The sequence below is a fragment of the Triticum aestivum genome, chromosome 3B (assembly GCF_018294505.1).
Source record: "Triticum aestivum cultivar Chinese Spring chromosome 3B, IWGSC CS RefSeq v2.1, whole genome shotgun sequence".
Lineage (NCBI taxonomy): Eukaryota > Viridiplantae > Streptophyta > Magnoliopsida > Poales > Poaceae > Triticum > Triticum aestivum.
The window spans coordinates 846,767,361-846,892,360 of NC_057801.1; the positions used below are offsets into that span (position 1 = coordinate 846,767,361).

General features: G+C 46.4%; 1 protein-coding gene across 1 annotated transcript; it reads left to right on the forward strand.

The window, feature by feature from the left end:
- The first annotated feature begins 23,457 nt into the window (after positions 1–23,457).
- LOC123072890 (uncharacterized) lies at positions 23,458–87,126 on the forward strand. The gene is made up of 19 exons (XM_044496560.1): positions 23,458–23,580; positions 24,155–24,242; positions 24,359–24,515; positions 50,355–50,616; positions 50,807–51,026; positions 51,112–51,235; positions 51,946–52,185; positions 52,661–53,149; positions 54,190–54,564; positions 78,715–79,104; positions 79,414–79,824; positions 80,056–80,439; positions 80,887–81,255; positions 81,987–82,364; positions 84,483–84,863; positions 84,963–85,355; positions 85,654–86,037; positions 86,250–86,321; positions 86,782–87,126. The coding sequence occupies exons 3-18, from the start codon at positions 24,360–24,362 to the stop codon at positions 86,271–86,273; spliced, it is 4,980 nt and encodes a 1,659-aa protein (XP_044352495.1). The 5' UTR covers positions 23,458–23,580; positions 24,155–24,242; position 24,359; the 3' UTR covers positions 86,274–86,321; positions 86,782–87,126.
- The last annotated feature ends 37,874 nt before the right edge of the window (positions 87,127–125,000 follow it).

Consider the following 125,000-nt stretch of genomic DNA (forward strand, 5'->3'; position numbering starts at 1 on the left):
CTTGTAGGGCATCAAGCTGGAGCTCCTCAAATCCTTCTGTTATTTCGTCCACCATCACAACAACAAGGCTTTGTGGAATCGAACTTCAGTGAAAAGTTGCTCCGGGTGAAGGAGGGAACACAGAGCCGACAGTCGCCTTGACTTGGAGCTGAAGCCATTGCGTCATAAGGTGGCACTGGTGTGAATCCGTGATAAAATCCACAGGATAGCTAGGACCCGTCAAGTCAGGCTGCTGAACGAGCTCGGTGGAAACCACGCTGCTTCTCTGCTGAGATGGCGGGGTAGCTTCTGGGGTAGCATCTTGGGCAGGATCTCACAGCTGCTGGTTCTCAACATGTCGTTCCTCTAGCTTTCTTACCCTTGTCTTAAGCTCCTGCAGTTCGCTCAGCTCCACTTTCCTCCTCCTCTCTTGGGTTTTGTAACCGTCTGCGTCGGAAACCCAACCTTCCACGCAACAGAGCCTGGTATGCCTCGTGTTCGTCCAGGGTGCTCAGGATTCCCGAGGGCCCTTGTGAGCTCGTCGTTCTCTCTGTCGGGAACAAACTTCCCTTCCCGCACTTTGTTGATTGCTTTCCGAAGCCTCGTGATGGGTGTTGCATGCTGCTCATCCGTCTAGCAGCACTTCCCTGTTTCACGGTCCAATGTTCCACCAGCCCCGAAGAACCAAGTCCTACAACGGTCTAGCCAGTGCAATGTCTCTGGTTCGACCCCTTTAGCAATCAGGTCCTGCTCAGCCTTGTTCCACAACGGTCGGGCTTTGAGGTAGCCACCTGACCCCATGCGATGGTAATGCTCCTTCTTTGTAGCATTTATCGTGTTAGTCACTGACATCTTCTTATTCTTCTCCGATGTCTTGTTGGCCACAAATGCGGGCCAGTGATCTCTTATCTTCTCAAATCGACCGGTTAATTCTGGAGTCTTGTCTTGGTCGACATACGTTGTTTTCAACTCATTCTTCCACCTCCTGAATAGATCTACCATCTTCTTGAGAGCATGGGACTTGATCAATGGCTCTATAACTGGATTCTCCGAATACTCCTGTTCCGGTAGGGTGAAATTAACCTTCAACACTTTCCAAAGATCTTCTTTCTATCTATCTTCGACAAAAGAAACTTGAAGAAGCTCTTCCTTCTTAGGCTCATTCCATAGCTCAATACTGATCGGGATCATGTCCCTAACAAGAACCCCGCACTGAGCAGCAAATGCTTCCTTGTTCTGGAGTGATTAATCGGTTGGCCATCGCGCGCGATTTTTGTGATCGTGAACCTTTCATCCGAGCGCAACTTTTTCTTCGAGCCTCATTTCTTTACTGAAGTATTGCTTGAGCCGGAAGGCTATATAAATAAGAAAGAAGAGTTAATATATGTACATACCAAAACAATTAATGCATCAATTATATAGTCAGCACAGGCTTAATTATATATATATATAGTATATAGGGTGGGTCTATTATGATAACACCCTTAAGACCTTATTCTGCACACCGGAAACCTTATTCTGCTAACACTTAAGCACTGTCCCGCAGACCCGAAGCGAACCGCATCAGAAAAATCTCTACACCCACCTTATCCCCACTTTCTTCTGCGGGTCATGCCCACCACCCATGCGCAGCCTGCCCACTCCCTCTCCTTCCCATCTTCTTCTTCCCCGTTGGGCCGCCGCGGCCATCCCCGCCTTCCACCACTCTGACTGCGCGCCGCCCAGTAACTCCCCGGCCTCCCATCGCCCTGGCCGCCCCACCTCCCACCGCTCTCACCTTCCATCGCCAGCGCCGTCCCATGACTCCCCGAAATCACACCCCATGGTGTCAGATCTGAGCGGCAGGGGCCTGATGGTGGCGCCATCTTTCTCCTGCGTGAGCTCCCCCCGTCAATGGCCCTGCTCCCGCCCATGGCGAACCAATACCCCAAGCTTCCTCTCCCCCACCTTTTCTAACTTCTCCATGGATGGCCACCACCCCTGCTCCGTTGACCAGAACAATCCCTCCTCCTCCCCATCCATGGTGGTCGCCCCATCACCGCGGCCTCTCCCGGTGCCGGATCCGGTGGGATCCGCCTCAAGCGTCGTCGTCCCCGTGGGATCCGGTGGGGTCCGCCTCCAGCGTCGTCGTCATCGTGGGATCCGGTGGGATCTGCCTCCCGCCCCCTCCCCATTGGCTACCTCCCTGCCGTGCCGAGAAACACCGCCGTGCTGCCAGGCCCCGCCCCCATCACACCAACGAGCATAGCAGCCTCAACCTCCGACGATGGATCCAGGCAACCCCGGTCAGATCGCGCCACAAGTACCCGCGCAGGCGCCGCCAAGTTCGTGGTGCCGCCCCTCTGTCCCCCTCTTCCACCTCCCATCCTCCGTCGCTGGAGCAGCACGGCCCGTGGGCGTGCACTGCACTATGACTCCTCGTGCAGTGCAGATCGGGCTGCGGTGGCTCATGCAGTGCAGATCGGGCTGTGATCGGGCTTGGGGTGCAGCTCGTGGGCGCGTCGTGTGCAGCTCGCTGGATCGATCTGGAGGTTCCCATGGGCCTCCTCTCCCAACTGCATCGCCCTTCCCCCGCGGCCTACTTCAAGCATGGCGAGTGGAGCATCAGGAGGCGCATAGTGCTCTTCTGCACTTCATTGATTTTTGTGCTTTTCTGAACAGAAAAAAGTGAAAATGAAGTCCGCTGTGGTTTGCTATTGAGGTTCGGTTTACTTATTTTTGCAGGAAACGTGAAGTGATGCAGTTCGGCTGGATGGCCCGTTCCTCAATTTTGTTGTTGTTGAAAATTGCACTTCATTAGTTCACTGTAAAAATTGCACTTCATTACCACGATGGTTAGTTTTGTCTTAGTGAAAGTGTGCCCTGTAGAATTTTGTGCCGTTTGGCCGGTGGACAGTGCGGATATTGTACGGGTGTGTGGCTGTGTAAAACTATCAGTAGTTGTTTATGCTTTGTAGCTCACTTTGTTCTCTTGTGTTGTTCGCTATATAAATTTTCCCTGGTCCATTTGGCAAACACAAACAAGAACATCTCAAAAGCAGCTCACTTCTTATTAGATGTAGTTCACTCGCTCTGTTCCTTCGGTCCACTTCCAGGCCCAATGCTCGGCGTGAAGTGCACTCCACCTTGTTTCGGAAAATTTGGAAGTCTTGAGGTTCAATTTTCGTAGTATTGCGGTTCACCAACGGCCGACGTGAAGTGCACTCCACCTCGTTTCGGAAAATTTGGAAGCCTCGAGGTTCACTTTTCGTAGTATTGCGGTTTACCGACGCTCGGCGTGAGCACTCTACCTCGTTTGAGAAAATTTACGTGCCACAAAAAAAAATCATGCAGTGCACTTATCCGTCTGATGAAGTGCAGGTTTTGGTCTAAAGAAGTGTGGTTTGGGAAAATTTACGTCCCACAAAAAAGAAAATCATGCAGTGCACTTGTCGATCTGATGAAGTGCGGTCTTTTGGTCTGAAAGCAGTGCGGTTTTCTGTCTGATGCAGTACACCCGACGATTTTGGGTCGCGAAAAAACAAAGTGTCCGCATTTCGGTAATTCAAAATTCCTCTTAAAACCGTAAAGAATTAGAGAGAGTGTTCTACATGAAAAACTTGCGCCTTGTCAATATCTTTCCAACGGCATATCATTTGAATCATTTCGACAACCGGTTTGTAAAAATTTCAAAAAAAACGGCCGCTGCCACTCATCCTCCGCCGCACGATTTTCAAAATTAACTTAAAACCGTAAGCAATCTCAAAACCATTCCTACATATGAAAGTTGTGCCTCGTTCGTAGCTTTCCAACGGCGTATCACACGCCTCGTTTTGACAAACAGTTCAAAAACTAGAGCGAAAACAGTACCAAAAATTTGAAAAAATTTGAAAAACAGAATTCCGCGATTTAGTAAATTTGAAACTTCTCTTAAACCGTAATGAGTTAGAGAAAGATTTATATATGAAAAAGATGCGCCTCGACGATATCTATCCAACGGCGTATCATTTGCTTCATTCTGACAAGCGGTTTAGAAAAAAACGTGAAAAAACGCTCGCTACCACTCATCATCCGCCGCACTATTTTCAAAACTGCTCTTAAACCTTGTGGAATCTCGAAAAGTGTTCAACATGTCGAAGTTGCGCCTAATCCATAGCTTTTTAATGGTATATTACACGCCTCATTCCGATAAACGGTTAAAAAATTAGAGTGAAAACAGTACCGAAAAAACACCGCGTGCAGTTTTTTTCGACACGAAGTTCACTAGTCTCTATTGCAGTGCTCATCGTCAAAATGATGCAGTGCACTTTTGTTGAGCGTGCAGTGCCGAAGTGGTGTGCAGAATAGTTATTCTGCTAATATTAGCAGAATAGACCGTCTGTATATATATATATATATATGTATATATATATATATATATATATATATATATATATATATATAGAGAGAGAGAGAGAGAGAGAGTAGCACTATTCTAATCCCAGGATCTTATATCTTATATCTTATATCTTATATTTACTAATTGGAAGCACCATACGAGCCTCCACGTTAATCCTTAACAACGGCATACAATTAACCATTAGATCTTAAATTTACGTCCAGGATTAAACGAGATGTGATTCTCATGTTTAGCAGTACGTATGTTTAAAGAAGATCCCATCCCAAGAGTCCATACGGGGACATATAGGTGGGAAGCAATCCAAAGAAAAAAAAATCGGAAGGTAGCGTGCAAACAGAAACCATCTTTTTTTTTTGCGGATGGACAAATAAAAACAATCTAACAAACTAACAATCTATTTTCCCGGAAACAAATACCAATGAAGTTACCCATACTGGCTTCACAAAAAAACAAGCACAGATCAACATTGGTCACCCCTTTTGCGAATAAAAAATCACAGGTCAGTTTTAGTGCCCAAGCTACCTGAAAATCAGCGTTTAATGCTTTAGTGTGGTGCGTACATCTAGGCGTAGGTACGTGGACTAAAAACTTTCATCCAGAAATCACCACACACACAATCAGAACGCATGTATTCATCTACTATATCAATTCCGTCTACAGTGTGGTGTGTACATCTAGGCGTACGTACATGGACTAAAAAATTTAATCCAGAAATCACCACACACACAATCACAACGCATTTATTCATCTACTATATCAATCCCGTCTATAAATCACACTTAATTAAATATATACTCTCTAATTTGCGTGTGACAGTGCATACATTTTTATGAAAATATAAAGAAATAAATGTTGAAGAAGATTAAAAATGTATATCAAAAATATAATTAATGAATAATTCCTAGAATACAATTATTATTTTTTGCTAAACTGTGCAAGTGCATCGGAGCGCACGCCGATTTAACAGTAAGGGAATGAAGTGCATTTATTTTTGAGAAAAAACATAAATTTCATATGTAAGATATTGAAGGAATAAGCGCACAATGCACCGACCCTTAATTTTATAAATTAATAGTAGCCAAAATGGGAGATGGCAGTCCATATAATTGTAATGTAATGGCAAAGTTGTCGGCCGATTAACGCTATATATCATGGGCTAAGATACGAGCTAGCATTCACCACTCAAGGAAACACAATGCCATTGCTTTTCTCGATGGCTCGGTTTGGATGTGAGAAGGATCAATTTTCAAAAGTGTACAAACTAACTTTAAAATTCTTACAGGTAGGGATGCATTACTGTAGGGCAGTTTTCAGACATTAGAAGGGTGAGCTTCTAGCAAATTGCAGGCCAACATAAAAATATTCAAGAAAAATTCTAAATGTTAATGTTATATATTTTCAAATATGATGGCTTCTAGAACAATAAAGTCCAAGTAAAATGATGATTCACTGAGAATTCCAGAAATAGAGAGAATTGTTGAAACGACAAAGAAAGCTTCCACAAGTTTAAAAACAAAGTTTAAAATGTTTAGCAGTCTTCAAAACATTTAAAAGTACAAGAATAAGTTTAAACTGAACATCCCGCAAAAAAAACTTAACTGAGTTGCATCTTAAAGCGAGGTAAGTGGCTCACAGGCATGTGGAACTTCTCGGAGATTCATTATTGGTCACACATGCTTTCGATTTAGAATATTAATTAAGCATATGGTTGCATGAGGAAGCCTGGAATAACCCTGGAAATAGTATATATGATAATCTTAAAAGACAAAACAAATCTTCATATGTATTTACTCATTGCTAAAGTAGGGAATATAATAGGCTATGAAAATAGTCAATAAAATATATTGATAACTATTTTGCACATCTATTTTCTACAAGATTTAAAGAAAACAATAGTTATGTATACTTTTTATGTACAATATTAAAAACATCCAATAATTTCTAGACCGTGCAGGAGCACGGGTTGACGACTACTTATTGTGTGCACCTGCTTGCTGACCTTCTCGCAAAGTCCACCTCAACCTTCCTGGGATCTGGCTCGCAGGGTGAACGCAATCTTGTCCTAGCCAGCTGCTGCTGGGTGAACCTCCACCAGCCTGAAGATGCAAGAGGTAGCCTTTCTTGCTAATGCTACTGCTACACTTTCTGCCAATGCTAGTTTTGTTTTTCTCCTAATGAAGTCAGACGCCTTGATTTTGATGGATAAGCAAGAACAGAGGGAGATACAGAGCATGTGTAGTATATGGACTGCTCGCACGCGCTGCCACGGACTGCTCCGCCCAGCTCCCCCACACCCCGCGTGTCGCCTGCGTGCCACACCGTAGCCACCTCTCCTACACGTTCATGAAGAGGTAAGCTGTCGTCTGTACTCCAGCTTCATAGTGACACACAAGGAGCAGCAGCTACTGCTAGCGAGTCCCGCTTCCTTCTCTCTATATCTTGTGCCAAACCAAAAGGTGCACAAGACATGTTTGATGAAATGGCTAGCTGAAGATAGAACTGTTGTGTAATCGTGTTTCCCTTTGGTTTAATTTTTCTTTGTTCATGTTCTATTATTTGCCCAATTATTTACTGCGCAAAGTACCTCCATCCCAAGCACTTTTATCGCGGAGTGGGGAAAAGTTATAATTTTGCTATCAGCACTTTATAATTGGCTAGAAAATAGGAAAAGAAAAATAGAAAAAAAAACAAGATGTAGCAGTGCATTGAAACACAAGATCTACTAGTGCTTCTCTTTTGATTGAGATATTCCCAGCATTTCTTTGCCCAGGATGTGTTTGCGTTCATATATGTAAGGAAACTGTTGTAGCTGAGTGTTCATTTTGATTTTCCTTTGCATCACGCTGTGACGTACATAGTCTGATGTGCTTATATATTTTTCCTGAACTTATAAGTAGACGGTCCGTTGTATTCATCGTCTTATAGTGCTTGTTGCCAGGTCTGTCTCTCTTTCCTCCCCTGCTCACCGTCCTATGCGGCAGTGGACGCGACTACTTGAGGGAAAGAAGCCCGTCCTCCCAGCACTGGCAGTCTCCCTGCACCCTGCAAATAATTAAATAAATCGCAAGTTCAGAATCAAGAAACCATGAAGTTCAAAGACAACAAAGGTACTGCCCGATGTTGTTCGCCAACGATCTTTAGTTTCTTTAGCAGCTCGTAAGCATTTTGCCAAAGCTAGTATGTTCGGAACCGTAAGTTGATAGCTGACCGGCAGGGACAACAATGTTGATGGCGATTGAAGAAGGATCCCGGAAATATTATTATTGGGACCGTAGAGCAAGTTTTATGCAGGGTGTGATTGGATTCCAGGAATTGTTCTGAAGCGGTCGATGGCTTTTGAGAGATGCGATCATATATCACAAGTTTCCAGGGGGTTCGAGTGCCTCGTGAATCGATCATATTTTTTCGCTTGATTTGTAGCCAAATTATTTATTAATATTGTGATTCGAGTGCCTCGTGCATGGATGTCATTTGTAGAAGACAAAGGTGCTTGTGTTAATATGTAAGAGAGGGAATATTCTGCTAGTGATGAAACAAAGGATCGAATGCTAAAATAATTTGTTTTCCGTGTTTCTAAAAAATTCAAGAAGTTTAAATTAAAATAACAGGGTTGTTCAACGTTCTTAAATAATCTGATTATTCCAGTTTCTAAGAAAACTGGAAGTTCAAATAAAAACAACGGACAAAAGAAAATAATTTTTTTGTTATAACAACGAATGAATCCAAGAAGATCAAATTAAAATAACTAACTAGCTCCAAAAATGAGTTTTTCCTGTTTTTATAAAAAAACTAGAAGTTCAAATTTCCAAAACGGAACGGTTCGATGTTTATTACAAAACTCGGATTCATTCAGTTACTAAAAAATAAACCAAGAAATTCAAATTAGAATAACAGAGTAGTGAGATGTTTATATACCACGAAGAAAACAAAGCTTCACCTAGAAAATACAAACTCTAGAAGTTAAAATTTAATAAATTGGAGAGTTTAAAGAAAACCCAAATTCTTTCTGTATGTAGGAAAAATAAAAGTATGAAGTTCAATTTTAAAAAAAGATGTTTGATTCTTACTTAAAATTTATATATTTTCTAAGAATAAAACCAAGAAGTCCAATTTAAAAAATAGAGAAGTTCGCTATTTATAAAAAAACTCACGTTTTCTTGGTACTAAAATAAATAAAATCAAGAACTTCAATTTTCATAATTCTAAAAAACACACACAAAGAAGTTCAAATAAAAAAGTTAGAGTGGTTCGGTGTCTATAAAAAACTCAGATTTTTTCATTACTAAAGTGAAACTGGGAGAAGTTTAAAGTGATGATAGCCAGAAGCTCACGTACTGCACAGTGTGCATTTCGTATTAAAAAATAAGAAAAAAGCAAAATGCAAAAAAGTTCTTGCTAGAAGTTCAAGTGCTCGGCCCGAGAAAGTTTGAAAATTCTTGTGAGAGAGGTTGAACAAAAATACGTGACAGAAGTTCAAGGTGAAAACAACGGGAAGTTTAACTACTACACAGAATGTGTTTCAGGTAAGAATATAAGAATAGAAAACTAAAATCTTAAAAGGTTTGTTGCAAGAAGTTCACGTGCTCCACCCTACATGGTTCAAAAATTATATTTACGAGATGTCCGTCGTTCATTTACATATTGTTTTAAAAACTGCTCCAAAACGTCAACGAATTTTTAATACATGTCTACATGAAAAACTTGCCGCGATTCATAAGCTTTCCACCTGGTATATTATGTGCCACATTTCGATGAACGGTTTAAAATTTTCATGTATACCATTTAAAACCTGTTTTGATGTATTGAAAGAATTCTTACCTGTGGGAAGAAGTTCATAGTGAAAACAACGAGAAGTTCAAGTACTGCAAGGAATGCATTTCAGGTGAGAATAAAAGTATAGAAAAATAAAAGTTTAAAAGATTTGTTGAAAGAAGTTCAAGTGCTCTTTCCGAGGAAGTTCAAATTTTTTTTGCGAGAGAGGTTCACCTTGTATTTCCATGTTCGATTCTTTCCGTATAAAAATTGAATACAATTCTTTATCAAAATATAAAAAAGGTGAAGTTCAAATTTAAATAACAGAGAAATTTGGAGTTTATTAAAACATAGGATTTACCTGTTCAAAAAATAAAAAACACAACACCATTTTTTGCTCTTTTAAAAACAATTCGTACCCGAAAAAAATGGTTCCTAGAAGTTCAAGTGCTCGGCGAGGAAAAGTTGAAAAATTCTTCTGAGAGAGGTTCATCGTGTATTTAGATGTCCAAAATACATAAAAACTATGCTATTTTTTGTATTTTAAAATAGTTCTCTAAAACCAGAGAGAAGTTCAAAGTGATAACAACCGGAAGTTCACGTACTACATGGTGTGTATTTCATATCAGAAAAAATACAAAAAAGTGAAACAAGGTGAAGTTCAAACAGAGATGCCCCAGAAGTTCAACCACTTCACATAGTGCAAAAAACACCATGTAAAAAATCAGCATGTAAAAAACAGAGTGAAGTTCGAACAAACATGTCCTAAAAGTTCATCTACTTCACGCGGTGCAAAAAACAACACGTTAAAAACAGTGTGAAGTTCGAACAGACATGCATGAGAAGTTCAACTACTTCACGCAGTGTATTTCCATTCGCTATGAAGGCAGAAATAATGATTTCGTCATTTTTTAATTTACTTCAAAATAGTAGGAAATCATTTGTGTAAGTTCAAGTCCTTGGTCGAAGAAAGTAAAAAAAATATTGTGAGAGAGGTTTGTACAAAAGAAATATCATTTGTGTGACATTGACGAATGTATGAGAAAATTACAAATGAAAATACGGCACGGAAGTTCAACGTGAAAACAGCTGGAAGTTCAACTACTACACTGAATGAATTTCAGATGAAAAACTTTTAAAACCGTTGCGAGTATGAAAAAATGATCAACACGGGAAAGTTGCGGGTTTACAAAAGCTTTCCATCGGTATATCACTTGCTCAATTCCGGTGAGTGTTCTGGTGCGTGGATGGAGAGGTACCGGCAAAAAAAGCACGTGAAAAACAGAGTGAAGTTCAAGGATTCATACCGAGAATTTCAGGTACTTCACGCGATGCATTTCTGACGAATCTGTTTCGCGATATAGGCAGAACGAATGATCTCGCTGTTTTTGAAATTATTTGAAAACGGTTGCGAATCAGAGAAAATTGTCAATATGAAAAAGTTTCACATTTTCTGTTGCTTTTCAATGGTATATTATTTGCGTCATTCCGATAAAGTTTGTACAAAATATGGCGAAAATACGTTTTTCACCATTTTCTAAACTGACTTAAAACCGTAAAGAGTTGGGTGAAACAATACATACCAAAAAGTTTCGCATTTGTTTAAGCTTTCCAACACCGTATCATTTGCTGCATTCGAAACTCACGGTTAAAAAATTAGCTCGAAAATACGAACTCCGTAGGAATTGTACCGTTTTCTAAATTACTCTTAAACCGTTCAAAATTAGGAAAAACTTTCAACATACAAAATTTGTGCATTTTCATAAGCTTTCAAATGCCTTACCATATGCCTCAATTGGATTAGCCGTTTAAAAATGACGTCAAAAATACGAACTTGGCTGTTCGGTTTGCGAAATTTTACGTTTTTTCAAATTACTCTTTAACCATTGAGAATTAGAGAAAATTTTCAAAATGTGGGTAGCGGTTTTGCAGCAGCTTTCCAACGCCATATTATATGCCTCATTCCAATAAACGGTTTGAAATGCGATCGAAAATATGATTCACGTTTTTTGTGTGAAGAAAAAACGGTTTTCAAAACTACTCTTAAACTGCTTACATTTTGCCAAAAATTGAAGTTGGATCATGATACTGGTGTCCATAGCTTTCCAACGGTATATCGAAAGTCCCATTTGGGCAATGTTGGTGGAAGTTCAACCTAGTTCACAGGGAAGTTCAACGTAGTACTGGTGGGGCAGGTCAGGTTGTGATCCGGTTAGAAATCCAGGGGTTAATTTATAAAACAGAATCATTTTCCCCTAATACAACTTAAAGAAGGATTGCAGGTTTAATTATAAAAAACAGATGGACGTTTTAGTAAAATGTGCGGCGATGGACGACCACAAGCAGTAGCCGCTTCATTATTAGGGAAAGATACATACTTGTAGGTTCCCCGGCTAGGTACACAGGAAGTAGAAGCCTTATTAAAAATATAATTAGCTAACACATGCGCAGCTTGATTAGCCGAAGTGCAAAAAACGAGGAGTTGAGGAGCTAGCAATTTGCATCTCTCAGTTCCTGAAGAAGCATACCACTTCGTTTGCTTTTATCAAATATTACAAATATGTGCCATCGTCAAGCTAGTTTCCTCTCCGAGTAGCTCAAAACTCATACACGGAATTACATGAAATAAAAGAAAGTTTTCTCTGTTGTATATCCCTCATGATCCCTTCAAATGATCCGCCATCACGCTCTCGGGCACCTTTGATCACTTCTTGGCAATTTGAAGCTATATGAAGATGATGTAAGCATAGATCCTCTGACAATGAAATTGCTTCTCGACGGGCCAATGCTTCAAATGCCGCTGGTTCTAGCAATCCATGAATCACCAAAACCGAAGATCCCAGGTATATACCGTCCCTATCCCTGCAAATAGCTGCTGCAGTTCCTCTATTGTGATCAACACTAACACCTGCATCGACATTGATCTTCACAAACCCCGGGGGGTTGCGGCATCCAGCTATTTCTCCTCTGAACTCTAGATGTTGCGGACTGCTTGCTGTTACTCCCTCCGTCCCATAATATAAGACGTTTTTTGACACTAGAAACGTCTTACATTATGAGACGGAGGGAGTATCATTTAGTTGGTCCATTTCAGCGATAAACCGGGTCACAAAGAGATGATTAGACAACGGTGTTTGGTGGATCCCCTCGTGAAAGAGTTTTCTTCTTACTGCCCATATTGCCCACATCGTAATTGTGAGTTGTGTGAGCTCTTCATAAGATAGGACTTCCTCGTCGAGAACAACCAGTTCCTCGCCAAGGGCTCAGTAGTGGCGATCAAGTGTTCCATCAATAGGGGGGTCGACTAGTACCCACATGCAACGTCCTATCGTGCACTCGATCAAGCTATGCATCCATGAGTCTTGCAGACCGCAAAGACTACAAGAATCCGCAGTTGTCATGTTTCTTTTTTTCCGCACATCCTCTGGGAGAGAATGGCGAGCTAGTATCCATAAAAACATTTTCATTAGCTGGGACCATGACATTCCAAGTGGTGTCCCACCACTTTTTATCTGTCGTTGAATAGGACGAACCAGGACGTTCCTCCAGCCAATTTTCTACCCTTCGCTTTATGTCGATGACCATTCTATTTGCCGACCGGACAGAGAATCACCCCAATTTTTAGAAGTTCCAAGACCTAGAGTCTTCTATGTTGCGAATACAAATTGTGATTGTCATCATTGCCGCTGCATCATGGGAAAGAAGGTTCTACTAACGAGACAATCGGGCGCATATTTTCCGGATTTCTACTAACGAGACAATCGGGCGCATATTTTCCAGCCTTGGAAACCAGTTCATGTTCCATATTTCAGTAGTAGATCCATTCCCTATCCTTTTGATGAGGCGTTGCTTCATAATGTCCCGCCCATCCAACAAAGATCTGTAGATTTGAGAAGGGCGTGTACCAATCTCAGCATCCAAAAACTCCAAGTTAGAGAAATATATGGCCTTCAAAATCCTGGCACTTAAAGATTATGGGCTATCAAGTATACACCAAGCTTGCTTAGCTAAGAGGGCCAAGTTGAAAATTGAAACCCAAACCTCCATGATACCCAATACGGCTTCCGATGTCCACTTTTACTTCCCCACCTGAATGCTTTGATCATGGATGTCAAATTCTCACACAAACCCCTTTACAATTTGAAACAAGGCATAGAGAATATTGGCACTGCTTACACTATAGACTTAACCAATACCTCTTTGCCTGCAAAAAATAATACCTTTGCCATCCATCCTTGTATTTTATTGCAGAGCCTCTCACATCATATGGCATTCTAAAGATACCTCTCATTCAACTGTTCATTTGACACCCCCAAAATATTCTTGATTTCTCCCCTTACCACCACAGGGCACCCCTTGCTGAAAAATATAGATGATTTATCTTTATTATACTTTGACCTGAAGCCCTTGCATAGATTTCCAACAAATTAGTAACTTCTTCCACACCCTCTCTATTTGCTTGAAAAAATAGCAGGTTGTCATCCACAAAAAACAAATGGTTCACTGGTGGGCCGATGCAGTCACCTAAATGCCACCCAGGGACGACTGAACTCTAGATTTTAAAAGGATCACCCTGTCGGATACCTTGTGATGGTTTGAATTCCTCAAGCCTCTGACAATTAAACAGAACCGAGAAGGACACAGATTTGACAATGCCCATAATAATTCTGACCCAACTCTCCTGGAAACACAGTTTGAGCATGATAGCCTCCAGATAATTTCACTCCAGCTGGTCATAAGCTTTCATCATATCAAGCTTAAGTGCCCCATACCTGTGTTTCTGTGCTTTATTCCTTTTCATAAAATTTAAAGTGTTATAAGATATTCCTCCCAGTCACAAAGGCAGACGACTCCTCAGATATAGTCTCTGGTAATACAAATCTTTAGGAGGTTACCTATCACTTCTGAGGCTATCTTGTATAGAACATTCAATAGACTGATAGGCCTAAAATTGGAAGCAAAGGATTTTTTTACCTTGGGAATGAGAACCAGGACCGTATTGTTGTATTAAAATTTAATTTGTGTATACACAATGCGAGTTTCCTCTTAACAGGTAAGATTCAACCTAATTTCATGACTAATTGTTTCACCAAAAAATGTACAATGCTGACTTGATGATTTGGTCCACGTGAACAATATGCATTCAAAACAAAAGGATACGTTGAGAAGCTATGTCGATCATAGCTTATATAGTTTCCATCATGGAGACGCATAACATGAACAACTTTAAAAGTTAAATATTATTCCCTCTCAAAACAGACTGAGTGATACGAGGTGTGGAGAAAACCCTCTTACAAAGCATATCAAAGAAAGCTAGGCTGAACAAACGGAGCAACACGGGCAATGCACAAGAAAAAGAATTTCAGAGCGCCGCAATCTTGACCCCAAGCACAGATACACAAGTCAAATAGGAGGGACTGTGGTATCCCCATCACACCAGGGTTCAAGTGCTGGTGCTTGCATTTATTTCTGGATTTATTTCAGGATTTTCGGCGATGCGCGTTCAGTGTGAGGAGACGTTCCCGTCGACGAAGAGGTGTCTACAATGACTTCGCAAATTTCAGTATGATATGCCGGCTCAGTTTTTCGGAGGTGCTCATAGGGGTAGGGTGTGCGTTTATGTATTCATAAAGATGAGTGTATGCGCGTGTATATGAGCGCTTGCGTCTGTACTGGGTTAAAAAAAGCCAAATAAAAATCTCCAAGATGATAAACAACACAAAACAACGATCGAACCAGGGCAACTCACTGGGTCGGCCCAGGTCGGGCGACACGTGCGCGCCCACAGCACCGGTTTGGCGCCGAATCCGTTTCTTATCTACCACGCTGGCAATGAAACTGCAACAGAATCCAATATATCGTGTTGCCAATGTTCTGGCAGGGAATCAAATTTCTCAGCTTTCCCTCAGCAATTATCTCTCTCACTTTTTCATGTATAGTGTCAGCAGTTCAAATTGGTCATCAACTAATCGGTTTGGTTTAGCTATATAATATATTTTATGATTATAAACATCACTGTTAAAAAAAAACACTCTTCTTCATGAGTTAAAGAAAGCAATAGATCAATGTTTGAGCTGCGGGTGTATCCTTCCCATCCAAGCACCAAGGGACAAAGTACGCATCGAATACATTCAGATAAGGACATATGATTTTTTGCGAAAAGGCCCCTAGATCTAATAACAAGATCAACAGCAGTACATATCATCCCGAAGAAACCAGAAATTACAAACGGGTCCAGAGGGCACCCAACGACCTCATCTATCAGTGCTAGACGCAGGCGCGCCGTTGCCACTGCCGCCGATTCCATGAAGACGGCCTGGCCTTGAATAAAATGACGCATCATGCGAACGGGAAGTCTACAATCTTCAGTCCAGTTGGACCAGCACACTGGAAGAGACGTCGCCACCACCGTTGAGGAGAAGAACCTGCAAATATCTAGAGACCACAAACATGCGCCGGCCAATCCAGCACTTTGCTCGGAGCACCAAAGCTCGCTTGATCAAAGGATCCGAGAGTACCTATAGTTGGCAGTTCGCAGGCTTGGCCAAAGGCCTCGCTGGGATGAGGGAGAAACACCAACACCGTTACCCCCACCATGACGGCAACTTCAGGAACCACAACCCTACTATCTACACACCGGAAGCACATGACCGGTGTGCCCCCCCCCCCCCCCCCCCCCCGGGTGGCCAAAGCGGTGGGCGAAGAGGGGCGGAACCACCGGCCTGGGAGGCGGCAGATCGAGGGAACAAAGTCGCATTTCTAGGCGAAAGAAAAGGAAACCACTAGGTTGCATCGCTCACATATGATTTATCATCATTTTTCTCAGAGTATTTATTTAGAGACATTATAACTAAGCACTCTAGGAGCTCTCTCAGGCCATTAGCATTTCAGCCGTCGGATCTCATGTTGGGGGCGTTTCTTGGCCGTTGGATCTCCCCTCATTCTCGCCTGGGTTGCTTATGGTCTCCACCAATAGTTTTATGTACATGGACGATGCTCCGGTAACAAAATCGGACAACTTCTGTGTAACTGGGCTTGATGGAATTTATTTCATTCTCTCAAGAAAGTTTACACGGGACAAAGAAACTACCGTCAGGTCCTAGCCCCGTGCCTCCTAGCTATCGTCTGCACTCTTCTCAAAAAAAACTATTGTCCGTGCTGCCGCACAGAAGCAGACATCTGGCGACGCCGGACGCGAGGCGTTCGCCTTGCCGGGAGGCCTACAGTGCGTTCAAGTCGACGGAACGTCGAGGGTGGTGGCGATGGCGATCCTAGACCGGGTAGGACCGACATGACTGACCGGATATCCTCGCCAGACGACGGCACGACACGTTGGCATAGACATTGAATCGTCCGGTGTGGATTCAAGTCCGTTCGCCATTGATTCGGGAAGTAAATCGCTGTCCATACATGCTATTAAAAATGGTATCAATACAAGCCACTTGCCATCCTCCCATAATTACAGGTCAGTTTCAATTTCGATTCATGCTTGACCCTTGTAGTACGGCCTCGATATAATGCGCCCTGCTACTCCTTCCCATTCCTCTCCTTACTCCCCCAAAATCTCCTCTGACAGCCATGATTGATGCTTCGAGCCCTAAACCAGCTCGATCCATCAGAGCTTGCTTACGCTGGATATAGTTGTTCGATTCTGTCGGATTGCAAGAAGAAGCACTGTGTAAAACCTTGATGATCTGTGGGCTGAGTTATATTATGTTTCAGGTACCACCTCGTCTGTTCGATGCATCTCTAATCTCCTATTGAAGTTTTCTGGTAACTTTCTACGTCAGTGTTAAGTGCTTGCGTTGATCCCCCAACTGAACGAGGAGGACCAAACATGTGTATGAGGGGGAGTATATATTTTTATCATCTCCAAACAAGTTGTTACTTTATACTGTATATTTGATGGATTATTCGTACGTGAAGGTCCAGTAACAATTTTTTTTGTGAGAGCTCTTAGTTTATAGATGATCTAAACTATTTGACTGAATTCTTTTTCTGGGTGAATGTTGTCCACAAAATTGCATCTCTTCTACATTATGTAAACTCACCGTCATCTATTTCTGGAACATTCCCAAAATATGCATCTGTTTTCAGAAAGATAACTTATGAATATGGCTCGTCTTCATCTTGGCTGAGTTTTAATTTGGAAGCACCAAATGTTTCTCTACAACGGATGTATGACAACAGTGGCTGGCTTACAACTTAGTGTGTAGTTCTCCTTGATTACTTGCTGACTTGTCCATACAAATTCACCGTTCATGGTTTTTCTTAAGAATGTTATATTTGTGTCGAATATTATGTACGCAAGGGGTTACGTGGACTTGGAGTTGTAATTGGTGTGGTTAGGTACGAGTTGTGTAGGAGTCGGACACTTGTATCCTAGGCCTCTTATATACGGAGGGGCACCACACGTTGTAACCCATGACGACTTGATAGCAACAGGTACGCAGGGGAGCCGGCGGCTTGTGCCGGCGCCCGGGCGGCCGGTGTTGCGGTATCTTGGGGAGGAGCGCCCGTAGTCATGCCCCGGGGATGTAGCCATATCGGTGAACCTCGTTAACAAATATCGTGCCTCGGTGTGTCGTCTATGATCTTGCATTAGCGTTTTATTCTAACAAGTGGTATCATGAGCAAGGTTGCGAGAAGGCTATGCGGAAGATCATCCAGAGGTACGAGGATCATGCTCGACGGGTGCCAGGGAACGTCCGATTGGTGCAAGGTTGAGCATGGCGGCGATCGCGGATGCGGTCGGTGGTGCCGGACACTTCGGGCAGGAGGCCTGGACCGTTCGATGGGCTGTGGTCGGTAAGGATCGGCTAGACGTGGCGATCGGACCGGCGTAGTGGCTGTTGAAGACGTTGCGGAGGCGACGGATTCGGCTCGCGATCAGACCGGCGACCAGACGTGGGGGACGACCGGATAGATCGGAGTGCGACAGCATCGAGACGATGCGCTCGGTGTTGTACAAGGGCGACGGCGCGGCACTGCGGACGGATTGTGTCGCCGACGCGGGTGGCCAAGGTACGACACGGCTCGTGCACGGATGATGCGCGAGGTGGCGTCTGTTTTAGCAGGGTTGGCGTACGGTGTGCGCGCGACAGGGCAAGTTACATATTGCTGGCGAAGAACCAAGATGAGAGACGGGAGCTGTCGTCGGATACGGCGGCAATCTTTTCAGAGGCAAACGGAATCGAGAAGGTCAAGCTTTTTGGTTGCGGCGATGCGTACGCGAGACGGTGCACGGAGCCACGAACGCATGTGGTAGTCGGTCTCGGAAATAGCAGACGTACAGGCAAAGGGCAAAGGATCAGCAGGTCTACTCGGATAAGGTGCAGCACAAGGAACGAAATCATACTGGCGCAGGAGTCCAGGGGATTAACGAGCACGCGGCCAGCCGATACAAGGTGTACGTGCGTGTGGATGTTTGGTCCAGGGGACAAGCCTACCGCTGGTTATATTGGAATAATATAAAAAAAGGAAGGTGACGTGTGCATGCAAACTGGGTCCGTGTGAGAGTTGTTTGACGAGGTCCTACCAAAATTGTGACAGGCCTGGACTTGGGTTTCCGTGTACGAGAAGAAAAGATAGCGCCCAGGTGATCAGCGGTAATAAAAGGCTGGCGACTCGAGGCAGCGAACTCACAGAAAATTTGTCTGCAGGTTCAGGAAAAAGTGGAGCGGTCGAGTTTGGCAGAGAGCAAGTTGATCTGCGTTACGGCGACAGGTTTCAAGGTGATTTTCTGAAGGGCGGACAAGAAGGCTGTGCAAGTCAGATTTCTTGGTAGATCGCATACTGCGGCGTGGCTTCAGACGAGGAATACGGGATCAGTGATCTTTTTCGCGAGGAAGTCGCAGAGGAAAACAAGGGTGGTCAGACCGGCGGCAACAGGTCGGTTAGATCGCGGCTCGGCATGGCGCCGGGATTCACCAAGTTTGATGTGCAGAAATTCGATGGCACGGGTAACTTCGGTCTATGGCAGACAAGAGTCAAGGATATTCTGGCGCAGCAGGGAATCTTGAAGGGTTTGCAGGAGACGAAGCCGGCCAAGGTTGACAACGATGCGTGGGAGGATATGCAAGTCCAGGCGGCCGCTACCATACGGCTTTGTCTTGCGGATCAGGTCATGTATCATGTCATGGACGAAGATACTCCTAAGGGAATTTGAGACAAGTTGGCAAATCGTTATATGTCCAAGTCGGCGACCAATAAGCTGTATTTGAAGCAAAACTTCTATGGGCTGAAGATGCAGGAGGGGTCGGATCTTGTGGAGCATGTGAATGCCTTTAATCAATTGGCCACGGATCTAGCGCGTCTGGATGTGAAGATTGATGATGAGGATAAGGCACTACTTCTTCTTGTTTCATTGCCACCGTCCTATGAGCATTTGGTCATTACATTGACACATGGAAAGACAACCATCAATAATGAGGAAGTTACTGCAGCGTTACTCGGACATGAGTTGATGAAGCAGAAGAATGCTGCAGAAAGGGAAAGTACTCAAGGTTTGGGGTTGGCAGTTAAAGGTTATCAGCTCAGGAAGGGACAAGAGGCGGAGAAGAAAAAGAAGAAAAAGGTGCAGTGCTACAGGTGCAAGGATTGGGGACATATAAAGAGGGAATGCCCAGAACTGAAGGGTGGGGCAAGTGCTAATGCGGCTACTCATGGTGATGACTCAGACAACAGTAGTGATGTTCTCGTAGTATCAAACAGGCGGTCAACAAAAGCTGAAGCGTGGATGTTGGATTCAGCTTGCTCTTTTCATGCGATGCCCAACAGGGAGTGGTTCTCTTCGTACAAGTCTGGTGAGTTTGGTTTAGCCTATGTGGGCGATGACACAGGTTATCGTGTTGCTGGAGTAGGTGACATCAAAATCAATATGGTTGACGGAGTTGAGCGGATGCTTCGGGGAGTCAGGCATGTGCCAGGGCTAAGGAGGAATCTAATTTCGCTTGGTGTTCTTCATGATGGTGGTATGGAATTCCGTTGTGATCGGGATACGAAGACCATGGAAATCATGGAAGATGGGGTGACTGTGATGATAGGAGAGAGGACGGCTTCGCATCTTTACAAGTTGCAAGGGAGCACTATTGCAGGTGGAGCCATGGGTCACGGTGGCGGCGGGTCTGGCCCGTCGGGTAGCTCTCAGTAAGCTACAAAGAAGACAACCCAAGTCCGGAGTACATGGAGGTTCGAGCATGGACAACTTCTAGGTGGTGGAGAATATTCGCCAAGGTGGAGTTTGTTATATTTGTGTCGAATATTATGTACGCAAGGGGTTACGTGGACTTGGAGTTGTAATTGGTGTGGTTAGGTACGAGTTGTGTAGGAGTCGGACACTTGTATCCTAGGCCTCTTATATACGGAGGGGCACCACACGTTATAACCCATGACGACTTGATAGCAACAGGTACGCGGGGGAGCCGGCGGCTTGTGCCGGCGCCCGGGCGGCCGGTGTTGCGGTATCTTGGGGAGGAGCGCCCGTAGTCATGCCCCGGGATGTAGCCATATCGGTGAACCTCGTTAACAAATATCGTGCCTCGGTGTGTCGTCTATGATCTTGCATTAGCGTTTTATTCTAACAAAGAATATTTTTTCAGGCTGCTAAGTTCCCTTTGAATAAACTGGACACACACCATCATGGGCTATCCAGAATTCCAGATCCAAACACGTACATCTTCAAAAGCACTTGGAAAGCTCATGCTATGCCAAAATTTCAAAAAGTTCTGTTCTTTGTCCAAAAATTGTTGAGCATTTGAACAAGATGGGTCTGTTAAAGGTAATTGGTTGTTGGATTGTCAGTGCATGTTATTTCAACCCATACTTTACTTGACCCTGTCTATGGACCTTATATAACTTAATTAGCGCACAGTGTACCAGTAATTTGACATTTGTACCAGCTACACAGCTCATAGGAAATGGCGTGCACCACTAGAACATTGGTCCTTCTATATAACTGAGGTGTGTCAACTGATATTGTGCGCATATGGACAGGTTTCTGTTACATATTTTACCATTACATGCTCTAATAGTTAATTTTATTTTCGCATGTAGACTTGAAAGCAGCTTACCGATTTCGACTAAAAGAATTTTGGGCCTCAGAAACCAATTTGTTTGTTGTCAAAATCTGCATATGGGTCTCACTTCATTGCAGTTTCGTTTGGATAAATCTTGAAAGATTATATTTTGTTGAAGTCATTGTCTCGATGACGAGTTTGTAATTTATATTGTACTTGTGAATTTTTTCAGTGTCACTAGCCCTGATCACATATGCTTCTGTAACAAAGACTGTGCTCATATTCCTTACAAGTTGTGAGCAGTCGTATATGCGTGTAAAATCATATCACATCATTCACGTGGAAAGTAGCTGAACAAAATTGTTAGCAATTCTGAAGTCAGTCATATGTGTCAGGTTGTGTTCATATCTATTCCCACACACGAGTTCTTATGTTGCATGTTGATCCGGAACAAGAAGCTCAAGTAAATTATTGCTTACATATTTACAATATATGACTTTCATGATTTATGCCTAGCAAACGATAAGATTCTATAAGTCATGCCATATGGTTCTTCATCGTATCAATAGTTACTTGTTTGACATCGGTTTTGTATTCTGATAAGGATATATATTTTTAGATTGAGTATCGCAGCAGATGGGTAATGTTTTTTCATCTTAAGCATGCTTTATTTTGTGGGAGAGTCTACTTTAACCTTGTCTTGCCATGGTGGTCGTGTTGAACATCAATCTCCTAATCTTGAAAATATGAACCCCAGCTAGAGTGTCAGTTAGAGTACGACTCTCCTTGTATTGCAGGCTGATTATAATTCACTATTATTTGATGACAATTATCATCCTTTGATTCAGACTGATTAAGATTTGCAACTTTGATTACTCAAAACATGCGAGTCAGTATATGCACTTGCAGCAATACCTATCATTTAATTATAAAAATCGACGGGCGCGGCACCGCGCCATCATGGGTTAGTTTTAACAACAGGTAGGCAGGCCCGAATAATTCAACCAACTTTAGGAGTTTAACAAGACTTGGGGAGTCTTGCATCAAAGAAAAAAAACTTGAATTAAGTATGCACCGACAGTGTCACATGCGCGTGCACAATACTTATCGGTAGGTAGTGTGGTAGTTTAACATAGCGTAGCCAACACGCTTGGTTAAGCTGTCATCAGATTCAGATATATATAATTAATCAGCAACTAGCGCCATAAAACGACAACTTCATGACAGCTATATTGAAATGGTTCGGTTTACAAGTTGGTCTTAGCATTTTATTTTATATAAGACAAAAAAGCCGAGGCGTTTAAAAAAACCGATAGCTTGGATTGGCTTGATTAGAGGCGTTCAAAGGCCGGTAGTTAGCAAGGCACATTCACATAAGGCTATTTTGGAGGCATTTCGGATGGAAACGCGCGCCTGAAAAGGTCAGTTACGTTTTTCTTAATCAGGAGGAGGATGGAATTGATATGGAGCAGGCAAGTTGGAATCATTTAGGAAGCTTTCCAAGGCATTTTTTAATGCCTATTGATGTCTAGGATGTACTCCATCCGTTCGGAATTATATGTCTCAGAAATGGATGTATATAAAACTAAAATACGTTTAAATACATCCATTTCTGCGACAAGTAATTCCGAACGGATGGAGTAGTAGTGACTATTATCGGCAGTGGCGGATCCAAGACCCAGGCCGGGGGAGCCTGGGCCTGGGGCGTGAAGAATAATCACAGGCTTGACTATAGCATCTCATGTACTGTAGCGACACTGTTGCGCACTGTAGCAGGCCTGGGGCCCGGGCCTTGGCCCAATTCTAGCTCCGCCCCTGATTATCGGCGCCATTGATAATGGCGCCCAAGTTGTGCAGGTCGTCGTTGCCATTGGCCCCAAACCCTGGAGCAATCCCGACACAAAATTTCCGGCCGGCGGCGGCGAGTCTACCTCCTTGTGTACGTGCGGTAGAAGCCAGCATGGCCATGGAGCACAAACCAAGACCGTCAGCTTCGCTTCGTCGTCTTCGTCCTCGGTCGTCGCATCGCATGTGGCTGAAAAGAACTCACGCCATGGACTACAAAGGACTAGGCAAACAGATTATGGGAGGAAAGGGAATCTTTTTATTTTTTGAGCAAATGGTGGGAAAGGAATCTGCCTACGTGATTGATAAACACTGAAGTACCCAATATGCCCCTAATTAGTGCCAAAAACCTGAGGTAGTACAGAAATGAACAGCCCAAATTGCACTGTAAAAGGTCTCAAAAATTAGTTTCACCAGACTGTTAGGTCTTCCAAAGGTCATAATAATAAAGAAACAAGGGAAACTCAGAGGGCAGGTATACAGTCCATATCTTCCTAGCAGCCCTGGCCCTGACCCTGGTGTATATACAACAGGACACCTTCTCATTTCAGAATACAGACGACATCTTCTTCAGCCTGCAGCCCGGTCCACCTCCCGATCGACTACCAGGTATGTGCAACTCGATGATCCCGACTCGTTTTGGCTTTTGTTTTCCTAGCTCCTGACCTGTTGTACTACTCCAAGATCCACTTGTCTGCATGCAAAACTTTGTTGGTTTTAATTTGCCCAACTAAGTTGAGATCTAAACTGCAAGCGGCGAATTTAGCCTGTAGAAATAAGTAGCAACAACACCACCCAAGTCAACCTGTAGGCCATGTTCGGTTAATCCCCTTGCCACAGGGATTGAAGGGGATTGGGAAGGTTTGAGAAGGATTTTGACTTGCAAGGGATTTAATCCCCTCCAATCCCTTTCAAACCTCTTCAAACCCTTCCAAACCAAACAAGGCCGTATGGATTTCGGGAGTTGTTGTGAGAGAGAGAGAGAGACCATGGGGAAGAGATGGATTTATCATCAGTGAGAGTACAACAAACAGGTCAATGGTTTTTTTTTTCTTTGGGAGAAATTCCAGGGGTTTGATTTCGCTAGCCACTATGAGTTCAAGGTTCAGAGTGGACTAATTTGCTCATCATTTTTTCCCCACATCTCAGCATCCTTCATTAATATTAATATTAATATATGCAGGGTTGTTTGATGATCAAGTCATTGGACATCTCCATAAACACAGTTCCAGTTTGTGCTCCGTTGACCTCCTACAGGGCTCATCCCATAGGTACGCAACTCCTTGTTTGGATCCATATGCTTAGTCTCTCATGGTTCATGATCAACTGCATTACATTTACTACGTAAGTACTATGTCGAATTAAGCACACTCTGTACTCTACTTAGGATGGACGAGGCAATCATGGAACGCGACGTATTGGAGCGTATATTTGCCGGAAGCATCAAACCAACAGATCTGAAGTTATCAGCTCTACAGAGCATAACCGGAAATTTCTCAGAAAAGCAAATAGTTGGTACGGGCGGATTTGGAATAGTTTACAAGGTAAACTTCACTTTTTAGGGATTTATTTTGTGTAAACAACCCAAATATCTCGCGTGCTTGATCGAACTTTTTATTTATTTCGATATAAGCACAAAATAAAACTACTTTTTTTGGAAATGGAGGTGTGCCCCAGGCCTCTGCATCATGACGATACATGCAGCCATCTTATTAAAAAGTCCCGAAGTATCACAGAAACAAATAAGTATTGCTCGAATTTTTGTCTATTTGGGCGTTGCCCAATAGCAGTTTCAGAAATTCCTAATAAATCATAGAGGCCCACACAGCCCATTCGTGTAGGCCAAGAGGTGGAACTAAAGTTTAGTCCCACCTTGCTAGTTTAGAGGGAGTTGGACCTCTTTATAAGGGAGGCTCCTTCCCCACTTGTATGAGCATGAGAACAAGAGGGACATCCACGCGCGCTCCTCCTCCGCCGCCCGCCGCGCCGCGGGAATGTGCCGAGCAGATGTAAATTTTTGCCACGCACTACGGATATACGAAAGGGCACGCGAAAGCTGAAACGTTTTGCTGTAGTGGAGATTGAATGCCTGATTGTTTCGTCTCCCTCGTTCTCTTCAGCTCCTGCGCAGCCTCTTTCCCTTCTTCTCTTGCGCCTATAAAAGGGAGGTCGCTCCTCTCAGAGAGACGCACCAGAATCTCTTCCTCCTCTCGCCACCGGTTCCAATCTCTGCACTGCTTCTGTCTTCCTCATCCCGGCTTGCGGCGTGCACCGCGAGTCGGGATAGTAGGCCTCCGAAACCGCACCTCTTTGAGTCCTGTACGGGAGAAGGGTGATAAGGTTTTTGGGGAGCGCTCTGCGCGACTACTGACTTCTTCATCACGGACGCCCGGACTCCGACAACTACTTCCCCGACGACGACTTCTTCCCCGACGTCCACGACCTCCTTGACGACATGGCTGGCGAGGACACCGACCCCAAGTCCAGTGCTTCTGCTGCTGCTGCCCCGTACGTGTTCGTCCCCTTTCTATTAGAGGTGCTACAGTTCCTTGTTCTAGTATTTGCCCTGGATATGTTAGACTCTATTTCATATATGCAACTTGTTGGGTTTCGTAGTAATTTCAAAAAATTTCCTACGCACACGCAAGATCATGTGATGCATAGCAACGAGGGGAGAGTGTTGTCTACGTACCCAACGCAGACCGACTGCGGAAGCGATGACACGACGTAGAGGAAGTAGTCGTACGTCTTCACGATCCAACCGATCAAGCACCGAAACTACGGCACCTCCGAGTTCGAGCACACGTTCAGCTCGATGACGATCCCCAGACTCCGATCCAGCAAAGTGTCGGGGAAGAGTTCCGTCAGCACGACGGCGTGGTGACGATCTTGATGAACTACGGCAGCAGGGCTTCGCCTAAACTCCGCTATAGTATTATCGAGGTATATGGTGGCAGGGGGCACCGCACACGGCTAAGGAATAGATCACGTGGATCAACTTGTGTCTTTTTGGGGTGCCTCTACCTTAGTATATAAAGGAGCCAAGGGGGGAGGAGGCGCCCGCCAGGGAGAGAGGTGCAGGAGGAGTCCTACTCCTACCGGGAGTAGGACTCCCCTCCAATCCTATTCCAACTAGGATTCCCCAAAGGGGGGGAAAGAGGAGGAGGGGGCCGGCCACCTCTCCTAGTCCTAATAGGACTAGGGGAAGGGGGAGGCGCGCAGCCCATCTAGGGCAGCCCCTTCTCTTTTCCACTAAGGCCCACTATGGCCCATATAGCTCCTGGGGGGGGTCCGGTAACCCTCCCGGTAACCCGGTAAAATCCCGATTTCACCCGGAACACTTCCGATATCCAAATATAGGCTTCCAATATATCAATCGTTATGTCTCGACCATTTCGAGACTCCTCGTCATGTCCGTGATCACATCCGGGACTCCGAACAACCTTCGGTACATCAAAATGCATAAACTCATAATGTAACTGTCATCGTAACCTTAAGCGTGCGGACCCTACGGGTTCGAGAACAATGTAGACATGACCGAGACACGTCTCCGGTCAATAACCAATAGCGGGACCTGGATGCCCATATTGGCTCCTACATATTCTACGAAGATCTTTATCGGTCAGACCGCATAACGATATACGTTGTTCCCTTTGTCATCGGTATGTTACTTGCCCGAGATTCGATCGTCGGTATCCAATACCTAGTTCAATCTCGTTACTGGCAAGTCTCTTTACTCGTTCCGTAATACATCATCTCACAACTAACATATTAGTTGCAGTGCTTGCAAGGCTTATGTGATGTGCATTACCGAGAGGGCCCAGAGATACCTCTGCGACAATCGGAGTGACAAATCCTAATCTCGAAATACGCCAACCCAACATCTACCTTTGGAGACACCTGTAATGCTCCTTTATAATCACCCAGTTACGTTGTGACATTTGGTAGCACCCAAAGTGTTCCTCCGGCAAACGGGAGTTGCATAATCTCATAGTCATAGGAACATGTATAAGTCATGAAGAAAGCAATAGCAACATACTAAACGATCAGGTGCTAAGCTAATGAAATGGGTTATGTCAATCAGATCATTCAACTAATGATGTGACCTCGTTACTCAAATAACAACTCATTGTTCATGGTCAGGAAACATAACCATCTTTGATTAACGAGCTAGTCAAGTAGAGGCATACTAGTGACACTTTATTTGTCTATGTATTCACACATGTATTATGTTTCCAGTTAATACAATTCTAGCATGAATAATAAACATTTATCATGATTATAAGGAAATAAATAATAACTTTATTATTGCCTATAGGGCATATTTCCTTCAGTCTCCCACTTGCACTAGAGTCAATAATCTAGATTACACTGTAATGATTCTAACACCCATGGAGCTTTGGTGCTGATCATGTTTTGCTCGTGGAAGAGGCTTAGTCAACGGGTCTGCAACATTCAGATTCGTATGTATCTTGCAAATCTCTATGTCTCCCACCTGGACCAGATCCCGGATGGAGTTGAAGCGTCTCTTGATGTGTTTGGTCCTTTTGTGAAATCTGGATTCCTTTGCCAAGGCAATTGCACCAGTATTGTCACAAAAGATTTTCATTGGACCCGATGCATTAGGTATGACACCTAGATCGGATATGAACTCCTTCATCCAGAATCCTTCGTTTGCTACTTCCGAAGCAGCTATGTACTCCGCTTCACATGTAGATCCCGCTACGACGCTTTGTTTAGAACTGCACCAACTGACAGCTCCACTGTTTAATGTAAACACGTATCCGGTTTGCGATTTAGAATCGTCCGGATCAGTGTCAAAGCTTGCATCAACGTAACCTTTTACGGTGAGCTCTTTGTCACCTCCATATACGAGAAACATATCCTTAGTCCTTTTCAGGTATTTCAGGATGTTCTTGACCGCTGTCCAGTGATCCACTCCTGGATTACTTTGGTACCTCCCTGCTAAACTTATAGCAAGGCACACATCAGGTCTGGTACACAGCATTGCATACATGATAGAACCTATGGCTGATGCATAGGGAACATCTTTCATATTCTCTCTATATTCTGCAGTGGTCGGGCATTGAGTCTTACTCAACTTCACACCTTGTAATACAGGCAAGAATCCTTTCTTTGCTTGATCCATTTTGAATTTCTTCAAAATCTTGTCAAGGTATGTGCTTTGTGAAAGTCCAATTAAGCGTCTTGATCTATCTCTATAGATCTTAATGCCTAATATGTAAGCAGCTTCACCGAGGTCTTTCATTCAAAAACTTTTATTCAAGTATCCCTTTATGCTATCCAGAAATTCTATATCATTTCCAATCAGCAATATGTCATCCACATATAATATTAGAAATGCTACAGAGCTCCCACTCACTTTCTTGTAAATACAGGCTTCTCCGAAAGTCTGTATAAAACCAAATGCTTTGATCACACTATCAAAACGTTTATTCCAACTCCGAGAGGCTTGCACCAGTCCATAAATGGATCGCTGGAGCTTGCACACTTTGTTAGCTCCCTTTGGATCGACAAAACCTTCCGGTTGCATCATATACAACTCTTCTTCCAGAAATCCATTCAGGAATGCAGTTTTGACATCCATCTGCCAAATTTCATAATCATAAAATGCGGCAATTGCTAACATGATTCGGACGGACTTAAGCATCGCTACGGGTGAGAAGGTCTCATCGTAGTCAATCCCTTGAACTTGCCGAAAACCTTTTGCGACAAGTCGAGCTTTGTAGACAGTAACATTACCATCAGCGTCAGTCTTCTTCTTAAAGATCCATTTATTCTCAATTGCTTGCCGATCATCGGGCAAGTCAACCAAAGTCCATACTTTGTTCTCATACATGGATCCCATCTCAGATTTCATGGCTTCAAGCCACTTTGCGGAATCTGGGCTCACCATCGCTTCTTCATAGTTCATAGGTTCATCATGATCTAGTATCATGACTTCCAGAATAGGATTACCGTACCACTCTGGTGCGGATCTTACTCTGGTTGATCTACGAGGTTCAGCAGTATCTTGATCTGAAGTTTCATGATCATTATCATTGGCTTCCTCACTAACTGGTGTAGGTGTCACTGAAACAGTTTTCTGTGATGAACTACTTTCCAGTAAGGGAGCAGGTACAGTTACCTCGTCAAGTTCTACTTTCCTCCCACTCACTTCTTTCGAGAGAAACTCCTTCTCTAGAAAGGATCCATTCTTAGCAACGAATGTCTTGCCTTCGGATCTGTGATAGAAGGTGTACCCAATAGTCTCCTTTGGGTATCCTATGAAGACACATTTCTCCGATTTGGGTTCGAGCTTATCAGGTTGAAGCTTTTTCACATAAGCATCGCAGCCCCAAACTTTAAGAAACGGCAACTTTGGTTTCTTGCCAAACCACAGTTCATAAGGCGTCGTTTCAACGGATTTTGATGGTGCCCTATTTAATGTGAATGCGGCCGTCTCTAAGGCATATCCCCAAAATGATAGCGGTAGATCAGTAAGAGACATCATAGATCGCACCATATCTAGTAAAGTACGATTACGATGTTCGGACACACCATTACGCTGTGGTGTTCCGGGTGGCGTGAGTTGCGAAACTATTCCACTGTTTTTCAAATGTACACCAAACTCGTAACTCAAATATTCTCCTCCACGATCAGATCGTAGAAACTTTATTTTCTTGTTACGATGATTTTCAACTTCACTCTGAAATTCTTTGAACTTTTCAAATGTTTCAGACTTATGTTTCATTAAGTAGATATACCCATATCTGCTTAAATCATCTGTGAAGGTGAGAAAATAACGATATCCGCCACGAGCCTCAATATTCATCGGGCCACATACATCGGTATGTATGATTTCCAACAAATCTGTTGCTCTCTCCATAGTACCGGAGAACGGTGTTTTAGTCATCTTGCCCATGAGGCACGGTTCGCAAGTACCAAGTGATTCATAATCGAGTGGTTCCAAAAGTCCATCAGTATGGAGTTTCTTCATGCGCTTTATACCGATATGACCTAAACGACAGTGCCACAAATAAGTTGCACTTTCATTATCAACTCTGCATCTTTTGGCTTCAACATTATGAATATGTGTATTACTACTATCGAGATTCAGTAAGAATAGACCACTCTTCAAGGGTGCATGACCATAAAAGATATTACTCATATAAATAGAACAACCATTATTCTCTGATTTAAATGAATAACCGTCTCGCATTAAACAAGATCCAGATATAATGTTCATGCTCAACGCTGGCACCAAATAACAATTATTTAGGTCTAATATTAATCCCGAAGGTAGATGTAGAGGTAGCGTGCCGACCGCGATCACATCAACTTTGGAACCATTTCCCACGCGCATCGTCACCTCGTCCTTTGCCAGTGCCCGCTTATTCTGTAGTCCCTGTTTCGAGTTGCAAATATTAGCAACAGAACCAGTATCAAATACCCAGGTGCTACTACGAGCTCTAGTAAGGTACACATCAATAACATGTATATCACATATACCTTTGTTCACCTTGCCATCCTTCTTATCCGCCAAATACTTGGGGCAGTTCCGCTTCCAGTGACCAGTCTGCTTGCAGTAGAAGCACTCAGTTTCAGGCTTAGGTCCAGACTTGGGTTTCTTCTCTTGAGCAGCAACTTGCTTGCCGTTCTTCTTGAAGTTCCCTTTCTTCTTTCCTTTGCCCTTTTTCTTGAAACTAGTGGTCTTGTTAACCATCAACACTTGATGCTCCTTCTTGATTTCTACCTCCGCAGCTTTCAGCATTGCGAAGAGCTCGGGAATAGTCTTGTTCATCCCTTGCATATTATAGTTCATCACGAAGCTCTTGTAGCTTGGTGGCAGTGATTGGAGAATTCTGTCAATGACGCAATCATCTGGAAGATTAACTCCCAATTGAATCAAGTGATTATTATACCCAGACATTTTGAGTATATGCTCACTGACAGAACTGTTCTCCTCCATCTTGCAGCTATAGAACTTATTGGAGACTTCATATCTCTCAATTCGGGCATTTGCTTGAAATATTAACTTCAACTCCTGGAACATCTCATATGCTCCATGACGTTCAAAATGTCGTTGAAGTCCCGATTCTAAGCCGTAAAGCATGGCACACTGAACTATCGAGTAGTCATCAGCTTTGCTTTGCCAGACGTTCATAACATCTGGTGTTGCTCCAGCAGCAGGCCTGGCACCCAGCGGTGCTTCCAGGACGTAATTCTTCTGTGCAGCAATGAGGATAATCCTCAAGTTACGGACCCAGTCCGTGTAATTGCTACCATCATCTTTCAACTTTGATTTCTCAAGGAACGCATTAAAATTCAACGGAACAACAGCACGAGCCATCTATCTACAATCAACATAAACAAGCAAGATACTATCAGGTACTAAGTTCATGATAAATTTAAGTTCAGTTAATCATACTACTTAAGAACTCCCACTTAGATAGACATCCCTCTAATCCTCTAAGTGATTACGTGATCCAAATCAACTAAACCATGACCGATCATCACGTGAGATGGAGTAGTTTTCAATGGTGAACATCGTTATGTTGATCATATCTACTATATGATTCACGCTCGACCTTTCGGTCTCCGTGTTCCGAGGCCATATCTGTATATGCTAGGCTCGTCAAGTTTAACCTGAGTATTCTGCGTGTGCAAAACTGGCTTGCACCCGTTGTAGATGGACGTAGAGCTTATCACACCCGATCATCACGTGGTGTCTGGGCACGACGAACTTTGGCAACGGTGCATACTCAGGGAGAACACTTCTTGATAATTTAGTGAGAGATCATCTTATAATGCTACCGTCAATCAAAGCAAGATAAGATGCATAAAAGGATAAACATCACATGCAATCAATATAAGTGATATGATATGGCCATCATCATCTTGTGCTTGTGATCTCCATCTCCGAAGCACCGTCATGATCACCATCGTCACCGGTGCGACACCTTGATCTCCATCGTAGCATCGTTGTCGTCTCGCCAATCTTATGCTTCCACGACTATCACTACCGTTTAGTAATAAAGTAAAGCATTACATCGCGATTGCATTGCATACAATAAAGCGACAACCATATGGCTCCTGCCAGTTGCCGATAACTCGGTTACAAAACATGATCATCTCATACAATAAAATTCAGCATCATGCCTTGACCATATCACATCACAACATGCCCTGCAAAAACAAGTTAGACGTCCTCTACTTTGTTGTTGCATGTTTTACGTGGCTGCTACGGGCTTAAGTAAGAACCAATCTCACCTACGCATCAAAACCACAACGATAGTTTGTCAAATAGACTCCGTTTTAACCTTCTCAAGGACCGGGCGTAGCCATACTCGGTTCAACTAAAGTTGGAGAGACAGTCGCCCGCAAGCCATCTATGTGCAAAGCACGTCGAGGGAACCGGTCTCGCGTAAGCGTACGCGTAAGGTTGGTCCGGGTCGTCTCGTCCAACAATACCGCCGAACCAAAGTATGACATGCTGGTAGGCAGTATGACTTGTATCGTCCACAACTCACTTGTGTTCTACTCGTGCATATAACATCAACATAAATAACCTAGGCTCTGATGCCACTGTTGGGTTTCGTAGTAATTTCAAAAAAATTCCTATGCACACGCAAGATCATGTGATGCATAGCAACGAGGGGAGAGTGTTGTCTACGTACCCAACGCAGAGCGACTGCGGAAGCGGTGACACGACGTAGAGGAAGTAGTCGTACGTCTTCACGATCCAACCGATCAAGCACCAAAACTACGGCACCTCCGAGTTCGAGCACACGTTCAGCTCGATGACGATCCCCGGACTCCGATCCAACAAAGTGTCGGGGAAGAGTTCCGTCAGCACGACGGCGTGGTGACGATCTTGATGAACTACAGCAGCAGGGCTTCGCCTAAACTCCGCTACAGTATTATCGAGGTATATGGTGGCAGGGGGCACCGCACACGGCTAAGGAATAGATCACGTGGATCAACTTGTGTCTTTTTGGGGTGCCTCTACCTTAGTATATAAAGGAGCCAAGGGGGGGAGGAGGCGCCGGCCAGGGAGAGAGGTGCAGGAGGAGTCCTACTCCTACCGGGAGTAGGACTCCCCTCCAATCCTATTCCAACTAGGATTCCCCAAAGGGGGGAAAAGAGGAGGAGGGGGCCGGCCACCTCTCCTAGTCCTAATAGGACTAGGGGAAGGGGGAGGCGCGCAGCCCATCTAGGGCTGCCCCTTCTCTTTTCCACTAAGGCCCACTATGGCCCATATAGCTCCCGGGGGGTTCCGGTAACCCTCCCGGTAACCCGGTAAAATCCCGATTTCACCCGGAAAATCCAAATATAGGCTTCCAATATATCAATCTTTATGTCTCGACCATTTCGAGACTCCTCGTCATGTCCGTGATCACATCCAGGACTCCGAACAACCTTCGGTACATCAAAATGCATAAACTCATAATGTAACTGTCATCGTAACCTTAAGCGTGCGGACCCTACGGGTTCGAGAACAATGTAGACATGACCGAGACACGTCTCCGGTCAATAACCAATAGCGGGACCTGGATGCCCATATTGGCTCCTACATATTCTACGAAGATCTTTATCGGTCAGACCGCATAACGATATACGTTGTTCCCTTTGTCATCGGTATGTTACTTGCCCGAGATTCGATCGTCGGTATCCAATACCTAGTTCAATCTCGTTACTGGCAAGTCTCTTTACTCGTTCCGTAATACATCATCTCACAACTAACATATTAGTTGCAGTGCTTGCAAGGCTTATGTGATGTGCATTACCGAGAGGGCCCAGAGATACCTCTCCGACAATCGGAGTGACAAATCCTAATCTCGAAATACGCCAACCCAACATCTACCTTTGGAGACACCTGTAATGCTCCTTTATAATCACCCAGTTACGTTGTGACGTTTGGTAGCACCCAAAGTGTTCCTCCGGCAAACGGGAGTTGCATAATCTCAAAGTCATAGGAACATGTATAAGTCATGAAGAAAGCAATAGCAACATACTAAACGATCAGCTGCTAAGCTAATGGAATGGGTCATGTCAATCAGATCATTCAACTAATGATGTGACCTTGTTACTCAAATAACAACTCATTGTTCATGGTCAGGAAACATAACCATCTTTGATTAACGAGCTAGTCAAGTAGAGGCATACTAGTGACACTTTGTTTGTCTATGTATTCACACATGTATTATGTTTCCGGTTAATACAATTCTAGCATGAATAATAAACATTTATCATGATTATAAGGAAATAAATAATAACTTTATTATTGCCTCTAGGGCATATTTCCTTCACTATATAGTCTGCTCAAGATATGTTTAGTTACGGTTCATATTTGAAGATGTTGTTTACCTTCTCTTTGTCAAATCGCATGGCTTGTTTTATCACGGGTACACTAGTCATGCTTTATCTACTATTTCTGTTAATAAAATCACTCGGTAAATTGCTCATATTTACAACAATCCAAAAACCTTATTATAGGCTTCCATGAGACCTCCTATGTTTGAGGTTATCCACTATAAGAGGTGGCGCGTGAGAGCAGTCTTATGGTTTCAAACCATGAGCTGCTATGACGCCACTCTTGGCAAACCTGAAGGAGAGCAAGATGCCCAACAGGCACAAGCTTTTCAGAAAATGAATACCTTGTTTAAGGCTGCTCTCTTGAGTGTTCTTGGTGAGAACATTGTTGATGCTTATGTGTCAATTGATAATAGAAAAGATATGTGGGACGCACTCGAGGCCAAGTTTGGGGTCTTGGATGCCGGCACTGAGCTGTACATCATGGAGCAATTCTGTGATTACAGGATGACTGAAGAGCGCTCCGTGGTTGAGCAGGCTCATGAGATACAGTCATTTGCTAGAGAACTTGAGCACTTCAATTGCATGCTACCGGACAAGTTTGTTGCCGGGGGTATCATCACTAAGCTTCATCCTTCATGGAGGAACTTTGCTACCTTACTGAAGCATAAGAGACAGGAGTTTTTCGTTCCGGATCTCATTGGTACTCTTGATGTGGAAGAAAAGGCGAGAGCAAAGGACACACATGCTCGAGGTATTGAGGGAGGATCTAGTGCCAATCTGGTACAGAAGAAAAGCTTCCAGTCCCACAAGTTCAAGAACAAGGGCAAGCTTGATGGTAAAGCAAAGTTTGATGGGAAGAACAAGGTTGTACAACACACGAACTTCAAAAAGAAGAGTGACAAGAAGAAAGGTGCTTGTCATGTGTGTGGAGATCCTGATCATTGGGCTCCTAGTATATTTCCAATGAATTTGCTGCTTTTTGTGCGGAACATGGTATAATCCATGAGAGGACGCCTCCCTACTCACCTCAGTCAAATGGGGTGGCCGAAAGGAAGAACCGTACTCTAACTGATTTGGTTAACGCCATGTTAGACACATCGGGCCTCTCCAAGGCATGGTGGGGGGAGGCGATATTGACTGCATGTCATGTCCTAAACCGAGTTCCCACAAAGAACAAGGAGATAACTCCATTCGAGGAATGGGAGAAGAAAAGGTTAATGCTCTCTTATCTACGAACCTAGGGTTGTTTGGCAAAAGTCAATGTGCCAATTCCAAAGAAGCGTAAGCTGGGACCAAAAACTGTGGATTGTGTTTTAGTGGGATATGCTTTTCATAGCATTGGCTATATATTTTTGGTTGTAAAATCTGAGGTACCTGACATGCATGTCGGTACGATCATGGAGTCGAATGATGCGACTTTCTTTGAAGATATCTTTCACATGAAGGATATGGCTACCTCATCTAATCAGGAGATGCCCAGTTCATCGAATCAGGAACCAGTTACAATTACCGAACCTGCCATTTCGATGGAACACGTTGAATATCCTATGGAGGAAAACAATGAAGTTCCTACTAGGAGCAAGAGACAGAGGACTGCAAAGTCCTTTGTTGGTGATTTTCTTGTGTATCTCATAGATGACACTTCCAGTTCTATTTCGGAGGCCTATGCATCGGAAGATGATGACTACTAGAAGGAAGCGGTTCGTAGCGAGATGGATTCCATCTTGGCGAATGAAACTTGGGAGATAACTGATCGTCCTTATGGGTGCAAACCTATAGGATGCAAATGGGTATTCAAGAAGAAGCTTAGGCATGATGGTACTATTGAAAAGTACAAGGCTCGGCTCATGGCAAAGGGTTATACCCAAAAGGAAGGTGAAGACTTCTTTGATACTTACTCACCTGTGGCTCGACTGACAACTATTCGAGTTCTACTTTCACTAGCTGCCTCACATAATCTTCTCGTTCATCAAATGGATGTTAAGACTACTTTCCTAAATGGAGAGTTGGATGAGGAAATTTATATGGAACAACCAGATGGGTTTGTAATAGATGGTCAGGAAGGGAAAGTGTGCAAGTTGCTGAAGTCTTTGTATGGACTCAAGCAAGCACCCAAACAGTGTCATGAGAAGTTCGAAAGAACTCTAACAGCTGCAGGCTTTGTTGTGAACGAAGTTGACAAATGTGTGTACTATCGCCATGGTGGGGGCGAGGGAGTTATGCTTTGCTTGTATGTTGATGACATACTGATTTTCGTAAAAATCTGAATGTTATTAACGAGGTCAAGGATTTCCTATCTTGCTCTTTTGAGATGAAGGATTTAGGAGTGGCTGATGTCACTCTGAACATCAAGTTGTTGAGAGATGATGATGGTGGGATTACATTGCTTCAATCTCACTATGTGGAAAAGATCTTGAGTCGCTTTGGCTATAGTGACTGCAAGCCCTCTCCAACACCATATGATGCTAGCGTGCTGCTTCGAAAGAATCGAAGAATTGCTAGAGATCAATTGAAGTATTCTCAGATTATTGGCTCGCTTACGTACTTGGCCAGTGCTACAAGACCTGACATCTCTTTTGCTGTTAGCGAACCGAGTCGGTTTGTTTCAAAACCAGGAGATGTGCATTGGAAAGCTCTAGAAAGAGTTTTGCGTTATTTGAAAGGCACTGCAAATTATGGAATTCACTAAACTGGGCATCCAAAGGTGCTTGAAGGGTATAGTGACTCAAACTGGATCTCAGATGCTGATGAGATAAAGGCCACGAGCTGTTATGTATTCCCTCATGGAGGTGGCGCTGTTTCTTGGAAGTCTTGCAAGCAGACCATCTTAACGAGGTCAACAATGGAAGAAGAACTCACAGTACACGCAGCCCATTCGTGCAAGGCAAGAGGTGGAACTAAAGTTTAGTCCCACCTTGCTAGTTTAGAGGGAGTTGGACCTCTTTATAAGGGAGGCACCTTCCCCACTTATATGAGCATGAGAACAAGAGGGGCATCCACGCGCGCTCCTCCTCCGCCGCCTGCCTCGCTACACCATGCCTCGTCACGACGCGCCGCGGGTTGAGGGTTGCGGGAATGAGCCGAGCCGATGTAAATTTTTGCCACGCACTACAGGTATATGAAAGGGCACGCGAAAGCTGAAACATTTTGCTGTAGTGGAGATTGAATGCATGTTCGTTTCATCTCCCTCGTTCTCTTCAGCTCCCTGCGCAGCCTCGCCTTCTTCTCTTGCGCCTATAAAAGGGTGGTCGCTCCTCTCAGAGAGACGCACCAGAATCTCTTCCTCCTCTCGCCACCGGTTCCAATCTCTGCGCTGCTGCTGTCTTCCTCATCCTGGCTTGTGGCGTGCACCGCGAGTCGGGACAGTAGGCCTCCGAAACCGCACCTCTTTGAGTCCTGTACGGGAGAAGGGTGATAAGGTTTTTGGGGAGCGCTCTGCGCGACTACTGACATCTTCATCACGGACGCCCCGGACTCCGACAACTACTTCCCTGACGACGACTTCTTCCACGACGTCCATGACCTCCTCGATGACATGGCTGGCGAGGACACCGACCCCAAGTCCAGCGCTTCTGCTGCTGCTGCCCCGTACGTGTTCGTCCCCTTTCTATTAGAGGTTCTGCTACAGTTCCTTGTTCTAGTATTTGCCCTGGATATGTTAGACTCTATTTCATATATGCAACTTGCTATACTGTCTGCTCAAGATATGTTTAGTTACGGTTCATATATGAAGATGTTGTTTACCTTCTCTTTGTCAAATCGCATGGCTTGTTTTATCACTGCTACACTAGTCATGCTTTATCTACTATTTCTGTTAATAAAATCACTCGGTAAATTGCTCATATTTACAACAAGTATTACAGCTCGCAAGCGTAGCAAAAAAAGGAAGATTACATGCTCAAACTCCCAATCGGAATGACAATGCCAAGGGCAACCTCCCTAGACTCCGATCCTGTTATTCAACCGTCATCCGAACTGGTTGAATATAGCCCGCGCTGCCATCTCCGACTAGTTGCACCCAGTAACCAAAGGCTGCCTGGAGTCCGTAGGAGTGAGTAAGGACCACATACGGATCCATGCAGACGCTCTGAAGATGACCTGCAAGAAAGTTAAAGTATGTTGTCTATTAAGAATCATATCATTCCTGCAATTCCATATAGCCCACATGAGCGCACATATTCCAATCCGAATACGAGCCGCAGTAATCTGATCAACCCTCGCTAACCACGTTCCATACAACGATTCAATGTGAACTAGAGGAGTAATGTTAAAGGCTATATGGATCGTTCTCCAAAGCAGCTTGGCGAGTTGGCACTCTATGAATAAGTGTTGTATTGTTTCACCATGATCACAAAAACAACAACGCGAACTACCTACCGCCTCTTAAGCAAGTTATCTTTGGTGAGGATCACTTGCTTGTGGACGAACGAAATAAAGATCTTAATATGCAAGGGAACCTTAACCTTCCAAATATGTAACGATCTCGAGATTGGGCCAGAATTAATCAAATCCATATAGAAAGATTTCACCGCAAACACCCCATTTCTAGCTAACTTCTAGTGTGTCGAATCAGGTTGGTCGGATAATTGAACATCTATCAATCTTCGGACCAAATGCATCCAGGCAGTCCATCGCTCACCAACTAACGCACGTCTAAACTGAATGTTCAAGGGAGTCGCTTGAAATATTGTGCCTAGGTAATCCTCCTTACGTTGCATGATGTATAAAGGGTGGGGTATTGTATGGCTAGGGGAGTCTCTCCTAACCATGTATTGTCCCAAAATGTTGTTGACATCCCATTGCTAATCAAGAATTTGACCCTACGAAAGAACAAGTCTTCACACGAGTCCCTTCCAGGATGGTGAGTCTGTTGGTCTCACAGTGACCTGGGTTGGGCAAGCGTTTTCGACTGTCAATACTTATTACGTAAAATCTATGCTTGGGTCGGCAAAGAATATCCCATAAAGCCTCCGGTTCTGTCCCTAACCTTTAGAGCCATTTACTCATAAGACATTTATTCTTAATTTTCAAGTTCTCTATTCCAAGACCCCCCTGGTCCTTGGGTCGTGTCGTGGGGAACGAGCACCTATGGGGCAGGGAGCCCCTTTTTGGTCCGGCAGGGAGCGGAGGGCGCACGAAGAGCAGATCGAGGCGAAAGCACGCGGGGGATTTTACCCAGCTTCGGAGCTCTCCGGAGAGATAAAACTCCTACTGCTGCTTTGTGTTTCTATTCTGTTCTTGCTTGAAAGCGTGGTGTGTTGTAGTTTCGAATGAGTCGAACCCCTTCTATGTGCGCATGGGCCTCCTTTTTATAGTCAAAAGGGGTCACCGACAGGTGGCAGCGTAGAGAGAGGGGTAAAAAAGTAAAAACGGGGGTTGGTACAACCGCTATCAACAGTGCCCCCTACCTAACTCTGACGGCAGGGGACAAGGGCATTTAATGCCCGTCCGGTCGCCCAAACAATGCAAGGAAGCGACCGTTAGGAGCGCCACCGCCTGCCACGATGGCCTTCTCGTCATCTCCTCTTGCCACCTCGCACCGCTTGGCTGCACAGCGCCTTGCCACATGCTCCTGGGATGGTCCTGGGGCGACACGTCGTCGGATGCGCTGGAGCTCGGGTGCAGAGTGGCAGCCTTGCCGCGGCAAGCGCCTTGCTGCGGCCGTTGTCTTGTCGCACCCGCAAGCTTGCCGCTCGTCGGGTCTTGCCGGGACGCGCGGAGCGTCGTGGCAAGTTTTCTGAAGTGCCTTGGTTGGCCTTCCCGGCAAGCTCCTCTTGCCGGGGTCTTGTCTTTCCCGGCAAGCTCCTCTTGCCGGGGCCTTGTCTTCTCGGTTAACACTTTGTTCTTGAATGACAGTAATATGAATAGCGAAGGGTCTTGGCGGACGCCTGGCAAGCCTTGCCGCGGGACGCTGCGACTGCCCGCGCACAAGTTCGGGGTACTAAGGTACCCCTACTTTAGTACACCGACAGGAGCCCCCGGGCCTGGGTCATACACGGTGCCGAGCGCTGTTGGGCCAGGCCCAAAACGGGGCACGGGCATGCGCGGCCTGGGTCCAAACCAAATCCACTCCGTATCCACCGCGTCCTCCCGTAACGGCACACGTCAATCGTAGCGTCGTGGGAGAGATCGTGGGCAATACTTAAATCCAGGAAATGTGTAACATTCGCCCGTATCCACAGCCTGATGGAGGGGTTTACCCTCCATTTTAAGTTAATGGAGGGCGATCTCCTCTCCGTCAAAGTCTTCGGGTGCTTCGGCACTCGGGCGAAGTGCTGCGTGGACAGCTCCTAAGATAGCGAAGGCTCCCCCTCGAGCGAGAGTGACGAGGAGGAGAGCGACAGCGATGATGAGGGTAGCGGGCGGCGGGATGGCGGGCCCAACTAGGTGTCGGGCGCCGCTTCGTGCGTCACTGGTGACCCCATCATCCGTGTCGCCGGCTCCTTGAACTCCCCGGGGTCGTCTCCTTGGGTGGCTGGCGTAGGGAGGCTGCGGAAGGGGAAGAGGGCTGGCGACAAGGCTGTCAAATCGGAGTACGTGGGCGTAGTGCCCTCGACAGCGTGCTGACGTCCTACCGCCCCGTCTTCGAGCCCCGCTTCCAGCGCCGCCATCACCATCCAGCATTCGGACGGCCCCCGGGATGTTCTCTTGGTGTCTTCTGGCACCTGTAGCTCGCCTAGGCGCCCCTTTTGCCCTTTTCGCCTCCTTGACCTACCTCCTGAAGAGAGGGACAGGAAAGGGATTACGGGCATCTTATCTTTTTAATTTGTAAGCCTCCGGGCCTTAGCCGCATCTAAAACTTGTAATCCTCTCTTTCATGTTTTTCATCCTCTATGGACTGTACCTGAGTGGGATGTTTTTTAATGAAAAGGGGATGCTTGTTATGTTATATCCTTTACTCAATTCCATCCCTTGTATGTTTTTACCCTACGCTTTCAGGGAACTTGCCGGTGGGAACACACTTGCCGCGAGCGCTGAGTGCGGAACATCAGCAGCCTGCCGGCGGTGTTGCTTCCGGCAAGAAACCTTGTCGGGGCTAGTTGCAGCACACTTTCATTGTTGAGCGGACTCGAAACAAATTAAGGGCGCAACTTAGCCACGAGTCGATTCCTCCGCGCACAGGTTTTCCATACAAGGCACGGTCGTTCAAGGAGTATAACTTAAAAAATTTAAAACTGACTGTGTTCAGACTTTGGCAACTTAGCTTTTCTATCGTCTGTGTCCCGGCAAGGCTGTACTTCTTTGAACGACGCCATATCCACTTCATTATGGCTCGATTCGGCGTCGTCCGGATCGACCAAAGAACCACCGGCAGCTCCTCGATCCAATTTCTTTCGCACTTGCGCAGCCTATCGAAAGTTCTGGTCTTGAGCCCGCGTAGCACTTCAGAGTTCGCCCTCTCCGCTTGACCGTTGCTTCTCGGGTGAGCAACAGAAGCGAAGCAGATCTTGGCGCCAAGATCTTGGACGTACTGCATGAAGGTGCGGCTCGTGAATTGTGTGCCGTTGTCGGTGATGATCCTGTTAGGGACTCCGAAACGGCAAACAATTGACCTGAAGAACTTGACTGCTGACTGTGCTGTCACCTTCCTCACTGCCTCCACTTCAGGCCACTTTGTGAACTTGTCGATCGCAACGTACAAGTACTCAAAGCCCCCGACAGCTAGGGGAAAGGGGCCGAGGATGTCGAGCCCCCAGACCGAAAATGGCCAGGATAAAGGGATTGTTTGGAGAGCTTGAGCTGGTTGGTGTATCTGCTTGGAGTGGAACTGGCACGCTTCACACTTGGTTACTTGTGCAGTTGCATCCTAGAGGGCTGTCGGCCAGAAGAAACCTTGCCGGAAAGCTTTGCCGGCAAGTGCTCTTGCGCCAATGTGGTGACCACATATGCCTCCATGTATCTCCGCCAACAGCTCCTGTCCATCTTCCCGGGAAATGCACTTCAATTTCACTCCGTTGGATCTTCTTCTGTACAGTATGTCATCGACAAACTGGTACATATTTGATTGTCGGGCTACTTTCTCTGCTTCTTCTTGTTCTTCGGGAAGTTCTCCTGTCTGAAGGAAATGGACGATCTGCTGTGCCCATGCCGGAGCTTGTGGCTCAACGACAAGGACTAAAGGCGCAAATGCTGCTGCGGGAACATCTGCTTCCACGGCCAGAATCTGTGATTCAGCCGGAGCATGATGCTCCCCGGCAAGCGTGTCGGGACACAGCTTGTCGGGAGCGTCTGCTTCAACGAAACAAACCCTGGGGCTTGTCGGAGCAGACTGCCCCTCAGCACTCTTTGTGTTGATCTTGGGGACCTTCTTGACGGCGGCTTCGGGGAGCTCTGCCGGAAAGTAGTCGCCAGTAACCAACTTCCTCTTCTTGCTCTGTCCAGTTGATGGTGTTACAGATGGTTGAGTCAGCTTGAGCACAAAAATCCCTGGTTCCACAGGCAGCTTAAGTGCGGCGCATTTTGACAGGCCATCTGCAATGTCGTTCTGAGCTCTTGGAACATGTTCCATCTGCAGGCCGTCAAAATGCACTTCCAGCTTCCTCACTTCATCAATGTATGCTTCCATCAACGGACTCTGATAATCTTTGTTCACTTGACGGACGACAAGCTGTGAGTCACCCCTCACAATAAGCTTCCTGATCCCAAGGTCTGCCGCGATCCTGAGTCCGGCAAGCAAGCCTTCATACTCTGCGGTATTGTTTGTTGCTTGCTCCTTGGGAAAGTGCATTTGGACCACGTACTTGAGGTGTTCTCCGGTGGGTGCAACAAGTAGTACGCCCGCACCGGCGCCTTGCAGCGAGAAGGCACCGTCAAAGTACATGATCCATACTTTGCTCGCTTCCTTGACGGGGATGCTCCTCTCCGGAGTTTCTTCATCAGGTGTCGGCGTCCCTTCTGCTATGAACTCTGCCAATGCTCGGCTCTGAATAGTTGAAGTACTTTCAAACTTGAGGCCAAAGCTTGACAATACCAGTGCCCACTCGACAATCCTGCCTGTTGCTTCTGGATTCTGCAATATCCTCTTCAACGGAAAGCGAGTGACAACTGTGATCTCATGTGCTTGAAAGTAATGGCGCGGCTTCCTCGAGGCCATGAGAAGGCCGAAAAGCAGCTTCTGCACACCAGAGTACCTTGATCTAGCCCCCTGCAGAAGGGAACTGACAAAGTAAACTGGGCGCTGCACCATCTTCTTCCGTTTCTCTTCTTGTGGCTGCGCAGATCCATCCTTGCCGGAACCAGAACTTGTCGGGGAAGCCCCCTGCTTGTCACTGGACTCGCTTGCCGCGGTTGCTGGCTCGTCATCCGCCTCCCTCTCCGCTACTAACGCAGCACTGACCACTTGATTGGTTGCCGCCAGATATAGCAGCAACTTCTCTTGTGTATTAGGTGCGACAAGTATTGGAGTGGAGGATAGGTATCTCTTCAAGTCCTGCAGCGCAGCCTCCGCTTCTGGAGTCCATCTCATTGGACCTGCCTTTTTCAAAATTTTGAAAAACGGCAGGGCACGCTCAGCAGACTTAGAGATGAACCTACTGAGAGCAGCAACGCAGCCGGCAAGCCTTCGTACATCCTTGACGCGCTTCGGTGCTTCGATCTGTTCAATGGCTTTGATCTTGTCGGGATTGGCTTCAATCCCTCTCTGGGACACAAAGAACCCGAGAAGTTTGTCGGAAGGAACTCCAAACACGCACTTCTCGGGGTTCAACTTGAGATTGATCTCGCGCAGATTTGCAAAAGTCTCGTCCAAATCTTGGATCAAAGTTTCTTTGTCCTTGCTCTTGACCACTATGTCATCCATGTAAGCTTCTACATTTCTGTGCAGCTGTGGCTCAAAAGCATGACTGACTACCCTTGCAAATGTTGAAACAGCATTCTTTAGTCTGAAAGGCATCCGTACAAAGAAGTACGTGCCACATGGAGTAATGAATGCGGTTTTCTCTTCATCCTCTTCAGCCATGAAGATCTGATGATATCCTGAGTATGCATCAAGGAATGAAAGCAGATCACATCCTGCCGTGGAGTCGACGATCTGGTCAATGCGCGGCAAGGGAAATGGATTCTTGGGACAAGCTTTATTAACATCAGTGAAGTCAATACAAAGCCTCCATTTCCCGTTTGCTTTGCGCACGACTACTGTATTGGCTAACCACGTTGGATGGAGCACTCCTCGGACCAGGCCTGCTGCTTCCAATTTCTTGATCTCCTCTGCAATGAACTCTTGGCGTTCTACCGCTTGTTTCCTGACTCTCTGCTTGACGGGCCGCGCGTGAGGGCAGACGGCAAGGTGGTGCTCAATTACTTTCCTGGGAACACCGGGGATGTCAGATGGTTGCCATGCAAACACATCGACATTCGCCCGCAGGAAAGCAACGAGCGCGCTTTCCTATTTAGGGTCAAGCGTGGCACTGATGGTGAAGGTACCACCAGTGTCGTCCTCCTTGGCGGCCACTTTCTTGGTCTCCGGTGAAGCTGTCTTTGCCTTCTTGGCACTTGCCGGTGGAGCTCGATGGTGCGTCCTCGACGGTAGCGCAGCACTCCGAAGAGGTGCGCTTGCCGGAGTGAGCATCAGAGCTACTCTTGCCGGACTTGGTCTTCTTCTTCCCCCGGGAGCTTCAGCGGCAAGTGGTTTGCGTTCTGCTGCGGCTGCTGCTTCCCGGTAGATCTTGTCGGTACAGATAAGTGCATCTTTCTTGTCGCCATGGACAGAAATAACACTTATCGGACCAGGCATCTTGAGCACATTGTAAGCGTAGTGAGAGGCTGCCATGAACTTGGCAAGCGCTGGACGGCCAAGTATCCCATTGTAGGGCAATGGGAAATCAGCAACGTCAAATGTGACTCTCTCTATCCTGAAATTCAGCTCGCTGCCAAACGTTACTGGCAGCGTGATCTTCCCCTTCGGGTGGCTCCTTCCCAGGTTGATTCCTTGAAAAGTTCCGGTCTCTTTGAGCTCGCTATCGGGGATCTGGAGCTTCTTGAGCACTGCGGAGGAGATCAGATTTAGGCCGGCCCCGCCGTCAACCAACATCGTTGTAACCTTGAGGTTGCGGATGGTTGGCGAAACCAACATCGGCAAGCACCCGACCGCAGTGATGCGATTAGGGTGATCCTCAACATCAAAGATGATGGGCGTGCTGGACCACTTCAGGGGCTTGCGCGATTCAACGAACGGTTCTGCTGCGTTCACTTCCCGCACCCACTGTTTGAGTTGGCGGTGCGAAGTGTGCAGAGAAGCACCGCCGTCGATGCACAACACCTCTGTTGCCTTCTGGAACTCCTGCTCGTCAGTCTCATCCTCCTCCATCTCATCATCTTCATCTTCGTCTTCGTCCTTGTCGCGGCCACGGGGAGGCCTATCTCCTTGCCGTTGCTTGGCCTTGCCGCGGCGCCCTCCCCGGGCGGGACACTTTTTGCCGGATCCTCCGCCACCTTCCTGGGCCTTCTCCTTGTCGCGACGCTCGTATTCAGCTTACTTTAGCTCTGCCATCTGCTCAACCTTCTTGCAAGCTTGGAGGTTGTGGCCCTTGGTGCGGTGGATCTTGCAGTACTGCTTGCCGGAGCCGTCCTGCTTGTCGGCGGCCACCACAGCCTCGCCGGAGTCACCAGCCTTGGCCTTGTCGGTGCCGCCTCCGTTGCCGGACTGCTCAACAACTAGCACATCCTTAGCCTTCCTCTTTCTGTTGTTCCGCCTCCGGTTCTTCTTTGCCGGAGGGGCGTCCTCACTGTCAGATCCTTCTGCTCCTGCGTTCTCTCCGGGGAGTCTCCTCCCCTCTTCAGCCCGTGCACACTTGTAGGCCAGAGCATATAGCTCGCTGACATCTCTTATTTTGCACATCGCCATCTCCTCCCTCATCCTGCGGTTACGCACGTTCTGATGGAACGCGCTGATAACCGCGGCAGGGTGGACGTCTGGGATGTTGCGCTGCACCTGGCTGAATCTCTGTATGTACTTGCGCAGGGGTTCTCCTTCCTTCTGGGCGAGCAGATGAAGATCGCTCTCGTGGCCATGGGGTTTGTGGCCGCCTGTGAAGGCGCCGACAAACTGATGGCACAGGTCCACCCACGAAGAGATGGAGTTGTCCGGCAAGTGCATGAGCCAAGATCTGACGTTGGGCTTGAGCACCAGCAGGAAGTAGTTGGCGAGGATCTTCTCGTTGCGCCCCCCGGCAGCCTGCACCGCGATGGTGTAGACGCTGAGGAACTCTGACAGATGTATCCTGCCATCCGGCGAGGCTGTGGTGGCCGCCGCCTCCGTTGCCGGACTGCTCAACAACTAGCACATCCTTAGCCTTCCTCTTTCTGTTGTTCCGCCCCCGGTTCTTCTTTGCCGGAGGGGCGTCCTCACTGTCAGATCCTTCTGCTCTTGCGTTCTCTCCGGGGAGTCTCCTCCCCTCTTCAGCCCGTGCACACTTGTCGGCCAGAGCATATAGCTCGCTGACATCTCTGATTTTGCACATCGCCATCTCCTCCCTCATCCTGCGGTTACGCACGTTCTGATGGAACGCGCTGATAACCGCGGCAGGGTGGAGGTCTGGGATGTTGCGCTGCACCTGGCTGAATCTCTGTATGTACTTGCGCAGGGGTTCTCCTTCCTTCTGGGCGAGCAGATGAAGATCGCTCTCCTGGCCATGGGGTTTGTGGCCGCCTGTGAAGGCGCCGACAAACTGATGGCACAGGTCCGCCCACGAAGAGATGGAGTTGTCCAACAAGTGCATGAGCCAAGATCTGACGTTGGGCTTGAGCACCAGCGGGAAGTAGTTGGCGAGGATCTTCTCGTCGCGCCCCCCGGCAGCCTGCACCGCGATGGTGTAGACGCTGAGGAACTCTGACGGATGTATCCTGCCATCGTACTTCTCGGGCACGTCTGGCTTGAAGTTCTTGGTACTGGGCCACTGGACCTGCCGCAGCTCACGGGTGAACGCAGGGCAGCCTACCGCGTACGGCAAGTCGCCTGGTTCCCCTGGCGCATGCATATCGACAGTGGGCCCAGCGCGCTGGTCAGATTGACGCCGCGCTTCTCTTCGGCGCTCGATGCGAGTGCGAGCGTCTTCGTGTCGTCGTTCTTGGAGAACTTGGCGTTGATCGCGGTGAACTCGCGGGTCCGACGACGCGGTAGAGTCGGTGTCGAGGTTGGCCCGGCGAGTCGGCGACCTTGGCCTTCGGGGCGGGGAGTGCACGGTGGTGGCATCCCCAGCGGTCTTGTCGGCGTCGGCTCGCGCCTGGGCGTCCTGCCGGGGCTTCGATGTGCTCGGTTGCCGGGGCTTGTCGCCGTTGGCGAAGCCGATGAGGCTCTGAATGACGGCCCTCCAGTCGTCGATCTTGTCTGGCGCTGGAGGGTAATCTAGAAGCAGCTGGGCTCGGGCCAGCGCTTCCTCTGGAGTGTTGGGTGGCGGTGGCGAGCGACGCGAGGTGCGGGATACGCTCAAACTTCTAACAGTGTTAGAAGGAGCGACATCTCGTCCAGGTGACCGCACTGCGCTCGTGCCAGCGTGTTGACGCGTACGTTGGCCTTGAGCGTCCCGCGACCCACCAGCTTGGCCTTGTTCCAACGCGAGCACGATGCTAGGAGCACCGTGGCGTTGTCGATCCTGCAGCTCCTGGGAACGGTGCGGTGGATGTACAGACGCTGAACCTTGCGGGGCCTTGTCCTTAGACCGGTGACGATGTGAGTCCCCCCGCCGGCGCCCTCTCCTCCGCCGGCGTCCACCCCACCGCCCGTTTGCTCCGGTGGCGGTAGGATAGTCGTAGACGGAGCGGCCACCTCCGAAGTCTTCTTCTTCGGTGGCATGTCGATGAAGATGTTGATGTAGCGCGCACAGACGCCGGATCAGATACGCACGACCTCGACGCCCCCCTACCTAGCGCGCCAAAGATGTCGTGGGGAACGAGCACCTATGGGGCAGGGAGCCCCTTTTCGGTCCGGCAGGGAGCGGAGGGCGCACGAAGAGCAGATCGAGGCGAAAGCACGCGGGGGATTTTACCCAGCTTCGGAGCTCTCCGGAGAGATAAAACTCCTACTGCTGCTTTGTGTTTCTATTCTGTTCTTGCTTGAAAGCGTGGTGTGTTGTAGTTTCGAATGAGTCGAACCCCTTCTACGTGCGCATGGGCCTCCTTTTTATAGTCTAAAGGGGTCACCGACAGGTGGCAGCGTAGAGAGAGAGGTAAAAAAGTAAAAACGGGGGTTGGTACAACCGCTATCAACAGTGCCCCCTACCTAACTCTGACGGCAGGGGACAAGGGCATTTAATGCCCGTCCAGTCGCCCAAACAGTGCAAGGAAGCGACCGTTAGGAGCGCCACCGCCTGCCACGATGGCCTTCTCGTCATCTCCTCTTGCCACCTCGCACCGCTTGGCTGCACAGCGCCTCGCCACGTGCTCCTGGGATGGTCCTGGGGCGACACGTCGTCGGATGCGCTGGAGCTCGGGTGCAGAGTGGCAGCCTTTCCGCGACAAGCGCCTTGCCGCGGCCGTTGTCTTGTCGCACCCGCAAGCTTGCCGCCCGTCGGGTCTTGCCGGGACGCGCGGAGCGTCATGGCAAGTTTTCTGAAGTGCCTTGGTTGGCCTTCCCGGCAAGCTAATCTTGCCGGGGTCTTGTCTTTCCCGGCAAGCTCCTCTTGCCGGGGCCTTGTCTTCTCGGTTAACACTTTGTTCTTGAATGGCAGTAATATGAATAGCGAAGGGTCTTGGCGGACGCCCGGCAAGCCTTGCCGCGGGACACTGCGACTGCCCGTGCACAAGTTCGGGGTACTAAGGTACCCCTACTTTAGTACACCGACAGGTCGGCAAAGAATATCCCATCGTGCAAGATGGTATATTTTCTTCTTGGCCTCATCTGACCGCCAGAAGAAACGAGATCTAAATAAATCAAGTTTTTTCCTCACCCCTTTCGCTACCTCGAAGAAAGATAGTAGGAACATCAGCATGCTAGTAAGTACCGAGTTAATTAGCACTAGCCGACCACCATACGACATTAGCTTGCTCTTTCAGAAACTAAGCTTTTTTTCAATTATATCTTCGATGCACTTCCATTCTTTATTTGATCACTTATGGTGATGAATCGGTATGCCCAAATAACTGAAAGGCAAAGAACTTAATTCACACCCAAACAATTGTCTATAAGCGTCTTGTTCTTCTTTAGCCTTTCCAAAGCAGAATAGCTCGCTCTTTAAAGTTTATTTTTAATCCTGACAATTGTTAAAAGAGACACAATATGAGCGTCATATTGCGTGCTTTTGCAGTGTCATGATCCATATATAGGATAGTGTCGTCAGCGTACTGTAAAATGGAGACTCTCACATCAACCAAATGAGGGACTAGTCCTTCCACTTGACCGTGATGCTTGGCCCTGCCTATCAGAATGGTCAACATATCGGCCACTATATTAAATAGGAGAGGAGACATTGAATCCCCTTGTCTCAATCCCTTGTGTGTCTGAAAATAGTGACCGATGTCATTGTTAACCTTTATTCCGACACTATCCTTCTGGACTTGACAACCCACTTGGTTCCGCCAAGCCTCACTAAATCCTTTCATGCGCATTGCCTGCTGAAAGAAATGCCACTTAACTTTATCATATGCCTTCTCAAAATCCACTTTGAAGATAACCCCATCTAGCTTCTTCGAACGAATTTCGTGCAGCGTTTCATGCAGAACGACAACCCCTTTAAGAATGTGTCTCCCAGGCATGAAAGCTGTCTGGATCGGTTGCACCACCGAATGAGCAATCTGTGTCAATCGATTGGCGCCTACCTTTGTGAATATTTTGAGGCTCATGTTAAGAAGACATATTGGCCTAAATTGCTCGATCCGAACTGCCTCTTCTTTGTTTGGTAATAGAGTAATCATGCCAAAGTTAAGATGAAACAGTTCTAAATGACCGTTAAAAATAATAATGAAACACTACTGGAAAAAAAGTTCCATTGGTAGATGCAGAATTTTATCAATATCACCGCTATGTCTATGTGCTATACTGCCAAGCAAAATACTTTGGGGTGGTATGTTGCCAAAACAAATTGTTGCATTGCATCTTCAGATAATTTCTAATGTCATCCAAGTTTAAACAGGGTGTCCTTCAAAATGGACAAGTTGCTGTGAAGAGGATAAAGAACAATCATACCATAGATGAGAAAGTATTTCGTCGGGAGGTTAACAACTTATTGCATGTCAGCCATAAGAATATAGTTCGGTTTCTTGGCTTCTGTTCTCACACAGAACATAAAGTATTCGAAAATGAAGAATCGAGAGATTACATTTACACCGAGAATAGAGAAAGAATACTCTGTTTCGAGTACGTCAACAACGGAAGTCTTGAAAAATATATTACAGGTACACCCTGGATGTGAAAATTTTCTCTCTTTATTATATTAATATATTTCCTTTGTCAAAAACTTCTACTCTTCAATAACTGGGCCACAGATTATTACGGACTGGCTAACAATTATATCATTTTTTATGTCTAACAGTGCACAAATAAATGTTGAAAGACCTCACGCTCCTCCTCCTTTTTGTTCTGCAGATGAATTAAGAGGGCTTCAATGGGACACTCGCTATTCCATACTAAAAGGAATATGTGACGGTCTGCAGTATCTTCATGTGGAAAAACATATTATTCATATGGATCTGAAGCCAGCAAACATACTAATAGATTATAATATGGTAGCCAAAATAACTGATTTTGGCTTATCAAGAATGGAGGAAAATGCACAAACAAAAAGTACAACCCGTTTTTCATCACCGTAAGCATTTTCCAAAACAACAAACTTCTTTTACCTTCGTTACAATTCATTTTATATGTTCTATAATTAAAATATTCTCATGCAGAGGATACACCGCTCCAGAATACATAGACAAAGGCAAAATGTCAGTCAAGTATGATGTGTATAGCTTGGGAATCATAATAATCGAACTGGTGACAGGACAAAGGAGTATTCCCGATAGTAATAGTGTAAGAGTTTTTCATATTGTAGGTGGCCTGTTTTTACAGATTTAGCAAAAATATTTCTGTTGCATACAGTTAGAAGGTTGGTATGCCTATGGCTCGATGCAAAAATAAAAACATACAATTTTTTCGGTTAAGAAGGGTAATACAGTCGCATGTTTTATCGATATTTAGCTTCATGACAATCCACAAAATTCTGCACGTGACACAATAAACACCTGTTTTGTGCCCCTCATTTTTCTTCCTCATGCTTCCTGTAAAGTGGGTATTCCCAGAGTCTAGACAAGGTACCCCCGGTCCGAAACCTTGCAACTTTATTCATCTTGTGACATGTCTAATATATGCCCATTACAGATCTAATGTTGACTAACTTGGACAACAACCGAATATACTCTTTCAAGTGTTTAAAATCCGTTAATTTAATCAAAGGGGAAATAAGCTAAGTAGTGATTAAGCACCCCATAAATGTTTTAAGGGAATAGGAATTTGCATCTCTAATGCATTTCTGCCTAATTTTCATTACAACCAGCGGATGGCATATTGAATTTTTCTTGGTGCCACAGTTTAAATTAGATCTAAAACATGATGTGTACATAACTGTTATCATAATGATGTCTTGATTCCAGAACCGTGCCGACATGGTTTTTCTACCCTATGCTTATACAAATCATGGGAATTGAATGTTTTGTCACTATATCAGCCTTGTCAAATGGCAGGTACGTAGAAGATGGAGGCACAGATTCCATAAATCAGGGAAAGAAACTCTATTCAGATGCCAACAGATAGAGAAACTCATTGAGATAGGGCTACTCTGCCAACAAGATGATCCCTACAAGAGGCCTTTTATATCAGAAATAATACATGTTATCAATGAACTGGAAAGCACATATAGTAAAATCAGCAATACAAACGAAAAAAGTAGAATCAGCAATGCGAACGAATCTACGATAGGGCAGGTAAGTTCATGTGCTCCTCATAACTTCAATAACAGTCCAATTGTTCCTACATTGTTCTTTAGATATCATTGTTTTGTTTCAAAGAGAGAAGATGGAAGCAAAGTCTACGTGACATGGTCCTTAAGGAAGCCCTATGTACATGTAAATGCACACGAGAAACAAACCAAGAAAGTGGATCCTACATTGTGGCAGAGGACTCTTAGATATATGCTTGGATGCACTGTTTCTTCTAAGCACTCATATATGAAAACAATTGAAAGTGATATTATACAAGCAAGAGAGTGTGCCTATTACCATGACCTGGTGTTTAATTTCCATCAATGCGAATCCAAACATTTTATTAAAATTAAAAAGATCCATTACCTTTTGGCTACTATTCTAATTGTAGAAGTTTCCACCTTTTGAACACAAAGCTTATGAGATTTTATGAAAAGTACATCTCACTGTCACAAGGCATCTTGGTTTGTTCTTACAGATAAGCCCCTACTTGGAGGATGACATGCTTGTGATTGAGCCGCTCGAGTTATGCTTTCCTTTTGAGCTCAACACTCAGATATCATGCTCACTTAAGCTAACCAACGAGACAAATGATTTTATTGCATTCAACGTTGAAACGACAAGCCCCCTGCCATACTGTATACAACCAAATAAAGGCTTTGTAGCTCCACGATCGAAGTTTGGTGTCGACATAACATTGCAACCACTGGACAAGGCACCACAAGATAAGTACACGGGTGATTTCATTGTGCGGAGCACCAGAGTGAATGAAAATCTTGAGGACATAACTGAAGATATATTCAAAAGACAGGAGGGTAAATTGGTGGATGAGGTGAATCTGACGATTACATATAAGGCCGAGGAACCCGAAGTGGATGTGCCACTTGGGTCGCCTATAATTTCAGACACAAGAATTTTGCACGGTCCACATGTATCCACAGTGCTGTCAACCGAGGTAGAATCCAAGGTGAGCATGGTGACTTAATTAAACTTGTGAAGAGTTTAATCACCTTCATTAGCTGAACATACAATTGTTTAAGAATTTGATCTACTCGGCTTGGGTATAACTACACATGCACATTAACCTAATTAATATTTTACATAGAGCGTCCAAATATTTGCCATATTGGTTTTCTGGTTGACAACAAAAGACTAATCCTCATTGCGATTTACTTGAGTTGACTATGTCATTTGTGAGTTTTATGCATTTCAAAACATAGATAAATTTAAAATTATCATTGGGGAGACTAAATATGTGTCACTTTGGTTTTTTGGCTAAGAACATAATCTTGAATATTATTTATTTGGTTTGATTATATCATCTATCAGTTTTGTACATGTTTAGATTACCTTTTTAAGTAGACAAGCTGACTAGCTGCTAATCTCTGTGGAAAACAAGATCCATATGTCTGGCAGCAGTGTGCCTAGTTCATCATGACACCTACTTTCCCTGTTAATTAATTCCACTGCATCACTATTTTGTTAAGAATAAAATAACGGATGTACCCTAAACCTGAAGCTTCAAATGGTTGGCATCATCGGTATGCCTGATGATTAGTGTTCCAGGAATAAAAAAATGTCCTGTTGTGTTCACGGTCCCAGATTTGTCCCTGGTTTTTACTCTAATTTGAAAGGAACCACCGATGTGCTAACTCACTTCCTCAAATTTGAAAGTAGGACATGTTTTCACAAATTGCACTTACCAAAAAGAGACAGAATGACCCGTATTTGACAGGATACTTTTTTACTTCTGGATAATGGCGTCTTGCTTATTCACTCTACTATATAATAATAACAACCACTGGAAATAGTTTAGTATGAAGCTGTTGAAAGGAAAACAAGCTGGAAAATTATCTCAAAAAAGTGAAATGGGCTATACTTGAAACAAAACTTGAAAGTTAGAATGTGCAATTTAAATATAGATACTAATTTAGCTGCAAGTTAGTGTTGTATAATTGAGTGTTTCTAATAGGCCCATTTATCCATGGATGTGGTATTATTTTGCAGATAAGTGCATCTACCTCAGATGAGGTGATCCAGTTTGATCCCCCCGAGCTCTGCTTTCCCTTAGTGCCAGATAAAAAGGTGTTATCCTCAGTTAAAATAACCAACATTAGAGATCTGTATGTCAGTATAGCCTGGTCTTCACCAGAAGAAAACTCCGCAATGTACGCCGTAACCTGTCCCTTATCGATCATGCCACCACGGTCCACACAATGGCTCACACTAACAAGAGAAGAAAAGGAAGATGCAGTAAAAGACATGCAGTTCAATGACCAAGTCTTTGTGTGGTACACAATCGTGGCCGAAGATATCAAAGTCTCCGACCTTGATTCGGAGGATTACAAGGAATATAAGAAGTTGCCTGTCGTTCTAACAAAGATAACTACACTATTTTTCTTTTGAGAAAGTTCACTAATTAGATTGCAAATTCTTATAGTCTAGTTATTTTCGAAAAGAAGGATAACCCCTGGCATTCTACATCAGGACGATGCATGCAGCCATATATTATTAAGAATGTACATCGACCCAAAAAATAAAGCAAAAATATAATATGAGGCTGCATGCCTGGCCACGGTAACTCCATCATATAGTCACTAACCCTATGTTACAAGACAACATGAAAACGTAAAATATACAACTCACAGGCTACGCTTTCAACAAGGAATCGCTGCACATGCGGCGATGATGGCGAGTCCAACACAAGCTTGCACTCCGGATTCTCATCCCCAAAGCCAAGTTTCAATCCACTATCTTTAGCAAGGTCACGACGTAGGCATGCCTCAACGTAGCCTGAGCAGAGATCTTGTGTTTCCTCCGGAGTGCATAAACTCGTCGTTAAAGTCGTCTGTACCATCATTCCTTATCCAGCAATCGACCACCTCGATAACAATATACTTCTGGAGAAGACACGGAAGACAAGGACGTCCCATACTGCATGCCTCCCGCCACTGTCGCACCACGTTTGATCCAGCAATAATAGGGTAAACATGACACCTCTGCCAGAGCCACCATGCATCACTTGCCGGTTGCAGGCATGACTTGACGCCTCTGCATGAGACGTCGTGTGTAGGATCCGCCGTCGGCGTATCTGTCAGGGGCTTCACCTGCCGGCGACACACATTGCTCGACGTCTCCAGAAGAGACGCATGTGTCACCTGCCGAGCCGCATCGAATCCGGTTTGCTGATGGAGGGGATGTCCCGTACCGCCGCCAACATCAGAACGGTCGTCACCTCCTCGTGATACGATCTCCGATAAGCCCACATGACCACAGATGATGTCGCCGTCCAAGAGGATGGGTCGCCGCCTCGATTTAGGGTGCTACAGGAGCACCCACCGCCACGCCAGCCGCTGTCGTCGGCCATACAACGGCAAACGCCGCCACCATCGTAAAATGGGTACTAGTGCCCGAATGTCACACGCGTTGTCCCTTGGTCAGCCGTGCTCAGCGTATCGTCGCGTTGTCGAGTAGGCCGCTACCAAATAGGCATCCGGGTCCACAGCCGCCGACAGATCCCCTCCCTCCAGGTCGAAGCCAGGAAACACCGGCGCCACGAGCCGCAGCTCCCCGACGGCCGCCGCGCACCCTACCTCGCCATGCTAATCATCCTGCCAGATCTGAGGCCGATCCGCGTGCCACGCACCAAGGCGCATGCTCGCGACCAGTCGGTCCGCCACCGCCTTCCCCGGAGCCATCCGGACTTTCTTGCCTCAGCGGCGGCAATCCGCGCGGCAAATATGATTCCCCCCATCGCACCTGGAAACTGGCGACTCTGACTCCGCTATAGCTTCCGATGTGCCGTAATGGCAGCAGAAAGCCTGAGAAGGCGACTCTGCTAAATCGATAGACCACAGAAGCAAAAGTGATGAGCCTTGTCACCGTCTTAGCTAGGAACACCTTCGTCTGCGCTGTCTAAGACAAAACCACTCAACTGGTGCCAAAGCGTAGACCACAGAACATGGATGCATGGTCGCCACGGCAGCTCACCACCCATCAAAACTACTCAACATCGGTCGTCGCCACACAAGAAGCCACCCATGGAACCATGCATCCATGTTGGGCCAACCATGCACGATCAGCCTACCAGGAACCAGGGACAGAGCTGCTACATAAATAATATTGTCAGCTGACACTACTAATACTTTTTTTTCGGAAAAACTTCCAATCTATTCATCTTCAATCATGGCAGTACAACGAACACCAGAAATAAAAATTACATCCAGATCCGTAGACCACCTAGCGACGACTACAAGCACCAAAGGGAGCCGAAGGCGCGCCGCCGTCATTGCCCCTCCATCACCGAAGCCGGGCACAACTTGTTGTAGTACACAGTCAAGAAATCGTCGTGCTAAGGCCCCATAGGACCAGCACCCCAGAACAGCAAACGCCGCCGATGAAAAATAACGTAGATCGAAAGGATCCAAAAAGAAGACACACGAACATAGACGAACAGCGACCAGATCCGAACAAATCCACCAAAAATAGATCTGCCGGAGACACACCTCCACACACCCACCAACGATACTAGACGCACTGCCGGAACGGAGGCTAGGCGGGGAGACCTTTATTCCATCTTCAGGGAGCCGCCGCCGTCTCACCTTCCTAAGTAGGACACAAACCCTAACAAGATTGGAAAAAAGACTAAAAACGGAGCCCTCCCGCCGGCCCTTGCTAGGATCCACCGCGCCTCCATGGCCCTAGGGCCACCGGAGACGAGATGGACCTGTGCCGGCACCGGCGAGAGGCACGAATCCTAACTTTCTTTCTTCACACTACTGATACTTAGTAAAACCTTCACTAAATCACTCTTCATTTTGTACGTATAAGCACACCCATCGAACTTTTCTTCTAGCTTCGTCTGACATGACTTAGGAACACCTTCGTCTGTATGTGTCACGTGTAGACGAAGGTTTTTTTTTTTTGAGAAATGTGTAGACGAAGTGAGGTGCTGAGACCTGGAGCAGTCCCAACTAGCTAGCGCAGCCCAGCCGCCACTTTTCAGATGACCAGCCACGCCATCGCGCCGGATGGGAAATGCGAGGGCCCACAAAAGAACCGCTCAGTCGCGCCCCCTAGGGGACCAAATTTTGTCATTTTGGGCCAAAATTGGCACCGGCGGTTGACGGACCCAAACCAAACTCAGCGCGCTAGGGGGCGACTTGGGGCGCCGTGGGAAAGAAAAATGGCGCCAAAACATCCCTCGCCAGATTCCCACGAGGTGGGCCTGCCGAGACAGCGACTAGGCTTCATTGTCCTCATCGCCTCGCCTCAGCTCGAGCGCGATTCAATGTCAAGGCTCCTGCCAGTCATCCTTCCATGATTGACACATGGCGCAGTGATGGCGAGCCGCCAAGCGTCCCGCCCTTTCCCGCCATGCGTCCACACCGCTCCCGCCCTCTCGCCGCTATAAAGGCCGACCTCGCCGCACACTCGCCATCTCTCTCGCCCACACAGCTCAAGCCCAGTGCCGACCACCTTTCTCGCCTTCTCTCTCGCCCGCACAGCTCAAGCCGTCACCACATAAGTCATGGCGGAGAGGTTCCCCGGCGATGGGGCGGCCACCAACGGCTTCGGCCGTCTCTGGCTTCATGAGTGGCGCGCCTGCTGCACGAGGCGGACTACCCAACGTCGCCCGACATGCGCATCCTGGGTGAGGGAGTCCTGGACTGAGGGGTCCTCGGGCTGCCGGCCTATCTTTATGGGCCGGACAGCTGGGCTGCGCTACAACTGCTGGAAGACCGAGCTATGAGGTGACCCCGTATGCAGATTGGAGATCTTCGGTGCCTTGGTGTGTCCTCCAAGGCAAGACGAGGAGAATCGGCATCTTTGTTCCTTCCTTGTAACCGGCCATGTAGAACCAGAGGGTTTAGTCCGTATAGGCTAGAAAACCATCATCATCCTACTCGCCTATGGTTTAGTTCATCCGATCTCATCATAGAGCTACTCTGTCATCCATTCATATACATCAATACAAGCAAGCATGACGTAGGGTTTTACCTCTTCGAGAGGGCCTGAACCTGGGTAATACCCTGCTCTTCGTCACTTGTTACCCATTGATCCAAGATCCGCAGCTCGGGACCCCCTACCCAAGATCCTTCGGTTTGACACCGACATTTGTGCCTTCGTTGATAGTTCCGTTGTTGGATCGCCGAAGGATCGATGGCTCATCTAACCGCTGGCAACACCGTCCGCATCAGCGACATCTTCGTCCTAGGCCAGATTTTCGTGTTTGGCAGTATCATACTACGCGCTGATCTGACTGGTTGCCTTGGCCAGATCGATGACTTCACCCCCCATGAGGCGACCGAGCGCGGCAGCCTAGAGTTCGTTGCTAGCCCGCGAGAAGATCTTCCTCTTACAAAGTCCTGGACTCCTATCAAAAAAATTGGCGAGCACGACGCCTTGACGTCAAGTTCGACAATACTGGTAGAAACTGGTATTGCACGGCGTCCGGCCTTAAAGCCCGAACCCACGAAACCATCCGGAGTACGCCTGGCCTAACACCGCTCGAAAATGATCTCCAACATCGCCGTAGCTGCGGCACTACGGGTTAATTCCGAAAACCCAGAGAGTACGGATCTAGCATCAGTAAACGATCTGCTAAATCGGTTTTGTGCCATGTGAATCTCCGTTGACCGGCCCTTTATCTATGATCATATTGGGCTTAAACCCGACGACAGGGAGATCCATACCCCGCCGGTTACACACCTCGTCGCCGTCGTCGAGGAGACGGCGGAGGGATCACAATCTCCAAGGTTAAAAACAAAATACACCCGAGTCTCCGATCATCCTGCCTAGGCTTCTGCCCCAGAGGATGATGTTCGCCAAAGGAAGGCCCGGAACCAAGCCCAAACGCAAAGCATGACCTCGAGCCTGCACAATTACACTCGACTGAAAGTCCGGCCGTCGAATAGGAAGCGCCATACACCGCGATAGAGCAGGCTGCCGCCTGGTGTGGTCACCTACTCCGGGTAGGGTCAATTACCCATCATTCGGGACCCGCAAGCAGCCCATCACCATCATATCTAAGTCCCTGGACCATGCCTGCACCTGGATGCGCAAGTCAAGGAATCCACTCGGACGACTCAGCAGCACTCGGGAGTCATCTTAGCACTCGGATAACCACACGTCACTCAACTCGGACATAGACGAGGAGAGGGACGTCGTGGGAGCTGCAACGGTCGAGGGATCCTAAGCAATCCATTAAGCCTAGTCAATAGCTACGGTTACCTATAACTGTTGTAGTTGAGGCTCATTACACTAGTAACGGAATATCATCAATGTCATTAAATGCCTCGGCGGCGTGGGAGACGTGGGCTGCGGTGCACTCTATATAAGTCGTGCTCCTCTCCACGCCCGAGCAAGCAAGCATTCCTGTAATCATACCGACCAAATCAAAGCAAGCCCCAGGGAACGAGACATAGGGCTTTTACCTCCACCAAGTGAGGGGCCTGAACTCGCTAAACAGCAAGTGTTACACCTACTTCGTAGCTAGACTCTGCCTCCTTATTCGTACCCCCTAGTACTCATTGTAAGGATAGTAATCCCGATAGTTGGCGCCCACTGTGGGGCTAGGCGTCTAGCAACAGTTCACGACGTAGGTTGAATTCATCATCATCGTCATGTCTGTCAGCAACGAGATTCACTTCGGGGCTCTCTCCTTCGTCGCTCACGACTCAGCGTGGCTGCGCGAGGCACCGCTAGACGTGGAGGCATTGCCCGTCTGTGGCGCGATGCACTTCTGTGCATCTTCTTAACAGATTCTTCTCCGACGGCCCTCGGCCCCGTGCCGAGTGGTTGCTCAACCCACCATCACTCGCCGTCGCAAGCACGCTGCGTATTCACGGCTACATCGCTAGATAAAGCATGATGTTGCCATTCAGGCAGCAGCAGCGCAGGTGGTAACTCTTGACTACGATGAGCCCGCCCTCGACCTCGCCAATGGGTCACTCAGCGACTCCTCCGAGGAGTCCGAGTCTGAGAGTACCAAGTCGTCTTCCGAGATCCTTATGGTGGCTAACGCCAATCACCGAGTGCCTCCAGGGCACGGGGCCCAAGGACGGCCACGCAGGTACATCTCACGTCGACACCAACGGTGGCATGGCTGGCCACGAGCAGTACGTGCCCCAAGCTCTCACTTGGGAGCAGCGGGAGGAGCTCCGTCAGCGAAACGAGAAACTCCTCAACACCCCATCACCGGAACATCTCCTGAGGCCTTGGCCATGGAGTCAACTCGCTTCGCCACTCTGGCCGAGTGTGATTGTCTCGAGCGGCTCCAGAGGGAGCTGGACGAGCGTGAGCGCTGTCTTCCTAGTGCCAGTTGGGAAAAGTGCCGGCTCTTCCCTAACGATCAGCCTCGTAAGTACCGAGTTCTCAACACTCCACTATAGAATCTGGCAGCTGCCACTCAGATCATGGATTCCCTCCAGCCCTCTGGCTCCACATGCGGAGAGGGGATTCGACAGATCCAGGCGCTCCTGAAGATAGCATTGTCATAAAACGCGGCAGTGTCTCAGTCCAGGGATCGGATGCACAGCGCAATTGTGCGCGTGGAGACGGTCCAGTCGGTGCACAACCTACTCGGCTCTAGCGGACGCCGAGCTGCTTCCTCTTCACGAGATCACCACGATGATCGGAGGCGCGATCGGGTCGAGTCACCCCGGTGCTATGACGACTACGATCACGCTCTGATGCCTCCATCACGGGATGGCACGTACGAGCGTCAGTCCTATGATGATAGACATGCACACGGCGATGATCGAAGACCGAGTCCCGCTCGCTACGTGAGGGACGCTCGCGACCCCCAGTTCAACACGGGATCCGTTCTTGCTCAGAACTTTGTCGACAAGCGCCACACCCTGCGAGAAGGCCAAGACCACGATGTCTTGAGTGGTTCCGTACCATCAGGTCCCGAGTGCTTTAGTCGCTACATTCGGGCGGCGGAAATTCCCCACAACTTCAGGTTGGCCACAAGAATAATTAAGTTAACTGGCGAGTCGAAGCCAGAAATTTGGTTAGAGGACTACCCGGTGGCAGTCCAGATCGGCGGTGGCAATGATAATGTGGCCATGAAGCACCTACTCCTGGTGCTGGAGGGTTACACCCGGGCCTGCTGGACTCAGCTCACGCCAGGCAGTATTTTCTTCTGGGACGACTTGGCGAGGGTATTCGTCAGGAACTTTGAGGGCACTTGCAAGAGGCCGGGTGGACTGGCCGAGTTGCAGAATTGTGTCAAAGAGAAGAACGAAACTCTCCGAGAGTACATTCGGTGGTGGACCACCTTGAAAAACACGGTGGAGAACATCACTGAACACCAGGAAATCTACGCCTTCAAGGCCGGAGTTCGTTACCGAGAGCTGAACATGAAGTTCAGACGAACTGAGACTCTGGTTCTCAGTCGAGCTATGGAAATAGCCAGTCGGTATGCCAATGTTGAGTAGGAGGACCAGCTGAGGAGCGGCAAATCTCGAGCTAGAGATGCCCACCAGTCGGATCACAAAGGCAAGAAGAATAAGTGAAAGGCTGACGCTGGAGGGGGTGTCGAGGCCGCAACTCTGGCCGGCCAAGTCAAGAACAAGGACCCCCAAAAGCAGAAGAAGGAATGCAGAGGAAAGAAGCAGGTCACAAAGAAGAATGATATTCTTGACCAGCCCTGCCAAATACACACCAACAAGGGATGAGGAGGCCAACCTGATTTTTTCCAAACACACCACTCGGGAGTGTCGGTTCCTGAAGCACGAGATGCGGCAAAGTCCCCCTGGGGACAAAGATGAGGACGATGACGATGAGGGCATAAGTGCCTCCGGGTATGCGAATGTCGAGAACGTCTTGATGATCTTTGTCGACATAGAGAGCAGGATTCACCTAAAGGCCATCAACCGAGAGGTGAACATGGTAGTTCCAATTGTCACCAATTATCTTGATTGGACCAAGACGCATGTCACCTTAGACCAATCGGATCACCCGACCCATATACCTACCCCTGGGTGGTAGGCTCTGGTGGTTGACCCGGTTGTTGGTGGTACCCAACTGCGCAAGGTTTTGATGGACGGCGGCAGCAGGCTCAACCCCATCTATGTAGACACGTTGGAAGCAATGGGCATTCAGATGTCCCATCTCAGCAAGAGCAGCATGTAGTTCCACAGTGTAATAACAGGGAATAAGGCCAAATCACTCGGGCAGATCGCCCTAGATGTGACATTCGACGAAAAGACAAACTTTCAGAAGGAGCGGCTGACTTTCGAGGTGGTGGACTTCCAGGGTGCTTATCATGCCATCCTGGATAGGCCCGCCTACGCTCATTTCATGGCCCGGCCATGTTACATTTATCTTAAACTTAAGATGCCAGGGTCGAATGTTGTGATCACCATCACCGAAAATCGGAAGTTAGCCAAAGAGTGCCTTCAGAAGGGCTCTCAAATTGACGACGAGCAAATGGCGATGGCCGAGTTAGACGAATACAAGAAGGCGGTGGACCCAAGCGAGCTGATGATGACCAAGAAGTCGATTGTGGAATCCGCTTTCCAGTCAGCCGGAGAAACAAAGCTAGCTCACATCCACCCGAAGGACCCGAATGTACCCCGACCAACATCTCAACGACGTTGGACAGCAAATAGAAGCCGAGCTCGTCTAGTTCCTTCATGGGAACTGTGATATCTTTGCATGGAAACCTTCCGACATGTCGGGTGTTCCCAGGGGACTGGTCGAGCACAGAGTACGCGTCGACTTGAAGGTGAAGCCTGTCAAGGAGCATCTTGGACGGTCTTCTACCGAGAAGCGCAAGGCAATCGTCGAGCGGATCGCGCGACTCTTAGCCGCCGAGTTCATCCGAGAGGTGTACCACTCCGAGTGGCTCGCCAACGCCGTCATGGTGCCAAAGAAAGACAAGTCTAATCGCACGTGCGTAGATTTTAGACATCTCACCGGGCCTGCCTGAAAGATCAATTTCCTCTCCCCAGCATAGATCAGATAGTTGATTCTACTCCCGCATGCGAGAGGTTATCATTTCAGGATGCATACTCCGGGTACCTTCAGATCCGACAGTATGGCCTCGATGCCATTCGGTCTGAAAAATGTCGGAGCCACATGCATGCGCATGATCCATAAGTGTCTATGACAGGAGATTAGTTGGAATATATAAGCCTATATGGATCACATCGTGGTGCAAGTCGAGGAAAGGTTCAGACCTCCTGACTGGCCTCGCTGAGACATTCACAAATCTACGTGAGTACGACATTAAACTCAATCCAGCCAAATGTACATTTGGCATCCCAGCGGGCAAGCTACTCGGATTCCTCATATCCGAACGTGGTACCGAGGCCAACCCCAAAAAGATCAGGATGATCATCCGAATGAAGCAACCGGAGCGTGTCTCCATGACGACGTGTAGCTCCTCACAGGCTGCCTGGTAGCCCTGAGTAGATTCATCTCTCAACTCGGTGAAAAGGCGCTGCCTCTTTACCGACTGATGAGAAAGTCTGATCGGTTCGAATGGACTCCCGAAGCGCATGCCATGTTCGAGGACCTCGAAGCTCTGCTCTCCACCCAGCCAATGTAGCTGCTCCGTGCAACAAGGAGCCCTTGCTCTTGTACATCACGGTCACATGTCAAGTTGTCAGCATGGTCCTAGTGGGGGAGCGGGAAGAAGAGGGCAAGGACTTCAAGCTCCAACATCCTATGTACTACATCTCTGAGGTCCCGACGCCTTCTAAGCGGAGGTATCCACACTATCAGAAGTTAATATACGGAATTTATTTGACTGCGAAGAAGGTGGCACACTACTTTCAAGAGCACTCGGTCACGGTGGTTAGTGACGCCCCTGGCCGAGATCATGCACAATAGAGATGCCATAGGCCGAGTGGCTAAATGGGCCATTCAACTCCTTCCACTATACATTAAGTATGAAGCCAAGAAGGCCATCAAATCTCAGGCTTTGGTTGATTTTCATGCCGAGTGGATTGAGCAGGAGCGGCCCGTCCCGAGTGTTCCCAAACACTGGATGATGTTCTTCGATGGTTCCAAGATTCTAAATGGCCATGGAGCCGGAGTGGTCTTAGTGTCCCCCAAAGGCGATCGACTCAGCTATGTTATTCAGATTCACTTTGATTCCTCCAAGAACGAAGCTGAATACGAAGCCCTACTGTACGGGCTCCAAATGGCAATCATCCTGGGGATTCGCTGACTGATGATGTATGGCGACTCGGATCTGGTGGTAAATCAGGTCGTGAAAGAATGGGACGTCTGCAGCCCGGCGATGATGGGCTACTGCAATGCCGTCAGGAAGTTGGAAAAGAAATTCAAGGCTCTGGAGCTCCATCATGTGCCTCGACTCAAGAATCAAGCATCAGATGACTTGGCCAACATGGGCTCCACTTGGAAGCCCGTGCCCAAGAACGTAACGTGTTCCTAGAGCACCTATAATCGCCCACAATCAAGGAAGATCCTTTTGTGGAAGAGCCCCCGCAACCAGTCGGTCCTTCCAATCCGACTGAGGTTGATATCCCCGCAGTAATTGACTTGGTCCAAGAGGTCCTTGTCATCATTCCTGAGTGGCCCATACGTAGCCTACTTGCTTTGGCAGAAAGTCCTAGAAGATGAAATTGAAGCGCGATAGATCGTCCGTCGATCCAAAACCTTCACTATCATGGGGGAAGAGTTGTACAAGAAAACTGCAACTTGAGACACTCAATGGTGCATCTCGCTGGAAGAAGGACACCATATCTTATAGGAAATTCACTCAGGATCCTACGGACATTACGCGTCCTCTCGGACCTTAGTCGCCAAGGCATTTAGGGCTGGGTTCTATTGGCACCGAGCCAATCAGGCCGCTCAAGACATAGTGGACCAGTGCGTCGGGTGCCAGTTTTACAAGAATCAATCGCACAAACTGACGTCTGCTCTCAAGACTATTCCACTCACTTGGTCGTTCGCAGTCTGGGTCTCGACATGATCGGCACCCTCCGAACTAGAGCGAGTGGTTTCACTCATCTGCTGGTGGCAGTGGACAAGTTCACCAAGTGGATTGAGGCCAAACTCAAAAAAAAGTTGGACTCAGCCACTGTCATTCAGTTTATTCAGGAAATAATCTTTAGATTTGGAGTCCCACATAGTATCATCAGCGACAATGGGGTCCACATTCGAATCGGACGAATTTCGTGAATTCCGCCACACCCAAGGCACTCGGGTCGACTACGCCTCTGTGGCGCACCAGCAGTCGAATGGCCAAGCCGAGAGAGCTAACAGACTCGTACTTCAAGGATTAAAACCTCATCGCATGCGCGACTTGACTCACGCCACAAGAGCATGGGTGACTGAGTTGCCTTCAGTCCTTTGGGGATTGCGGACGACTCCGAATCGATCCACCAACCGCACCCCATTTTTCAGGGTATACGGGTCAGAAGCAGTCTTGCCGAGTGATTTGCTCCACAATTTTCCCCGAGTGGATCGTTACTCGGAGGCTGAAGCTAAGGAAGCTAGGCAAGACGGCTTAGACCTTCTGGAGGAAGAATGTGAGCTGGCGCTCATAAGGTCAACACTTTATCAACAAGACTTGCGCCACTACCACGACAGACACGTCGGAGGGCATGCTTTCCTGGCTCCCCCCTGGGAGGGGGCATTCGCCAGAGGAGTAGAAGAGCCCATAACTTGGAACGCAGATCTGCTCCGCAAGCTTCATACTTAGAATAAAATTTTCTCCTTTGTAATAGTTAGTTTGAATGAACCTAGATAAATAATTAAAAGAATCACTTCTTCCCATACTTTGCCTAGTTCGGCCCATGGTCGCATTCACTCAGGTGACGAATTGCATTTGGAAGCTAACACACCTCCAGTGGGTGAAGAGAGGAGAGAAAAACTTAGCCGCGAACCAGCTTTCACCTAAGTTAAAAATAACTCGAGTGAGGATCTGATCTACACTCGGAGGCTTAAGTGCAAAACCAGTTTTTCCTTGAGTCAGAAACCAACCCGAGTGAGGATTTGCTCCACACTCATGGTCTTAGCCACGAACCAGCTTTCGCCTAAGTTAAAAATAATCCGAGTGAGGATTGTTCCACACTCGGGGGCTTAGTCGCGAACCAGCTATCGCCTAAGTTAAAAATAATCTGAGTGAGGATATACTCCATACTCGGGGGCTTAAACGGGAACCAGCTTTTGCCTAAGTTAAAATAATCCGGGTGAGGATCTGCTCCACACTCGGGGGGCTTAGACGCGAACCATCTTTCGCCTAAGTGAAAAATAATCCTAGTGAGGATCTGCTCCACACTCGGGGGGCTTAGCCGTGAACCAGCTTTCTCCTAAGTTAAAAATAATCCGTGTGAGGATTTGCTCCACACTCGGGGGCTTAGCCACGGACCAGCCTTCGCCTAAATTGAAAACAATCCGAGTGAGGATCTTCTCCACACTCGGAGGCTTAGCTGCAAAACCAGTTTTTGCTTAAGTGAAAACCCACCCCGAGTGAGGATTTTCTCCACTCTCGGGGACTTAGCTGAGAATCAGCTTTCGCCTAAGTCAAACAAGAACTCAGAAAGAAAATAAATTCTCAAAGGGTTGGGCAACAGCGTAGGTGTCGGCATGGGCGTAGGCGCGGCCGTCAACGGCATCTGGTTCAAGATAAGGCCACGCTCCGCCATGTACCATGCCTTGACATGCTCTTCCATTGAGAATGCTAGGTCGGTATTCCTCATCTTCGCGGCGACGTTTGTCCGGAGTAGGTCGAGATTAACGATGCTGGTCTTCATCAACGCCAATGATGTCATCGTCTTGCTCATGGAAGCCGGGGTAGGAGGCGGTTGCGAACGAGCGGCTCGTGATGATCTCTTCCATGTCGGCTTTCATCGGGTCGGGGTTGCCGAAATGCGACGAGGCTTGCGAGAAGGGTAGGGCGCCATGCCATAGAGGCGGCGGCGGTGAGGCAGCGTAAGCCGCGGCAAGTAGGTGCACGGGGGGTACTGGATGCGGGAGAACACGGGCGAGGGTGTGCGCTGATCGGGGTTCATCACACCGGCGGGAGGTGATCGTTGGCCATGTGGAAACGTGATGTTGGGGTTGAATCTGCCATGGACGTCGCCATCAGAATAGCCAAGCGAGGGGGCACAACACTAGTAGAAAAAGGGTCAAATGTGAGACACATTAGTCCCGGTTTGTAACAGAACCGGCACTAATGTGTCCATTAGTGCCGGTTCCAACGGCTAGGCGGGAGGAGCTCTTTAGTACCGGTTCGTGGCGAACCTTTAGCACCGGTTCGTTCCACGAACCGGTATTAAAGGGGTGGTGGCAGGCTGGCGTCAGGCCGGGGCCCCACGAGCCCCTTTAGTCCCGGTTTGTGGCACAAACCGGTACTAAAGGGCCATCCTTTAGTACCGGTTCGTGCCACGAACCGGCACTAAAGGGGTCTAACCTATAGTCCCGGTTGGAGACACAAGCCGGGACTATATGGCAATTTTCAAACTTGGAAAAATCATAACTAAATCATCCTAATTCAGAAAAATACATATAATATATCAAAATTTGCAGAACAGAAAGATCGATCCGCTGAAACAACAAGTTTTCCGTTTCGACAATTTTTTAAAATCTCAAAATTCCAAAGGGAAAATAGAGTTTTTGGACGTTTTTTTGACGTTTTGTGCCTTTAGTGCTAGGGTTTAGATTTTAGAGTTTAGGGTTAGGTTTTATGGTTTAAGCCCTTAGTTTTTACTGTTTAGCATAGAGTTTCCAACGTTTTAAGTCCCGGGATTAGGGTTTAGGACAATTTTTGAAATGACAAAATTGTAAAAGGAAAAAAAGATATGCTCTAATTTATGTTTTTTTAATTTTGGTTAAATCTGGTCAAACTATGGTCAAACTACTTATTCAAGAAATATTAATGTTGCTACATAATTATTAAAGAATATTAGTGTTACTAAATAATTATTTCAATTTTTTGAATTTTGGTCAAAACTGGTCAAACTGTGGTCAAACTATGGTCAAACTATGGTCAAACTGTGGTCAAACTATGGTCAAACTATGGTCAAACTGTGGTCAAAGTTATTCAAGAAATATTAGTGTTACTAAATGTTTTTTAGAATAATAGTTCCAAACACAAACAGTGAAACGTGTGACCTAATGCTCAAGCTAAACTGCTGAGGGTTAATAGGATTGACAGCTTACATTTGTCAGGAAAACAACAAGTGCAGACTTGGAAACGAAGGAGAATAGAACTCGAAAGTTAAGCGTGCTCAGGCTAGAGTAGTGAGTGGATGGGTGACCGTCCGGGAAGTTAGATGATTTGGAATGATAAGGGGTGATTAGAGATTAGATATTAAATTGAGTAGTGGTGAGGGGTGATTAGAGATTAGAGGTTAAAATAATTCAAAAAATGTTTCTTGCGTTTCCATGAAGGAAACCATGGTTAATATGACAACCCAAAGAAAGGAACCCATGAAGGAACTATTTTCTTCGGAAGATGTTTCTTGCGTTAAAAAGTAATATAACATAACTCTCCGCACACGTTTTGTCTGTTCGTACCAAATGGACGGATTGGTTGGTTGCCCGATGTGATTTCCTGTTACCACATGTCACATAGTACGGAACACTCTCCAGCCATTGGCGGTAGTTGCAGAAGCCGATGGCCGGTTAAGACAACAGTTACATTGCGGATGGATAACGTTTGATGTAAAGTAGATTGATACATAGAATCAAACACTTTATTCTTTGTCCAGACTGTCTATTATATACTATCTAGGGCACAGTCTTCCTGAGAGTATCGCACAACCGGCATCACATTATCAAATACCAATTAAAGAGGTATTTCTTGCCCATCCGGCCCTGCCGGTCCGACACGCGCCATGTGTTCTGGCTCGAGTTTGGTAAAATAGGTCTTCACCATGGCCCTTGCCTCATGTGCTCCCTCTCGGCAAGGTGATATCTTCCATAACTCCAAGAGACGCCGAGCTCCTTTAAACCGATTGACAAGTTCAGCCATCCCTTCTGGAGACGTCTCGGTCAGCCATAACGCCTTTACCAGACTGTTCATAGCCTTTCGAGCTCGCTTGTGCACAATGGATAGTTCCTTCAATAGGTTCCCTCCAAAAGAGTTCATCTCTACTTCTGGGTGCCCGGTGGGGAGACCTATAAAGAGACACGGCATAGCTTTTTACACGTCCAGAATACACACGTTCGTCACGTGATCATAAGCAGAAAATCACTCACCGAACATGGTGCCTTTCAATCTTTGGTTCTCCTCAAGAGCTTTCACAACGGAGTCTTCAACCTCTCAATCTCTTCATCCTGCTGCTGCTTTTCCACCTTGAGTTTATTCTTTTTCTCATGGCTTCGGGTTATTACCCGGCGGCCGGCTGCCTCTTGCGCTTTGGCGTACCTTTGGGACTCTTTCGCCGCGTCCAGATCCCTTTGCAGCTGACCTATGGACTCAGTTGCTACAAAGGACACCTAGCTCAAACAGTGCAACCTGGAAATTCTGGCGTATTGAACTTCCTTATTCACCATGCGCTTCCCTGGTGAACTTCTTGACGTCCTCCAGCTCAGCCTTTGCAGCAGCCAATTGTGTTCGGTGTAATTCCAGGTCCACAGACAACTTTTTATTTTGTTCTTTCAAGACCTGCACAATACCGCACATATATACGCTATCCATCCTTAACTCGGCCGTCCCGCCCAAGTTAAGGCTTGATGGTTACAGGGTTAGGATTTGTGTTTGGATTTCAAACTGAACCCGTACCTGCATATTGGCCGACAGCAGATTGGCAGCTCCCTCAAGGCCAGTTCGGCAGCTCTGAGGTATGCGTCTACCGAACTCAAATCATTGAATTCTAGATGGGAAAACGCAGCATGACGCAGGGATTCTTTCCGCCGCCGGTGATTCATTACGCTTTCATCTTCGGAGTTGGTAAGCGAAACATCCCTAGAATCCGCTGGGGCCTGGTCTACGGTGGTTTCCGCATTGACCCCATCCGAACAGCAGGCCTCTGTTCAGTATTATTCCCGCGCATCTCCTTGAGGTCTCTTTTAGAGCTAAACACGCCGTGTGTGCTGGTGTCCGAGTAGTACTCGTATGCTGGTCCGATTAGTGCTCCAACATGAAACTGACTAGGTTTAGCTATAGGGTAGCTAGCTTAGTATATATACGTGGGTACCTCCTTGTAGTCTTACAACGAAAAAGAAAAGATCAAAGCAATACAAAGTATTCAACAGGCTCGACACGAGCCTGTGGCCATCACAACGATTCAGTGCCTTCACGTTCGTTCGTTCTTGTCGAGAGGTTCCGTCGAGAGAGTTGAGTTGATTCGATCCATCGCGGCAAGCGAGCTTCAACAGGTCGCCTACGTACGTGCACTGTTGCATGCAAGATCCATCAAGCTGCTAGCTAGCTTGCTTGCTATCTTTGCACTACGTGTGTGAGATCCTGGGTGATTTGATCTAGGGATCAAAACCAACAATTGGTATCTAGAGCCTCGACGATCTACGATGACGGACAGCGACGCTGAGTCGGTCAATTCCGGCAACGGCGGTTCCAAGGTGAACAAGAAAGGCGACAATGTGAAGAAGGGCGGCAAGTCAGCAACAAGTGGTGGCGGAACGGGCGGCGCCAACGTACAGGCGCATCGCAACATCCCCATCCAGTACCCGATGCTCACCGACGCCAACTACGGCGTGTGGGCGGTGAAGATGAAGATCATTCTCCGAACCCTTCGAGTGTGGGAGGCCATCACGGACGACGACGTCGACAAGGAGTGCGACGAAGGTGCCATGGCCGCCATAGCCCAGTCTGTGCCGGATTCCGTGCTGATGACATTGGCGGAGTTCGAGACAGCAAGAGAGGCGTGGAACGCACTCAAAGAGATGAGGATCGGAGAAGATCGCGTCACCAAGGCTCGGGCACAAGTGATGAAGCACCAAATTCACAAGTTGCAGATGGAAGAAACTGAATCAGTGAACGACTATGCCATGCGTCTGACTATATTGGTGGGAGAGATCCGCGCGCTTGGTGCAAAGCTCGAGGAGACCGAGATTGTGGAGAAGTTTTTCAGTTCGGTGACTGATAAATTCACGTACATCATCGGCACGCTCGAGCAGCTTTACGACATCGACGACATGACCATAACGGAGGCGATCGGACGCTTGCAGACATGGGAAGAGAATGCTCGTGGTTGTCGGAAAGGCAAAGGAGGAGGTGATGACCAACTCATGTACTCACGCGCAGATTGGGAGTCCTCGAGTAGCAAAGGAAGGCGCAACGTTGGCGAAGGCTCAAGCGACGCGAAGCGCGGCGGACAAACTGAAGAAGGCAAAGGAAAAGGCAAGCCACAAGGTCGTGGTAAAGCGGACCGATCTAGAGAGCGGTAGCCACGGAACTTGGATATGTCCGAGTTCAAGTGCTATAACTGCAACGAGATGGGTCACTTTGCGAAGGATTGTCCGGAGCCTAACAAGAGGGAGATCATGGCAAATTTGGCGAAGCAGGAAGACGACCGTCCAGGTCTTCTGATGGCCGAAGTATGTGATCTCATGGAGCCTAACAAGAGGGAGATCAAGGCAAATTTGGCGAAGCAGGAAGACGAACGTCCAGGTCTTCTGATGGCCGAAGTTTGTGATCTCGTGGAGCCTAACAAGCGGGAGATCAAGGCAAATTTGGCGAAGCAGGAAGACGAAGTCCAGGTCTTCTGATGGCCGAAGTTTGTGATCTCGTCCAAACGATGGTTGTAAAACCAAACCGGAAGGTGCTACTTCATGAGAAAAAAATAACACCAAAGTTATCCGGAAGCCAGAACGTGTCGTGGTATCTAGACACGGGTGCCAGTAACCACATGACGGGGTGCAAGGAGAAGTTCCTCGAGCTAGAATATGATGTTCAAGGCTCGGCCAAGTTCAGTGATGGTTCAAATGTGGAGATTTGCGGGCAAGGCTCTGTCCTCTTCGAGGGTCTCACAGGAGAACATCGCATACTCACCGGAGTGTACTACATCCCAAGGCTTCGCAACAACATCATCTCTGTCGGGAAACTTGATGAGAATGGATGAAAGGTGAATATCGAGAACGGAGTGATGACGATCTTCGACAACCTCCGAAACGTGCTAGCGCGTGTGAATCGCACGCGGAACAGGCTCTATATTCTCAACCTTGATCAATCTCAACCGGAGTGTTGGCTCGCCAAGAGTGATGATGATTCGTGGTTATGGCATGCTAGACTTGGACACGTTAAGTTTTACGCCTTGAAGAAGATGTCGAAGATGGAGATGGTATCTGGGATGCCGTTCATCGACCATGTTGATCGAGTATGTGATGGGTGCTTGGTTGGAAAACAGCACCGTAGGCCATTCCCTGCTCAGTCTACCTATCGTGCAAGTGATGCACTCGAGTTGCTCCATGGTGATCTATGTGGCCCTATCACCCCAGCAACTCACGGAGGAAAGAAGTACTTCTTCCTTGTGGTAGATGACTACTCGAGATACATGTGGGTCGTTCTCCTACGATCTAAAGATGAGGCATTTGAAGCATTCAAGAAGCTGAAGGCTGCAACGGAGATCGAATACAAGCTGAAGGTTCGCGCTCTACGGACAGATCGCGGTGAAGAGTTTACGTCGAACGAGTTCAACGACTACTGCGAGAAGATTGGCATGAAAAGGTTCCTCACGGCACCTTATACGCCGCAGCAGAACGGGGTTGTTGAAAGGCGCAATCGAACCGTCGTTGACATGGCGAGAAGTTTACTCAAGAGCAAGAACTTGCCGGGGACTTTATGGGGAGAAGTTGTCTCGACGGCGGTCTATCTTCTCAACCGGGCACCAACAAAGGCGGTGATCGACAAGACTCCGTATGAAGCAATTTACGGACGAAAGCCGAATGTGTCTCATCTACGGATGTTCGGGTGCATGGCACATGTGAAGACGGCGGAGCCGCATCTCTCAAAGCTTGCCGATCGTAGCACCAAGATGGTGTTCATCGGATACGAGAGGAGTTCCGGCACCAAGGCATACCGCTTCTACGATCCACAAACCAAGCGTCTACGGATTTCACGCGATGTCGTGTTTGCAGAAAACCAAGCGTGGAATTGGAGCACAGCAGCCAACAATGCTCCAAATGGTAACATATTCATAGTTGAATTTCCAACTGATGATGATGCAAGGGAAGACGTCCAGGTGGTTGGCAAGACACCCAACCAAGGTGACCACAATGGCAGTGATCATCATGGTGCCGACACCGACGACGACGCGCATGGGTCGCAAGGTGACAGCGACAATGACGCGCACGACACGGGTGGAGATCTCGGCGACGACATCGACAATGAGGCGCATAGTGACGACGACAATCAAGATGATGGTCACGGTCAAGAAGACTACGCCAACGACGTGAATGTCAACGATGCGGATGCCAACGACCCGGCATCTACCACGCCCGAGACTCGGCCATCTTCCTCAAGTGCATCGACACCGACACAATTTGTGTCTCCCCCTTCGCAAGCCATGACGGATTCTTCCGGGCCTCGTCGGTACAAGCCCCTCAAGAAAGTCTACAAGTACGCAAAGCCAATTACACTCGAGTACTCCGATTTGTGTTTACTCGGAGTTGAGGAGCCGACGAACTTCGTAGAGGCGACCAAAAGTTCAAGCTGGACGCACGCCATGGATGAGGTGATGAAGGCGACCGAGAGCAATGGCACGTGGACTTTGGTAACCCGACCTCCGAACCAAAAGGCCATAGGTTTGAAGTGGGTTTACAAGTTGAAGAATGACACGAAGGGTGCCATTGTGAAGCACAAGGCAAGACTCGTCGCAAAGGGCTACGTACAACGTCAAGGAGTTGACTATGAGGAGGTGTTTGCACTGGTTGCTCGAATCGAGATGGTGATAGTGCTCCTAACTTTGGCAGCACAAGAGGATTGGAAGGTTCATCATATGGATGTTAAATCCGTTTTCTTCAACGGCGGCCTCATAGAAGAAGTGTACATGGAACAACCCCTCGGCTACGAGAAGAAAGGCGAAGACGGAAAAGTTTACAAGCTCAAGAAGGCACTTTACGGGATGAAGCAAACGCCAAGAGCTTGGAAATCGAAGTTAGACCGAAGTATGGTCTCGTGCGGGTTCAAAAGATATCCCCTGGATGGTCCAAAAGACAGTCTACCAAGCACCGAAGAACAGGTGAAGGTTGAAGACGCGACCAAGGAGGAGCGCTGGCGTCAAGCTACAGATGAGCCAACGCTAGCAAAGTCGGTGACTGGGATTCTACAAGGAACGACGAAGGCAATACCTATGGGTAGTAGTAGTCGCATTTGGGATCCGGGTCGATAGTGACGACCACGTCATGTTTAGGGCGGTGAATGTTAGAGCTAAACACGCCGTGTGTGCTGGTGTCGAGTAGTACTCGTATGCTGGTCCGATTAGTGCTCCAACATGAAACTGACTAGGTTTAGCTATAGGGTAGCTAGCTTAGTATATATACGTGGGTACCTCCTTGTAGTCTTACAGCGAAAAAGAAAAAGAGAAAAGCAATAAAGATTATTGAAAGGCTCGACAGGAGCCTTTGGCCATCGATCAGTTTTATCGTTCGTAAGTTACGGAAGTCGCCGCAAGTGTTTCGAAGAGAGTAGATCGATCCGATCCAGCTAGAGCTGCTCCACGCAGACTCACGTACGAGAGGCCACGGCTAGACACACGTACAACTAGTTCCCTATAGATCAATTAAGCTACTAGCTTGGTTGCTTCTTTGAGCTAGCTTACACGTACGTGTGTTGCTGCACCTCTCCGGGGAATTTGATCTACCAAGATCAAAAACCAACAGTCTCAGCTGCGTTGGCAGAATGTTTTTTCTACAGGATGCGGCAAAGTTATAAGTACTTGCAGTGGTCATATTTTTGACAAATAAAGTCACGACTTACCTCTTGGTCGGGGGAGTAACTGATGTAGCTCTCCCAACATCCTTGCGCTTAGAAGCTCCAACGCTGGTGGGTATCGACATGGTAGGCGCTGCACTCATCGTTGTTCGGCGCGCGGTACGGCGACCCTTGAGAGTAGAAGTCAGCGACTCAGCGTACTCGGAATGGCACGAGACGAGCGCCGATTTTGGGAAGAGGCCTTCTTGCTACTTACAGTGGAAGCAGGAAGAGCCCCAGGATGATCGGCTATGAGGGCCACCTTGGAGCCTTCGAGACTTTCCTGGTAAAAGAACCGTCCTCGAAGTCAGTTGACGTCTCCGGATTGACATGGAATCCTAGGTTCTCATCACGAGAATGATCCTCCGGTTGTGGCGAGGGGCAGTCGATGCCCTCGACCACGCGTCTCCAGCTTTGTTCAGAAGCATAGAAGATAGGATTAGACAAATTCGGATGTAATGTACGAACTGTAAGAATAAAAATCAAACTTACCCATTCAACGAGATTATAGCTCGAGTAGCCGTCCCTGTTCCATAGGCGGGTGAAGTCTTCTTCTTCCCCTTTGAAGAGGTTGTCTAGCAGGGCAGCCATTGTTGAGCGGTTGGCCGGCCCTTGCCGTGTGTAACTTGTAGCATCACCTGTCCCATTATAGCAGCACAAGGAATGCATCCTTTTTTGAAGAGGTTGCACACATCGAGTAATGGCGGCGGTCATCACGTCGATGATGGTTCATTTACTATGAGTTAACAACCTCACCTTGGCGGCCAGTTGTTGTACCTTGGCACTCTCTTCTCGAGAAGATCTTTTTGGCTGCCAGTTGAACCGCTTCTTTTGAGGAGCATCCGAATATTCGGGCAGGCCCTGCCGAGCCGGTTCAAGTAGAGAGACGTCTTATATATAAAACAACTCTGAGGTCTATTCTTTGGAATCCTTTTTGGGGTCCCGATCCGATACCCTGTTCCGGCCATGTGTCATACTTCGGCTCCGCCTACTTCATAGATCGCCCCTTCTCAGTTATGAGGAACAAGGCAAAAAAACTTCATCCATAACTCGAAATGGGCCTTGCAGCCCAAGAACATCTCGCAATGGGCGACGTAGCCCGAGATGTGCAGTGCGGATCCAAGGGGTGAGATGGTGGAGTTGGATCCCGTAAAACTCTAATAGGCCCCTGAGGAAGGGATTTATGGGGAAACCTAGACCTCGTAAGAGAAAAGGCACAAAACATACCCTCTCCTTCTTGCTTGGGGTAGGGAAGTTCTCTGCGAAAGATTCACCATTCATGGAGATTAGTCCGGCGCGAACGGATGTCAAATCTGGGGCAGGAAGGTATCCTTCCGTCTGAAGCATGCTTAGTTGAAGATGTGAAACTGAGCAGCTGGCCCAGTCGCCTGGAAGGAGGCCATGGGGGTGCAAGGATGAGCCTGGGGCGCCAACCATCTTTTCGATTTTCTGTGGTTTTCCCGTGGTTTCTTGATCTGGGGCGGTTGAAATATGGGTCGAGTTCCCAGCGTATTAAATAGCCACATTCTGTCCGGGATCTTTCCTCTGTGAAAGGGCGCTAGCCTGTTCACCTCCCATGGCGTGCGGGAATCGAGAGATGTCTTTGGCCCCTGAGGAAAAATTTAAGCTGAGGGCCCTGTGATGACTTGACTTGATAGATTGAAATGTCATGGGAAGCCGAATTGTGAACTGCCGATAAAGGATGGGGAAAAGGAACTCATCTCGCAAGCCGGAGACCTTGAACGCACAAGACGACTGGCGATACGGACCCCGACGTTGGAGACTAGTTCGGGGGCTACTAAGGGAGTCCTGGACTGGCGAGTCCTTGGGCTGCCGACCTGTCTTTATGGGCTGGATAGTTGGGCTGCGCTACAACTGCTGGAAGAGCGAGCTATGAGGTGACCCCGTATCTGGACTCGGGATCTTCCGTGCCTTGGTGTGTCCTCCAAGGCAAGACGGGGAGAATTGACATCTTTGTTCCTTCCTTGTAACCGACCATGTGTAAACCCTAGAACCCCTGATGTCTATTTAAACTAGAGGGTTTAGTCCATAGAGGCTACAAGAACCATCATCATCCTATTCGCCTAGGGTTTCGTTCATCTGATCTCGTGGTAGAGGTACTTTGTAATCCATTCATATACATCAATCATGTTGGACGTAGGATTTTACCTCTTCGAGAGGGCCTGAACCTGGGTAAGCACCGTGCTCTCCGTCCCTTGTTACCCATTGATCCAAGATCCACAGCTCGTGATCCCCTACTCGAGATCCACAGGTTTTGACACAGACACCGGGCGCATGGTGTCCCCGTGCCTCTGCCACCACCTGCTGGTGTACGCGCGCCGTGAAGCACGGTATGCGGAGGCAACACCCCCCTCGGGACCGCACACTTCCAGCGCTGCCACGCCGAGGAGCTGGTGTCCAACAACGGCGCCCCAATGTAGAGGGGTCGCCACAACTTGGACGGCTGGCGTCAATGGTTGGGCGCGCCGGGGCGGACTCTCTCCGCCGTGCTCGCTCACATCCAGGGCGACGACGAGCCGCGGCTGGAGTACCCAGCACTATCCTTCTCTCGCCGTGGCGGGAGCTCCTGGATGCCGAGGCGCACGCACACGCCATCCTCGTTGTCCTCGGGCTCCCGCTCCTCCGGGTTGGCAACCTCGTACCGGTCAAGCCCGAGCCGCAGGAGATGCCGCTCCATCGACGTAGCCGCGTCGGCAACCTCGTCATCAATGAGGGCTCTCATGCCCTTTCCCCTTCTCACGGCCACTACCGCATGGTCAAGCTGAAGGAGCCAGCGGCAACCGTCGTGGTGAAGCATGAGTTCGACGCACTGTCCGCCAACCTCAAGAGAGGCCTCGCCTGGCTACGTGCAGGAGGAGATGGACCGCCAGCGCCGCGCTCTTGAAGAAATCGTCGTGCGGCGCCGCGGCCGCGGTGAGGGGGCGTCATCGTGCTTTCCGGCAGCGACGAGGAGGTCACTGCACCGAGCCAACCGGCCCGCAGTGGCGATCCAGAGAAGGGCTACAGCCAGGCCCCCCTGAAGGACAGGCCACCGAGAGACGGCGGCGATGACGACGGCGGCGACGACTACACCGCCTTCTAAAAACTCCTCGGCATGAACTAGGAGTAGTTTTCTTTTTATGTTTTTATCTTATGTAAATTCGCCTAAATATCAATGAAATAGCCTATATTCTGTCCAAATTTACTGAATTTCATCGAATTTGTCCTTTGAAAAAAACCGCTCATGCCGGTGCGGTCGCGACTGGGAATCAGTTCCCCACGCCGAAATTGTCGCCGGCAGGCCCCAGAGGCGCTATTTTACGCCTAAAAGCGCCCATGGGGCCGAATGGCTGGAGATGCTCTGACCTACGCATGGTCTTGACCCGGCGGTAATCACCACCTGCAGTGAAGGGGAGGTGGCAGAGGAGGGCTGGGTGATCTGACTTGTCCACACATTAGCTGGCTGGTGTTGTTGTTGGTGGCACACATTCACATACATACATACATATAACATCTCTTCCCTTCCTTTGATAACCTAATCCCACGTGACATCTCATTGTTATCGATTTATTTCTTCTGTACACTAATGAACAAATAATCTTGGTTCTCTGATTGTTTTATTCACCGAGTCAGACTAATCCACCTACGATTGTTTGCCTTCATTTTTGTAGATAAACGATTCTTGTACTACCTCACCAAATGAGCTGATCCAGTTTGATCCACCCGAGCTAAGCTTCCCTTGCCTGAACAAGACGTCACTCTCCTCAGTTAATATAATCAACATTACAGATTGCTACATTGGTTTCAATTGTTGGAACTTCACGGAGTTTTCTGCGTGCCACGACAGACAGCCCCGTCAAGGAATTCTTGCACCGCGGTCCACTCAGAGAATGGTTGTACAATGTGTACCCAAGGAAAATGAACCAGTAGAGGACATGCATTGCAAAAAAAGCATATTCGTGTGGAACATGATTGTGGCTCAAGGTGTTGAATCCAGCAGCTTGGAGGATCAATGCAGTGATGAAGACAGTAAGGAGCTGCCCTTCATTTTTAACAATGATGTGAGTTCCCTAATGAAGCAATGCATTATTTATATTATTATTTTTACTCGTGTAAAACTTTTGCCTCTCTGATCCTGCCTAAAAAAAGTAAAGGAGCTTAGTAACTGGAATCATAATTGTAAGTTAGTTATGTGGCATCTGTTTTGACATGGCATCGTAATTGGTCAGTCCCACTCCCACATGCCATCCCCCGTAGGATTTAGATTAGCTGGTAAGTTAGTTAGTTGGTTGAGCATTGTCAGGCATGCATGGCAAAGAAAGGTGAGGCGGCCTGATACACACACACTTGTGTCGATTTTGTTTTTGCAGATAAGCAGCCCATGTACCTCAACCTCAACCTCAGGAGACGAGCTGCTGATCCGGTTGGACCATCCTGCAGGGCTTGTCTTTCCGCGAAACAAGACAGGCTTGTTCTCAATTAACATTGTCAACGTTACCGATTACTATGTTGGTTTTCGTCTATTTAAGCCCAGAGAAGATGCGGCCGTGACCCACCGTACACATACTGAAGTAGGAATTTTGGCACCACGGTCTGATCAAAGACTCGTCGTAGCAAGGCTAATAAATGAAAAGGAACCACAAGACACAACATACAACGACGACAAGCAGCTCTTAATATGGAATGCCATTGTCAGTGAAGGCGTCAAAGTCAGCGACCTTGATTGTTCCATATGTCTCCAGATAGAGAAGAGTATCGAGTTGCCCTTGATTTTTGATAAGGTAAGTTCCCTAACTACAAAACGCATTAGTATTACATGGAGTGCTTTTTCCTTCTTGTACCATTGCTCGGAGTTGGCGCCTATGAAACTGATGTTAGAGAGTATTGCCCACTGCGTGATCCTTATTTTGATGATGGTGGCAATGCCTTGAATCTGGAGATATACTTTACGCGGCAAGATCGCCTGTTTCTTTTGTCCCCGATTAATCTAACACCCATATTCTCCTCTGCAGATAACTTCATCTACATCAGTTGAGCTGATCAAGTTTGAACCCCCCCAAGTCTGTTTCCCCTTCCTGCCGAGCAAACGTCTGTTATCTCCATTTAAGATAGTCAACGTTACAGATTATCACATTGGTTTCGGTACACGAGTTGAGGAAACAAATGTGGCGTTGTACATCACGGTGCCACCATATGGAATCCTGCCACCACGGTCGACACAAGAACTGGTGGTAACAAGGGTCGCCAAGAAAGAGGCACCGGAACTGGAAGACATGCAGTGCAAAGATAAATACTTTGTGTGGAGCTGCTTTGTGACTCAAGATGTCAACGCCAGCGAACTCACAAGATATATGCCCCAAAGTGAGAGAAGGGAGCTGCCCATAATTTTTACGGAGGTAAGCTTCGCAATTTTGCAACCCATCGGTTTTAAATTTGATTTACTCTTTTGCAATTGCACCACTCGGAAAATAAGATCTAAATTTAGATCACGATGGTTTCAAGCTACTGCCATTTTACTAAATTTCCAAGGAACGAGACTTTTTATAAGTGTAAACATTTCATGTTTCTTAAAGAGTAAATTGCACCAGATTTTCCCCATACTTTTCCTGAATTTCATATTTTGAACATAATGGCTTAAATTTAACGAGCACATCCCTCAAACACCTAAACTAGACACTCTCAACTGTTAAAACTAGACAAGATATGCACCCGTCGAGACCACTCCGAAACGTTTTGAGCACCGAAATGCGAGTACTGTTGGATGAACCAAATACTAAACGTTCTCTGCCTGCATGTTTCTTGGGCACGAACTAAGCCACAGCTATATATGTTCCATTTTGCAGACAAGCTCAAACGAGTTGGTTCAGTTTGATCCTCCCGAGCTCAGCTTTCCTCTGTTGCCAAACCAGAGAGTCTTGTCGTCAACTAAGATAGTCAATATTGCAGATCAGTACATCGGTTTCAGAGTATGCACCAAGAAAAGCAATTCAGCAAGGTACAACACAAATCCGGCGGAAGGAATTTTGCCACCGCTGTCCACGCAAGTAATCCTGGTAACAAGGATAGCAGGGGAAAATGAACTAGAAGAGACACAGTGCAACGGCAAGTTTTTGGTGTGGAGCGGCATTGTGACTGAAGATACGAAAGCCAGCGATGTTATTGACAACATGTCCGAGACAAAGTGTACCGGTTTGCCCATTGTTCTTACACAGGTGAGTTCTCTATATGTAATGAATATGTCTTATTTTTTTACCTTTGTGTTTTTCTTCTCCACCGCATTAAATGTCAGCTCCCATACTTTTGCTTTTTCTACTGAGCTCCTTGTGGCTCAACTAGAACACTTTTGAGCATATTTATTTCGATTAGCCTCCATTTTAAAAAATAAAAATTGAGGCAAACAAAAATAGAACACTATTAGATTCGCGAAGGATAAGAAGAGCCATATGTAGTTGTGAAGAATATTGAACCAAATATGGTGCCAATGACTACATACTTGCTTACAACTACCTCCGTTTCTGAAAAGGAGGCCTATAAGTTTTCTAAAAAAATCACATAATGTAAAATTTGACCAAGTTTTCAGAAGAAGAAAACACTGTCAACAACTATTGTACATATTAATGTTTTATTTCTAAAAACAAAGTAAAACTTTAAATTGTTTGACTTCAAAAGAACTATCGGCCTTATTTTCAGGAACATGGGTAGTAGTTCCTTGAACAGGAGTAGCATATGCTTAATGTTTGACTGTATTTACTGCAAACCTGGGTACATATATACAACTATTATGCTATGTTTTGGAAAGCGGAACAAACGCTGTCCATTGCACCAATTGATGCACACATCCATTTTATTGCATTTTTTCCCTCGTGATCAAAATCACGTTGTGTTATCTAATTGCATATTTTACCCGGCCTAATTTATACATATGCTATGTTGTTTTCAACAGACAAGTTCATCTATCTCAGAGGAGTTGATCCAATTTGATCCACCAGAACTTCACTTTCCCATTTTGCCAAACAAGAAGGTGTTGTCCTCAATTGAGGTAGTGAACCTTACAGATTACAATGTTGGTTTCAATACATATAGCAGGCCAACAAATGTGGCATGGTACCACACAGAGCCACCGAGAGGAATCCTGCCGCCACGATCCACTCAAAAACTTATGGTAACAAGAGAAGAAAAGGAAGATGCATTGAAATATAAGCAGCTCAATGAAAAGTACTTTGTGTGGACAGGCATTGTATCTGAATGTGTCAAAGACAGCGAGCTTAGTGATTGCATGGCTGAACAAGAGAGCAAAGAGTTGCCCATTGTTCTTGACAAGGTTAGTTAACTATTTTTCTTGAGGAGAAATTCATGATTATTTACTTGGTTTATTATTAAAACCGAGAGAGTCCACCTGTGCTTTTCCCACGGTTTTTTATTTTGAAATGAATAATATCTGGGACCCACTAAAATTTGGTAAATTATCCAACATTCGTTAAAAACTTCAATTCAACATGATTATATTTAGTTCAAACGGAAACTAAGAGCGAAAAAAGGAGAAACAATATGGAAACAAATCTACATATCCATCCCTAATATGGCAACCACTCCCACCCCTAAGAGGATGCTACTCTTGGAATCAATGCTTCGCAACCAGCTCTCAAAGATATTTGCAACACAACAGAGGTGGATAAAGGCACATCGTTTACTGATCATATAGAACACGCAAACTTTTACTATAAAAACTGAATGTTCAATATTCTTGTCATGATGACAGAACAAACACTTTGTCCTATTTTTTTCATAAAGATAACTAAGTTACTGCTTTAATTTTATTACAAACATATGTGCTTCTCGGATGTGAGATCCTACCAGGTGCTGCGGATTTCATTGAATAAACGGCATATGGTTGCCAACATGCAATTCTCACTATAATTTCAGTTTAAACTAGTAGAATTGCGACACTACGTAAATTCTTATAATTACTTCATGCATATTTTTAATTAGCTATATAGAAAATTCTAAATTTCAAAGACAATGTTTTTCTTGTTGATACCATCATCAAACTAACAACACATCTATCTTTTTTTTTAGCTCTAGTGATCTACTTCAAAGCCCATAGAAAAAAACTAGCCAACATGGCATCACAGTCTGTTTTCTAACTCAATCTAATGTGTTCTTTTTAATAGCTATTTACAGTTTAGAACTATATTTTGAGTACACATGGCCAAATATCGCAATAGTAACTTTTCAGTATTGTAGTGATATAGATTTAGTTTGGTGGATATTTTAAACAAGGCAAAAGATTTGCCATTTCACTAACTAAGAATAAGAAACTCGTTCGGTTAATTAGTGGAGAACTGGACGAAAACCGATTCAACGCCAATACGGCCCAGTTCGATGATCCGACACACATAAGGTACAACACGGTTGAGAACAAAACATCATCAAGGTAGCACATTGACATCATCGTCATCATTTCTCCTAAAGCAAACAACTCTGACTCCACCACAAACAACCATCGACAAAGCCCACACGGCAAAGGTCATGCGAAGTCATGAAGATCACAGCCAAGCAATCAGCCACACGCAATGGAGGCAATGCAGCTCCGATTATGAGAAGAGCTATGGATGGAGATATGCATGGTTGGTGCCGTGGAAGATCACTGAACAGACCACCTGTCGCTTGTCACCATCACTACATGGACTCTGCCGCCACAACAAACAACCCGAGACAATCTGGCCGACATGTTGAAGAGCCAACTACTATGGTCTTGTCGCGGCCAAGGCATCGCCCTAATCCCTGGTCTTCACTCGGATCTTACTAACTGATCCTCATGCCCACACATCGGTCAAACCACTTGCAACTTGCTTCAGATCCGGCCAGATAAAGCCACTGGTCCTGTCTACCTTCCAACCCCCTCACCACATCAAAGATAGACTTTTACCCCTGTCAATTTGGTTCAGTAGTAAAACCCAGCACCAACCCCAAGGGCCCAGCCTAACCCCCACAACACGTCATAAGTCAAAATTGATACCCTTAACTATTCAAACTAGACTATGTTTCCAATAAATATTTAGTAACCTGGCCTATATTTGGCAGATCGTCAGGCCACCCACAATGCGAGTATCATAAATCAATAGTAATATATGTTACTATCTTCACAATGAATGGTATTTAAACATGGTGACACACTTGTGATTTCTGATTAAATTTTAATTTCATAGTACTATCCCCCCCCCCCCCACCCCACCCTCCCTCCCTTAAACATGGGGGAGGCCTAAGTAGTCAAATGATCACTGAATCCATCTCTCTCTCATGATTGATTGATATATCACAAACAAATGATATTTTGTTGCTGATGGCAATATACTTCTAGTCCAACTTTATTTATTCCAGCAGAAACGAATTGACGAAGATGTTTTCTCATTGCATGAAAGTCGTCTTTGTTTTGCAGATAAGCTCATTAACCTCAGATGAGCTGATCCAGTTGGATCCCGCCGAGCTCTGCATGCCCCACTTGCCAAACAAGGAAATGAAGTTCATAGTAAATGTAGTCAACACTACAGATTTCTATGTTGCTTTCAATGTATATTTCATCCGCAGGAATGCAGCACAGGACAAGAGACCTGCATCGGTAGGTACAGGATCGAATGTAATCCTGCAACCACGATCCACCAATAGACAAATACTACATTGGATAATTGATGAGACGGAGGAGCCCGTAGAAGATTACTTTGTGTGGAGCCGTGTTGTGACTGAAGGTGTGGAAAGCAGAGACATCATTCGTTACATGGTTGAGGAAGAGAGTAAGAAACTGCCCTTTGTTGTTAATAAGGTGAGTTCCTAATTATGCAACGTATTTTCTTGTATGGTCAACAATGATCGATTTAAATAAATCATTAAAAGCGAACTGATGATGATTTTCTTTGGGCAGGCAAGCCCGGCATGTACCTCAAACGAGCTGATCCAGTTTGAGCCGCCTGAGCTCAGCCTCCCCTTGATGATGATGCCAAACAAGCCCTTGGCGTTTTCAGTTAATATACTCAACAGTACAGACTACTATGTTGGTTTTGGTGGATATAACCTGAAAACAAATGTGGCCTGCTACTCCATAAAACCTGCGGGTGGAGTTATGCCACCACGGTCCACTCAAAGACTGGTTGTAAAAAGGGTACCAAAGAAAAAGGAGGAGCTGCTTAGTGAGTGCCAAGATGATAAGTTCCTCGTATGGAGCTGCTTAGTGAGTGAAGGTGCCAAAGCCAGCGACCTCAATGGTTGTGCTAAATACACAGTGGGTAGGGAGTTGCCAATTGTTTGTACTAACAAGGTAATTAAGTTCCGTAGCTATGCATTGATTGTGTTAAAAATCAATTTACTATTGATCCCATCTGAAATCACGAGCTAGGTTCTCATGATATATGTACACTCCTACCTTCAGAGCTCGTGTCGGTTAACTTTTTCTTTCTTTGTTAGTGTTCCAACATTTTTTTGTCCTACTACCTCCGTTTTGAAATTTCAAAAAAATTTCATGCTACTCGCACACATTTCGACTTGTTATATTTATTTTCTTCTTCCAAGATCCTTGGACTTTTTGAATTGAAACAGCCGCATTCCTTTTCTTGCAGACAAGCAACTTATGCACCTCAGACGAGTTGATCCAGTTTGATCCTCCACAGCTCCCGTTCACCTTCCTTCCCAACATGAGGGTGTCCATGTTGCGCTTGCTTAAAATAGTCAATGTTACAGATCACATCGTCGGTTTCAGTACATGGTCTCATGAAGCCAATTCTGCGTCATACACAATGGAACCGCGTGCAGGGATCCTGCCACCACAGTCCACACAAGCAATCAAGGTAAGAAGGACCCCAAAGAAAAATGAAACGGAAGATATCCAGTGCAAAGACAAGATTTTTGTGTGGAATGGAATTTTGACTGAAGGTGTCCAAGTTAGGGATGTCTGTACATACTGGAAGAACGAAGATAAAGAGTTGCCCATTGTTCTAACAAAGGTGAGTTTCCTAATTAATTTCTCAGTCTTAAGTGTCCATTTACCCCTGTCAGTTCCAATAACCCATCCCATTGGAATCGCCAATGAGCACCATACTAGGTATAATTGTTGGGATTGACTGTCTTGGTCCTAAACCAGCTAGGTACAGAAAGATACAACTATTACGGTAATTGACACAACTAATAACTATGGGCTTTCTATATATGTTGACAGCCTGGAGAAAGCAGTTCAAGGTAGGATCGGCAGCATGGTCGAATCTCTTGGACGTAAAGCTGGCTTGACAAGGTAATTAATGTACTACTCCCTCCGTCCCAAAATAAGTGTCTTGAGCTTAGTACAAATTTGTCGGCAGCGTGATCCAATCGATGTAGGGGACGCGGGGTTGCACAGCACGTCAGCACACCACACCAGAACCGTTTTCTGCAACTGCTTGCTGCCAACCATGAGATTGCCTTTATCAAAAAAAAAACATGAGAACGCCGTTCCGTAAAATGCATGTTTAGACACTGGAAAATGTATAAGGAGGTCTAAATTAACACATGTGTTTTACAAGTGTAGAAATATTAAACGGTCTTTAGTAAATTATTATAGGGAAGGGCTGGCAAATCAATTGTGATTGTCCTGTTTGTTGGCTTTTAGGTCAATTATCATTTTTCTTACTAATTATTATTACCTCAATTGTCGTGTATGCTAGTTTTTTCGCTTTGAAATTCATAACTTGGAACATGTTTATCTATATATGCAGGTCCATCATGGGTTTGTAACAGAACAGAAATCCTGGGTATATATTGACATGGCAAATCTACATGTCTACTCTAAATGAAGCCTGCCTTGATCGTCATTGATGGAATCATCTAATTATTATAAAAATAAATTTGATACAATAATCTCAGATTGTGGCCGTAGCTTGAACTACTCCTCTGTTTCTGGTAATTCGTACGTACCGATCGACATAACTTGTAGCATGCATGTGCGTCGGCATGTTCACCCATGCCTTGACGTCATTTCTACTATTCTGGTGTATTCAACACTGTCATGCGATTTGTTCAACTATTTATCAACTTAAGTAAATTCTAAATTTTTAGGAGAATGAAGAACAAACTCCCAGGCTCTCAAGGGGTACTGAATAAGACGGCAGAGGGAAGTAGCTAGTTGCGTAGTGTAAACTTTGGAGGCGTTCCTACTCCTCGTAAGGAGCCGCGTGATCTTTATTTATATGCGACAGGAAGAGCCCCTGTTCGTGGCGTACAAGTTGAGGCCGATCGCTAGGATACAGCGGTACATATAGAGAACAAGAGGAACACGAGAGGGAATAGAGATAAGGGGAGTTTGAGATTACAACGTGGTTTAAACCATAGTTTCAAATAGCCGGCTATAGCCCCGCTATAGCTCCGCTATAGCTTTTTGAGCATGTTGCCGCTAAATGATTTCATGTACAATTTGCCGCTATAGCCTCGCTATAGCCTGCTATAGCCCAGCTATAGCTGTTTTTAAGGGTTGCCGCTATATTCCATAGCCCGCTATTTAAAACATTGGTTTAAACTGAATCTTCTAACACCCTCCCTTAATCAATACTACCCTATATTTAAGTTTCTCTTGAACTCCTCGAACGGCCTTGCTGGAAGAGCTTTGGTGAACCCGTCTGCCACTTGATCTTTGGAAGGAATAAACCGTATGTCCAACTTCTTCTCTGCAACCCGTTCTCTCACAAAATGAAAGTTAATTTCAATGTGTTTGGTTCTACCATGAAAAACCGGATTAGCACAAAGATAGGTTGCTCCCAAATTGTCACACCATAAACAAGATGTACGATGTTGCTTAATTCCTAGCTCATGAAGAAGTGATTCCAACCAAATAATCTCAGCTGTGGCATTTTCTAAGGATTTGTACTCAGCTTCTATACTTGATCTCGACACCGTGGCTTGTTTTCTGGCACTCCAGGAGATAAGATTAGAGCCAAAAAATATTGCAAAGCCTACAGTTGATTTTCTATCATCACTGCATCCTGTCCAGTCAGCATCAGAAAATGCACTAACAAGAGTAGAACTAGAACGTCTGAACTGGAGACCCAAACTTGCAGTATGCTTTAGGTATCTTATAATTCTTTTAACAGTTGTCCAGTGTGCAGTAGTAGGTGCATGCAAATACTGACAAACCTTGTTAACTGCAAAGGATATATCTGGCCGTGTCAACGTCAAGTACTGCAAAGCTCCCACAGCACTCCTATATTTTGTGCTTTCTTCTTCCTTGAGTGGCTCACCTTCAAACGCTGAAAGTTTTTCTGAAGAGGACAATGGAGTGGGTGAAGGCTTACAGTCCTTCATCCCCATACGAATTAGAAGTTCAGTAGCATATTTTTCCTGATTCAGTACTATGCCATCTTGAACCTTCTTAACTTCAATGCCTAGGAAGAAGTGTATTTCACCAAGATCTTTGAGAGCAAATTCCGAATTTAGATCATGCAGAAGAGCATTAGTAGCACTTTGTGAGGAACTTGCAACTATAATATCATCAACATATATCAGCACAAATATAACTATGTTTCCCTTGTTCCAAATGAAGAGTGATGTGTCAGCCTTGGATGCAATAAAACCAAGATGGCTCAACTGAGAACTCAACCTTGAGTACCATGCTCTCGGTGCTTGTTTCAAGCCATAAAAAGACTTATCAAGCTTGCACACATAGTGGGGTGTTTTTTTATTCTCATACGTACCCACGTGGTTGTCTCATGTAAACTTCCTCTTCCAGAACACCATGCAAAAATGCATTCTGAACATCTAGCTGTCTCAAGCTCCACCCCCTAGACACAACAATAGCTAGCACAAGCCTAATAGTTGCAGCTTTGACAATATGACTGATAGTATCTTCATAATCCAAACCATAATGTTGCTTAAAACCTTTTGCAACTAGTCGTGCCTTATATCTGTCAATCGAGCCATCTGCCCTTTTTTTTGATTCTGTAAACCCATTTACAATCAATGATATTTTTACCTCTTTGTTCAGGTACAAGATGCCAAGTTGTTTTTCTTATAAGTGCAGAGTATTCTTCATCCATTGCATTTTTCCACCTCAGACCTCTGAGTGCATCTTCTAACCTTGTTGGTTCCCCTGCAATACACAACATGCCATATGGTATAGTTCCATCAGTTCGGATTTTTGGATTTCTAATAGCTTTTTGTAATCGAGTTGAAACACGCGAGATCACTGGTTGAACAGGAAGTGTCATTTGTTGTGTAGGGGGGATGTAGATTCAGCCGCAGAAGATCCTGATCCTGGAGAAACATCATATCCACTTTGTACAACAGATCTGGAGTTGGACATTGTAGCCTGCGCTGTGGCCCCTGTTCCTGAATTAGCAGCCACAGAGAATCCCGAGTCGGTCGCTTTCACGGCCTCTCGCTCGCGCGTGGATTGCGGCGATCCCGAGCCGGCCACTGGCGCATGCACGCACATGGGTCATGGGCCAGCCACTGCAACAGATGACGTGGCGCCCGCCCGCTGGCTGGACTGGGCTCTGCCAGGCACGCGATCCGATGCAGATCCTCGCGCGCGATCCGAGGGATCCTGGCGCACAGGTGTTCCAGGTGACGCGGGATCCTCCTCGTGTCCAGCGCCTATTTCGTCTCCTTCCTGTGCATGAAATATAACATCATTTTTAATGAAATTTTGATCATTTTCTTCACAGTTTTCTGCATCGTTTCCTTTTGTGTCTTCTCCATGAGCCTGCATAGGTATAGACACATGACAAGTACTAGTAGAATCATCATTTTGGATAGTACAATTGTCGCCCCCATGATCAAAATCGCGAAGATTAAACGGAAGAAGAAGAATTTCCTTTTTAAGGAGGGCTCCGGCATTAGGATGAAGAGATGCAATGGGAAAAACAGACTCGTCAAAAACAACATCACGAAATATGTAGACCCTACCAGTGGAGATATCTAGACATTTGACCCCTTTGTGAATTGGACTATATCCAAGAAAAGCGCATTGCTTTGAACGGAAGGCAAGTTTATGTGCATTGTATGGTCTAAGGTTGGGCCACCATGCACAACCAAATACACGAAGTGATTTTTAATCAGGAGTGATGCTAAAAATTCGTGTGATAGGAGTTTCAAACTTGATGACTCTGCTAGGAAGCAAGTTTATAAGATATGTGGCAGTCAAGAATGCTTCATCCCAAAATTTTAGTGGCATGGATGGATTTGCTAGTAGGGTTAGCCCTACCTCAACAACATGGCGATGTTTTCTTTCTGCAGAACCATTCTGTTGATGAGCATGAGGACATGAAACATGGTGTGAGATACCAAGTTGCTCAAAGAAAGAATTGAGTTTCTTGTATTCACCACCCCAGTCAGTTTGCATGGCAATGATCTTAGTGTTTAGTTTTCGTTCAACAAGATTTTGAAAATTCTTGAAAACTTGAAACACTTCAGATCGTTTTTTAAGGAGATAGATCCAAGTAAATTTACTATAATCATCGATTAAGCTTACATAATATGAATGTCTACCAACTGAAACGGGAGCTGGCCACCAAACATTTGAGAATATAAGTTGTAGGGGTGCAGTAGAGATACTCGTAGAAATAGGATATGGCAGCTGATGACTTTTAGCTTGTTGACATGGATCACAAGCTGACTCAATACTAGCCTCATGAGTATGAGGGAGTTTATTTCTACTAAGAATAAGTTTAACAATAACTGATGAGGGATGACCTAATCTACTATGCCACTTCAAAGAAGATTCCTTGATGACGACAAAAGCTTTCTTATTCAGCGATGATGATGATGACAATGATATGAGTGGGTAAAGACCTCCCATGCACTTGCCCCTAAGAAGTATTCTCCTCATGTCCAAGTCCTTAACCAAAAAGAAGTAAGGATAAAATTCAATGAGAACACGGTTATCACGAGTAAACCTATGAACTGAGACAAGATTTTTTGAAGTTTCAAGCACATGTAGAATTTGTTTTAGATGCAAATTTTTCATGGGGGTTTTAACAATTGAATGACCAACATGAGTGATTTCCATACCAGAATCGCTAGCGGTGTGAATTTGATCCGGTCCATGGTACTTGTCTCTGATTGTCAACTTGTCCAGTTCACCCGTGATGTGATTTGTTGCTCCAGTGTTTGCGTACCAGTTAGTGTCGATGCCATAGCTATTCGTTGGTGACAACATTAGCCTCTTTCTCCTCGTAGTCATCTTCCTCATAGTGATCCCAGCATGCACGGACACCTCCTGTGTGGAACTTGTAATAGATCTGGCACTCGGGATAATACCGAGGGGGTTGTTGACGATGTTGCTGCTGTTGTTGTGGGCGGCCTCTGTAGCCTCTGCCACCACTGCCGACAGAGGGGGAAGGGGGAAGCCTTCCTCGGCCACGCCCTCTGTAGACACTCCCACGGCCTCGATTCTTGTTCTGGCCGCGCCCCATGTACACCGTGTTTGCAGACGAATTGAAGGTCCCATCTGTACCATCACCGAGCATCTCTACTCGTTGATCGAAGATAGAAATCTGGGCGAAGAGCTCATCCATCATGATGGAAGTTTTGACTGCGCCAATGGCTGCCACAACCTGATCGTAATCTCGGTTAATACCTGCAAGTACATAATCCACCATCTCGGGATCAGACACCAGATGACCCGCTACTGCAAGTTCGTCCCCAAGGTTTTTCATCTTGGCGATGTAGGTGCTGCTGGACATGGCACCCTTCTTCGTGGTGGTGATGGCGATCTGCAGGTTCATAATTCTGGACTGGGACTGCGATGCAAAAATTGTGGTGGTTGCGGTCCATAGATCGAAGGTGTTTTCCTTACCAATGACTTGAGCAAGGATCTCCTTGGAGAGTGAATTCAACAGGTAACTTAGGACTTGCTGATCCTTCGACAGCCACGGCACGTACAGAGGATTTGGTACTGCAACCATGGTCTTGTCTAACTACTGCTGCTCCACCGTGATCGAGGGCGCCGCCTCGGTTCGATCTAGAAGACCTATGACCTGCGCTCCTTGCAGACCGAGCATCACCTGAGCTTTCCACAAGAGGTAATTCCCCTTTGCCAACTTCTCGGATGGAGGAGGACCGGGGTTGAGGACGACCGTGTTTGAGGTGGAAGACATGGCGATGGAAAGAGGTTTTTCTGGAGGCTAGATTGGGAAGAGGATTGCTCTGATACCATGTAAACTATGGAAGCGTTCCTACTCCTTGTAAGGAGCCACGTGATCTTATTTATATGCGACAGGAAGAGCCCTTGTTCGTGGCGTACAAGTTGAGGCTGATTGCTAGGATAAAACGATACATATAGAGAACAAGAGGAACACGAGAGGGAATAGAGATAAGGGGAGTTTGAGATTACAATGTGGTTTAAACTGAATCTTCTAACACGTAGCATCCGTCCCTTGCGCATCCAACGGAAGCGGGTGAAACCTTGCCAACAGAACGAGCTTTGTAAGAGCATCTCTAGCAAACCCAGTATATTGCCGACCCGCAAAATGCGTTACAGTTCGGAGAAACTTGCAACGACATTGATCATGCATTAGCTCATCTACATACTACATTTTTTATACATAGTTCATCTACATTGATCATACTAGAGGGGGAATCTGCGGGCCCAAGCCTAGCTACCAAAATTGACGAGCTCGTGGCGGCGACGACGTGGCAGAGGAAGATGCACTCGTAATCGAGCTCACAGCGGCGGAGCGCGTCGGCCTCCTCCTACTTCCTCGTCGAGCACTCGAGAATGACGCACTCTAGGTGCTCCTCCTTGTTGAGTATATATGTTGTGCATATGTGTGTATTGGGCCCACCTCCACTAGCAGAAAACAGGGATTTGGTTCAGGCCGGGCCAGCCTATTAGTCCCGGTTCAGTCACGAATCGGGACTCATGGGGGCATAGGTCCCGGTTCGTGAGGCCAGGGGCGGCCGGGCCTTGTGGGGGCATTGGTCCCGGTTCGTCTCGCCCCTTTGGTCCCGGTTCCAGACACGAACCGGGACCAATGGGCCTCGCTCCTGGCGTACCACCATTGGTCCCGGATGGTGGCTTGAACTAAGACCAAAGGGTGTCCTTTAGTCCCGGTTCCAGCCACGAACCAGGATCAATGAGATGCCTATATATACCCCCTCGCCTACGAGCAGAGCACTCCACTGCTCTTTTTTTCTGGCCGGCCGCTGGAGAGCTTTGTGGTGCTCTAGCTCACCTCCTATGCACATGAGGTGTTCGATGAAATGCCCAAGCCACACTTAAGCTTTCTCCTCTCGAAGCTCCTTGTCCAAGCTCCATTTTCCTCGAGATTCGTCTAGGTTTGGCGGTCCGTCCTGTCCCATCCCCATCCTCACCGCCATTGATCGCCCGCACAGATCTCGTTGCCTGCACCACCGTGGTGAGCCTTTTGATCTTATCTTATTTCTAAAAGAAAAAAGCTCTTACTTGTATGATTTAGATAGATACTTGTGTAGTTTTCTTACTTATTATTGTTTGTTATTATACAGTGCGATGGTTTTGGTATCCGCCTCCGTCGGCCCTCGTCCTGTCTATGATTTAGATGTGGTATATATATTTTCTTTTATATCTATTATTTTCATTTAGTGCTTATGACAATTATGCCGAGCAACGTGACATAGATTTTTTATCTAGGAGGTATGTGAACCGGAAATTCCAACCGACCCTATTGTCAAGAGGTTAAATTTAGTTGAAGCAGAACAATTACTTGAAGGAAAAATTGAAAAACAAATTGAGGAGGAGAAGATGATATTGGAGTTGCATGTTGCGGATGTCGTCGATGATCACAAGATCAAGATGAATGCAATGCGCTTGACAATTAGAAAGAATAGAAAATGTGCCGTTCATACTGAGGCTTGGTATCATTATGCCGTTGGATCTATTGTTATGTTGGTTGCGGTTATGATCACATTTGTTGTTGCATTGAAATCTTTTACGTAGTTTCAATGTATGGTTTAATTAGATGCTCTGGAGAGCTATATGTTGTTCAGTGAGAACTATGTATGTACTTTGGTGTGACACCCCCGATTCAATCGTACACTAATCATGCACGCAAATGTGTACGATCAAGATCAGGGACTCACAGGAAGATATCACAACACAACTCTAAAAGTAAATAAGTCATACAAGCATCATATTACAAGCCAGGGGCCTCGAGGGCTCGAGTACAAGTGTTGGATCATGGACGAGTCAGCAGAAGCAACAATATCTGAGTACAGACATAAGTTAAACAAGGTGCCCTAAGAGATGGCTAGCACAAACCTGGGATACATATCGAAAGAGACGCAGACCTCCTGCCTGGGATCCTCCTAAACTACTCCTGGTCGTCGGCAGGTTGAACGTTGTAGTAGGCACCTCCAGTGTAGTAGGAGTCATCGTTTACGGTGGCGTCTGGCTCCTGGGCTCCAACGTTTGGTTGCGGCATCCAAGTAGAAGAGGAAAACGGGGGAAAAGAGGGAGCAAAGCAAGGAGCTCCACTACATATGCATGGGTATATATGTAAGGAGGCAATATGAGTGGACTGAACTGCTGAATGCCAGAATAAGAGGGGGATAGCTAATCCTATCAAAGACTATGCTTCTGGCAGCCTCCGTCTTGCAGCATATAGAAGAGAGTAGATTGAAGTCCTCCAAGTAGCATCGCATAGCATAATCCTACCCGGCGATCCTCCCCTCGTCGCCCTGTGGGAAAGCGATCACCGGGTTGTCTCTGGAACATGTTTGGGTGTGTTTTATTAAGTATCCAGTTCTAGTTGTCATAAGGTCAAGGTACAACTCCGGGTCGTCCTTTTACCGAGGGACACGGCTATTCAAATAGATCAACTTCGCTGCAAGGGTGCACCCATAACCCAACATGCTCGATCCTCTTTGGCCGGACACACTTTCCTGGGTCATGCCCGGCCTCGGAAGATCAACACGTCGCAACCCTACCTAGGCACAACGGAGAGGTCAGCACGCCGGCCTAAATCCTATGCACGCAGGGGTCTGGGCCCATCGCCCATTGCACACCTGCACGTTGTGTACGCGGCCAGTGAGCAGACCTAGCAACCTCCATTTCAAAGGAAGTTGCGTTACGCGGTCCAACCCAGCGCGCGCCGCTCAGTCGCTGACGTCAAGAAGGCTTCGACTGATACCACGACATCGAGTGCCCGTATCTGTTCCCGCGTAGTTGGTTAGTGCGTATAGGCCAGGGGCAAGACTCAGATCAAATACCAAGATCTCGTTAAGCGTGTTATCATGAAGTAACCACGGACGCCGATCAGGGCCAGGCCCACCTCTCGCCTAGGTGGTCTCAACCTGCCCTGTCACTCTTCAAGCAGACCCGACTTTAGTCACCATCTGTATAGTATGTATATATGAATAGTATATACCCATGATCACCTCCCGAGTGATCACAGCCCGATAGTATAGCAAGGCATACTGACAAGAATGTAGGGCCACAGATGATAAACTAGCGTCCTATACTAAGTATTTAGGATTGCTGGTAAGGTATCAACAGACATAGCAACAATGACAGGCTATGCATCAGAATAGGATTAACGGAAAGCAGTAACATGCTACACTACTCTAATGCAAGCAGTATAGAGGAGAATAGGCGATATCTGGTGATCAAGGGGGGGGGGCTTGCCTGGTTGCTCTGGCAAGAAGGAGGGGTCGTCAACTCCGTAGTCGAACTGGGCAGCAACAACATAGGTCTCGTAGTCTACCGGAGAGAAGAGCGGGAAGAAACAGTAAATACAATGCAAACATAAGCATGACGATGCATGGCATGACAATGAGCGGTGTTAGGTGTGCCCTAACACGGTAGTAGGTGATACCGACGAAAGGGTGAAACATCCGGGAAAGTATCCCCAGTGTTTCGCGTTTTCGGACAGGTGAACCAGAGGGGGAAAGTTGCATCTTTGCTATGCTAGGGATGTGTGGCGGACGAACGGGCTGCGTACCCGTATTCGTCTCATTGTTCTGAGAAACTTTCATGTACAAAGTTTTTCCATCTGTGCTACGGTTTATTTTATATTATTTTCTAAAGTTTTAAATCATTTTCTAGAATTAACAGATTATTTCAAATTGAAATTGCTTTTATGACGTCATCATGACGTCAGCAGTCAAGTGTGGACTTTGACTAGTCAACAAACCACTAGGTCCCACATGTCATAGGCTATCTAATTAACTAACAGGTTAAGTAGATTAGTTACTAGATTAATTAGGTTTAATTAGTTCAGTTAAAAAATAATTAACTTAATTAATTAGTTAATAATTTATTTATTTTAAATTCAATTTTTAATAAAAAGGTTCTAGGGCTGGGCCCCGGCTGTCAATTGGCAAGAGCCTTAGCGGTTCGGGCTAACGGACGCCTGGAGCGGGCGCTGGGCACCCGCCCAGGCCGACAGGGGGGAACAGCGATGGGCGCCGGCGGTCTTCGCGACGAGCGGCAGCAGCACAGGGGGCTGGGGCTGCGCGCCGATGCGGCACAACAGTAGGACTACCGCGGGATGGAAAAGGGGCGGTGGTTCGGGGAGCCGACAAGCGGCCAGTAGGGTGCGTGAGACAGACGAGGCCGTGGGTGCCCGATGGGCACGAGCGACGGGCACTGCGGGGTCCCGGAGTTGGCCGCGCGCGCGGTGGTCCGGGGTCGGCAGCTGCCCGGGGAGGCATGGCGTAGGCGAGGCAACGACGACACGAGCGGTGGCCGGCGAGCAGCCCCAGCGGGGCGAAGCGGGGGATGCTTGGCCGTTCGTGGCCGTGGACAGGGGCGCGGGGCGGTGCGCGTTCAGCGCAGCCGCGAAGGGGGAGGTCAGGGGCGGACCGGCTCGTGCTAGCACGCGGGGACGAACGGGAGGCGGCGCCGGACAGAAAGGGAAGAGAGAGGAGGCGGGCCTCACATTCGAGTATAGACCAGGGGGCAGTGAGGCTCGAGGGAGCCGTTGTGGAGGAGGACGGGGACGACCAACGGAGACGGGGAGGAGATCTGGTGAGGGAGCGCTCCGACGAGGTCCAGGCGGGGCGGCGGTGAAGTCGGGGTGGCATGGCTTGATGCGGGCCATCAAGGACGAGGTCGAGGACGGAGCTGCGAGGTCCGACAAACGGCGAGGTTAAGGCGGGGCACCGATGCAGGCGAGGGGATCGGGCGCGGGGTGAAGGAAATATGCCCCAGAGGCAATAATAAAGTTATTATTTATTTCCTTATATCATGATAAATGTTTATTATTCATGCTAGAATTGTATTAACCGGAAACATAATACATGTGTGAATACATAGACAAACAGATTGTCACTAGTATGCCTCTACTTGACAAGCTCATTAATCAAAGATGGTTATGTTTCCTAGCCATAGACATGAGTTGTCATTTGATTAACAGGATCACATCATCAGTAGAATGATGTGGTTTAAATGACCCATTCCGTTAGCTTAGCACACGATCGTTTAGTATGTTGCTGTTGCTTTCTTCATGACTTATACATGTTCCTATGACTATGAGATTATGCAACTCCCGTTTACCGGAGGAACACTTTGTGTGCTACCAAACGTCACAACGTAACTGGGTGATTATAAAGGTGCTCTACAGGTGTCTCCGAAGGTACATGTTGGGTTGGCGTATTTCGAGATTAGGATTTGTCACTCCGATTGTTGGAGAGGTATCTCTGGGCCCTCTCGGTAATACACATCACTTAAGCCTTGCAAGCATTGCAACTAATGAGTTAGTTGCGGGATGATGTATTACAGAACGAGTAAAGAGACTTGCCGGTAACGAGATTGAACTAGGTATTGAGATACTGACGATCGAATCTCGGGCAAGTAACATACCGATGACAAAGGGAACAACGTATGTTGTTATGCGGTCTGACCGATAAAGATCTTCGTAGAATATGTGGGAACCAATATGAGCATCTAGGTTCCTCTATTGGTTATTGACCGGAGACGTGTCTCGATCATGTCTACATAGTTCTCGAACCCATAGGGTCCGCACGCTTAACGTTATGATGACAGTTATATTATGAGTTTATATGTTTTGATGTACCGAAGGTTGTTCGGAGTCCCAGATGTGATCACGGACATGACGAGCTGTCTTGAAATGGTCGAGACATGAAGATTGATATATTGGAAGCCTATGTTTGGATATCGGAAGTGTTCCGGGTGAAATCGGGAATTTACCGGAGTACCGGGAGGTTACCGAACCCCCCCCCCCGGGAGGTTAATGGGCCTTAGTGGGCCTTTATGGAGAAGAGGAGAGGCGGCCAGGGCTGGGCCGCGCGCCCCTCCCCCTAGTCCGAATAGGACAAGGAGAGGGGGACGCCCCCCCTTCCTTCCTCTCTCCCTCCTCTTTCCCCCTCCCAAGTCCTAATCCAATTAGGAAAGGGGGGGAGTCCTACTCCCGGTGGGAGTAGGACTCCTCCCAGCGTGCCCTCTCCCCTTGGCCGGCCGAACCCCCCCTTGCTCCTTTATATACGCGGGCAGGGGGCACCCTAGAGACACAACAATTGATCGTTTGACCTTTTAGCCGTGTGGGGTGCCCCCCTCCACCATAGTTCACCTCGATAATACTGTAGCGGTGCTTAGGCGAAGCCCTACGTCAGTAGAACATCATCATCGTCAGCACGCCGTCGTGCTGACGAAACTCTCCCTCAAAACTCGGCTGGATCGGAGTTCGAGGGATGTCATCGGGCTGAACGTGTGCTGAACTCGGAGGTGCCGTACGTTCAGTACTTGATCGGTCGGATCGTGAAGACGTACGACTACATCAACCTCGTTGTGATAATGCTTCCGCTTACGGTCTACAAGGGTAAGTAGACAACACTCTCCCATCTCGTTGCTATGCATCACCATGATCTTGCGTGTGCATAGCAATTTTTTTAAATTACTACGTTCCCCAACACGGGGAGCTCCTCTCCCCGGCACAATGCGTGCGTGTGTGTGATGTGTGGTGGCGGCGGGTGAGGGAGAAGAGGGGATCATGGGGGAGTGGGGGTGATTTAGGGTTTGGGGTCGGGGGGAGTGGCCTTTTAGGCCAGAGAGATTGGGGTGGGTCGTGGGCTGGCCTGGCGGCCCAAAGGCCAGGGGGTCCTGCTCTTTATTTTTGTTCTCTGTTTTGTTCTTTTCTTTTTAGTTATTATTCTTTTCTATTTTTTTTGTTTCCTCTTAGTTTCTGTTTTGTAAAAACTATCACTCGTACCTAAACTTGCATTTATAATTATACTACTGCACAGTAATTATTAACCCAAAACAAGATAGTTTAATATTTAACATAATCCTATATGTATTTATTTAAAAGTTTTAACTACTATTTTAATTACCTAAGTGCATGTAAACGTTTTATAACAAGGAAGTTTCTCCACCATTACTACTTATGCATTATTTGTCTCACTCGAAACATTTTAGTTTTAATATTTGAAAACTTTTATTGTTTGCAAGATTTTGAACTTGAATTCGAATCAATTTCGAACTAGCGCAAGATTAGCAACTGTAATTGTGGTGACGTGCCATCATTAACATGGGAATACTGTATCTAATTATCCGGGCATCACGATTCTCCTCTACTACAAGAAATCTTGTCCTGAGATTTAAGCAGTGGAGTAAGGGGAAAAAGTGTTGGTAGAGAAAACCTAATGAGTCTTCTCGGTCTTGGCTGCCCTTTCGAAGAGGTTGATCCCTTTCGTTGATGTCTTCATTTCTCTGCTTCAAGTCACCATGATCAAGTCGTCATCCTTTCCTCGGGGCCTCCATCGTCCTACGAATGCGACCAAGGGGAATAACTCTAGAAGAACGCATATCCACAAAACTGGGCATCTGACGTGAACTCAATGGAAAATACACGAGGTATCCCACGAGTTGTATTTCAGTGAATTCGTTGAGTGCAATATACGATGGTACCAAAGGTTCAAACGAGTAGGCAATCATTTGATGACTAGACAGAAGCCGGAATGGGTGTTTGAACAACGAGAATAACATGGTGTTTGATTCCAGGATGAATAATGGTATAGATTTTAGCTCGTGAATCACATACGAAGCCCGGTGCACAGGATACATTAGAATCCGGGTTGTAAAGAAGAGTCAGGTTTTGATCCAGTGGACCTGTGGGTTATGGGCCCACCATGTGGGTTGAAAGTAAGAAGGGTGGTGACTTCTTGCATACCCGCGACAGGGAGGAATGTCAGTGAATAGCTTGTCAACTATGCCGGCAACAATGTTGGTACCCACGACGGGGAACGAAGAGAACCATTTTCCTGCTCATTGAACGAGGCAAACCAATTGGCAAAGTTATCGCCCATCAGTGGTTACCGAAACGTCATCAACAATAGTAATAGGGTCCTACTGACAGAATTGTACACCGAGGTGTTTACATAACCAGGGGAATATTATTGCTTAGATCATATAGATCACAAGAAAGGTTAAACCAAACAATTAAGGGAAAATATGATTATCAGATCAAACAGAACAATGGAAAGGAAAATGTGTTTAAACACATATTTCAGGGGTATATCCTTCCCAAGGACAAGCAGAGCAAGATATCCATGACAGGATAGAAAGTAGAAACCATTTAGGTAAGGGGAGAGGAATTTGATGACAATCCCATACAACGTTGTTTGGGCATCGTGGTTCAAATGTTCTTATTGAAAATCAGAGTACCACATACATGCTTCAAGATAGCGTTGACATGGTCTTTAAGCAAAGGTCAGACTTTGGATACACAAAGGATCCATTAGAAACAACCAATAGAATAAGTCTTTCAATTTCCTCTTGGAAGAATGGTTAACATTGTTAAAAGGAAGATCTATAACAATGGGTCCTCCGGCCAAGTGTGCTAGGTATGACATCACCTTATCGGATTATATAAATACCAATGTCATGACTCTTGGAAGATGCTTGAACCACCATATCTAACCGAGATTCAGATCTGATTGGCGTTAGGATACCTCATACTCAGGATGCCTGAGAAGAAAAGGTGCAACACAAATTGACGAGATAGCATTGTAAGATTCTCAGGAAATGAAATATGGAAGCAAACTTCCAAAACAGGGGTTCATCACTAAACCAAGGAGAGGGTGAGGAAAAGTCAGATGGACTCAGCGACAACTCATCGAGATTTCCAAATGATGGATTTCCATATTTACGTGAACAAGGAGATAACATATGTCAGATCAAATGATATAATGATGTATGCTCGAGGAAAACCATCCACAATTAAACATTGATCGAAAGTGCACCTAGAAGTATGGACTAAGTAGGACGATCAATGTTAGAATGGTGATTTGATAACCAAAATACTTAGAATGAAACTATCGGCCATTCACTTCAAAGCAATAGGGTTGCTAGAAGTTTGGAATTCGCACATCATAGTTCGATTGTCGGTTTTCCGGTTAGAATAACACGGGGGGGGGGGGGGGCAAGGAATGAACGAATATGGCAAAAGGTATCACCAGCATCAAGAATTCTTAAGAGGTGGTGAAATTCTCACGACATTATTGACATAAAAGATGGTAATACTTCAAGGTAGAACATAACATAAGTCAGATAACCAGGAACTCAAGGTATAACACAAAACAAGAATAAGTTTTGGTGTTGGAGGGAATGAAAGAATGTTGTCGATGTTAATACCAATCATCGAGGGGAAAGGATGGTATTTCTCATCATGAATTCGATTGATATCATGTAAGAGTCCGGAATGTTGATGATGATCACGACACAATTGTTGAGAGATTTCATGAAGATGTAAACAATCGACAATGACATCAAGTGAAAGGAATCATGAAGCGAAAGGTTATTGGAACCACGAGTACGACAAAAACTCGAAATCAAGCTTGTTGTTCAAGGCGAAATGATATGACGAGGAAAATCGACGTAAGCTTAGCTCATCATCAAAACTGGTGCTCCAGGAATAAGGACTGGGTAGCACAGTTAAAATCACCACGACAATGATATAGCCAAACTGGCTTGGGATGACTTGAAGGATTATTAAACTTGTAAGCAACAAAAAATTACTTTTGTTGAATCAGAGTGCAGACTTGATTCAATATTTCGTGTTCTCGGTTGATGACAACCCAGAACCCAGGAAAATAGGAATCGGTGACTAATAATAGTTGTTGAGGAACCCATAAGAAGTTATGCAGTTCCATGATATTCTCAAGATACTAGAGCGTAATACTCGGCGGTAGACCAAAGTCAAGGTTGTACTAGGGTATTGATCCGCATAATACAAATGCTTAAACTTGCCCGAGAAATGGGATCAAAGAAGAACAATATGGTCGGAACCATAGCTGCAAGGGATCCAATATAAGGACACCGAAAGAATTACCCAAATGGTTAAATATTTTGCAAGAAGCTTCCATGATAAGTTCCACATCAGGGTCCATGGGCATGAACACAAAGTTCAAGGTCGACTCCCACTTCTTTAATGCATAATCTTTCATTCACTTCTCATCTTCAAAGAAGTTGTAGCTAGTGTGGAAATTTTATCTATTGAAGCATCAGAAGAGTATGACTCGTGAAAACTTTCGGGCTCACACAGTTTAGAGAAAGCATAGGTTCAAACCATAGGGGATTCTTAGGAACATATACCACAAACTTTTTAGGAGTAATTAACACAAGCTCAAAAATTGAGCATGGTTGTCAAAGCAGAGGATACAATTTACCAAAGGCATTATGTATCGGGGAAAGAACTTCTTGGGGTTTTTGTATACCAAGGACACTGTCGGATGATAATTCATCAAAGGATCGGACGGCCCATAATGGAGCTGATGTGAGCATCAGCACACAACCATAGGAAGAAAGAATGTAAGGAGATCAGTTATAGAAACAACTAACTAATTCAAAGGTCAAATGCAAAGGAACTATGATTTCCAATTCATGGGATTGGAAGCAAACGCTCTAATTAAGGGTGGATAAGTTGAGTAGGCTTAGGGGTCCAATCAATGACAATTTGATTGGTCGAGATCCAGCTCATCCTCAAAATGACATCTGAGCCGGAAGGATGAATTCTAGGACCCAATAGGGGATTGCGAGAATTCACAACATATAGAGTGAGCGGACTCAAAATGATAATGGCAGAGGATGCCAATAAGATTACCAGGCTTATGGGATAAACATAATGCTAGCAAGTAAGAATGTCAAGAGCATTAGGATGTTGAGGATTTTCAAAAGAACAAATGGTATTTTGAAGACTTTTGTGAAACACATGAACAACTTTGGACGAACGGATACTCGGCAAGCGCGAGTAATTATCCGTAGGGGTATTCATGCAGCAAGGAACTGCAGGGCAGTAAGCATGAAGAATTCTCGGAGTATCGGAGAGTATTTCAAGACAACTTGTAATAACAAGAGCAACTGGGGATGACCATATGAACGACAGGTGTAAGTAGTTATCCAGAGGGATTTATTGATGGAAGTGAATTGCAAAAGTGATGGCACATAGTCTCGAGAGCACATCATAGAGTAACTTCGGAATCTTCTATTACATCAGGCGGTCACCTATATCGAGTGGCTCTCCAGGAGGAAGTAGTTACGAGAACCTATAATTAGATTTAGTAAAATCATTTTACCCGAATAGAAGAGAGATCAGAGTCCCAGAGTAAAGTTCGAGGAGTAAAAGATCCTAATACCACCCAATGCTGACATGGGCCCGTAAGGCACACAGCCAAGTTAGTAAAAGTTTTGTAGTGACTAGACTCGACTTCGGCCATGGAGTGTGGAAGGGGGATTCCTACGGGCAGTCGACTCTAATACCAACTTGTGACACCCCCAATTCAACCCTACACTAATCATGCACGTAAATGTGTAAGATCAAGATCAGGGACTCACGAGAAGATATCACAACACAACTCTAAAAGTAAATAAGTCATAAAAGAATCATATTACAAGCCAGGGGCCTCGAGGGCTCGAATACAAGTGCTGGATCATTGACGAGTCAGCGGAAGCAACAATATCTTAGTACAGACATACGTTAAACAAGGTGCCATAAGATGGCTAGCACAAACTGGGGATACAGATCGAAAGAGGCGCAGGCCTCCTGCCTGGGATCCTCCTAAACTACTCCTGGTCGTCGGCGGGCTGAACGTAGTAGTAGGCACCTCCAGTGTAGTAGGAGTCATTGTCGATGGTGGCGTCTGGCTCCTGGGCTCCAACATCTGGTTGCGGCATCCGAGTAGAAGAGGAAAACGGGGGGAAAGAGGGAGCAAAGCAACCGTGAGTACTCATCCAAAGTACTCGCAAGCAAGGAGCTACACTACATATGCATGGGTATATGTGTAAGGAGGCAATATGAGTGGTCTGAACTGCAAAATGCCAGAATAAGAGGGGGATAGCTAGTCCTATCGAAGAGTACGCTTCTGGCAGCCTCCGTCTTGCAGCATGTAGAAGAGAGTAGATTGAAATCCTCCAAGTAGCATCGAATAGCATAATCCTACCCGGCGATCCTCCCCTCGTCACCCTGTGGGAAAGCGATCACCGGGTTGTCTCTGGATCATGTTTGGGTGTGTTTTATTAAGTATCCAGTTCTAGTTGTCATAAGGTCAAGGTACAACTCCGGGTCGTCCTTTTACTGAGGGACACAGGCTATTCGAATAGATCAACTTCCCTGCAGGGGTGCACCACATAACCAACATGCTCGATCCCCTTTGGCCGGACACACTTTTTGCCCGGCCTCGGAAGATCAACACATCGCAGCCCTACCTAGGCACAACAAAGAGGTCAGCACGTCAGTCTAAATCCTATGCGCGCAGGGGTCTAGGCCCATTGCCCATTGCACACCTGCATGTTGTGTGCGCGGCCGGTGAGCAGACCTAGCAACCTCCATTTCAAAGGAAGTTGCGGTACGCGGTCCAATCTGGCGCGCGCCGCTCAGTCACTGACGTCAAGAAGGCTTCGACTGATACCATGACGTCGAGTGCCCATATCTGTTCCCGCGTAGTTGGTTAGTGCTTATAGGCCAGTGGCCAGACTCAGATCAAATACCAAGATATTATTAAGCGTGTTATTGTGAAGTAACCACAGACGCCGATCAGGGCCAGTCCCACCTCTCGCCTAGGTGGTCTCAACATGCCCTGTCGCTCCGCCACAAAGATCCACACAGAGGGCCGTCAGGACAAACGTCCTTTCAGCCCCAATCCGTGAATCACTTGCGGGTACTCTTCGAGCCGACCTGACTTTAGTCACCATCTGTATAGTATGTATATATGTATAGTATATACCCGTGATCACCTCCCGAGTGACCACGGCCCGATAGTATAGCAAGGCAGACTGACAAGAATGTAGGGCCACAGATGATAAACTAGCATCCTATACTAAGTATCTAGGATTGCTGGTAAGGTATCAATAGATGTAGCAACAACGACAGGCTATGCATCAGAATAGGATTAACGGAAAGCAGTAACATGCTACACTACTCTAATGCAAGTAGTATAGAGGATAATAGGCGATATCTGGTGATCAAGGGGGGGGCTTGTCTGGTTGTTCTGGCAAGAAGGAGGGTTCGTCAACTCCGTACTCGAACTGGGCAGCAACAGTGTCGGTCTCGTATTCTACCGGGGAAGAAACAGTAAATACAATGCAAACAAAAGCAGGACGATGCATCACATGACAATGAGCGGTGTTAGGTCTGCCCTAACATGGTAGTACGTGATACCGGCGATGGGGGGAAACATCCGGGAAAGTATCCCCGGTGTTTGGCATTTTCGGACAGGTAAACGGGAGGGGAAAGTTGCGTGTTTGCTGTGCTAGGGATGTGTGGCAGACGAATGGGCTCCGTATTCGGATTCGTCTCGTCGTTCTGAGCAACTTTCATGTACAAAGTTTTTCCATCTGATCTACGGTTTATTTTATATTATTTTCTAAAGTTTTAAATCATGTTCTAGAATTAATAGATTATTTCAAATCGAAATTGCTTTTATGACGTCATCCTGATGTCAGTAGTCAACTGTGAACTTTGACTAGTCAACAGACCACTAGGTCCCACATGTCATAGGATGTCTAATTAACTAACAGGTTAAGTAGATTAGTTAGTAGATTATTAATTTTATATCTTATATTTACTAATTGAAGGCACCATATAAGAAACCACGTTAATATTTGGAATTAAAGATTTTTGACCGTTTGATTAATATATAATGTATCTGTAGCCGTAAGATGAAACATAAGGTGTAATGACTCATACTGCCACGTACAGGAGTAGGAGTCTTACTCCCTTGGGACTCTCTTTGTTTCCTAGAAAAATCAAATTATTTTTTAATTAAAAAAAGAAAATAGGACGTGGTCTATTCCATGGATAGATGATTAACCATAGAGTCCATATATAATACTCCTACGTATACACGTGTAAAGTTAAGTCTCCCAAAGGATAATACGTCAGGGCATGCATAACGCAGCCATCAACCACTAATCAATCTGCATCATTGTCCCATGCAAAAAAATCTGCGTCATTTTCTCTTTCTATGTACAGGCATGTCACTTCACATTAAAAAATCACTACATACACAACTACCAATGCGTAAATGCGCATACACAACTACCAAGCTACTTCCTAGAGCACATGTAGGTCTATAGGCACGATTCACTTCATTCGTATTTGCTAAAAAAAATGAACACATTAGTTCCGAGAAAATAGTTTTAAATCTATGTAAAATAATCGTAATACATACTAATGTCTACGGTAGATGCAAAATTCCTAACTTCTACCGGTGCACCAAATAATTATTCGATTTTATATGACAGACTGTGTGGTTCATACTTGATGTGAAATATATTTAGCAATATATCGCTATAACGTGAAATATGTAATTAATAAAATAAATATTGCACTATGGCAAATAGCGACAAACTTGAAATAACATAAATGATTGCTATGTCCCCGCTAAATGGAGCCCCATGCTGCTAAATTGTACAAAGACACCGTTTAGAAGGACCATATTAAAAACGTGACAACACCGATATAGCCCGCTATTAAATTTCTGATTTTAACAAAAAATTAAGTATAAATAATCAAGAAACATGGTATGCTCATGTATAAATTATCCATGGTACAATAAACTCAACAAATTTATGTGTACAAATTTAAGAAGAATATTTATGTATGCGGTACCAAGATCTCCGTAAGCAATCCATTAAACATAACATGCCAGTACAACCAAAAACAAGATTCTGTCACACTGCCCAGATACACTAATGTAAAGAATTTATATATTAGCAAAAGTATAATTATCATACATAAAATATAAATACTTCCTTCGATACATATTAATTGTCGCCTACTTAGTACAACTTTGTACTAAAGTTGTACTAAGTGAGCGAGAATTAATATGAGAGTAGTAAGAAAGAGTTTTCATGAGAGCAGTACATGTTGGGATACATCTATCTTCTAAGCAACCTTTTTTTGAATTCTCAAGACCACCCTTCGACCAGGCTACTATCTTCTTTGGTGTCCTTATTATCTCTATCGACGAACGTTTAGCACTGTGCAACCAATATTTAGTCTCTTTGGTTTACTATCTATTTTTCTTAGGCAGGCCGTTAAGGACCTTAGAAGACATATGTTACCGGCAGGCCTAGATTTCCAAAACACTTACACGGGGAATTCTCACTGAATGAGCACTCTCTATATTATGCCTTAATAGGACTGGAAGCTTGAAGCTCATCAGCAAGAGATTTGAGTCTTGCGTGTCTACCTCTTCACCATCTAGACATCTTGAGAGTGAATCGTATTTCATGAATATGATATCTACTCCACAGAGAGCCCGTGCGCCGCACGGGTTTGATGACTAGTTAGGTTTAATTAGTTTAATTAACAAAATTAAATCACTTAATTAATTAACTAATTAATTAGTTAATGATTTATTTGTTTTAAATTCAATTTTTTTAATAAAAAGGTTTTGGGGCCGGGCCCCGGCTGTCATATTGGGCCAGAGCCTTAGCGGTTCGGGCTAACGGGCGCCTAGAGCGGGTGCTGGGCACCTGCCCATGCTGACAGGGGGGAAACGGCGATGGGCGCCGGCAGCCACCGCGACGAGCGGCAGCAGCAGCACAGGGGGCCGGGGCTGCGCGCCGATGCGGCGCAACAGCAGGACCACCGCGGGATGGAAAAGGGGCGGCGTTTCGGGGAGCCGACGAGCGGCCAGTGAGGTGCGTGAGGCAGACGAGGCCGTGGGTGCACGATGGGCGCGCGCAAGGCGCTGCGGGGGGCCGGAGTGGGCCGCGAGTGCGGTGGTCCGGGGTCGGCAGCTGCTCGAGGAGGCGTGGTGTAGGCGAGGCAACGGCGACACGAGCGGTGGCCGGCGAGCAGCCCCAGTGGGGCGAAGCAGGGGATGCTTGTTCGTTCGTGGCCATGGCTGGGGCCGCGGGGCGGCGCGTGTTCAGCGCGGCCACGAAGGGGGAGGTCAGGGGCGGAGCGGCTCGTGCTAGCACGTGGGGACGAACAGGAGGCGGCGCCGGACAGAAAGGGAAGAGAGGGGAGGCGGGTCTCACGTTCGAGTAGAGACCTGGGGGCGGTGAGGCTCGACGGAGCCGTTGTGGAGGAGGACGGGGACGACCGATGGAGACGGGGAGGAGATCCGGCGAGGGAGCGCTCCGACGAGGTCCAGGCGGGGCGGCGGTGAGGTCAGAGCAGCATAGCTTGATGTGGGCCATCGAGGACGAGGTCGAGGAAGGAGCTGCAAGGTCCGGCGACGGGGAAGGTGGCGATGAACGGCGAGGTTAAGGCGGGACACCGATGCATGCGAGGGGATCGGGCGCGGGGAGCTCCTCTCCCCGGCACAATGCGTGCGTGTTGTGATGTGTGGTGGCAGCGGGTGAGGGAGACGAGGGGATCGTGAGGGAGTGGGGGTGATTTAGCGTTTGGGGTCGGGGGAGTGGCCTTTTAGGCCAGAGAGAGTGGGGTGGGCCGTGGGCTGGCCTGGCGGCCTAGAGGCCAGGGTGTCCTGCTCTTTATTTTTGTTCTCTGTTTTCTTCTTTTCTTTTTAGTATTATTCTTTTCTATTTTTTTGTTTCCTCTTAGTTATTGTTTATTAAAATTATCACTCGTACCTAAACTTGCATTGATAATTACACTACTGCCACAGTAATTATTAACCCAAAACAAAATAGTTTAATATTTAACATAATCCTATATGTATTTATTTAAAAGTTTTAACTACTGTTTTAATTACCTGAGTGCATTTAAACCTTTTATAAAAAGGTGGCTTGTCCACCATTACTACTTATGCATTATTTGGCTCACTCCGAACATTTTAGTTTTAATATTTGAAAACTTTTATTGTTTGCAAGATTTTGAACTTGAATTCGAATCGATTTCGAACTAGCGCAATATTAGCAACTGTAACTGTGGTGACGTGGCATCATTAACGTGGGATTACTGTAACTAATTATCTGGGTGTCACATTTGGTTTTAATGTGTTGGTGAACTTCTATTAATTTGGTCACTTATCTATTCATGATGTGCAGAGATGAACCGGCAATGGATGTAGGGTAACAGACGCACCTCCAAGTACATTAAGGGCATGAATAATTTTCTCGCAGTGGTTGAGGCAAACAAGCAGAATGGTTTTATGTGTTGTCCATGCCCTATATGTTGTCCATACCCTTCACACCCACCTTCTTTATAAGGGTTTCATGCCACACTATAATGTTTGGACCAAGCACAGAGAAAGAGGATTTCAGATGGAAGACAACGAAGAAGAAGATGATGATGACAACTATGTGCCCCCTGAATACGGTGATGCTACAATGGGGGAGCTAAAGATGCTGCAACGGGGGAAGCTAGAGATCAAGAGCAACCAGACGATGTGCCCGATGATGATCTTCATCGGTTCATTGTTGATGCAAAGTGACAGTGCGAAAGTGAAAAGGAGAAGCTGAAGTTCGATCGGATGTTAGAGGATCACAAAAAACGGTTGAACCCCAATTGTAAAGATGGCAACACAAAGCTCGGTACCGTACCGGAATTGCTACAGTGGAAGGCAGAGAATGGTGTGCCTGACAAAGGATTTGAGAAGCTACTGAAAATATTGAAGAAGAAGCTTCCAAAGGAAAACGAATTGCCCGACAGTATGTATGCAGCAAAGAAGGTCGTATGCCCTCTAGGATTGGAGGTGCAGAAGATACAAGAATGCCCTAATGACTGTGTCCTTTACCGCGGTGTGTACAAGGATTTGAATGCATGCCCGGTATGCGGTGCACTGCGGTATAAGATCGGACGAGGTTTCCCTGGTGATGTTGATGGCGAGCTCCCCAGGAAGAGGGTTCCTGCCAACGTGATGTGGTATGCTCCTATAATACCACGGTTGAAACGCTTGTTCCGAAACAAAGAGCATGCCAAAGTTGATGCGATGGCACAGAGAGGACCGTAAGAAAGATAGGAAGTTGAGAGCACCCGCTGACGGGTAGCAGTGGAGAAAAATTGATAGAAAGTACTGGGAGGAGTTTGTATGACGCAAGGAATGTATGGTTTGGTTTAAGCGTGGATGGTATTAATCCTTTTGGGGAGCAGAGCAACAATCACAGCACCTGTCCCGTGACTCTATGAATCTATAACCTTCCTCCTTGGCTGTGCATGAAGCGGAAGTTCATTATGATGCCAATTATCATCCAAGGCCCTAAGCAACCAAGCAAAGACATTGATGTGTACCTAAGGCCATTAGTTGAAGAACTTTTACAACTGTGGAATGGAAATGGTGTACGTGTGTGGGATAAGCACAAACATGAGGAATTTGACCTGCATGCATTGATGTTTGTAACCATCAATGATTGGCCTGCTCTCAATAACCTTTCAGGATAGACAAACAAGGGATACCACGCATGCACGCACTGTTTATATGACACTGAAAGTATATACCTGGACAAATGTAGGAAGAATGTGTACCTAGGGCATCGTTGATTTCTTCTGACCAACCATCAATGTCGAAAGAAAGGCAAGCATTTCAAAGGCGAGGCAGATCATCGGAAGAAGCCCGCCATGTGTACCAGTGATCACGTACTTGCTATGGTCAATGATTTACAAGTAATCTTTGGAAAGGGTCCCGATGGAGTATCTGTTCCGAATGACACTGTGGGACGCGCACCCATGTGGAAGAAGAAATCTATATTTTGGGACCTACCCTAATGTAAAGACCTAGAGGTCCGCTCTTCAATCGACGTGTTGCACGTGATGAAGAACCTTTGCGTGAACCTGCTAGGCTTCTTGGGCGTGTATGGGAAGACAAAAGATACACCGGAGGCACATGAGGACCTGCAACGTTTGCACCAAAAAGACGGCATGCCTCCAAAGTAGTATGAAGGTCCTGCCAGCTACGCTCTTACCAAAGAAGAGAAGGAAAACTTCTTTGAAAATGCATGCTCAGTGTGAAGGTACCGTCTGGATTCTCATCGAATATAAAGGGAATAATAAATATGCCAGAGAAAAAGTTCCAGAACCTAAAGTCTCATGACTACCACGTGATTATGACGCAACTGCTTCCAGTTGCATTGAGGGGGCTTCTACCGGAAAACGTTCGATTAGCCATTGTGAAGCTATGTGCATTCCTCAATGCAATCTCTCAGAAGGTGATCGATCCAGAAATCCTACCAAGGTTAAGGAGTGATATGGCGCGATGTCTTGTCAGTTTTGAGATGGTGTTCCCACCATCCCTCTTCAATATCATGACGCACGTCCTAGTTCATCTAGTCGACGAGATTGTCGTTCTAGTCCATGTATTTCTACACAATATGTTCCCCTTTGAGAGGTTCATGGGAGTCCTAAAGAAATATGTCCGGAACCGCGCTAGGCCAGAAGGAAGTATCTCCATGGGACATCGAACAGAGGATGTCATTGGGTTTTGTGTTGAGTTCAATCCTGACCTTAAGAAGATTGGTCTCCCTCAATCGCGGTATGAGGGGAGACTGAGTGGAAAGGGCACGCTAGGAGGGGACTCAATAATATGTAGGGACGGGCATTCTTGGTCTCAAGCACACAACAAGTTCTACACAATTCTACCTTGGTGACCCCGTATGTCGATGAACACAAGAACATTCTGTGCTCCAAACACCCGGACCAGTGTGATGACTGGATTACATGTGAACACATCAGGACTTTCGGCAGTTGGTTGCAAACATGTCTCCAGGGTGACAACACTGTTTTTGCTGAGTTGTACTCGTTGGCCAGAGAACCATCTTCGACTGTACAGGATAAATGGGAATACATTTTACGCGATCGCCCAAGATCAAAAGAGCACCAACCAAAACAGCGGTGTCTGCTTTGATGCAACAACCAAGAGGGGAAATGACACATATTATGGTTACATAGTGGACATATGGGAACTTGACTATGGACACGATTTTAAGGTCACTTTGTTTAAGTGCAAATGGGTCAATTTGTTAGGAGGCGGGATACAGGTAGACCCACAGTACGGAATGACAACAGTGTATTTGAACAATCTTGGGTACACAGACAAACCATTCGTCCTAGCCAATGATGTGGCACAGGTTTTCTATGTGAAGGACATGTCTACCAAACCGAGAAAAAGAAACGATAAGGAAGTGAATACATCATATGATGAGCCAAACCGCCACATAGTTCTTTCAAGAAAAAGACACCTCATGGGATTGGAGGGCAAGACAGACATGTCTGAAGATTATGAAAAGTTTCATAAAATTCCTCCCTTCAAAGTCAAGGTTGACCTAAGCACCCTGTTAAACGATGAAGATTATCCATGGTTACGGCGCAATAAGCAAAGGAAACAAGCGAAGAAAAGGTGAAGACTTTCTGTCCACAACTATTATGATGATGCCTTTGATCTAGAATATCACTACAGTTACATGTGAAGAAATAAAATGCCTATTGTAACAGATGAGTTTCCGTCCGAAACCCTATTACTTCGAAAGAGATTGTCTATTTTGTACACGAAGTGCATCCGGTTTTTGTCGTAACCCTCTCAACTTTTTAGCACATACTATTTGGGTGAAATGATGATACCGTGCCAACTTTCAACCTTTTCAGAGTTCATTTGTAGTGCTTTTCAATTTCAGGGTCATTTAGCTCAAAGAATGAACTAATAGCAAATAGAATGAACTAATAACAAAAATAATGAACTTAAAACAATCAATTAAAATATTCTGTTATGATCAACTAAAACAAAACTATAATATTCTTCAATAGCAAAAATAATCAACTCAAAAGCTTTTATAAAACTCCAATAGCAAAAGGAATAAACTAAAAAGCTTTTATAAACCTCTAGTATTATTGAAACTAAAATTATATAAAATTTATGCAACTAAAATTATCAAAGTATTTTCTGTTCAAAACATTAAAAGCAAAAAGATATTTCATAAAGAATTTTTTTGTTAGAAACTTTAATAGCAAAAACAATTATCATAAAGAATTTTTTGTTAGAAACTAAAGTAACAAAATATGTTTTTGAATATAATGATAAAACACAGTAATATTAAATAGCAGGAAAATAATCACTCCAAAATTTATTTTTATAGTAAAGTTAATCACAAACTAGTGATTCACACAAATTTCAAAGAATTCAAATTTAAATTATTCAAATATGAAAACTAATGGCACTAACAGGAAGTTTATAATTTTTGTGACCTAAAAACAAAAAAAATTAAAAAAATAAAGCAAAAAACAAAATAAAATAAATAATGCAAAAATCAGAACAAAAAAATGGATTTAAAAAAAAATGCCACCTACTGGGCCACCACGGCCTGAATACGACTAGAAACCCAACCAGCCAGGTGGGCTAGGATTCAGGCCCGCAGAAGGCCCAGTAGGCCCACAGGCATGTACAGAGAGGTTAGGCCCGTAAGCCTGCTTTAGAGAGGAGCTCGACAGCTCAGGCGCACCGCACCTTATAAACAGGTGTGACTCTCTCTCAGCTAGTGAGGTGGGACTAAACTCCCACCACCACGCTGTTGTGCAAGGCTGATTGGTCCCGGTTCATGGCACAAACCGGGATCAATGCCGACCTTTGGTCCCGGTTCGTGGCACCAACTGGGACTAATGCCACCAACCGGGACCAAAGGTCTCCTTTTCCCGCCCTTTGGGCTGCTGAAAAGAGACCTTTTGTCCTGCTTGTGGCACCAACCAGGACTAGAGGGGGGCATTGGTCACGGTTGGTGCCACAAATCGGGACGAATGCTCTGGGTATATAAGGTAGCACTTAGGATTTTTCAGTTCTCATCTCGAATTTGCCCTCCGCCGCCGCCGACGACATCGACGCCGCCAGGCTGCCTCGACGCTACCCGCCGCCCCCGCCGTCGCCGTCGCCGTCACCCGCACCAGTCACCACCGAGGCTCGCCCCCGCCGTCGTCGCCGCCGCAGGGAAGCACCATGCCGGCGCTCACGCCCCCTTCATCCCCGACCTCGCCGTCGACCACGCTATGAGCCCCTGCCTCCTCCCCTTTCCTTCTCATCACCGTCCCCACACGCCACCCGTAAGCGCCGTCGCCAACCATCGTCGCCGACCACCCGCGGCCTGTTTTTCATTTTTTTTGTTATGATGTATGTATGTATGTTCTCTGTATATGTTGTATAATGCTCATTTTTGCATTTTTTGGTTAAGATTGTGGAATATGAACATTTTGAATATGGATGTATGTTCATCTGCAAAGAAAAAGGTCTATTTTCTTGGTGATATGTATTTCATATGCTCATTTAAGAAAATGTTCATATGCTCATTTAAGAAAATGTTCATATGCTCATTTAAGAAAATATTCATATATGTTTAATTTAAGAAAACAAGTAAATGTATGTATGTTCATATGCAAAGAATATGCAAAGAATTTCTTTGGATGAAATGAGATGAGGTGAGATGTATGAGATGCATGTTTTGTGGAGACGAGATGTGATGTTTGTGGAATTCTTTTTTCATAGAAATTAGTGTGATATTTTTGTTCATGATGATCTTGCTCCATGAATGCTCGATGCTAAAACTCATATTAAGTTTGTTCGAGGAAGAAGGAGAAGAAGAACGAGAAGAAGAGGAGAAAAAATAAGAAGAGGAAGAAGAAGAAAAAAAGAGAGGAGAAAAAGAAGGAATGGAGAAGAAGAAGAAAAAATAGAAAAAAAATTCTATTTTTTCTTCTTCTCCTCTTTTTTTCTTCTATTTTTTTCCTTCTTCTTCTCCTCTTTTTTCTTCTTCTTCCTCTTCTTATTTTTTATCGGGAACGAGGGTGTCGAGGATCCCCGAGCGGTCGAGGGTCGGGAACTAGGCTAGAGGGTCGAGGGTCACCGAGGGGTCGAGGGTCGAGGGTCATCGAGGGGTCGAGGGTCGAGGATCGCCGAGGGGTCGAGAGGGGGACGTTGATCAACCCCCTCTCGCTCAACTAACTCACGAGGACACCCAAACCCTAGAAAAAAACATTGTCAATCTCCTACCCCCTCCCGCCCCTACCCGAGAAACTCTCTTGAGATTTATAAGAGATTTATCAAGAATGCCCCCATTATGGATGTGCATAATTAAGTTGATCCATATTTTTCCTGATCTCATCTACCATTCTATATTTGCACGTTCTCTTGTGTCAAAGTATTGAAGAAATCCATGGTTTCATAATTAGCTGGAAGTAACAGGCGCATGATGGTATGAAGCTCACCAAATTTATTTTGGAACGGAGTCCTGATAGGATAATTTGCTTTTTGGTATGAAGTTCAGCAAAGGCCTTCCAAATAGCGATATTCGAAAGGCTCTTGCTAAACTTCGTACCAAAAAGAGAATTATCCTATCAGGACTCCATTCCAAAATAACTTTGGGGAGCTTCATACCATCATGCGCCTGTTACTTCCGGCTAAAGATGAAGCCATGGTTTTCTTGAATCAGTTGACACTAGAAAACGTGACATATAAAAGGGTAGATGAAATCAGGAAAAATAGGGACCGTTTTCTGCACATCCAGAATGGTGCCATCTTGTTAAATCCCTTGTTTGACATTCATGAGAGAGGCTGTCCGAACGTCGGACATTCATGAGAGAGGCAGTCCAGGCCAAAGCCTACAAGCGTTGCTGAGGCCCAAACCCTAGAAGCGTCGACGCCACCCAAATTTACCAAGTTAAAAGAGCATTGTCGAGGCCACCCCAAACCCTAGAAACGTTGTCGAGGCCACCCCAAACCATAGAAGCGTCGAGGGCACTAATTAATATTCCTTGTTGTGATTAGCTAGCTAGGTCTATGTTTGCCACTATTAATATATCAATCTCTCATGTTTGTATATTAATTGCCATGTTGTAATATTTGCAGAAACTACGCATAAATAAAGACACTTGGAACAAGAAGAGTTGGTGGGAGACATAATCCGCGACGGAGGTGTTGTCTTGCCTTTTCTCAATGACACCGATGGTCTGGAAGGAGAGGAAGCAGACTACGGTGATAGAACAATGGAGGAGGAAAGTCATGATCATGATGGCTCCACGACTGAATGCCGGTGGAAGAAGGAGACCGTGATAACGGCTCTGGTGACCGAACGGAGTCTGGATCAGCTGTTACAAAGTCCGGCGAGGTGTACATATATTAACTCTTCTTTCTTCTTTTATAGCCCTTCGGATCGAGCCAAACTTCGGTAATGAGACGAGGCCTGAAGAAAATGTTGCGGGCGATGGCCAACTGATTGAACCCAGCCGGACCAAGGAAGCATTTTCTGCTCAGTCCGGGGTACTTGTTAGGGACATGATCCCGATCAGCATCCACTAATGGAATAAGCCTAAGAACGAAGACCCTCAAGTTTCTTATTTTGAAGATAGACAGAAAGATGATCTTTGGGATGCGCTGAAGGAAAATTTCACCCTGCCACCATAGGAGGATCTGGATAAGCTAGTTATAGAGCCATTGATCAAGGCTCATGCTCTCAAGAAGATGGCAAATCTATTCAGGAAGTGGAAGAATGAGTTGAAATCAACGTATGCCCACAAAGAGAAGACTCCAGAATTCACCGACCGATTTGAGAAGATAAGAGATCACTGGGCCGCATTTGTGGCCCACAAGACATCGGAGAAGAGTAAGAAGATGTCAGCGACAAACAAGAAAAATGCTGCAAAGAAGGAGCATCACGATCGCACGAGGTCAGGTGGCTACCTCAAAGCCCGGCCGTTGTGGGACAATACTGAGAATGACCTGATTGTTAAAGGGGTCGAACCAGAGACATTGAACTGGCCAGACCGTTCAAGGACTTGGTTCTTTGGGGTTGGGGGGAACCTTGGACCCTAAAATAGGGAAGTGCGTTTGGACGGACAAGCAACTTGAAATACCCGTCAAAGCTTCAGAAGTATATAGCTGCAGCGCAGCAAGGGACGTTCGTTACCGATAAAGAGAACGACGAGCTCACAGAGGCCCTCGGGAATCCTGAGCACCATGGAGGAACACGAGGCTGCCAGGCTGCATTGCATGGAAGGTTGGGTTACCGGCACAGGCAGTTACAAAACCCAAGAGAGAAGGAGGAGAGTGGAGCAGAGCAAACTGTAGAAGCTGAATGCAAGGGTAGGAAAGCTAGAGGAACAAGTTGAGAGCCAGTGACCTGCCCAAGCTACCCCAGAAACTACCCCGCCATATCAGCGGAGAAGCGGCATGGCTTCCACCGATCTCATTCAGCAGCCTGACTTCACGGCTCCTAGCTACCCCGTGGATGCTATCACGGAGGCTCAATAGTGCCATCTTATGACGCAATGGCAGAACCTCAAAGGCAAGACGGTTGTTGGCTCTGTTGCACCTCCTGAACCCTGCACAACTTTTCAATGTCTTTCGATTCGAAAAGCCTATGCCGTTGTGATGGTGGAGAAATAACGGAGGGATTTGAGGAGCTCCAGCTTGGCCACCCATGTCCTATGTCTTAAAAAGACATTGCAAGAAGCACACCGGTCGGGAAGTACTTCTCGTGACAAAATGTTAAAAGAACGAAGAAGTTGGAAAAAAGTCCCAGCTCGGAGAACAGGAGAACCAATTGTTCCCCCCGCTCAAGGTGTCTAGCAATATCAGTGCAAATCACCCGTTGATGCTGCCCGGTACCAATCCTGGTGAAAACCTGCCCGACGATGTACATTTGGATACAATGGAGGTGGACGAATTCAAATACCAGTACGGGAAGCCTCTCATCAAAGATGGAACTCTTGCTTTAACAACGATGATGCGAAGATTCCATGAATGGTACATGAAAACCTGCAGGGGGTCTCGGAAGGATGCTTTGTCGATGAGAATTAAAGAGGACAATGACTTCATTTGCTAAGAACTATTAAATGTTGATTTTGACGAGTTTTTCCAGTTCTACAGTCAAAAGTCCCTCGACAAATCACTTGTGACTTGCTACTGTCTATAAGTACTACTTTCTACAATTAAGTCTCCCTATATATATCTCATCTCTTTCATTGCATGTATATATAATTATCCTCACTATATTATGCAGATTGAAGATCCTCGAATGCAGAAAAGCACAAATCTATGACATTGGGTTCATTAACCCAAATGTCATACATGAATGGACGCTGCAAAAGAATGTCACAGAAACCGAGGACAACACGCTACAATCATTGCTCAAAAATCAAAGCTAAGATAAAATACTCTTTCCTTACAACTTCAAGTGAGTGTTACTGTCTTGTGCATATTTGGTTTCCCTTATTACTCGAGGTTATAGTCATGTAACTGATGAATTGTGCATCTGTGCGCTGCTTTCACTTTATTCTCCTAGTGATTAAGCTTGAGCAGGGAGAAGTAACTGTCTTAGACTCGAGACGAAAAGATCCCGAGGACTATGCGGAAATGCCTCGAATGCTCCAGAAGTAAGTTCAATCGATCATTATCGCACCATATTGGCAACTTTGTTCATTTCCTGATATCAAGTAATTATTTTCTTTGTCTGGCAGGGTTTGGAAGAAGTTCACCGCAATTTCTGCGGGACTGCCGACCGAGCTGACATTTAAACACCCGAAAGTAAGTACTACTACGTAGTTCCGTGCATCTCCCATTGATTCTAGATAGTTTCATCAATACAATTTAGCATGCTTGCTTATCAGTTTGATTGACTTCTATTTCTCGTAAAGTGCTTGTGGCAGGAACACGGAAATGATTTCTGTGGATACTACGTTTGCGAGTTCATCTACAACGAGATGGCCAAGAATAAGCGGGGCTACTCTGAAAAACAGTATGAAATGCGTAAGCAAAAATATTCACAGTTGTATTTTATTGCCATCATTTGTGTTGAGCTTCATTCATACACATGTATTGACCTTCTTCTTCGATTTATATCTGGCAGTTGCGGGATGAGCTCCTACCACATGATGGCATAAAGGCAATTCAAGAGGAATTGGCAGGATTCATTCTTGACCATGTCATAAATAAAGCCGAAGAATACCATGTGGAACTTGACTTCAGATATTAGGGATTGTAATGGATATTATATTGTATATATGTAGCTAGTAGCGTCGGAATACGAAAACTTGTTGTTCGACCAATCTCTCGGAGAAGGAGAGGTCGATCACTTCTCTTTGTATATGTTCATGACGATCTTCTGTACTTAATGGTTTCCTTGATTTTTCTTACTAGCTAGCGTGTCGAGTCCTCTCTATACGTATAGTACGTAGCATCGACCAAGCATGGAGATAAGAGAGGTCACTTCTCTCTATTAGCTAGCTAACACAATATGTGAATCCCCTAATTAAATTAACCACCCAAAACCCCCCAACCCCCCAACCCCTTTCAGAAAAATAAAAACCTCAGCTCCTTAGCCGCTGACACGTGGATGCCTTTTGGTCTCGGTTGGTGTTACCAACCGGGACCAAAGGCCCTCCTGTCGGGGCTCGTCGCAGAGGCCACGTGGAGCCCCACCTGTCCCGGTTCATGAGCGAACCGGGACTAAAGGTCATGGGCTTTAGTCCCGACCCTTTAGTACCGGTTCCAGAACCGGGACAAATGGGCCTCTGGAACCGGGACAAATGGGCCTTTTTCCACTAGTGCTCCTATTTGCCTTGTATAGTTGAGGTCATGGCCCACCTTTTTATATCATATATACGTTCCTCTGCACATGAGCACTACATCGTGTAATTCATACATCATACGTGGTATCAATTTCCGGGTTCTAACCCTAGTCTTCCGCCGCCGCCGCCCGTGCGCCTCCCCACGCTGGTCGCAGCCGTCCCTCCCCTCTCCCTGTCGCTGATAACCCACAAGTATAGGGGATCACAACAGTTTTTGAGGGTAGAGTATTCAACCCAAATTTGTTGATTCGACACAAGGGGAGCCAAAGAATATTCTCAAGTATTAGCAGTTGAGTTGTCAACTCAACCACACCTGGAAACTTAGGATCTGCAGCAAGGTGTTTAGTAGCAAAGTAATATGATAGTGGTGGTAACGGTAACAAAAGTAAAGACAGTAAAAGTAATGTTTTTGGTGTTTGTAGTGATTGTAATAGTAACAACGGAAAAGTAAATAAGCGAGAACCAGTATATGGAAAACTCGTAGGCAAGGGATCAATGATGGATAATTATGCCGGATGTGGTTCATCATGTAACAGTCATAACATAGGGTGACACAGAGCTAGCTCCAGTTCATCAATGTAATGTAGGCATGTATTCCGAATATAGTCATACGTGCTTATGGAAAAGAACTTGCATGACATCTTTTGGCCTACCCTCCCGTGGCAGCGGGGTCCTATTGGAAACTAAGGGATATTAAGGCCTCCTTTTAATAGAGAACCGGAACAAAGCATTAGCACATAGTGAATACATGAACTCCTCAAACTATGGTCATCACCGGGAGTGGTTCCGATTATTGTCACTTCGGGGTTGCCAGATCATAACACATAGTAGGTGACTATAGACTTGCAAGATAGGATCAAGAACTCACATATATTCATGAAAACATAATAGGTTGAGATCTGAAATCATGGCACTCGGGCCCTAGTGACAAGCATTAAGCATAGCAAAGTCATAGCAACATCTATCTCAGAACATAGTGGATACTAGGGATCAAACCCTAACAAAACTAACTCGATTACATGATAAATCCCATCCAACCCATCACCGTCCAGCAAGCCTACGATGGAATTACTCACGCACGGCGGTGAGCATCATGAAATTGGTGATGGAGGATGGTTGATGATGACGACGGCGACGAATTCCCCTCTCCGGAGCCCCGAACGGACTCCAGATCAGTCCTCCCGAGAGAGATTAGGGATTGGCGGCGGCTCCGTATCATAGAACGTGATGATTTCTTCTCTCTGACTTTTCTCACCCCGAAGGCCAATATATAGAGATGAAGTTGCCGTCGGAGGGCCACCAGGGGGCCCATGAGGTAGGGGACGCGCCCCGGGGGGGCGCACCCCCCACCCTCGTGGACAGGGTGTGGGCCCCCTGGTCTTCATCTTTTGCGAGGATTTTTTTATTTTTTCTAAGGTGTTCCGTGGAGTTTTAGGACATTCCGAGAATCTTTATTTTCTGCACAAAAACAACACCATGGCAATTCTGCTGAAAACAGCGTCAGTCCGGGTTAGTTCCATTCAAATCATACAAGTTAGAGTCCTAAACAAGGGCAAAAGTGTTTGGAAAAGTAGATATGACGGAGACGTATCAGCCGCCACCGCACCGCTCTCCCTACCAGCGCCGCCGCCCCACCCTACAACCGCCGTTGTGTCCCTCTCCCTACCCAGGCCGCCGCTGCAATCATATCCACCACCAACCCAAGCCGCATGCTGCCACCACCCGTCCCAACACGCCCCAAACCCGAGCCGCCCGAATCCGGCTGCTGCCGCCGCCTGTCCCAACACCCGAGCCGCTCGAGCCGCACACCCTCGCGAAGTCATCTATCATGTCCTCCGCGTCCACCAACTCCAATCCATTCGCCGACGCCAACCCTCCCGACGACAACGACATCCGCAACCTGAACATCTATGAGTGGGTGTCGGTTCGTCTCTCCCAGAAGTAATCGTCCTACAACACGTGGAAGACGTATTTCTCCCTCGTGTTCCGGGAGTACCACCTCATTGATCACGTGGACGGCTCCGTCGACTCCAGCCTCGTCCCCGAGTTCCATGACTAGTCCACCATCAATACCACGATTTTCCGGTGGTTATTCCTCACCATTTAGCCGGACCTCTTTCAGACAGTCGTGCAGGACGGTGATGACACTCACGCCGTGTGGACCAAGCTGAACGGGCTCTTCACCGACAACCAACACCAACGTCGTGTTTTTTTGCAACAAGAGTTATTTGGGTGCCACCAGGACAACTCCTCCGTTGATGACTATTGTCGCCATCTCAAGACTCTTGCTGATGAGCTCTCTAATATTGCCGCGAGGATCGATGATGACCTCCTCCTCAGCACGATCATCGCTAGGCTCAACGAGGACTTCAGCAACACCGCGGCGAACCTCACCCTCATCCCCGAGCCCTCCTTCGCCAAGTTCGTTGCATACCTCCGCTTGGAGGAGCAGTGGATAAAGCAGGTGAAGGCGCGGGCCATCCGCACTGCCCTCGCCGCCGGCACCACCCGTGGCGAGCCCGCAGCGACCCTGCTGCCCCGGCCGCCCAACCATAGCCACACCACCAGGCGCCCTACCCGTCGGCGCCGCCGCCGTACACGGCGCCATAGCAGCAGCCGGGGCTACTCCCCCTCCCGTACGGCCCGCCCGCCCCTCCCATCGATCGGTCCAACGAGGGTCGACACGATGGTCGGCGCAGCGGGCAGCAGCAACAGGGAGCCGGCCAGCCTCGTCAGCAGCAGCAGCAGTTCCAGGTGCCCCCACCCCCTGTGGGCCTCCGGCTGCAACCCATGGACCGGTGTCGTTCATGCCTACATCATGCCGGTTCCCCGGCCCCTGGACTGATGCTTCCTGTGTTGCCACCGCCTGCGCATCAGGCGTACTACACGGCCCCGCAGCCGTATGGAGGGTACCCACCGCCGCAACTGAGCGGCGGCTACGGCATCCCAATGGCGCCACCGTCCCCTCACCGTCGCCTTGGGATCCGACGCTCCTCGCCACGCTGCACACCACTCCTACGCCGAACAACTAAACTGGAGGCGGTGATTGGTACATGGACACCGGGGCCACGGATCACATGTTTTCCCATCCTGGTAATGTTGCCTCCTTCACTCCCATCACCACCGACCGCCACATCATTGTTGGCGACGGTTCCACACTTCCTATCACACACGTCGGGGACACTTCTTTTCCTTCTAATTCTATGCCTATGACTTTGTCTAACATACTTGTGTCTCCTCATCTTATTAAGAATCTTGTTTCTGTTCGTTGTTTAACTCGTGAAAATCCGGTCGCTATTCAATTTGACGAACTTGTTTTTTGTGTTAAGGACGCTCAAACCAGGATGCACTAGTAGAAAAAGGGCCTAATGTGAAACTCATTAGTCCCTGGTTTGTAATTGAACCGGCACTAATGTAACCATTAGTGCCGGTTCCAACGACTAGGCGGGCGGCGCTGATTAGTACCGGTTCGTGCCATGAACCGGTACTAAAGAGGTTGTGGCCTTTAGTACGGGTTGGTGGCTCCAACCGGTACTAAAGACCCTCCCCCTTTAGTACGGGTTCGTGCCACCAACCGGTACTAAAGGGGTGCGCTGCCACCCACAGTGCACAATGTTTAGTCCCACCTCGCTAGTTGAGAGGAGCTCGCACCGGTTTATAAGCCCCGTTGTGGCTACCATGTCGAGCTCCTCTCTAAGCAGGCCTTTGTGGGCCTATTGCAAGTCTTCTGCCCTATGGGCCCTACCGGGCCGTACAGGCCTGCATCCTGGCCCAACTAGAGGTTGGGTTTCTAGTCATATGCAGGTTGTGCCGGCCCAGTAGATGGGCTCTTTTTGTTTTATTTAAAAAAATCCTTTAGACCACGGCGCGCCTCGTGTCACGTGGTGGCCCTTTAGTGCCGGTTCGTGCTGACCTGGGACTAAAGGGGGGACCGTTAGTCCCCACACTTTAGTGCCGGTTGCTGCAACCGGCACTAAAGGCCCCTACGAACCGGTAATATAGCTCCTTTTTCTACTTGTGATGGTACTCCCACTAGTGCAGAACCGGGCATTAGCACCGGTTCGTAAGGACCTATAGTGCCGGTTACATAACCGGCACTAATTTGTGGTCACTAAAGGCCCCCCCCTTTAGTACCGGTTCAGCACGAACCGGTGCTAAAGGGCAACCACGTGGCACTAGCCAGCTCCGGGGGCCTGGAGCCCTTTAGTACCGGTTGGTAACACCAACCGGTACTATAAGGTTTGGTGGGTTTTTAGTTTTATGATTTCTTTTTCATTTAATTTTGTGTTTCCATTTTAATTCTTTTTCGTTTGCTGGTATTTTACGATACTACACATTGTACACGTTATGCATCATATATACATCATGCATGCTTTGTTTATCAACGCTGCTGCTATGTTCATTGCACCCGCAGATATAACATGCTCATGCATGCTTTTGCATCATTACATCATCATATATATATAATAACAAGTCCTACTAATCATGCATCATCATACAACTTCTACTCGTTATTAATAATAAGTCATACGATCATCATCCTCATATATAGTCATCGAACCCAACCCTACATAATTGTTCTTAGCAGATGATAATCAGTATCAGGTAGGACCCAAACACCCTTAAGGTAAAATAGCATAAAACAATATAGACCCTGACTCTCCATTATGAAGAATGGCGATCATCCTGTCTCCAATTCTTGCCTTTCGCTGCTTATTGCTTCCAAGAAGCTCCTTACGACTGTCCATACATTTTTTCCATTCTATGATTCTTATGTCTCCACTTCTTTTAGAAACCCGGTATGGACAGTTGAGATTCGTAGGACGACCTGGTAGTATGTTCAAAACATGAAGGCTACCACGCGTATACATCAGATGAGGCACACAATCATTCGGGATTATCTGTTGAAAACATAGTAATAACTTCGTAGTTAGCAATGATGTACTAGTTTTAAAAGTGTGCAAAAAGATGCACGGATGTTGTAATAGTAAAAAATAATCTTACCAAGGTATCTCCATGGTAGTTACCGTAGTTCAACACATGCACTAGTGGCACGT

Bases quoted from the DNA above. Each gene is read 5' to 3' on its own strand.
- LOC123072890 (XM_044496560.1), top strand. From the start codon at position 24,360: ATGGACGAGGCAATCATGGAACGCGACGTATTGGAGCGTATATTTGCC. The intron at 52,186-52,660 runs GTAAGTTCATGT...TTGTTCTTACAG, and splicing joins ACGAATCTACGATAGGGCAG to ATAAGCCCCTACTTGGAGGA. The intron at 79,105-79,413 runs GTGAGTTCCCTA...TTGTTTTTGCAG, and splicing joins CCTTCATTTTTAACAATGAT to ATAAGCAGCCCATGTACCTC.